The 130,825-nt window shown below is 62.3% G+C and overlaps 11 protein-coding genes and 1 non-coding gene across 37 annotated transcripts in view; 6 read left to right on the forward strand and 6 right to left on the reverse strand.

Moving 5' to 3' along the window:
• The first annotated feature begins 6,966 nt into the window (after positions 1-6,966).
• Positions 6,967-9,422, forward strand: RFC5 (replication factor C subunit 5). Its single transcript, XM_063415570.1, has 11 exons — positions 6,967-7,013; positions 7,109-7,173; positions 7,296-7,432; positions 7,572-7,651; positions 7,870-7,943; positions 8,078-8,237; positions 8,335-8,416; positions 8,496-8,625; positions 8,795-8,872; positions 8,956-9,010; positions 9,145-9,422. Exons 1-11 carry the CDS (start codon positions 6,982-6,984, stop codon positions 9,239-9,241), a joined length of 990 nt encoding a protein of 329 aa, XP_063271640.1. The 5' UTR covers positions 6,967-6,981; the 3' UTR covers positions 9,242-9,422.
• A 407-nt stretch (positions 9,423-9,829) lies between these two features.
• Positions 9,830-14,039, reverse strand: WSB2 (WD repeat and SOCS box containing 2). Of its 2 annotated transcripts, none has more exons than XM_063415566.1 (9): positions 13,878-14,039; positions 13,611-13,782; positions 12,614-12,849; positions 12,330-12,461; positions 11,947-12,047; positions 11,582-11,754; positions 11,144-11,257; positions 10,665-10,772; positions 9,830-10,490 (listed from the first exon to the last, which is right to left on the reverse strand). In XM_063415566.1, exons 1-9 carry the CDS (start codon positions 13,891-13,893, stop codon positions 10,163-10,165), a joined length of 1,380 nt encoding a protein of 459 aa, XP_063271636.1. In that variant the 5' UTR covers positions 13,894-14,039; the 3' UTR covers positions 9,830-10,162. The 2 variants fall into 2 exon arrangements, with proteins under 2 accessions (XP_063271636.1, XP_063271637.1); XM_063415567.1 differs by having other exon boundaries at positions 10,174-10,468.
• Positions 14,040-14,598: 559 nt separating this feature from the next.
• On the forward strand, positions 14,599-24,093 carry RASAL1 (RAS protein activator like 1). Of its 8 annotated transcripts, none has more exons than XM_063415560.1 (21): positions 14,599-15,564; positions 16,834-16,890; positions 16,979-17,092; positions 17,186-17,247; positions 17,329-17,458; positions 18,216-18,297; positions 18,437-18,529; positions 18,788-18,876; positions 18,976-19,093; positions 19,175-19,328; positions 19,508-19,572; positions 19,653-19,765; positions 19,942-20,134; positions 20,231-20,368; positions 21,172-21,316; positions 21,450-21,625; positions 22,065-22,202; positions 22,541-22,736; positions 22,811-22,910; positions 23,359-23,423; positions 23,845-24,093. In XM_063415560.1, exons 1-21 carry the CDS (start codon positions 15,242-15,244, stop codon positions 24,075-24,077), a joined length of 2,784 nt encoding a protein of 927 aa, XP_063271630.1. In that variant the 5' UTR covers positions 14,599-15,241; the 3' UTR covers positions 24,078-24,093. The 8 variants fall into 8 exon arrangements, with proteins under 8 accessions (XP_063271630.1, XP_063271634.1, XP_063271632.1 ...); XM_063415562.1 differs by having other exon boundaries at positions 14,601-15,564; positions 18,437-18,574; positions 19,274-19,328; XM_063415563.1 differs by having other exon boundaries at positions 14,602-15,564; positions 18,437-18,574; positions 23,359-23,419.
• Positions 24,094-24,142: 49 nt separating this feature from the next.
• DTX1 (deltex E3 ubiquitin ligase 1) lies at positions 24,143-35,339 on the reverse strand. The gene is made up of 10 exons (XM_063415568.1): positions 35,205-35,339; positions 33,183-33,937; positions 28,575-29,235; positions 26,443-26,504; positions 26,156-26,317; positions 25,889-25,950; positions 25,629-25,787; positions 25,039-25,200; positions 24,872-24,961; positions 24,143-24,626 (listed from the first exon to the last, which is right to left on the reverse strand). The coding sequence occupies exons 2-10, from the start codon at positions 33,439-33,441 to the stop codon at positions 24,402-24,404; spliced, it is 1,842 nt and encodes a 613-aa protein (XP_063271638.1). The 5' UTR covers positions 33,442-33,937; positions 35,205-35,339; the 3' UTR covers positions 24,143-24,401.
• Positions 35,340-37,990: 2,651 nt separating this feature from the next.
• On the forward strand, positions 37,991-47,965 carry EMID1 (EMI domain containing 1). Of its 9 annotated transcripts, none has more exons than XR_010082696.1 (16): positions 37,991-38,218; positions 40,358-40,471; positions 40,558-40,661; positions 42,223-42,363; positions 42,451-42,512; positions 42,631-42,757; positions 43,029-43,127; positions 43,301-43,438; positions 43,863-43,949; positions 44,036-44,088; positions 44,172-44,225; positions 44,795-44,839; positions 44,921-44,965; positions 45,617-45,701; positions 46,642-46,732; positions 47,689-47,737. XR_010082696.1 is itself a non-coding variant. In XM_063416019.1 (15 exons), the coding sequence occupies exons 1-15, from the start codon at positions 38,073-38,075 to the stop codon at positions 47,811-47,813; spliced, it is 1,425 nt and encodes a 474-aa protein (XP_063272089.1). In that variant the 5' UTR covers positions 37,991-38,072; the 3' UTR covers positions 47,814-47,965. The 9 variants fall into 9 exon arrangements, 7 of the variants coding, with proteins under 7 accessions (XP_063272089.1, XP_063272091.1, XP_063272088.1 ...); XR_010082697.1 differs by having other exon boundaries at positions 47,695-47,727; XM_063416019.1 differs by lacking the exon at positions 46,642-46,732 and having other exon boundaries at positions 47,689-47,965.
• A 1,462-nt stretch (positions 47,966-49,427) lies between these two features.
• On the forward strand, positions 49,428-71,247 carry EWSR1 (EWS RNA binding protein 1). 5 transcript variants are annotated; one of them, XM_063416389.1, is made up of 18 exons: positions 49,439-49,520; positions 52,457-52,493; positions 52,711-52,762; positions 53,230-53,283; positions 54,523-54,646; positions 59,862-60,048; positions 62,583-62,750; positions 63,414-63,628; positions 64,182-64,362; positions 67,046-67,083; positions 67,725-67,757; positions 68,593-68,711; positions 69,034-69,163; positions 69,286-69,408; positions 69,483-69,660; positions 69,933-70,030; positions 70,415-70,688; positions 70,951-71,247. In XM_063416389.1, the coding sequence occupies exons 1-18, from the start codon at positions 49,454-49,456 to the stop codon at positions 70,988-70,990; spliced, it is 2,118 nt and encodes a 705-aa protein (XP_063272459.1). In that variant the 5' UTR covers positions 49,439-49,453; the 3' UTR covers positions 70,991-71,247. The 5 variants fall into 5 exon arrangements, with proteins under 5 accessions (XP_063272464.1, XP_063272459.1, XP_063272460.1 ...); XM_063416390.1 differs by having other exon boundaries at positions 67,049-67,083; XM_063416391.1 differs by lacking the exon at positions 53,230-53,283 and having other exon boundaries at positions 70,951-71,246.
• Positions 71,248-71,828: 581 nt separating this feature from the next.
• On the forward strand, positions 71,829-80,520 carry GAS2L1 (growth arrest specific 2 like 1). Of its 2 annotated transcripts, none has more exons than XM_063416126.1 (6): positions 71,829-71,986; positions 73,233-73,923; positions 76,381-76,488; positions 76,659-76,755; positions 77,494-77,761; positions 79,341-80,520. In XM_063416126.1, exons 2-6 carry the CDS (start codon positions 73,243-73,245, stop codon positions 80,377-80,379), a joined length of 2,193 nt encoding a protein of 730 aa, XP_063272196.1. In that variant the 5' UTR covers positions 71,829-71,986; positions 73,233-73,242; the 3' UTR covers positions 80,380-80,520. The 2 variants fall into 2 exon arrangements, with proteins under 2 accessions (XP_063272196.1, XP_063272195.1); XM_063416125.1 differs by lacking the exon at positions 71,829-71,986 and adding an exon at positions 72,176-72,225 and having other exon boundaries at positions 73,233-73,887.
• A 282-nt stretch (positions 80,521-80,802) lies between these two features.
• Positions 80,803-104,830, reverse strand: AP1B1 (adaptor related protein complex 1 subunit beta 1). 2 transcript variants are annotated; one of them, XM_063416122.1, is made up of 23 exons: positions 104,797-104,830; positions 100,362-100,471; positions 99,174-99,235; positions 98,224-98,329; positions 95,595-95,730; positions 94,679-94,924; positions 93,756-93,946; positions 93,111-93,332; positions 91,976-92,096; positions 91,735-91,830; positions 90,783-90,898; positions 89,590-89,755; positions 88,623-88,721; positions 87,739-87,998; positions 87,220-87,415; positions 86,107-86,136; positions 85,834-85,980; positions 85,555-85,700; positions 84,926-85,055; positions 84,620-84,704; positions 84,290-84,376; positions 83,870-84,024; positions 80,803-82,849 (listed from the first exon to the last, which is right to left on the reverse strand). In XM_063416122.1, exons 3-23 carry the CDS (start codon positions 99,208-99,210, stop codon positions 82,775-82,777), a joined length of 2,847 nt encoding a protein of 948 aa, XP_063272192.1. In that variant the 5' UTR covers positions 99,211-99,235; positions 100,362-100,471; positions 104,797-104,830; the 3' UTR covers positions 80,803-82,774. The 2 variants fall into 2 exon arrangements, with proteins under 2 accessions (XP_063272192.1, XP_063272193.1); XM_063416123.1 differs by lacking the exon at positions 86,107-86,136 and having other exon boundaries at positions 104,797-104,827.
• Positions 85,356-85,460, reverse strand: LOC134560464 (small nucleolar RNA SNORD125). The gene has a single exon (XR_010082743.1). It is a non-coding gene; the product is annotated as a small nucleolar RNA SNORD125 (small nucleolar RNA).
• Positions 104,831-107,454: 2,624 nt separating the features above from the next.
• NEFH (neurofilament heavy chain) lies at positions 107,455-113,181 on the forward strand. The gene is made up of 4 exons (XM_063416121.1): positions 107,455-108,260; positions 109,398-109,597; positions 110,314-110,438; positions 110,753-113,181. Exons 1-4 carry the CDS (start codon positions 107,468-107,470, stop codon positions 112,488-112,490), a joined length of 2,856 nt encoding a protein of 951 aa, XP_063272191.1. The 5' UTR covers positions 107,455-107,467; the 3' UTR covers positions 112,491-113,181.
• Positions 113,182-113,843: 662 nt separating this feature from the next.
• On the reverse strand, positions 113,844-126,469 carry THOC5 (THO complex subunit 5). Of its 4 annotated transcripts, XM_063415802.1 has the most exons (21): positions 126,423-126,467; positions 125,594-125,705; positions 125,208-125,288; positions 124,686-124,829; positions 124,022-124,135; positions 123,368-123,465; positions 122,631-122,777; positions 120,857-120,971; positions 120,302-120,434; positions 119,337-119,414; positions 119,115-119,155; positions 117,813-117,912; positions 117,567-117,675; positions 116,413-116,514; positions 116,223-116,319; positions 115,853-115,967; positions 115,006-115,109; positions 114,836-114,923; positions 114,601-114,716; positions 114,252-114,442; positions 113,844-114,053 (listed from the first exon to the last, which is right to left on the reverse strand). In XM_063415802.1, the coding sequence occupies exons 2-21, from the start codon at positions 125,687-125,689 to the stop codon at positions 113,990-113,992; spliced, it is 2,133 nt and encodes a 710-aa protein (XP_063271872.1). In that variant the 5' UTR covers positions 125,690-125,705; positions 126,423-126,467; the 3' UTR covers positions 113,844-113,989. The 4 variants fall into 4 exon arrangements, with proteins under 4 accessions (XP_063271872.1, XP_063271874.1, XP_063271875.1 ...); XM_063415804.1 differs by lacking the exon at positions 125,208-125,288 and having other exon boundaries at positions 126,423-126,469; XM_063415805.1 differs by lacking the exon at positions 125,208-125,288 and having other exon boundaries at positions 125,654-125,705; positions 126,423-126,450.
• Positions 126,470-127,638: 1,169 nt separating this feature from the next.
• The window catches only part of NIPSNAP1 (nipsnap homolog 1), a 3,517-nt gene continuing 330 nt past the window's right edge, over positions 127,639-130,825 (reverse strand). The window contains exons 2-10 of the mRNA XM_063415809.1: positions 129,542-129,669; positions 129,369-129,414; positions 129,010-129,104; positions 128,834-128,904; positions 128,602-128,742; positions 128,419-128,450; positions 128,216-128,310; positions 128,056-128,139; positions 127,639-127,969 (exon numbers count right to left, since the gene is read on the reverse strand). Of these exons, the coding sequence (XP_063271879.1) occupies positions 127,905-127,969; positions 128,056-128,139; positions 128,216-128,310; positions 128,419-128,450; positions 128,602-128,742; positions 128,834-128,904; positions 129,010-129,104; positions 129,369-129,414; positions 129,542-129,669 (757 nt within the window). The 3' untranslated portion in view covers positions 127,639-127,904. The remainder of the gene's footprint in view (positions 127,970-128,055; positions 128,140-128,215; positions 128,311-128,418; positions 128,451-128,601; positions 128,743-128,833; positions 128,905-129,009; positions 129,105-129,368; positions 129,415-129,541; positions 129,670-130,825) is intronic.

The following is a 130,825-nucleotide window of genomic DNA, read 5'->3' on the forward strand; positions in this document are numbered from 1 at the left end:
GGCCTGAGTGGGACCAGGCTCTGCAATCCCCCCACCCACAGCCCCAGCTCCGCGTCAGCCGCCCCCACAGCACCAGCACGGCCCCGCTGGCGTCTCCCCAGGGTCACGGCCTCGCTTCTCCTCGCTCTGTGCCAGCTGCAGGGATCCCACTCAGCCCTGGGAATCCCTGGCTGTTCCCTGCCCACCACAAACCTCCTGCTGAACCGGGAATTCACCCCAGTGGGGGCTCAGCTCGCTCCGAGGGCAGCCTCATCCCCTTGGCGGCAGGAGTGGGGAGGGGAGGAGGCAGCCGGCCGGGGTTGCTGCCTGGGGGAGGCTGCAGGTGGGTCGGGGGATGCAGGCTGGGGGGAAGGGATGCAGGTGGGCCGGGAGGAGGCAGCCAGCTGGGACACTTGGGAGGGATGCAGGTGGGCTGAGGGGATGCGGCTCAGGGAAGGGGATTCAGCCAGGCCCAGGGGATGCAGCCCCGTGGAAGGGATGGATGCAGGTGGGCTGAGGGGATGCTGCCTGCGGGAAGGGACACAGCGAGGCCCGGGGGATGCAGCCTGCCACAAGGAACGCAGGTGGGCCGAGGGGATGCAGTCCAGGGAAAGGGATGCAGCCCGGCTGGGGGGATGGAGCCAGGCAGCAGGGGTGCAGGTGGGCCGAGGGACGCAGCCCGGCTGGAGCAGGACCCTGGAGCAGGGGATGCGGCCGGGCCGAGGGCTGCAGGAAGGGGGAAGGGATGCAGGTGGGCCGGGGGATGCAGGTGGGCCGGGGGATGCCGCCTGCTGGCGGAGGAAGCCGGGGGAGGGACGCGGCCGGGCCGGGGGATGCCGGGGGATACCGGGAGGATACCGGGAGGATACCGGCGGGCTGCGGCCGGGGCCGGCCCGCCTGGTGTGTCCCGGCAGGAGGGTTGGGTGGTCCCGGACCCACCTCGGGGCCACCTGCAGAGCGCGCAGCCTCACTCGGGCGCACCGCAGCGCCGCGGGGGAACCCGCCGCGGCCCGGAGGGGTGGGGGGGAGACAGATGGGGGGGTGTTGATGTTGGGGGGGGTCGGCGGGCCCGTACCTCCAGGTGCGGATCTCCTTCTGCGTGAGGTCGTTGGAGGCGGCGCACTTGGTGCGGAGCCCCTCCAGGTTGGAGATGCTGATGTCGATCATGTTCTGGACCAGCTCGCACTGCTGCAGCGCCTTCTGCAGACTCAGCTCCTGCTCCTCGCTCCTCGTCATGTTGTCCTCATCCATCGCTCGCCGCCCCCCCCCCCGCCCGCCCGCCCTCCCCTCCGCCCGCCCGCCGCCGCGGCCCCCCCTTCCCTCGGCTCCGCTCGCCGGCCCCCGCCGCCGCTCAGCCCCGCTCGGCCGCGGCCCGCAGCATCGCGGTGCCCACCGAGCCGTCAGCGCGGCGCCGCCGCCGCTACCCCCCCCCCGGGCGCGGCGGGGCGGGGGCGGGGGCGGCGCGCTCCGGCTCCGCGGGGCCGCGCTCGCTGCGCGCCGCTCCGCGCGGGAACCCCCGCACACCCCCGGGCCGGCACCCCCGGCCCCGGCAGCCCCGCGGCGCCCGCATCGCCCCCACACCCGCACATCGCCATCCTCATCATCACCCCCACAGCATCTTCAGCACCCCCCACCTTATCAACGCCCCCATCCTCATCATCACCCCCAACATTATCAACACCCCCATCCTCATCATCACTCCCCAACCTTATCAACACCCCCATCCTCATCATCACCCCCAACCTTATCAATGCCCCTATCCTCATCACCCCCAACCTTATCAACACCCCCATCCTCATCATCACCCCCAGCCCCATCACCCCCACGCCCTCCCCATCCTCATCATCACCCCCCAACCTTATCAACACCCCCATCCTCATCATCACCCCCCAACTTTATCAACACCCCCGTCCTCATCAACACACCCCCAACCTTATCAACACCCCCGTCCTCATCAACACACCCCCCAACCTTATCAACACCCCCATCCTCATCAGCATCCCTCCACCCTCATCACCCCCAGCCCCATCACCCATCATCCCCCCATCCTCAGCAACATCCTCCCAACATTATCAACACCCTCATCTTCATCACCCCCATCCCCATCACCCCCATCCTCATCACCCCCAACCCCATCACCTTCCTGCCATCTCCATCCCCTCTCACCCACACCCCCCATCCTCATCATCCCCCCCACCTTACCAACACGCCCCAACCCCATCACCCCCCAGCCCATCACCCCCACACCAAATCAACACCCTTCCCATCTTCATCATCACTCCATACTCATCATCCCCCAGCCCCCAGCCCCAGCACTTTCCCACTATCACCATCCACCCCCATCCCCACATCTCATCCTCATCCTCACCCCCCATTCTCATCACCACCCATCCCTATCCCCATCCACCCCATGCCCCAACCCCCCGCATCTCTCTACCCTTCTCACCACCCCCCATCCCCATCCTCCTATCCCCACACCTCCCCATACTCATAAGAATTCCATTCCCCTCCCATCACCCTCCCCCATCCCCATCCACTCCCATCCATCCTCCCATCCCCATTCCCACGCCCTTCTCCCCCATCCCCATCCCCCCATCCCCATCCTCCCTGTCCTTTCCATGCTCATCCCAACCCCTCTGATCCCCGGGAATGGGACAGCAGGGGAGCCCCGGGGGTGAAGGGGGGAGTGCTGCACTGGGGGGAGCAGGGAGAATGAGGGGGGGTTGAAATGTGGGCCTGCGGTAAGGGGGGGGTCAATGAGGAAGGGGGGAGCTTGGACATTGCAGGGTTGGTGCAATAGGGGCACCCGGGAAATGGGGGTGGAGGGGCTGGGGCACTGGGGGGATAATGGGGGGCTGGGAAATGTGGGGGACCTGAGGTAATGGAGGGAAAATGGGGCATGGTGGGGGCTGAGGCAAAGAGGGAGAATGGAAATGGGGGGCTCTGGGGAAGACAGGAAGGTTTGGGGCACTGGGGGGTCTGGGGCATTGGGGGGGAATTGGGGGGACACTGGGGGGTCTGGGGCAATGGGGGAAGGATCTGGGGCAATGGGGATTCCTGGTCTGGGGCAATGGGGGCCAAGCCTGGCCAACACTCATGAATTATTCCAGACAGACAGAGCCAGGATGATGCTCCCAGAGCCTTCCCCTGCTCCAGGCACAGTGTCCTCACAGCCTCCTTCCCCCTGGATACACGGCTTTATTCCCAGCTGGCATCCCCATCCCAATCCCTCTCAGCTCTGGGAGAGCACAAGCCAAATTCCCAACGGCTTCATCCATGCTGGCAGTGGTCGACTCCCTCCGAGTAGGGATATGGCTAAATAAGCTGGAAATCTGCTGATTTTTGCCTTTTTTTTAAATCAGGATTTTAATTTCCCCGAGCTGGGCTGTCCCTTTTCTGCCCTGTCCCCAAGGCTGGCTGTGAGGGGGGCTCAGAGGAACCCCCAGGCTGGGAAATGAGTCAAGAACTGCAAAGGGAAGGGAAGGGAAGGGAAGGGAAGGGAAGGGAAGGGAAGGGAAGGGAAGGGAAGGGAAGGAAGGGAAGGGAAGGGAAGGGAAGGGAAGGGAAGGGAAGGGAAGGGAAGGGAAGGGAAGGGAAAGGGAAGGAAGGGAAGGGAAGGGAAGGAAGGAAGGGAAGGGAAGGGAAGGGAAGGGAAGGAAGGGAAGGGAAGGGAAGGGAAGGGAAGGGAAGGGAAGAGGAAGGGAAGGGAAGGGAAGGGAAGGGAAGGGAAGGGAAGGGAAGGGAAGGGAAGGGAAGGGAAGGGAAGGGAAGGGAAGGGAAGGGAAGGGAAGGGAAGGGAAGGGAAGGGAAGGGAAGGGAAGGGAAAGGGAAGGGAAGGGAAGGGAAGGGAAGGGAAGGGAAGGGAAGGGAAGGGAAGGGGAAGGGGAAGGGAAGGGAAGGGAAGGAAGGGAAGGGAAGGGAAGGGAAGGGAAGGGAAGGAAAAAAATAAATTACAAGCAGGGAGGCTCCACTGGGATAAAAGCACCCACCCCAAAAGCCTGCAGCAGCAGAGCTGCTTTTGGGTGCTCACCAGACCTCATGCTTCCCAAAAAAACCCTACAGCAGCTGTTACATTCCCCCTGGGGAAATGGTTTCTTCTCCCTCAGGGACCCCTGGAACTCCTGTCATGTAGTCTGACCCTTCCTTCCCCTTCTGACCCCCATTGGCTGTGTGCCAGCTTGCCCCTCCCTCAGAAATCCTGAGAATAGACCCCTGTCCCCCGGGATCGCTCTCTCTCCTGGAACACCAACCTGGAATAAAGATCGCTGCAGCAAAAAGGGTGAGAGCCTCTTTGAATCCTTTTCCTATCTCTCTTGATATAATCCTCCTAGGCCTGAGAAGGACTGAGCTAGCTTAGACCCTTGAGGGGAATAAGGAGGGTTATTTATCAAGCAGCCTGTGGGATAGCTCCCATGCTTGGAGCTGGTCACGGTCTGAGAGGAGGATGAACATTCCAGACAGTGGGAATGGCACAATCAGTCCATAAAAAATATCTGGTAATATTTTAATTGACTTCTGTTGGTTTTCTCCATGAGAAAGGAGTTTGGAGGGACTCAGGGTCTCTAAACCGGGTCAATGTTCCCTCAGTGCCAGAGGTGCTCTTCCAGACACAACATCCTGCTGGGAAGGGAGAGGGAATGCCCTGGCATGGCCACTCCACCCTGGCAATCCAACACCACTGCACCACACCAGGGGTTTTCCACCAGATTCCCCCAAAACCACCCCCAGAGAGGGTACATTGCTCCAGCTCAGGGTGAGCTGCTCCACAGGAGCCTTTGGATACCAGCACTGGGATTTCCTGGTGATTAATATGGCAAAGAACGTTTTCAGCTCCACGTGGGGTGGGAGGATCCCTTGGATTTCAACTCTCAAGGAGCACCTGTTTAATCCTCTGTGGAAAAGCATTTATGTAATCATCACCTCTATCCCCTCTGTCCTATCATCCCTGTCACCATCATCCCTGTCACCATCATCCCTGTCCCTTCAACCCTGTCACCATCATCCCTGTCCCATCACCTCTGTTCCCATCACCTCTGTCCTATCCTCCGTCACCACCATCCCTGTCCCTTCAACCCTGTCACCATCATATCTGTCCCCCACCATCTCTGTCCCATCACCTCTGTAATCACCTGTCACCATCATCTCTGCTGCATCATCCCTGTCCCATCAACCCTGTCACCATCACGCCTGTCCCATCATCTGTCTCATCTCCATCACCATCATTCCTGTCATCATCCCCCCTGTCCCATTATCCCTGTCCTCATCACCTCTGTCCCATCACCTCTGTCCCATCAGCACTGTCACCACCTCTGTCACCACCATGCCTGTCCCATCCTCCCTGTCCCATCATCCCCATCCCATCACCTCTGTCCCATCGTCTCTGTCCCCTCATTCCCACCCAAGAGGGAAATCAGAGCAATCCCAGGGGGAGGCACCCATCAGTTTAACTCTATCAAACACCCCAAAGATTTTCCCTGCTCCAGAGTCTGGGATTTATTAATGATGGGGAAAACACCTGGAAAAAATCCATTTGGGAGGACAAGAGGCTGCCCCAGGCGAAGGCAGATCCAGGGGGAGAGCAGCAGCTCTGGATCCAGGATGTGCAGGAAAATCCCAGCTCCCGGCTGTTCCCAGGTGCCCGGGAAGGACCTGGAGGCTCCAAAGGGAAGGGCCATCTGTCACGGCTGTCACGCGCCCAGAGGGACGGCTGAGGCTGCTGACCTCAGCTTCCAGCTCCTGCTCTCCTTTATGGGGCTGCACGGGGAAAAAAAAGAGGGGAAAAGCCAGGAAAGAAGCTGCCCTCCAGCAGATTTTTGGGGGTTTTGTAGGATCCAGTCTGGACCTCTTGATGTTTTCACTTCTCTTGTCAGCCATGGCATTTTTCCTGGGATTTTCTGTGTGCCCTGCACGTTCACTTCCCAATGGATCTCTTCCCATCCTCAGTCCACGTGCGTTTTCCAAGCCAGCCCCTCTCACTCCTGCCTGCTTTCCTTTCTGGGATCAGAGCAGCACTCGAGCACTGGAGCATCGCTCCAGCAGCCTGGGCTGATTCTCCCCCCTAAGTTCCTTCTCTAAAGGAGGCTCCAGGGGTTTTCCAGAGGCACTGGGAAGCAGCAGGGATAGGATAAAGGTGTTTTGTTCTGGCAGCCACCTCTGGAGTTTGCTGCTCCTGTCGCACTGGGAGGATCCCAGATCTCCTCTCCTCAAGCGTCCCTGCACCCAAATGTGCCCCTCTCGTCCCAGGGGCTTTCCGAGGACAGGGGCACTGTGTTTTCCCAACACTTTGCTCACAACCTTGATCCAGCAATTCCTGCTGCCGTGATTTCCCCAGGATCGCAGGCACCACCCGGCTCTGCTGAACACCAGCACCGTGCTCTTCCCACAGACACAGAACCATGGCATGGGCTGGGTTGGAAGGACCTTAAAGGTCACCTCGTTCCACCTTCTGCCATGGACAGGGACAGCAGGACGGCGGGGGACTCTCCCTCTCCACTCAGGTGAGACCCCACTGGGAATGCTGTGTCCAGCTCCAGGGGCCAGCACAGGAGGGGCCTGGAGCTGCTGGAGAGAGTCCAGAGGAGGCCACAGAGATGCTCCCAGGGCTGGAGCCCCTCTGCTCTGGAGCCAGACTGGGAGAGCTGGGGGTGCTCACCTGGAGAACAGAAGGCTCCAGGGAGAGCTCAGAGCCCCTGCCAGGGCCTAAAGGGGCTCCAGGAGAACTGGAGAGGGGCTGGGGACAAGGGATGGAGGGACAGGACACAGGGAATGGCTTCCACTGTCAGAGGGCAGGGTTGGATGGGAGATTGGGCAGGAATTGTTCCCTGGGAGGGTGGGCAGGCCCTGGCACAGGGTGCCCAGAGCAGCTGTAGCTGTCCCGGTACCCCCGGCAGCGCTGGAAGGGGCCGGGACTCCCCCGCTCCGGCGGGACCCGCCCGCGCCCTCACGCCCGCCCCGCCCCGCCGCTCCCGCGCGCTCGGCAGAGCTCTCGCGAGATTTCCCAACATGGCGCCGGCGGGCAGCGCGAACCTGCCGTGGTACGGCCGGGAGCGGGGGGACCGGGGGGTACCGGGAGAACGCGGCGGGAGCGGCCCCGGGGCTGACTCCCCGCTCCTTTCCTTTCCCGGTGCAGGGTGGAGAAGTACCGTCCGCAGGCGCTGTCCGAGCTGGTGTCTCACCGGGACATCCTCAGCACTGGTAATTAATCCCACCCCTCCCACCCCCGCGGTGACCCCCCCCCGCCGGTCCCGGGTGCCCCTCAGCCCCGTTATCCCGTTACCATCCCGTTACCATCCCGTTATCATCCCGTTATCCCGCAGTGCAGCGCTTCATCAGCGAGGACCGGCTCCCCCATCTGCTCCTCTATGGGCCGCCCGGTACCGGGAAGACCTCCACCATCCTGGCCTGCGCCAGGCAGCTGTACCGGGAGCGGGAGTTCGGCTCCATGGTGCTGGAGGTGAGCGGGAACGGAACGGCACGGGACGGGACGGGATGGGATAAATGGGATGCGACAAGATGAGGTGGGATGGGAAGAGAAAGCTTGGGATGGGGTGGAATGGCATGCAGGGATAGGGATCCACACCGTTCCCTTCCAGCTCAATGCCTCTGATGACCGGGGCATCGACATCGTCCGAGGGCCCATCCTGAGCTTCGCCAGCACCAGGACCATCTTTAAGTACGTGGTGGGTCTCTGCTTCCCAAAGTTCCCCATCTCTTTGGCACCCTCCTGCCCTGGCACTTGGATTGGGAAGGGGATTTGGGAGGTCCTGGAGTGGGTGGGAATGTTCCCGTCAAGCAGGGAGGATGAGGATGCAAGAAGGGCTTCCCAGGAGTCAGGCTGGGAGCAAACCTCCCAGCTCCCCTTCTCCAGCACCAAACCCAGCCCTCTCCTAGGAAAGGCTTCAAGCTTGTCATCCTGGATGAGGCCGATGCCATGACCCAGGACGCTCAGAACGCCCTGAGGAGAGGTGAGGAGCCCTGGGAATGCCACACGGCGGGAATCCCACACTGTGCAGCCACTGGCCTCATCCAGCCTGGCGCAGGGTGGGAATCAGGACGAGGCAATGACCAGGGACCCTTCTCCCCTCCCTCCTTTTTGCAGTGATCGAGAAGTTCACAGAAAACACCCGGTTTTGCCTCATCTGCAACTACCTCTCCAAGATCATTCCCGCCCTGCAATCCCGCTGCACGCGCTTCCGCTTCGGCCCGCTGACCCCGGAGCTGATGGTGCCGCGGCTGCAGCACGTCATCCAGGAGGAGGGGTGAGTGGGATCCTCCACACCCCAGCCCCATCCCCTTCCAGGGATGAGCAGCAGGTTGGATTCCCACAGTTCCACCTCCCTGGCTGCTGTTTTCCAGGGTGGATGTGACCGAGGATGGGATGAAGGCTCTGGTGACCCTCTCGAGCGGGGACATGCGCAGGGCCCTCAATATCTTGCAGGTGGGACTGTGGCCATCAGCCCCTGGCCAGCTGAGCTGGAGGGGCCTCTTCATCCCTCCTGTTCCCTCCTCTTCCTCAGAGCACTTCCATGGCCTTTGGGAAGGTGACGGAGGAGAACGTTTACACCTGCACGGGACATCCCCTCAAGTCTGACATCGCCAACATCCTCGACTGGATGCTGAACCAGGATTTCTCCACCGCCTACCGCAGTATCCTTTGCCCAGGGGGTTATTCCCAGCTGGGATAAATCCTGCTCTTTCCCAGGGGCCTCTGGGGTGGGTGCTCGCTGGGAAGGCCCCTCAGGATTGCTGCAGAGATGAGGAGCAGATCTGGCAGGGAAATGCCTGGAAGCAAAGCCTTGACTTGCTCTCATCCCAGGAATCATGGAGCTGAAGACACTAAAGGGCCTGGCCCTGCAGGACATCCTCACTGAGATCCATCTCTTCGTGCACAGAGGTGCGGAAAGGGTCTGGCTCCGGATGATCCTGGAGAGGCCAAACTCCCCTCGCCCCTCACCGAGTGTTTCCTTCTCTCCACAGTCGACTTCCCCCCCTCCATCCGCATCCAGCTGCTGATCAAGCTGGCAGACATCGAGTGAGTGCCACTCCCCCATGCGGGGACCCTGGGGTGGTTCCTGGTGTTGCTGGGCACTGCCAGCACACAGCCCATGGCTTTGGGGGGCACCCACAGTGGCAGACACCCCCAAAGCTGTCCCTGCTCCTCTCCAGGTACCGCCTGGCTGCTGGCACCAGCGAGAAGATCCAGCTGAGCTCCCTCATTGCCGCCTTCCAGGTCACCAGGGACCTGGTGGTGGCCGAAGCCTGAGTCCTGCCGGGTGGATGTGCTGCTGGATTTGGGAAGGACCGTCAGCCCCATGCCTGGAGCTGCTCCCTGCAGCTTCCCAGTTCCTTTCTGGAAGCCTTGAGTGCAGTCAGGGTAGAAAGGTTGTTAAAAGGCAGCGTTATTCCCAAGCTCCATGGGAAAATACAGGTGGCTCCAAAGCCCAGCAGGTCGCACTGGTCTTTGCTTTTCCCTGCTGAAGGGAGGTGGGGGTTTAGGGGAACACCAGCTTTCTGTGTTCAGCTGTTCCCAAGGGAAAAACAACATCCTGGGGATGTTTGGAGGAGAATTCCCTCCACAAAGCCTGCCAGCACACATGGAATGTGCTGTTGCTCCAGCCACCAGCTAAGCTGGAGGATGGGGACAAACAAAACACTGCTGTGTGTTCAGCATGACTGGGAATTTGGCTGATTGAGTGCCACGCTCCGGCACAGAGAGAAAACAACAAAGGAATGGGAGCAGGGGGTGGAGTGAGGCCACCTCTTCCCACAGGTGGGCACCTCTGCCACCCCTCCCTGGCAGCCAGGGCGGTGCCAGGCACTCCCAGGTCACCTGAGCGAGCCAGGAGGGAAATCATGAGGAATCAATTTTTATTTATTGAGACCTGCTCGGGCTTGTCCCGCTCCTGCCCACGGCAGAGCCCGCGCTCCACCGGGATGGAGGGACATTCCCAGGTGGGTGTTTTGGGGGTGGTTTAGCCCCATATTTGTGCAGGTGACCACAGCTCTGCTCCCACAGCAGCTGCTCCACCGTCGTCCCACACCATTGCACTCAGAAGCAGAAGCACCTGACCCAACCCCAGCAGGCAGCAGGGGACAGGGGGACCTGTGTCCCACCCGTGTCCCCTGCGGGGCCACCGCAGCTCTGCCCCTCACCCTCCGCGTGGGATCTTGCTGGGTTTTTGTATTATGACACTGAAAAAAGCCCTCCACAGCCCCAAAACCACGGGAGCAGCAACGCTCCCAGCCCACAGCTCGGCGTTCCCGCGGCGCCGCCCGCCCAGGCCGAGCTCCGGGGCTCACCTCCACACCTCCGCCCTCCCTGCTGCCTTAAAAAGTCCGGTAAGTGAGGAATTCCTTCAGCTTCCTGGGAATGGGCAGCGCCAGCACCTGGTAGGTGGTGAGGAAGGTGCGCAGGGCTTTGCGGCACAAGTGCTTGAGTGACGAGAGGACCCTCGGGGCTGTCCAGAACTGGACGTGGCCATCCCTGGTCCTGCAACGGGATCCGAACAACCCTGAGCACAGGGCAGAGGGACATGAGGAATTCCCACTGCCCACAAATATTCCTAAGCTTGCCAAGGAGCGTGTGTTCCCCAGCCCAGGAAAACTATCCCCAGGGAAGCCCAGAATTTGCTGAGCTGCAGGAGGAGGGAGCAGCCCCGTTTCTCCACCCTCTCCTGTTTACTCACCCTGTGGCAATGAATCCTCCATGTGGGAAGTACATGCAGCACAGACCGTTGGTCATGGGGGCAAAGGCCACCGGAGACCGGAACTCCAAGGCCCAGATCCTCAGGAGCCTGTGGAGAAAGGGAGAGGACACAAAGTGGTGCCTGCTGCCAAAATACAGCCTCTGGAATCACCTGAAGACAGACAAACAAGAAGGATTTGCTTCCTGTGGGAGTGCCCCAGGGAGGACTGTCCCCTGCTGAGTGAGTGACATGCTGAGGGTGGCACAGCACCCAGGAGGACACGGACCTCAGCTCAGGGTGACAGGGCCCTGACCTTGCTACCCCTTGTCACAGCCAAGCCATGGTGTTCCCACAGGCCTGACCTTTCCACTTACTCCACGAATTGGTGGGGACCTGGCGCGTTCATTCCCCACCTCCTGAGCTCCTGGTTCATTCTGGTGTCCTCCTGGGCTCTCTGGGTCCCCACAGGGGTCACTCACCTGTCATCTGCCACCGTGGCCAGGTAGAGCCCCTCGGGGGAGAAGCAGACGGAGCGCAGGGAGCTGGTGTGGATCTCACTGCTGGAATCCAGCGTGGAGTGCAATGGGACGTGGCTGTGGGTGGGGACAACATCCCAGCGTCAGCTCTGAGCTGCCACCAGCCCCTTCCCCAGCTGAGGCTGGCAGAGCTGCCAAACGTGGCAAGCCAGACTCCCACCCTGCCTCTGGAAGCAGAGGAGTGCCGATGGCTGTGCCCAGTGAGAAGGGAAAGCCACATCCAGCCCTAAAAACCTCCCTGGCATTGCTCTGTCCTGTCCCACAGTGTGCCCATGGTCCAGACCACAGTGCAGAGATGGCAGCTGTGCCCATCCAGCCAGGAAAGCCACATCCAGCCCTAAACCCCTCTCTGGCATTGCTGTGTCGCCTCCCAGCCCGTACCGCAGCGTCCTGAGCTGCTCCCCGGTGTAGGGGTCCCACATGATGACACAGGCGTCGTAGGAGGCGGTGACAAGGAGCGCAGAGTCCGGGGAGAAGTCACAGGACACCACGCTGCTCTGGTGGCCCTCCAGCCTCCGGATGAGGGTGTAGGATCTCATGCTCCACAGCAGCGCCTGCGGGATTTGGGCAGGGCCCTGATCAGGCTGGGAGCATCCCAAGGTTTAAACCACACGGGCTCTGCTCCCAGCTTCCAGCTCCTGAGCAGCCAGGGCAGGGTGTCCTGGCCCTTCTCCCAGGGGGTTTCTGGGGACACAAAGGGCTGGACTTAGCAGGCACAGGGATGGTTCCCATCCTGCAGGACTCACCGACTTCTCGCCGGCGGCGGAGCAGAGCATGCTGCAGTCTGGGGAGATGGAGCAGCAATAGACCCACTGCACATGGCCTGACAGCACCTGGACCTGCCGCCCTAGGCACAGCAGAAATGTGTCACCAGACACAACAGGACTCCTTGGCTCTGCTCTCCCTCCCTTTCCCCAGTGGGAATTTCCACGGGGCTGGGGATTTCCAGGGTAAATCCCAAGGCAGTGCCCTCCTGCACCTCCCAGGTCACACTCTGCTCCCTGTCACAGGGCTGTCCCTTTCTGCCTCAAATATTGTCCCCAAAGGTCCTCTCCCACCATCTTCCCTCCCGAGACAGGTTTCTCCCTCTTCCCTGACCCAGCAGAGGGACATCCCTGCTCATTCCTACCATCCCTGCTCAGGTCCCACACGCGCAAGGTCTTGTCCCGCGAGGCCGACACAAGGATGGGGCTTCCATTGGGAGCAAAGCTCAGGTCCCTGACGACGTCCTGGTGTCCCAAGAGGCTGAAGAGGAGGTGCCCTGCAGAAAGGAGCCATGCTCAGTGCCATCCATCCATGGGGAATGAGGCACAGCCCTCGTGCAGCCCCGCATGGGTCAGGGCAGGTGTTGTGGAAGGAGGGAGATGGGATCTCTTTCCACACGGGAACAAGGGGACAGCGAGGGCTGCTCACCTGTCTGCACCTCCCACACCTTGATCTGCCCGTCATTGAGCCCCGTGGCCAGGACCAGGCAGGGAAGCCCCACGGCACAGGCAGGATCCGTGTCCCCATCCTCAGTTGCTGGCCAGGCGCTGAAGGCCAGGCCCCACACGATCTGCCCACACTCCAGAGTCTTCTCCTTGGCTGCCCCACGGCTCCAGCTCTCCGCTTTGCCGCCCCGGCTCTTGCGCTCCGAGGTTTTGCAGCCACTGGAGGGAGGCAGGGATGGGTGCAGTGTTCACCCCAGACTCCCCAGCCCAGCTCCATGCACCCATCCACCCACACTGGGCAACCCCTGGGATCAATCCAAGCTGGGGAATGAACAGATGGAGAGCAGCACTGGGAGGACTTTGGTGCTGGTGAGCGAGGGCTGGCCATGCCCCAGCCCAGAAACACCCTGGGCTGATCCCCCAGTGCAGGCAGCAGGAAAGGAGAAGGAATTTTGCCCCTTTGCCCTGCTCAGGTGAGACCCCACCTATAGAGCTGCCTCCAGCCCTGGGGTTCCCAACATCAGAATGACGTGGAGCTGCTGGAGTGAGAGCAGAGGAGGAGATGGTCCCAGGGCTGGAGCCCCTCTGCTCTGGAGCCAGCCTGGGGGTGTTCACCTGGAGAAAGCTCTGGGGAGATTTCAGAGCCCTTCCAGCACCTGAAGAGTCTCCAAGAGAGCTGGAGAGGGACTGGGGATAAAGGATGGAGGGATAGGACACAGGGAATGGCTTCCACTGCCAGAGGGCAGGGCTGGACGGGATATTGGGAAGGAATTGTTCCCTGGCAGGGTGGGCAGGCCCTGGCACAGGGTGCCCAGAGCAGCTGTGGCTGTCCCTGGATCCCTGGCAGTGCCCAAGGCCAGGCTGGACAGGGCTGGGAGCAACCTGGGACAGTGGGAGGTGTCCCTGCCCATGGCAGGGGTGGTACTGGACGAATTGTAGGGTCCCTTCCAACCCGACCCCTTCCATGACTCCGCACTCACAGCTCGGCCTCCCCCAGGGGCCACGGGATCAGCTTGACCACGCAGTGTCCCTGGGACCAGGCGAACCAGGCCCCGTCGGGGGAGAAGGCGACGCTCCAGGTCTCGCAGCTGGATTTCCAATCGTAGCGCTGGGGCCGGCCCGGCTTCAGCTCCGCCAGCAGCACCGGCTCCTCTGCGGCGGGACGGCCCCGTTACCCGCAGAGCCCCAAAACCCCCGGCACCCTCACACCGCCAGCCCGCCCGGTGTGCCCGCCCGGCCCCGCTCACCTCCGCCCGGCTTCATGGCGGCCCCGCCGCCCGCTCGGCCCCGCCGGGCCCGCCCGGCCCAGGGCGGCGGCGGCGGCGGAAGCGGCGGCGCGGGGAGGGGACCCGGAGCCGCCTCCTCCGGCCCCGCCGCCACCGGCACCGCCCCGCCACCGGGGAGAGCCGGGATGGGCCGGGAGGGGGACGGGGAGCGCCGGGATGGGGCAGGAGGGGGACGTGAGAAGGGCGGGGAGCAGCCCGCCTGAGGGAGAAACGGCGGGCAGCGAGCCTGGGCCCGCCCGCCGGGACCGGGGGACAGTGACCCCCTCAGGGACCCAGCACCCGCACCCGGACACCTTCCAGCGGTGACATCCGGCCCCAGGACCCAGCACCCGCACCCGGACACCTTCCAGCGGGGACACCCCCTCAGGTCCCACAGGGTGACACCCCCAGGCAGTGATCCCCCTCTGAGGGACCCAGCACCCACAGGGTGACACCCTCCAACAGTGACACTCCCAGGACCCACAGGGTGACACCCCAGGCAGTGACACCCCCAGGACCCACAGGGTGACACCCCCCTAGCACCCACAGAGTGACGCTCCCCACCGGTGACACCTCCCCAGCACCCACACAGGGAAACCCCCCGGCAGTGACACCCCCAGGACCCGGCACCCACTGGATGACACCCCCCCATTCAGCAGCCCCCAAGAGATCAGCACCCCCATATTCAGCCCCCCGAGCAGCCCCAAGGATCTCATTGAGCCACCCCGATGACGCGGTGACCCCACATTGTCTCCCCCAAGAACTGCATCCCATCATCACCCCCAAAAACCAGCAATCTTTGAGTCCCTCCAGCACCCACTGGGTGATGCCCACCCTGGCAATGCGGGCCGTGAGTCACGGCAGGGGACATGCGGCCAGCCCACCCCTGCACCCCAAATTCCGCACCCTCCAGCCCCACCAGCCCCCACTGCCCCTCACCAGGGCAGGGGTGTCCCCCCATGTCCCCCAGTGCCCTCCATCCTCTCCGGCTCAGGGTCCCCGGTGCAGCGAGGCCGGGGTGCAGCGAGCGGTGGGATTGGGGTGCCGCACCCACAGACACCCAGCTGGGCTCAGCGTGTCCCCTCTGAGGGCTGGGGTCACCCGGATGCCCCTTGGGGGTCCCATGCATCTCCTTCCTCCCCTCATCCCCAAGTCCAGTGTTCCCCCATTCCCCCCCTACTCTGGCACTTTGGGGTCCAGACCGAGCACCCCCACCCTGGGGACCCCTTGTGCCCCCAGCTCTGACATGACAGAAGCCCCCCACCACAGGGGGGCTGTGTCCCCGTGCCTCAGTTTCCCCGCCTCTTGGACGGAGGGTGGCTTTGCTCCCCGCTGGCCGGCCCGTGATGGGACCCCGCGGTGGGCGCGGTGCTGCCTCACCCGCGCTCGCCCTGTGCCCGCCGGGGCTCCCGCGCAGGTGGGAGCGAAGCGGCAACAGAAACAACCGAGAAGAGGGAAGAGGAAGAAGCGCGGCGAGGAGCGGCGGCGGCGGAGGACGAGGCCGGTGCCGGCGGCCCCGCCGGCGCTTTGCGGGGGCTCAGGGCACCCCCGGGCACCCACCGCAGACCCCCAGGTGCCCACCCCGAAGTCTGAAGTTCGCCGGCATGGCCAAAACCACCTCGCTGAGCTGCCGGGTGCTGGAGGGGAAGGACCTGCCCGCCAAGGACGTGTGAGTGGCTCGGGGTGCTCAGGACCCCCCAGTTCCCCCCAGACCCACCCCGGGAGATGTGGCGGGGAGGGGGTGCTGGGTGCTCTGCCCCCCCTGGGTGTTCTTCTCTGTGTACAGTTTTGGGGGTCTCTGCTCGCCCCCATTACCCCCAAAGTGGGGGTCTGGGGTGTGCAGGGACTGCCAGGCACCCCCAACCCCAGGGGTGTACGACCCCACCCCAGCCCTTTAGCATCCCTTTCGTGCCCCCCAGCAGGGTGGGCACAAGGACCCCCCAAGCCTGGGGGTGACACTGGGGGGACAAACCCCTGCACCCCCACCCCTGCTGGGCATCTGCACCCTTTGGGGGGGTGGGGTGGTGAGCGGGGGGTGCAGGGAGACCCCGGCCCGCTCCTGCCGCGGGGACACGGCCAAGCGGAGCTGGCAGTCCCGGGTACCTCCGGATGTGCCAGCTTGGCACCGCCGGCCGCTCCCAGGGCCGGGCAGCCGGGAACGGCGCCGTGTCCCTGCCTCAGTTTCTGCCCCCGGGGGTGTCACGGTGCCGCACTGGGTGTGCCACTGCGGGGGTCTGGGCACAGCGGGCGATCTGCACAGCGATGGGGTGCACAGTGATGGGGTGCACAGTGATGGGGTGCACAGTGATGGGGTGCCCCATGCCACTCCCGGTGCCCCCAAACCCAGCTTGGAGCTGTCATGGGGCTGCAGAGGGGGTCGGGGTGAGCCGCTCCCACTTTCCGTCCCGTGGCAGGGACAGAGTCTGGGGTCACCTCCCTCATCCATCTCGGGGTCTCAATCCTTGTGGAAGCTCCTCCTGGGGATTTGGGGCTCCAGCAGCACCCCAGGTCTGGCACCCCTCGGTGCTGCTCGAGCTGCCATAAACCAGCAGAAAGGGGCTTTGCAGGGACCGGGTGGATGATCCTGGATCCATCCCTCATCCCCCCATCCTGTGCTCCCGGTGAAGAGGGCCTGACCAGTGCCACCCTGGCACCGTGGGCTGTCACAGAGACTCGGGCTGGGCTGTGCTGCTGGACAGGCAGCAGTACCCACGGGTGGGTGGCACAGGGACACGCAGCAATGGCTTGGGGTGGCCCACAGAAGGTCCCTCAGCTCAAGGGATGTCCCCAGCCCAGTGTCAGCTGCAGGGCCAGGCTGAGACCAACCAACTCATCCTACCCCCGGGGCTGGTGCTTCACTGTTGGGGTTTGAAGCCCCCAAGGATGAGGGGGATTCCTGAGTGGGGGCTGACCCAGGGCACCCCCATCCCCTCCCCAGGTCCGGCTCCAGCGATCCCTACTGCGTGGTCAAGGTGGACAACGAGGTGGTGGCCAGGTACGGGGACACCGTCCCACGCTGGGAGGGGACACGCAGGAGTGGGGGATCTTCCCTTGGGGGGCAACCACCTCTGCCATCCCGGCAGGACGGCCACGGTGTGGAAGAGCCTGAACCCTTTTTGGGGTGAGGAAATCACACTGCTTCTGCGCCATGGATTCCACAGCCTCACCATCTACGTGCTGGATGAAGACACCATTGGGTAGGGGGACAACATGGGCAGGGTGGGCACTGGGGACCCCCCCGAGGGGTGGCAGGTCCCCACCAGTGTCCTGCTGTGTCTGCCCCCTCACAGGCAGGACGATGTCATTGGCAAGGTCTCGCTCAGCCACCAGCAGATCTCGGCTGAGCCACAGGGTGAGGGGGGGGCACGGCGGGGTGGGGGACAGCGGGACCTGTCCTGGTACCATGGGGTGCCCACACTGTCCCCCTCGGCAGGCATTGACCGCTGGCTCAGCCTGGCACCTGTGAGCCCCGACCAGGAGGTGCAGGGTGAGATCCACCTGGAGCTGCAGGTCCCCGAGCGGGGCCACCCGCGGGTGCTGCGCTGCCACCTCATCGAGGCCAGGTTGGGGGACTGGCAGCTCGGGGGGCTGTGAACACCACGGGTCTTATTTTTGGTGGGAGGGAGGAGAGGAGGGAGTGGGGACAGTGGTGGCACGGGGTTTGTCCTCCCCTTTCCACACTCGGAAGGATCCTTCCTGCACGAGGTTGGGGACATCAGTGGTGCCAACCCACGTGTGACGGTGCCGTGGGGGCTCAGTGGGAAATGTGCTGCCACCCCTGCTTGGGGACAGGGGCACAGGAGCACCATAGAGTACCCAGGGTTGGTCCCCAGCAGAGTGGTTGGCCCTCACACCAAGGTTTTGCCCTTTGGTTTCAAAATTTGGGGAAACCGAGGCTGCCCGCCTGGGTTTAGGGGTGTAGACGTGTGTACAAGTGTGTGCATGCGTGTGAGAGGGCACAGGGACACACACACGGGGACACACACGGGGACACGCACAGCTGACAGATGGAGCAGCCAGCAGAGGCAGCATCCCGCTGCCATGGCAACCAAAGCGGCTACCAAGGCAACAGGATGGCCGTGGGGACAGGGTGGCCATGGGGACAGCCAGGAGGGACGGCAGCACCCCCACTGGGGACTGCAGGAGGAAGGGCTCCCCTGGAAATGGGGGCACGATCTCCCCAGCATCCCCTGGCACCTGCTGCTGCCCCGTATGCCCAGGCGAGCTGGGACGAAGGGGGGCTGTGGGGCTGCGGGAACCATGGTGGTGGGGACAAGCCCCCTGCCCACTGTGCCCCCGCTGACCCCCGTGTCCCCACAGGGACCTGGCCCCCCGGGACCCCTCGGGCTCCTCGGACCCCTTCGGCCGGGTGTCGTGCTGCGGGCACACGTTGGAGACAGCCGTGAGTCAGTGCTGGGTGCTGGGTGTGGCACCCGGTCCCCCACGGACCCAGGAGGCTCAGGCACCCTCAGGTTCCCTCAGGCACCCTCAGGCACCCTCGGGCTCCCTCAGGCACCCTCAGGCTCCCCTGTGCCCAGCAGGTGATTAAGAAGACCCGTTTCCCGCACTGGGATGAGGTGCTGGAGTTCGAGCTGCCAGAAGGGGAGCTGGGAGAGGCTGTGCTGAGCGTGGAGGTTTGGGACTGGGACATCGTGGGCAAGAACGACTTCCTGGGGCGGGTGAGGACCTCGGGGCACCCCGGAATGGGGCAGGGTCCTGGGGGCACCTCTGCAACCCCTGTGTGGGGTCGAGGTGGCCACAGGTTAGGGCCCACCGGGATGGTGGCAGTGCCACATGCAGACCCTGCGTGTCCTGGGCTGTCCCCCAAGGGAGATGCAGCACAGGGGACTGGCACATGTCCCCCCCACCCAGACCTTACCCCTGTCCCCCAGGTCGAGTTCTCCTTGGACACCGTCTGCCCAGGCCCCACCAGGGGCTGGTTCCAGCTCCTGCCCTTCCCCAGCACCACCAAGGACCACGGGTGAGTGCAGGCAGAGGGGACAAGTGGTTGTGACCAGGGCAGCACGAGGTGGCCCCTTGGAGGGCACAGGACCCGTGTGAGCCCCCCGTGTCATTGCAGGGGACAGCTGGGTGCCCTGAGGCTGGCAGTGAGGCTGCTGGAGGACACGGTCCTGCCCCCCCAGCACTACCAGCCCCTCATCCAGCTCCTCACCGAGCCCGTCCTCTGCCCAGCCCAGGTGGGTACAGAGGCCGTGGGGAACTTTGGGGTGACCACCCTAGTGCAGAGACCTCGCTGTGCCCACCCTGCCCTCCCACAGTCCCCCGAGGGCACAGCCCTGGCTGTCCTGGAGGAGGTGACCTCAGGGGAGAGCCGGCAGGACGTGGCCACCAAGTTGGTGATGATCTTCTTGGACCAGGGGCTGGCTGTGCCCCTCCTGGACTACCTCACCACCCGCGAGCTGGCCAGGACCAGTAAGTGCCCAGGGCCACCTCAAGAAACCCCAAGTGAGGGGTCGTCCAGATCTCCATGAAGAGTGAGGCCACCAAGGGGGAGAGAGGAATGGTGCCACCTGTCCCTGGGGTTGGGCACACCAGGGACAGCTGGGACGTCACCCTGTGCCCGCCTTGCCACAGCCTCTGTGCTCTTCCAGCTGATCCCAACATCCTGTTCCGCTCCAACTCGCTGGCCTCCAAATCCATGGAGCAGTTCATGAAGGTGAGACTGGGAAGGGACACCTCCATGATGTCCTAGCAGGGCATCTGGGGACAAGGACAGTGGCTTCCCACCCTTTGCAGGTGGTGGGGCTGCCCTACCTGCACGAGGTCCTGAAGCCGGTGGTGAACCGAATCTTTGAGGAGAAGAAATACGTGGAGTTGGATCCCAGTAAGATGGAGCTGAGCCGGGGCAGGTGGGCACAGGTGGATGTCTGGGAGGGACACGGGGCACCTGACGTGTCCCTGTGTCCCCTGCAGGAAAGGGCCACCTATTGCTGCTGAGCCCATGGGTCACTTTTGGCCAACTCGCAGCCCCTGTTCCTGGTGTCCCTGACCCGGCGGTGTCCCTGACCTGGCAGTGTCCCCACAGGAGGATCTCCTTCAAAGGGTCCCTGTTGGAGGTGCAGGTGCGGGAGAGCAGCCTGGAGCTCCTGAAGGGCTACCTGGGGGACATCGTCGATGCCATCGTGGGCTCGGTGGACAGGTGTCCCCTCCCCATGAGGGTGGCCTTCAAGCAGCTCCGCAGGCGGGTGGAGGAGCGATTCCCCTCGGCTCAGCACGAGGTGGGCGCACGGTGGGGCTGGGGGTCTGCACAACCCCCAGACTGCCACTCCAAGGTCTGAGCTGTCCCTGTCCCCCGTGTCCCTGTCCCCACCCAGGAGGTCCGGTACTTCTCCATCAGTGCGTTTCTCTTCCTTCGCTTCTTCGCTCCTGCTGTCCTCACCCCGAAGCTCTTCCAGCTCCGGGAGCAGCACGCGGAGCCCTGCACCGGCCGCACACTCCTGCTGCTTGCCAAGGTGTGGGAAAAGACGGGGACACCAGGGAGGGATGGGGACACCAGGGAGGGATGGGAACCCTTGGAGAGGATGGGAGAGGATGGGGAGGGATGATAACGTCAGGGAGGAGTGGGAAGCCTGGGAATGGATAGGGACTCTGGGAAGGGTGGAGGACCTGGGGAGGTATGGGAACTGGAGGAGAGACTTGGGGAGCCCAGGGAGGGATGGGGATCCTTGGGGATGGATCGAGATCTTAAGGAGGGATGGGAACTCCAGGGAGGGATGGGGATCCTTGGGGATGAATGGGGACCCTTGGGGTGGGTGAGGGACCTGCAGAGGGGTGGGGACCACTGGGAGAGACAAGGATTGTGAGGAGGAATGGGGAGCCCAGGAAGGGTTTGGGACTTCAGAGAGAAACCCCAGAAAGGACAGAGACTTCTGTGAGGGATGTGGACCCTGAGGAGAGATGGGAACCCACAAGGAATGGGGAGGCCAGAAAGGCAGGAGACCCTGGGGAGGGACAGAAACCCCAGGGAATGATGGGGACCCCAAGGACAGCAGAGCCATTCCTGTCCCTGTGCCACACACCATGGGCTGGCTCCTTCCTGTGCCACTTGAGGTCAGTCCTGCCTGTCCCCAGGCTGTGCCACCACAAGCTGGACACAGCACAGGGGCAGAATTTGGGTCCCATCGCCCCTCCAGTTCCACGTTTCCTTTTCCCACCCCAACCCCTGAGCCCTCGGGGTCCAGGGGAGCAGCCAGAGGGGTCCAGGGGTCACACCAGAAGGGACACAGCAGTGTGACCCCTTCCCTGCGTGGGACAGGCGCTGCAGAGCATCGGGAACCTGGGGCTGCAGCTGGGGCAGGGCAAGGAGCCATGGATGGCCCCATTGAACGCCGTCCTCCTGCCCAGTGTCACCCGTGTCCGGGCCTTCCTGGATGCCCTGGTCACCGTGGAGAGCCCCAAGGGTGAGCGGGGACAGCGGGCAGGGAGGGGACATTGCTGGTGCCGGGTCAGTGGCATCACCCTGGTTGGAGGTGCCCCCTCGGGGGCAGTGGTGGCATTTGGGGTGACACTGCTCCCTCCCTGCCATGGCCTCAGCAGGGGAGGTGCCAGTGCCACAGGGGCATCCCCAACCCTCGGCCACCATCAAGGAGGGTCCCCTGCACACCTGCCCGGAGCAGGGGGTGGCACTGCTGCCCCGCTTCGCCTTCAAGAAGAGGCACTTCAGGCTCAGCACCCAGGCCCTGGCCTGTGCCAAGACCCCCGGGGGGCAGGTGGGTGCTGCCCCACACCCCCACCCTACGCCAGATGCCCAGGGGTGGGGGGAAGGACATGGGCAAATATTTGGGGGTATTTGGGAGTATCCAGCTGTGCTGCTGCATCACTGTGCCTGCACGTGGGTGGTGCAGCAGGTGGGGGATACAGGTGTGGGCACATCTTTTGGGGTGTTTGGGGTATCCAGGTGAGCTACTCCATCCCAGTGGAGTGAGGGGGGGATGTGGACATAGGAGTTGGTGGGGAATATGGACATGGGCACATATTTTGTGATGTTTGGGGTTCCCCAGGTTTTCCATGGATATGGGTAATGGATATGGACATGGGCACATATTTTGGGGTGTTTGGGGGTGTCCAGGTGCAGTGGTCCATCCCAATGGAACAGGCGTGGGCAATGGATGTGGGTGCACATATTTTGGGGTGTTTGGGGGTCCCCAGGTGCTCAGCTCCATCCCAGTGGAGCAGATCCGGGCAGTGGAGCAGGTGGACAAGGGTGCCTTCCAGCACCCCCACGTCCTGCAGGTGGTGGCACAGGATGACACCGGGCAGCTCCACACCACCTACCTCCAGTGCAAGGTGGGTGACCCCCCCTGCCCCAGCACCCCGGGAACCCCCACCACAGCCCGCTGGGGCCCCCTCCCCAGCACCCAGCCACGGGCACCCCCATGGGACAAATCCAGCTGTTCCCAGGCACCTGCTGCACTGGGAGCACTGGGTGTGCTGAGGTAAGGGGCTAACTGGGTTTACTGGGGAAGCTGGGGTGTTCTACCCTGGCTGTACTGGAGACTCTGGGGTACCCTGGCTCCTGCAGCACCATCTCCCCTCACTTTGCCACCAAACTGTCACTCCTGTCCCCCAGCCCTGGTGCCCATCCCTTCCTCCTCCCTACTCCTCCTCCTCCCCCGTGCCGGCAGCGCCCAGCCCGGGTGCCTGCGGGTACCCTTGGGTGTGCCCCGTTCCTGCTGTCCCCGCAGAGTGCCCTGGAGCTGTGGCAGTGGCTGTGGGCGCTGCGCCGGGCCACCAGCGCCAACAGGGACACGCTGCCCACGTGCCACCCCGGCACCTTCCGCGCCGGCCGCTGGACCTGCTGCCTGCGGCCCGCCCGTGCCGGTAGCAGAGGGGGTCCCCGGGGTGCCCCGAGGGCGGTGTTGGTGTCCCCGTGTCCCCACTGCTGTGCTTGGCAGCGCCCGGGTGCAGCCGCACCCACGGCACGGTGGTGCTGGGAGAGTGGAGCGACCTTGGGGACCCCGCGGTGGCAGCACAGAGCCTCTACGGGCACCTGCGGTGAGCCGGGGGACAGGGGGGTCCCGGGGGTCTTGTGGGTGCTGGGGGGCAGGGTGGGAAGCTGCTGAGGGTCCCTGTCCCACAGGCTGGTGGGGATTTGGCATCCTGAGGGCAAATATGGGGGTCCTGAGGGTCCTTTAGGTGGTGTGGCAGGGTGGCAGCGTGTTGGGGGTTCTTGTCCCCAAGGACAGTGGGGGTTGGGGGTCCCGGGGTCCTTTGGGTGCTGACAGGTGTGGTGGGGAACCTGCTGAGGGTCCCTGTCCTGCAGGGTGGTGGGGACCAGGGCTTCAGAGGGTGGCACAGGGACCCAGGGGACATTTAGGGGCTGCTGGGCAGGGTGGGAGTGTCCTGAGGTCCCTGTCCCCCAGGACGGTGGGAGCTGGGGGTCCCGGGGTCCTTTGGGTGCTGGAGGGCGGGGGGAAGTGTCCTGAGGGTCGCTGTCCCGCAGGGCAGCGCTGGCCGGGGGTCCCGTGGGCAGCGCGGGGGCCGGGCCACCCTGCCCGGGCCAGGCAGGTACGGGGAGCCCCGGGGGGCACTGGGGGGCCGGGGGGACCCGTGGGGTGGGGGCTGGCACACGCAGGCAGCGCCCACAGACCCCTGCGGGCACCACCGAGCGCTGCTCTGGCTCCCTCCACGAGGGGACAGCAGATACACACGGACAGGGGACACGGGGACACGGGGACACACGCAGTCCGGGGGGCTGGCCAGTGGCGGGCCACGGGGTGGGACGTGATGGGACGGGGGGGCCGGGTGGGCTGGGGGCGTGTTGGGGGTAGGGGACAGCTGTGGGGGCTGGGGGGACACCAGGGTGGGTGTCGGGGATGGATGCGGGGCTGTGGGGGGGAAATGCCCGCGGGTGGGTGCCAGGGGGGCTGGCAGGGGGTGGGGGGTGCCACAAGTGGGTGCCGGGCACTGACCCCACCCTGGGGTGCAGGGGGGCTTGTTGGGGACAGGCTGCAGAAGGTGCTGCGGGACTTGGACATCGCCCACGACGCCTTCACCGACCGCTACGAGACCCCAGAGCCGCCCCCAAAGCCCCTCCCTGCCCTGAGACCCCCGGCACCCCCCAGCGCCTCCCCCTCGGCCCACCCCGGGAGGGGCAGGGACGCCAGCGGGGCCACAGAGGGGACGCGGGGACAGCAGCCCGGCACGGGGTGTATTCTGTAACACAGAGATGGACACGGCACCGGCTGTGCGCGGCTCCCTGGGGCAGCGGCGGGTGGCACGGGTGACACGGGTGACACGGGTGACACGGGTGGCACAGACGCGCAAAGAGGCCACGGGTAGAAAAAGACCACGACGCTATCGCCACGAGAGCGGGGCGAGCCGGGACGGGACGGGGCGACAGACAGACGGACACGGGGACACGCGGAGGGTGGCACCGGGTGGCCGGGACGGGGAAGAGCCCGCCGGGCAGGGCGGCGGCGAAGCGGCGCAGGCGGAGGTGGCGCGGGCGGGGCCGCGGGGGCCGGGGGAGCCCCTGAGCCCGGCTCAGTCCTTCAGGGTGGCCTCGGACACGCCCTGGGCCAGCAGCTCGGCCAGGACGTTGTCCAGGTAGTTGGGGTCGGGGTAGCCGTGCCCCGTCAGGTTGGAGCCGAACTCGGTCTTGTGGTGGATCTCGTTCCACACCACGGTGTCCGACTCGCCCGTGGTGTTGGAGGTGCCGATGGTGAAGATGAGCCGCCGGTCCCAGGCCACGATCAGCAGCTTCAGCACCTGCGGCGGGCACGGCCACGGCTCGCCCACCCGGCACCCCCCACCCAGCCCAGCCCAGCCTAGCATGGACTGGCACCGCCGCCCGGCACCCCCGGCACAGCCGCAGCCCCCTCAGGGTGGGATTCAGCCCCAGCACGGTGTCCACAGGATGCCACCCTTCCTTGTGGTGCCCCCTACCCCATCCACCTCATTTATCCCATCCCATTTATCCCATCCCATCCCGCCCCATCCCATCCTGGGCTCACCTTCCTGCCCTTCTCGTTGTCGGGCAGGTAGCAGTGCCGTGGGAAGCCTCGTGCCGTGAATTTCTTCCCGGGATTGGGATGCTCCGGGCCCTGGGTGGGTGTGGGGACGGGGGATGAGCGGGGGGCACCGGGCAGGGGTCACCAGCCCGCCCGGGGCTGTGCCTCACCTGGATGCCGGTGGGGATGTCGTAGACGATCCGGATGGTTTTGGAGTCGGTGTATCCCGGGAGGGAGTGGGGGATGAGGTGGAATTCCATCTTCCCGGGGGGCTGCGTGCCCGTCTTCTCCCCGTAAATGGCCTTACAGGTGGGGCACTGCAGGCTGCCGTCCTAGGGGCACCGCGTGGGTGTCAGGGCTGGCACCCACCCGCACCCACTGGGACCCCTCAGCACCCACCCAGCACCCACCGGGACCCCCTCCAGCACTGCCCAACACCCACCCAGCACCCACCTGGACCCCCCAGCACCCACCCAGCACCCACTGGGACCCCCCAGCACCCACCCAGCATCCACCCAGCACCCACCTGGACCCCCCAGCACCCACCCAGCACCCACTGGGACCCCCCAGAACCCACCCAGCACTCATCTGCAACACTCCAATACTCCCCAGCACCCCCCTGGAACCCCCCAGTACCCACCCAACACCCAGTACCCACCCAACACTCACCAGCAACCCCCCAGCACTCCCCAGCGCCCACCCCTGCACCCACCCAAGACCCCCGGCACCACCCCGCCGCCGGCCCCGGGGTGCCGCTGACCTTGTTGCCGTTGTTGTACATGGCCAGCAGGCACAGCAGGTGGTACATGTGCCCGCACTTGCCCAGCTTGCCCACCAGCTCCGGCTTGATGCCCCTGGGGCTCAGCACACCCTCGTAGCCCGAGGAGGTGACCAGGCGCTCCATGCAGATGGTGCAGTCCTGCCGGGAGCGGCATCAGCAGCCAGCGGGGATGAGGGGCCACCCCCGGCTCTCTGCCCGTGCCCTGCCTGAGCCTCCCGGAGCCCCCAAGCCCCGCTCACCTCATCCGGCGGGTTCTTCACCTTCTGGATGTAGCGGCGCACCACGTCCTCGGGGGTCTTACCTGGGGGACGACATCAGAGCCTGCCCGCGGTGCCGCCACCCCGCCGCCACAGGACAGGGACGGCCCTGCCACCCCCTGCCACCACCACGGGGACAGCACGGGGCACAGAGCAGCGATGGGCACCGCCCCCCGCAAACCCCTCGGGAGTCTCTCGCTTCCCCCCACGCGTGCCCCTGATCCCGCTGGGACCCCCGCGGCTCCTTACTCTTCTTGAGCTGCTTCTTTTTGGTTTTCCTGCAGATGCCGTTGACGCCGGGGACAGGTTTGATGTCGCTCTTGCTGACGGGCGGGGGGTGCAGGATGGGTTTGGGGGCGCGGGTCAGGCACACGGGCAGCCCGGCGGCGCACATGAGGATCCCCGTCATCCCTGCGCCGGGAGAGCGCCTGTCTGTCCGTCTGTCCGTCCTTCCCACCCCCTGAAGTGTCCCCCGCTCCCCGCGCACGGTGTCACCCCGCGGTGACACACCCAGCCGCTGGCCGGACCCCGCTTACCTGCCAGGGCGGGATGGACCGGGCCGGTGCCGTTCAGGTTCTTGACAGGGAGCGCTGGGACCCTGCAGGGACATGGGACAGGGAGGGGCTCAGCCGGGCTGACAGGGCTGGCACTGTCCCCTCCTGGCATGGCGTGGCCCCAGAGCAGCGGCATCCCCACGGGACACAGGGCAATGTCCCCTGAGGGCTGCTGGCACTGTCCCCAGGCAGTGTCCTCCCCACAGGACACAGCGCAGGGTGTCCCCTGAGGGTTGCTGGCACTGTCCCCAGGCAGTGTCCCCCCCACAGGACACAGGGCAGGGTGTCCCCTGAGGGCTGCTGGCACTGTCCCCCCACAGGGCACAGGGCAGGGTGTCCCCTGAGGGCTGCTGGCACTGTTCCCAGGCAATGTCCCCCCCACGGGACACAGGGCAATGTCCCCTGAGGGCTGCTGGCACTGTCCCCAGGCAGTGTCCCCCCCACGGGACACAGGGCAGGGTGTCCCCTGAGGGCTGCTGGCACTGTCCCCAGGCAGTGTCCCCCCCACGGGACACTGTCCCCTCACCAGCTTGGAGGGCTGCTGTCCCATCCCACGGGGCTGTCACCCAGTGCCACCCGTCTACCCCTGGGCACCCAATGGCACCATGTCCTCCTCGACCCAGGGTGGGGCTGGGGGCCTTGTCAGGTTATCCCAACAGTGACTGCCTGTGTCCCACCCCCCCGTGGGGCCATGCCACCCCTCCTGTGCTCCCAGGGACCCCCACCCCCCTGGGGCTGCCAGCAGCAGGTGGCACCGGTGCCACCATGCCCAGGGCAGTGTGTGGGGCAGGGGGAGCTGGGGACCGGTGTGTTGGGGACAGAGCTGGAAGGGGACATGTCCATAGCGATGGGATGGACAGAGGGAAGAAAGGAGGGATGGAGAGATGGATGTGGGAGTGGGGAAGGGAGGGAAGAATTAAGGCAGGAAGGCAGGAAGGCAGGAAAGAAGGAAGGAAGGAAGGCGCGGAAGGCGCGGAAGGCGCGGAAGGCGCGGAAGGAAGGCGCGGAAGGAAGGAAGGAAGGAAGGAAGGAAGGAAGGAAGGAAGGAAGGAAGGAAGGAAGGAAGGAAGGAAGGAAGGAAGGAAGGAAGGACGGACAAGGAACAAAGCCCAGTCCGGAGTGCTCCTGCCCTGGGGGCTGCCCAGCTCAGCAGCCTGGGAACAGCCCCCCAGTGCCATCATCCCCCTCCCTGATCCCAAAATCCCCTCCCACCGCAGCCATCGCAGCAATGAGCTCTGCAGTGCTCAGCCCCACACGGGCTGGGGCTGGGGGCGTTTTTCTTCATTCCCAAAGCTCCTCTACCCACACCAAGGCCAGGGCAGCGATGAGGGCCCTACCCCACACCAGGACACTCCTGGCCCCCTCCTAGCTGTCCATAGGTATGTGCCAGGACAGGGACAGCGATGGGGACAGGGACAAGGGCTGCTCAGCCCAGCACATGGAAGCAAAAGCAGAATGTGAGCAGGGGAAGGAAATGTGCCAGGAGCTGCCAGGGGCTCAGAGAACCCACCTGTCCCCCCAGCCTAGTGCTGACGGCCCCAAGGGGACACCAGACCAACCCAGCACGGGGTACAGCCATGGAGATGTGGGTGCCAGGACAGGGACACCCACCAGAACACAATTCCAGGGGTCTGCTCACCCACCTGGATCCCCCCTTGGTGAATCATCCCCACCAGAGAAGGGACACCAGGGCTGTGGTCCCTCCCGCAGCTGTGCCCTCCCCAGGGATCTGCCAGGAGCAGATCAGGGGATCAGGCCAGGAGCTGGGTCACACAGCCCATGCTGCCCTTGGGGACACCATTTCCCTGGGACCAGGCACTCCATGTGCTCCAGCTGCCTTGGATAGTGTGGCACGGCCTGGCACAGCACAGGTCACCACATCCCCTCTGCAGGGATCCAAGGACCACCAGGATGCCCCCGGTGTCCCTCCCACCACCACATCCCCAGGGTGGGGACCCCGGGGCCGGAGGTGACACAGTGCCACAACAGCTGGGGCTGCTTGCAAGGTGACAGCAGGGGATGAGCCACCTCCATCACCCCTTTTGCCCCTCTGTGTGCCCATCCCCGCCTTGGTGACAGCCCGGTTGTCCCCTCCCCACCCACCCCCAGCTTACCCGGGGGGGACAGTGGCCCTGGTGCCCAGCCCAGCCCCGCGCTGCGTCCCGGGCCGGTTGAGGTTGTTGAGGCCGGGCAGCGCCGCGCTGGGCACGCCCTGCCCGGGGGCAAACCCCGCGCCGGCCACCCGCAGCCCTTCAGCCTTGGCCGCGCCCCCCGCCACCACGGCCGGCGCCCCGCTCCCCGCCGGCCACAGCGTTCCCGCGGCGAAGGTGCTGCTCTGGCGGACGGCGCCGGGGTAGAGTTTGCGGCGCTGCGACGCCAGGATGGCGTTGGAGGCGGCGCGGGTGCTGTTGACCAGCAGGCACTGGGGACACGAGCAGGGGGTGCCCGTGCTGGAGCCCACCGGCCACGACTGCGATTTGGGGATGGAGCCCATGGTGAGCGGGTAGGCCAGGTCCATGCGGCGCCGCAGCCGCCGCTTGCGCTGCGTCTGCCGGTTCATTTGGGACATGCTGCTGAAGTAGATGAGGTAGCAGAAGCCCAGGGAGGAGAGGTCCAGCCAGGGGTGCTGCTTCTCGTAGGCGTTCTGGATGGTGATGCAGATGTCCATGTCGTAGGGGGTCCAGGAGTTGTTGTCGTTCTCCCATTCCCACACGATTCCCTTCCCCGGCGCTGAGGAGGGGTCGTAGAAGTTCCTCCGGACGGGGCGCATGGTCCCTGGGGAGACAGGGGGGTGACACCAGGGGCGGGCCCCACACCTACACAGACATCCCCGTGTCCGGCTTCCAGCCCAGCATCCCACAGGGATTGGGATACAGAGGCGCTTTGGGGTGCAACCACCACCCATTGCACCCCTCCCCACTGCACCCCAACAGTGCTTCCCTCTGGGTGAATCCAGCCCTCACCCCGCCCTTGGTGACAGTGGCTTGGACTGCCAGCTCTCGGGGTTGTTGTCCCGGATGCCCTGGGAAGGGCGATGCTGCTCAGCCCTTGTGCTCTTCCCAGCTTTTTTCCATCCCTCTGGTCCAAGCCCTTCCCCACCCTCCCCTCCCTGCAGCCACCCCGGGCCAGGGGAAGCATTTCCCGGTCAGGAGAGGTTTCCTGACAGCTGCTGGCTCTGGCAGTGACACAGCCGGGGATTGTCCAACACGGCCAAATCCCGGCCCCTCGCTGCCTCTTTGGGATGGAGCCGGATCCTGCAGCCCCCCCTGGAGTTCCGCAGGGGCAGGAGGCATCGCAGCCCTCTCCTTGAGCTCCCCCCGGCACGGGGCCTGTCTATCCCCTCGCCGCCACGGTTTGCCCAGCTCGATTAACGGCGCTAATTAACGGTCATTAATCATCGGCCGCATCAGGCGGCAGAGCCAGGCCCCAGCTGCCGCCTCGTGCTGAGGCAGCTCTGCCGGGGCCGCGGGAGGGGAGCGGGGGGGCCCTGCTGCCGCTCCTGCCACATCCCAAATCCCAAACCCCACTGCTGGCTCCAGGCCACGCACACCCCCAGCCCCACTGCCCGCTCCCCCCCAGCCCCACTGCCCGCTCCCCTCCGGCCCCACTGCCTGCTCCTCCCCAGCCCCACTGCCTGCTCCCCTATAGCCCAACTGCCTGCTGCCCCCCAGCCCCACTGCCCGCTCACCTCCGGCCCCACTGCCCGCTCCCCTCCAGCCCCACTGCCCGCTCCCCTCCAGCCCCACTGCCCGCTCACCTCCGGCCCCACTGCCCGCTCCCCTTTGGCCCCACTGCCCGCTGCCCCCCAGCCCCACTGCCCGCTGCCCCCCAGCCCCACTGCCCCGTCCCCTTTGGCCCCACTGCCTGCTCCTCCCTAGCCCTACTGCCCACTCCCCTGCAGCCCCACTGCCCGCTGCCATCCACATTCTGCTCACATCCATGTCCTGTGTCCCACCTTGGTTCCCAGCCCTGCCTCCTTGCATCTGTAAACACATCCCAGACCCACTGGTCCTTGAAAGTGCATTCCACATCACACTGCCCCTCACATCCCCATCCCAAATCCCTCATCCCCATCCCAAATCCCACATCCCCATCCCAAACCCCATATCCCCATCCCAAATCCCACATCACACTGCCCCTCACATCCCCATCCCAAACCCCACATCCCCATCCCAAATCCCACATCCCAAATCCCACATCACATTGCCCATCACATCCCACAGATGGACCAGCTGGAGAACCAGCCTGTTCCCCTTGGCACACACAGCTCCTGGTCCCCAAGCTGTCCCCAGCTGTCCCCAGCCCCTGCCCCCTCTGCCAGCCATGCCAGAGCCACAGGGCCAAGCCAGTGTCCCCAGGGCCATCGGGAGGGGACGCATGTCCCCGCTCACAGAACGGGGTCACCTCGTTCTGCTCGTCACTGGGTTTCTCTGTCCCCAGGCACTGCGTGGGCCAAGCCCCCTGAGCCCCCGGCCTCCTGCCAGCCTTCCCTGTGTCCCCATGTCACAGCAGGCAGCAGGAGCACCCTCAGCTCAGGGGACCCTGTTGTCCCCGAGCACCATGAGCCATGTGACAGCTCCAGCCCTGGGCCTCACCCTGGGGAAAAGATGATGGATAGAGATGGATACAGGGATGGGGCACAACAGGAGGACAACGGCTGCATCCCCTGCCATGACACCCCTGGGGACACCGAGGGACTCCCTCAGTGTCCCTGTCCCCAAGTCCTGCTGGTACAGGGACTGTGGTACCCAGGGACAGCCTGGGAAGAGATGTTTTGTCACCCCAAATCCCTGTGACCCCACCACAGGGACACGTCCCCAAGGAATACCCAGCACTGTGGCCATGGGATGTGATGCCAGCTGCTGTCAGAGGATGGGTCCTGGCCAAAGCTGGCAGGAGGTGGCATGGGGACAGCCAGGGTGTCCCGGTGGCTCCCGCAGCTCTGAGTCAGCACGGACCCTCCGGGTCGTGCCGGCGTCCTCGCTGACTCAGGGCTGCAGGTGCCAAGCTGCCCTTTGCCAAGTCCGTGACCGGCTGGAGACGGATTCAGAGCCAGGCTGGATGGCAGAGGCAGGTGGCAGAGCCCTGCTTTGGTCCCCATCCCAGTCCCCAGGCCATGGCAGGGGCCACATCCACACTCGGGGTCATTTGGGGACTAGGAATGGTGGCATCATTGGCAGGGCTGAGGTGGCACAGCCACGGGGGTCCTGCTGTGGGGTCCCCAAGCATGTCCAGAGGGTGTCACCTGATGTGTGCAGTCCCCTGCCCGCTCTGCCTGCCCCGGGCAGGGATGCAGGGATGGGCAGGGAGGCAGGGATGGGCAGGAATGTGCCCAGAACGGCGCATCCCCCGCAGCACGGCTGCACGTGCTGGTTTAATGGGTCACGCCGTGACGGGGACACGTTTAATGGGGTCTGGGCTTGGTCCCAGTGTGGGACCAGCTCTGATTCCCCACAGGATACGTGGCCTGGATGCGCTGCTGCAGCACCAACTGGCACAGCTGCAACCATCGCATGCCACCGCTGCTCCCAGTGTCCAAACTGGGGCCTGCCCACTTCCCTGGGGATGGGGCAGCTTGGAGGGGAAGAAGAGCGGATGGTGGGATAAGGGGGGACACCACAGCACCCCACGGAGGGGAGAGGGCGTGGAGGGATGTGGGGACGTGTCCCTCTGGGGTGGGGGTCCACGGCGGATGGGGAAGGAAAGGGCTGGAGGAGCCTGGAGGGGCCTGGAGGGGCCTGTGGGGGGACTGGAGACCTGGAGAGTGAAGGGAGGAGAGAGGGAACAGATGGATGGACAGATGGAGGGATGGAGGGAGGGATGGAGGGAGGGATGGAGGGGTACAGGAATGAAGTGACAGAAAAATCAGTAGAGATACACAGGGAGGGAGGGAGGGAAGGAAGGAAGGAAGGAAGGAAGGAAGGAAGGAAGGAAGGAAGGAAGGAAGGAAGGAAGGAAGGAAGGAAGGAAGGAAGGAAGGAAGGAAGGAAGGAAGGAAGGAAGGAAGGAAGGAAGGAAGGAAGGAAGGAAGGAAGGAAGGAAGGAAGGAAGGAAGGAAGGAAGGAAGGAAGGAAGGAAGGAAGGAAGGAAGGAAGGAAGGAAGGAAGGAAGGAAGGAAGGAAGGAAGGAAGGAAGGAAGGAAGGAAGGAAGGAAGGAAGGAAGGAAGGAAGGAAGGAAGGAAGGAAGGAAGGAAGGAAGGAAGGAAGGAAGGAAGGAAGGAAGGAAGGAAGGAAGGAAGGAAGGAAGGAAGGAAGGAAGGAAGGAAGGAAGGAAGGAAGGAATTAAATTATGGATGAATAAGTAGAGATACACTGTCAGGGAAGGAATGAGGCAAAGATGGATGGATGGATGGATGGATGGATGGATGGATGGATGGATGGACTGACAGAAAAGCAGACATGAAGTGACAGATCCACGCATGGATGGAACAATAGACACACAGGGAGAGGGGGAGGGATGAAGGGGTGGATGGGAGGATGGAGGGATGGAAGGAAGGAAGGAAGGTTGGAAGGAAAGATGGAAGGAAGGATGGAAATATTGTGGGATGGAAGGACAGAGGGACAGAGGGAGGGAGGGAGGGACCAGTGGGTGGAAGGACGGATGGATGCAAGGTGAGAGAGGGGGAGTGGTGGCTGTGTGGATGGATGGCTGCACGGATGGACGGACAGATGGAAGGACGGACGGGCGGCTGGATGTTCCTGGCTTGATGCCAACCCCTTACCCGTGTCCTGCCGGAACTGATGCATGGACTGGAGGTCGATGACGTAGGGTGCCAGCTGGACATCGACCTGTCCCAGCACCACGCTGCCACGGGCGTCCTCCTTCAACACGTTCTCGATGTGGTGGCACACGGCGGCCGAGTAGGGCCGCCAGCGCCCGTGCTCGTTCAGCCACTCCCACACCACCACGCGGGCCAGGTTTTGGGGGGGGAACCCCAGGCCCCCCGAGGCCAGCATGGCCCCCGAGCCCTGCCGTGCCATGCCCGGGGGACGGCGGCTCAGCCCCGCAGCATCCCCCGGCTCGGGGGCGCGGGGGTCACCCGGGGCCGCTCCAAATCCTCCTCCCGGCTGCCGCGGGCTGCGGGCGCTCAGCGGAGCAGGCGCTGCGGGGCTCTGCAGAGGCGGGTGCTGCCAGCCAGGTCCCCGAGGTCCCCGAGCCGCCCGGTCCCGCTCCCCCGAGGCCGCCGCGCGGGGCTGGGGCCATCCATCACCCGGCCCGTCTTCCGCGGCTCTTCCTCCTCCCCGCGGTGCTGGCAGGGCTCAGGCTCCAAAAAGCCACCAGGACTTCGCAGACTGCGTCGGCTCAAGGCTGGAGGTGTTTGTGAGCGGTGATGAGGACGCAGCCACGGTGCTGTCCCCGAGACACCCACTCCTCCTCTTCCTCCTCGTGTCCTGCTGCTCAGCCCACGTCCTCGGTGGCTCCACAGCTGTCCCCGCCGCCCAGCACGTCACTGGTGGCAAGCGAGGGGGGTGTCACCTGCAAAACAGGGCCACAGCGCGGGTCACCGCGGGTACCACCAGGCGGGTGGCAGCTGGGGGACCGTCCCCGTGGCCCCGCGGAGCCGGCGGGCAGCGAGGCCGCGGTGCCCGCAGCCCTGGCAGCGTGGGCTGCTTGCCAGCCCCGGCCGGCTGCTGGCCTCCAGAGTGACAGAGGGGACAACGGGGACAGGGGGGGACAGGCCACCCTGCTGACGGCCCTGGGGGGCTGCTGGGGGTCCCACGAGCCCGGGAAGGCTCATGGCTCCCCGCGCCGGTGCTTCGGGGGCCGGGGAGCCCGCGGGCCCTGGATCCCGCTCCAGCCGCCGCTGATTTATGATCTGCACTGCAGGCATCGGGCTGGGGGTGATCCCGGCCCCCCGCTCCCGGCCGGCCCCATCCCACCCACGGCAGCCCCAGCCCCACGGCGGCGGGTGGGGGGCCCGGGCAAGGGGGGTTGGCCGCACGAACGGGCGGCAGACAGAGGGACAGCCCGGCCGGGCACACACAGACACACTGACACCGAGAGCCACGGGCACACGCGCTGGCACACGCACAGCCGGTGACACGGACAGACAGCGGGACCGACACGGGGAGCCGCGGCCGCACAAGAACCCCCCCGCGGACACACACAGGACACACACACGCCCCGGCCGGGCTGGGCACACACGCACCGCGCACCCCACACGCGTGTGCGCCCAGCCCCGCGCCCGCCGTGACCCCGAGCACCGCGGAGGGGGGGACCCGCACCCCAGCCCGGAGCCCCCCCGGGACCGAGCGGCGGGGACCATCCCCGGGGCCAACAGCCCCCCCAAACCGGGGCCCGGCCGCTGGAGGGGGGGTTGGATGACCAGGCCTGGCCCCCGTGCACGGTGCCCCCCCCCCGCCACACGGCAGCCCCCCGGTGCGGGGTCCCCGCCGGTGGCCGGTCCCCAGGATGCACGGCAGCCCCCGGGCCGCCGGCGCACGGCCTCCCCGGGCACGGTACCGCCGGGCACGGCAGGCTCCCCCCGCTCGGTGCCTGTTGTGTGCCCCCCCGGAGCACGGTCCCCCCCGATGCACAGCAGCCCCCATCCCTCCGGCGCACGGTCCCCCCGGGGCACGGCAGCCCCGGCCCCCCCGGTGCCTCCTCTCCCCACCCCGGTGCCCGGTCCCCCGCGATGCACGGCATCCCCCAGCCCGCCGGTGCCCGGTCCCGCCGCCCCCCGAGCCGCCCCCCCGCCCCGCCATGGCCGCCGCCGCCCCAGCCGCGGCCCCCGCGCCGTTACCTCCGGCGGCCGCAGCCGCACCGGGACCCGCAGCCGCCCCGGGAGCAGCGGCGGCGGCGGCGGCGGGCGCGGGGCCGGGCGGCGACAGCGCTCAGCCAGCGCCAGGCAGCCACCGACACCGGCACCGGCGGCGCGCACGGCCGCGGGCACCCGAGCCGGGAACGCGCGCCGGGAACGCGCGCCGGGAGCGGGGGCACGCACGGGGGAGCGGGCATCGGCACCGGGATCGGGAATACAAACGGGGAACAGGACATCGGCACCGGGATCGGGAATACACACGGGGAACCGGGCATTGGCACCGGGATCGGGAATATGAACGGGGAACCAGGCATCGGCACCGGAGGCGCGCATCGGGACCGGGGTCACAGTCGGGGAAGCTGGGACACGCACCGGGGACACCCACCGGGACCGGGTGTCTGCACCGGGGACACGCACGGGGGCTGAGGTGTCTGCAACTGTGACCTGGACTGGGACCGGGCACCTGCACCGGGGACACGCACTGGGCACTGTGGGGACACCCTTGGGACACGTAGGGGACCAGGTGTCTGCACTGGGGAGTGTGGGCCACAGCGGGGACACGCCTGGGGGACCAGGGACACACACTGGGGACACACACTGGATGTCCCCATGGGGGGTTGTCCCCCAGGCGTACTATCCTGCTTGGGGGGATACTTTGTCCCCCCTTAGGACAGGTGTTTCCCACAGCCTTGGGGGGAAACTGAGGCACAGGAGGTGGCAGGAGGCCCTGAGCCACAAAAGCACCCCAATATCTGTCCCCTTCAGCCCCAGGGCTCGTGGCTCTGCCTGCCAAGGGACAGATCTGGGGACAGATCTGGGGATGGGAGTTGTCACTCTGGTGGAGACCGTGAAGGGACAGATCTGGAGGCAGGGGAGTTGTCATGGCTGTGCCCATGGCAGGACAGATTTGGGGACAGGAGAGTTGTCCCTCTGGTTGTGCCCATGGAGGGCCAGATTTGGGGACAGATCTGGGAATGAGGGAGTTGTCACTATGGCTGTGCCTAGGAAGGGACAGATTGGGGACAGAGGAGTTGACACTGGGGCTGTGCCCATGGAGGGACAGATCTGGGGTCAGGGTTAGGCCTGGGGGCAGGGCAGCGATGGCCGCGGTGGCCTCGCAGTGCCACCTGGTGGCTCCGGGCACGTGACGTGGCAGCCGGGGGTCCCGGTGGAGCGGGGTCGGGCATGGGGACACCCGCACGTCCCCTCTGCTGTCCCCACGGGGGGACTCGCTCCCCGCCAGCCCCCACGGGCCGGTGCCACCCGCTGCCGCCAGTGCAAGGAGCTGTGCTGGGGTGTCATGGGGGGCTGGCAGCCCACGGGCAGGGCACGGGGCAGGGACACGGCACGGGGACATGGAGACGGGGACAGGAGGCAGCGCAGTGATCTGGAAATGGGACATGGCAGAAGGACCTGGAGCTGGAGTGGGGCCACAGCACCGGGACAGAGCTGGGTCACACCATGGGGACATAAATCCAGGGCAGGGACATGGCATGGGGACCTGGAGCCAGAGCAGGGACAGGAGCAGGATAAGGGGATGTGAAGTTTTAAGGGGACACAGAGGTGGGACGGGGGCCTGAAGCCCCCCCAAGGAGCCCTGAAGGGGCTCAAGCCATCAGACAGGGGGTGAACACCGTGGGGGACCCCAGGGCCGGGTGGGTGTCATTTAGAGCCTTGGGGACAAGATCCTGTGGAGCCGAGGCTGGGCCCCACATCTGTGTGGGGACACACACGGGCACCACCCGGTGCAGACCCCCCTGTCCCCACCCCAGGCCCCCCCGGGCCCGGGCGCCGCCGCAGCCGTGTTTAGTCTGAGCAGGAGCGTGGGTGACCTTCGGCTCCTGCGGCACCCACGAGGGTAAACAGCACGTGGACCCTGCCTCAAGGACACCCGGGGGGGCCAGAGGGGTGGAGGTGACCCCAAGGGGCACCCATGGGCGGGAGTCCCGGGGGAGCGCTCCAGCGCGGGGTGGTCCTGTGTCCCCGCAACCCACAGGGGACAGGGTGGGGAGTCCCGGGGTGCTGCCACTGCAGGGACGGTCCCCAGACAGACAGACAGACTGTAGGGCCTCTGGGTGGGGACCACCCGCACACACCCATGCACACACACACACACACACACACACACACACACACGGCCTCCTTGCACGCCCCAACACAGGGACCACACACACGCACACACACATGGCAGAGCAGCTGGAAGAACAGCAGGATTCAGACAGACAGACAGACGGACAGACAGACAAAGAGGCAGACAGGAGGGTGGGTGAGCACACGCCCGGGCCGCGCACACACACGCAGGCACACGCAGGCACAAACATGAACACACATTCGTGTGCGAATCCATGGGCACACAAGTGTGGATTCTGTGTGTATAAATGCCTGCAAAACAATGCACAAACGCCAATTCTGCGTGCACACGCGTGTGTAAATCCACAAGGATGCACACGCAGGGTCCCACACGCGTGTGTCCCCACGCTCACATCGCTCCCCGATCGCCCCCACGGGGACCAGCCCCGCAGCCGGGCCCAGCCCCGCATCGCGCCCCCTCCCCCCGCGCTGAGCCCCCCCGGCCCCCACCTCCCCCGGCCCCCCCTTCCTGCCCCCCCCGGGCCGGTTTGTGCCCCCAAACCTCCCAAATTGCCCCCCGCACCCGTGTCCGCCCCGCCAGCGGGACCCCTGTGCCCGCGGGGCGGAAGGAGGGGGAGCAGGCGGCGGGGCAGGCGGGGGGTCCCTCCTCCATCCCTCCTCCTCCTCCATCCCTCCTCCTTCCTCCTCCCCTCCCCCGCCGCCCGCTCGGTGCCGGTGCCGGTGCCGGTGGCCGGGCAGCGCCGAGCCCCGCGGAGCGGCATGGCCGGGGGCCGGGGGTGCTGCGGCCGCCCGGCCCTGCCCGCAGCGCTGCCCGCAGCCCTGGGGCTCTGCCTGCCCCTCTGCCTGCTGCTGCCGCTGCCCGCCGCCGCCTGGAGCCCGGCCCTGCTGCCGCCCGCCGCCCGCAGGTACCGGCACGGGGATGCGGGCACCGGGGGCAGCATCGCCTGCCGGGGGTACCGGGGGCTGTGGGTACCGGGGGGCACCAGGCACGGGCAGCTGCGGGTACCGGGTACCGAGTGCTTGGCACCAGGGGCGCCAGGGACCCGGGAGCCCCGGGCAGGGGACACCAGGGACGTCGGGATGTGGGCACCTGGGAGACTGCGGGGATCTGTGGTACCGGGGGTCCGAGGTGTCAGGCGTGGGGGCATCGGGCGTAGGGAGCACCAGGCACGGGGTTCTGTGGGTACTGGGGGGCTCTGTACCGGGCGGAGGGCACCATGGACCGGGGGGCAGCGGCTGCTGGGCACTCCAGGGAGGGGCTGTGTGGGCCGTGGTGCTGGGGCGGGGAGGGCTGGGGGTACTGGGGATACTGGAGCTGGCTGGCCTTGCTGGGGCTGGGAGCTGCTGGGGCCAGCAGGACTTACTGGGGGTCTAACTGGACTTACTGGGGGTGTCAGAGCCACCAGGCTTAGCAGGGTGCCGGGAGGTGTTGGGGCTACTGGGGCTGCCTGGGCATTTTGGGATCCTGGGGCTGCCTGGACATACTGAGAACGGGACTACTGGGCTTACTGGGGCTATTGGGATGGACTGTTGGGGCATTCTGGCATTACTGGGACAGCTGGGGCTGCCTGGGCTTATTGGGATACTGGGGCTGCCTTGGCATGCTGGGACTACTGGGAATGCTGGGCATACTGGGAGTGCTGGAGTCGGTGAAGAGTGAATGTCCCCAGCCCCGGGGTCCTGCCCATCCCCTGGAGGGGCCGGGTCCGGGGGTCTGTGGGTGCTGTGGGGGGCCGTGGTCCCTGTCCCGCCGCAGTGGCAGGGGGTGCTGGCAGTGGGGGGGTTGTTTACAGGAAACCCTCGGGTCTGGCCATGTCTCCGGCACCGGATTGCCGGGACCTCCCGGTTCCGCTCGGCTCAGTGAGGCGACGGGCAGAAGCCGCCTCATTTCCCCTTCCCCTCCCGGCCAAGCCCAGGAAGCCCCCGGCGCCTTGGCACAACCCTGCCGTGTCTCCCCGGGACCCCCCAGGCCAGCACCCAGCACCCCCGAGCCCCCACCCCATCCCCCCCGATGCATCGCTGGGATCCCACGTGCCCAGGTCGGGGGCACAAAGCCAAGCGGCTGATTTTGGGAATGGGAGGGGGATTCGGAGCCAAACCTGGTTGGGCTTTGCCCCGGGTGGGCGCAAGCCCTGGCAGCAGAGCCCGGACCCCCTCGGTGCCAGTGTGGTGCCGGGTGGGCCGGGGTCATGCCAGGCCACGGCGGCGCTCACATGCCAAAGCCTGCCAGCTCCTGCCCTGCTCCTGGGAGGGCATTCCCCTTGGGAAACGAGCTGGGACCCATCTCCATCCCATCCCAACAGGCATTCCCACTGCTGGAGCTGGCACCGCCCGGGAGCTGGGTGCCCCTCCAAGGGGGACGATGCCACCCGGGACCCCTGGGCATGGCAGGGTGGCAGCAGGAGCGTGGCCACAGCCCCGGCGGGCTCTGCTTCCACAGCCCTGGCACGGTGCCCGCCTGGGACGCTGCCCAGCCGGAAAGCCCTGTGCCACCCCGCTGTCCCCCCCGCCTCCGGCACCTCCCAGACAATTGTCCCCCCGCGGCGCCCGCTTGTCCCTGCTGCCACCGCCTCCCTCCTTGCAGCGCTGCAGCGGTCCCAAAAAGCTCATTTTTTGACCCAAATTGTGCAGCCTTTGAGTTTGGAGCTGCCGAGGGTACGGCGAGTCCTTCCCGCCGCAGGGATGGGGACACTCGGCATGGTGGCACTGGTGTGTCCTGCTCTGCAGGGGGAAACTGAGGCTGGGGTGCCCGGGGAGGGGGTGGGCAGAGCCTGGCATGTGGGGCAGAAGAAAGGAGCCTTTGTGTGGGGTGGGCTGGGGTTGTGGGGGGGCTCCGGGCCCCGCTCCAGGCCAGCCGGCGCCAGCGCCATGCCGGGAATGCAGCAGGAATGTGGGGCCCCAGCTCCCCCCACGTGTCAGGGCAGGGCTCCCCATGGGCACCCCAAAAACTGGGGACAGGCATCTCCCAGAGTGACAGTTTGGGTGGCAGCACCCCCACGGTGTCCCTGCGGAGGGGCCGGTGACATCGGGGCTTCCCCTTCCAGCAACTGGTGCTCCTACACGGTGACACGGACGGTGTCGTGCCACATCCAGAACGGGACCTTCCTCCAGAGGGTCTTCCAGGGCTGCCGCTGGCCCCTGGCCTGCAGCGGGGGCAGGTGAGCGGGGCCACCGCAGTCCCCTGGGGACAGGGACAGCCGGGATGGCCCGGGATGGGTGTGAGCGCCGCCCCTCTGTGCCGCAGCTACCGCGCCGTGGTGCGGCCCCTCTACAGGGTGACCTACAGGACAGTGACGGCGCTGGAATGGCGCTGCTGCCCCGGACACGCTGGGGCCAACTGCCAGGAAGGTGGGAGCTGGAGTGGTGGGGGTCCCGTGCAGGGTGGGGAGGGGCAGCCAGGGGCTCTGGGACACGGCCTGGGGTGTCACTGGGGGGGTGAGGAGAGGGTGGGATGGATGGATGGATGGATGGATGGATGGATGGATGGATGGATGGATGGATGGATGGATGGATGGATGGATGGAGGGATGGATGGATGGATGGATGGATGGAGGGATGGAGGGATGGAAGGATGGAAGGATGGATGGATGGATGGACGGATGGATGTTCCTGTATATAAACGGCTGGCTGTGCCCATGGATGGACAGATGAGTGGCTGGTTAGAACTTCCTGGGTGGGTGAGGGAGTGTCCCTGTGTGTGGATGGATGGACAGAGATCCCGGTGGGTGAGGCAGTGGATGGACACACAGGGGGACAGGAGTGGGAGGGCAACGGGCTGTGCCTGGGGTGGGAACTGAAATAGCTGATGGATGGGGCATGGGTGGATGGACAGATGGACATTCCTCAGCATGGCAGTGCCCACGAGAGCTGTGCAGCCCCACACCCACGAGTGGCCAGGTCTGGGTGGGCAGTGGATGAATGGGTGTGAGGCTGTGCCATGCTTGGGGGGACGGGCGCTGCCGGCTCCTGACAGGGGGGTCTTTGTCCCCGTTGTCACCACATCCTCCTCCTCCCTATCCTCCTCCTCCTCGTCTTCCTCCTCCTCCTCCTCCTCCCTCTCCCCCAGGACCCCACTGCGGGTCCCAGCCCAGCCCTGGCTCCGTGGTATCCAGGGCTGTGAGGGCAGTGTGTGTTACCCAGGGCTGGGGACACCCTGGGGTGGCACCGAGGGTCTGCAGGGCAGTGGGTGACACGGAGGGCCCAGAGGCAGCTGGAGCAGTGCTGGGGGAGGCAGGGGTGTTCTTCCTCCCCCTCTTTCTCCCGCTCTTTCTCCCCCTCCTCCTCCTCCCTGCGTGCTTGGCCGCCTGCCCCACATCTGGCCCCACTTAGGGCTGTCCCCTGCAGCACGGCGGTGGCCGTGCCGGGGTGGGGTGACAGCGTGGGGGGGCTCGGGAGGCCACCTCTGCTGCACACACCGCTTTCCTGCCGTGCTGGGTGGCCCCAGGATGCTGTCCCCAGGATCCCTCGCTGAGGACAGGGACTTGGACTCTGCCGAGGGTGTGGATGTGGGCAGTGTCCCCAGGATTGTGCCCCCGGTCCAAAGCCACCCCCAGAATGGGGCTGGGGCCGTGGGGGTGTTTGGGGAGATGGGGTTCAAGGCTGGGGGGAGGATTTGGGGGTGGCTGGGGCTGGGTTTGGGGATGAGACTGGGCGGGGTGGGGGGTGATCATGGGGAGATTTGGGGGATCTGGTTAAGGACCATGGGTGGGTCTGGAGGGCTGTTGGTTGGAGGATCAGGTGAGGGTCATGGAGGGGTTTGGGGGGCTGGTTCAAGACAATGAGTGGGTTTGGGCGACCCTGATTTGGGGTTATAGGTGGGACTGAGGGTCTGAGGCTCACCCAGAGCAAGGATGGGGCCCTGCACCCCCCAGTCTGTTGGAGGGAAGTACAACAGGAAGGTCTCCCACAGGAGGCGATGCCCCACAGGGGGGTCCCCCGGTGCTGACCCCCCTTTCCTCGGCAGAGGCTCACACCCTCCTCACCCTGCGGGACACCGGGCGTCCCAGCGCAGCCCCGCGCCGGCCCCCCCTGCACCCCACGGCCTTCTCAGGTGGGTCCCTCCTCAAACACGCTGGGGTGGGCACAGAGGGCCAGGTGCCCCCCACCCCATCGCCTGTGCCCCCCATTTCCCCCGCAGGGTGCCTGAACTGCAGCCGTGTCGGGGAGCTGACAGCCCGGCTCGCCACCCTCGAGGCGCAGGCAAGTCCCACTTTGGGGTCTGCCCTCCTCCCCCTGCACCCCCCGAGGGGCACAGCAGCCCTGGGGGGGGTCACCTTGTGTCCCCTGCTGTCACCCACCCCCGCTGTGTCCTTGCCAGGTGGCCCGGCTGGCGGTGGCCGAGCCCCCGTCCCCAGCAGCACCCAAAGGCAGCGCCCCGGGCAGGGCGCCCGAGGCCGGGCAGCTCTGGGGGTCCCCGGCGGCCCGCGGGAGCCCCGGGGATGACGGTAAGGCAGGGTGACAGTGGCACTGCCAGGCACAGGGCTGGGGACGCACCTGGCTGTTGGCAATATCTGGGGAGGGGGTGCGGGACTCCTCACTTTGGGGAAAAAGTGAAGCTGCCCCACCCCAGCTGTCCCCAGCTGTGACACTGAGCCACCCGCGGGGACAGACAGCTCTGGGGAGGGGGTGGCTGGAGGTTGGGACCGGGTGGGAGTGGGGGGCACCCCCGAGGGTCTGTCCCCGGGGTCTCCTCCTCAGGGTGCTGCTCTGCCGCAGGGAGACCCGGCTGGAGGGGACCCCCCGGCCCCAAGGGTGACGCGGGAGGACGGGGACCCTCGGGAATTCCTGGAGTGAAGGGTCCGGTGGGGCCGCCAGGTAAGGGGGGTCTGTGTGGGGGGGACCCCAGCCCGGTGCCTGGCCCAGCCGAGCCCCCCTTTTCCTGGTGGGCAGATCTTGGGGGGTCCATGCAGCAGTTGGGGGGCTCAGAAGGGCTCCAGCGCTGCACAGCTTCAGGCACACCCCATTCACCATCCTCTTCCTCCCCACAGGTCCCCCCGGCCCCCCAGGACCACCCGGCCGCGATGGAGCCACGGGGCTCCCTGGGGAGAAGGGGCTACCCGGGCCCCCCGGCCCCCCGGGCCCCCCTGCCCCTGTGGGGCCAGCGATTCCTCGACTGGCCGAGCCCAGTAAGGGGGGCTGGGCTGGGGGGGCCCCTCCAGTGTGACCCCAAGAACGAGACTGGGTTGGGGCAGGCTGGGTTGGGGGGGTCTGAGCATCACCTGGGCTGGGGGGATGTGGGGACCTCCAGGGTGTCACTGGGGTCCCAGGGATGAGGTGTGGGGCACTGGGCAGCACTGGGGACCCCTGACCAGGATTCCAGGCATGAGATGGGGGGCATTGGGCATGGCTGGGGACCCCCTGCCAACTCAGGGGTCCCAGGGATGAGGTGTGGGGCACTGGGAACAGCTGAGGACCCCCTGCCATCATTGGGGGGACAGGGATGAGGCACGGGGGAGAGCAGGGGAGGGGAATGTGTTCCCCCATGTCCCCAGGTGATGCCAGGGGCCGCGGGGGGCCTGGCCCTAAACACCCCCTCCGTTCTCCCCCCAGGGGACCCCGTCCTCTCCAACACCTTCACCGAAGCCACCAGGAGCATCGTGGGTCCCATGGGACCCCCTGGACCCGTGGGGCCGATGGGTGAGGGTGCCCCCCCTTCCTTTGTCACCCCCCAAGGTTTTGGGGTGGCCTGGTGCGGGGCTGAGCTGTGTCCCCTCTCCTTGCAGGTCCTCCCGGGCCCCCAGGCCCCATTGGTCCCCCAGGGCCCCCAGGACCCGATGTAAGTGCTGGGGTGGGGGGCACGGGGGGGGCTGAGCCCTGGTGTCCCTCCAGGGCTGATGTCCCCCCCTTGTCCTCGCACAGGGCAGAGCAGGAGCACCCGGGGCTGCCGGGCCCCCCGGGGACAAGGGGGACAGGGTGAGTCCCCCCAGCCCCGCACTGTGACACCAGCTGGGGGGTGCCAGCCCCAGGGGGGTCTGGCCGTGCCCCCCAGGGGTTCGGACAGGCTCTGTCCCCCCACAGAGTTCCCAGGCCCACCCGGGCAGCTGCTGGTGTTCCCTGGGGTGGCTGTGTCAGAGTGGGGTGGCAACACAGGGGAGCGGTTTGGGGCCACCTCTGCTCCCCTTTCCTGCTGGGTGGGCCTGTCCTCAGGGTCCCTCTGTGGGCACAGGGAGCTGGGAACCCACGGGGTGTGGATGTGGGCAGTGTCCCCAGGACTGTGCCCCCCCTCCAAAGCCACCCCCAGACTGGGGCCGGGGCCATGGGGATGTTTAGGGGTGGGGTTCAGGGCTGGGGGGAGATGTGGGGCTGGGTTTGGGCTGGGATGGAGGGACCTGGTGTGTGGCCATGGGGAGATTTGGGGGGGTCTGGTTCAAGGGGGTTTGGGGGTTTTGGGTTGGGGGGATCTGGTGTGGGGTCTGCCAGCACCTCCCTTGCCGGGGGTCTGGCCATGCCCCCTGGGTGCTGATGGGCTCTGTCCCCCACAGGGTCCCCAGGGCCCCCCGGGCGGCCGCGGGCAGGACGGGGTGCAGGTATGTGGGTGGGTGGGGGGTGGGGGGTTGGGCAGCCCCCCGTGCCCTCTGCTGCCAGGCCCCCTCCTCTCTGTGTTTCAGGGCGAGCCGGGCCCCCGGGGCGAGCCGGGCGACAGGGGCACTTGGGTGAGTGGCACCGGGGACAGCGGGGACAGCGGGGACGGGAGGGGAACGCGGGGCTGGCAGGGGTGGGGCTGGGGGGCAATGGGCACGGGGGGACCCCAACACCCTCCCTGCTGTCCTCTGCATCTCATCCCTGGGACCTCAATGATGTCCGAGGGTCCCCACTTGTTCCCACTGCCCCACAGCTTGTCCCTGGGTCCCCAGTGATGGCAGAGGATGCCCAGCTCTGCCCAGTGCCCCACACCTCATCCATGTCACCCCAGGGATGTCCTGGGTGTCCCCAGCTCTGCCCAGTGCCCCACACCTCATCCATGTCATCCCAGGGATGTCCTGGGTGTCCCCAGCTCTGCCCAGTGCCCCACACCTCATCCATGTCACCCCAGGGATGTCCTGGGTGTCCCCAGCTCTGCCCAGTGCCATGTCTCATCCCCAGCACCCCAACGGTGGCACTGGGTGTCCCCGGTTGTGCCCAATGTCACCTGAACAGGGTGATGGGGCACAGGGTGGGCTCAGACCCTCCTGGGGCAGCCCCCCTCCTCCCCCTGGTGTCATGGTGAGTTGGGGGGGTCCCTGTGTCCCCTCTGTGTCCCCCCCCGGGGGTGGCCTGGGGCCATGTGGGGTGCAGCACCCCCAGCCCATCCCTCTCTTCCCCAGGGGGAGGGTTTGCACCAGCTCCGCGAGGCGCTGAAGATTTTAGCGGAGAGGGTTTTAATCCTTGAAACAATGATTGGGCTCTACGGTGAGTAGGGGGACGGGGACCCCCGGGGTGACCCCCACCCCTACCAGCGGGTCACCAGGTCCCCGTGACGTCATGGTGGCCCTTGGCTCACTGGTGTCATGGAGCTGCAGGCAGGGGCCCCTCGGCAGCCCCTCCTCATGCCATGGGGGGACAGGGATGGCAAGGGTGACCCCCTCCAGGGGGTGACCAGACCCCCATGACGTCACGGTGTCTCTCAGCCATCATGACATCAGCTGTGCATGATGCCATCACCCTCATGGTTGCACCATGACCAGCACTGGGGATCTCTAAAAGGAGAGGCCACCAGGGTCCCCCCACCCGGGCACCCCAGGGTCCCCCAGGCACTGCCCACCTCGGGCAGGGACACCTGTGACAGTCTCAGTGCTGGGGACAAGCTGATGGCCTTCTGAGAAGGTTGGGGACAGATCCCCTCATGTTTTGGACGGCTCTGCGTGCTGGGGGATGGCAGAGGGAGCACCCCCAGCTGGGGACATCAGTGTCCCCTGGACAGGTTGTGGAAGTGTCATCCCAAATGTTGGCGGACTCAGCGTGCTGGGGGTGGCAGAGGGAGCACCCCCAGGTCAGAGACATCAGTGTCCCCATCAGGGCTCTGTCAGGGACATCAAGCCAGCAGCATCTGCCACAGGGCCAGCAAAAGGGACCCCCTGTCCCCACGGACCTGCAGGGATGGGGGAGCTCCCAGCCCCACTCCTGAGATGAGGAGGACCCTCCTAGGAGACCTGGCACCCCCTCCTCATGCCCTGGCACCCCCATCCCGCTGGGGCTGCACCCCTGCTGTGCCATGCTGTGCCACCCCTGCCGTGCCGTGTCCCTGCGCCGTGTCCCCACCCCGTGTCCCCATCCCGTGTCCTCGTGCCGTCCCCGCTGTGGGGCCAACGCGCTCCGCTCTGCTCTGCTCTGCTCTCTCCCTCTCCCCCAGGCCAGTAGCTTCCAAACCCTCCTGCGGCAGCAGGCCCGGCTGGAGGTCCTGGCTAGAAGGGTCACCTTGCTGGAAGCCATCATCTGGCCAGGTAACCACCCCTGCATGAGCCTGGAGCACCCCCGGGAGCGGGCGTGGAGCACGGGGGGCTGGAGCCACCGGGAACAGGGCACCGGAGAGCTCCAGGGCCACGGGAGAGCTGGGAGACCTGCTTGGATTGAGAGGGGCAGCCACAGAGATCTGCTTGGACTGAGAGGGGCAGCCATGGCAATCCGCTTGGATTGAGCCATGCAACCATGGAGAACCTCTTGGACTGAGAGAGGCAAACATGGGAATATTCCTGGACTGAGAGGTGACCATGGAGAGCCTCATGGGCCAAAGGAAACTCCGGAGCTCTCCAAGGTTTAAGGGAGACCATGGAGAGACCCTCTCACTCCAGAGGAGCCCATGGAAACCCCTCAGACCAAGGGGACCCATGGAGGCCCCCCCAGACCAAGGGAAACTCCAGAGACCCTCTGGAACCAAGGGAGACCTTGGAGCCCCTCTTGGATTGAGAGAGGCAACCATGGAGCTCCTCTTGGGCCAAGGGACAACCTGGAGCTCCCCAGGGCTCAAGGAGATCCTTGGAGAAGGGAGACCATGGAGGCCCTCTCAAGGCAAGGGAGACTCACAGGAGACCATGGGGGGACCCTCTCGGGCCGAAGCAGCTCCCAGAGCTCCCGTTGTCCCAAGGGACCCCCGGTGCCAACCCCCCCCGTGCCAGGGTGCCCAGCTGGGGACAGCGGGTGCCCCCCACCCTCATCCCCCGCCCCCTCCCCATCCCAGCTGTGCTTTTCCACAGGGCTCCATCCGGGGGTGCCAGGCAGGGGTGCCAGCTGGGGGTCCTCGGGTGGGTGTCCCCAACCCCTGGGGACACCTAGAGCCACAGGGGGGGCGATGACCCCCATTTCTGTGGGGCGGAACACGCACAGCCCCCCGCGCCGATGTGGGGGTTTTGGAGCGGGGAATGACCGCCACCCCCGACACGCCTCTCCTCTCTTCCCGCAGAGCCAGAGCCCGGCTCGGGCAGCGACGCCCCCGGCACGGCGGCCCCCGCGGTGCCCCGCGGCAGGCGGGCCCCGTCCCCGTACCGCATCGTCAGCGCGCCCCGCCGGGGCCCCCCCGGGCCGTGACAGCGGCGGGGCTCACCCCGGTCCCCCCGCCGTGCCGCCCTGGAGAGCGGGACGGGCTCACCCCGGTCCCCCCGCCGTGCCGCCCTGGGGAGCGGGACGGGCTCTCCCCGGTCCCCCCGCCGTGCCGCCCTGGAGAGCGGGACGGGCTCACCCCGGTCCCCCCGCCGTGCCGCCCTGGGGAGCGGGACGGGCTCACCCCGGTCCCCCCGCCGTGCCGCCCTGGGGAGCGGGACGGGCTCACCCCGGTCCCCCCGCCGTGCCGCCCTGGGGAGCGGGACGGGCTCACCCCGGTCCCCCCGCCGTGCCGCCCTGGGGAGCGGGACGGGCTCACCCCGGTCCCCCCTCTCGGTGCTACTGGCGGCACGGCACCGCCCCCCACCACGCTTCGCGCCCATCGCCGCTGCTTGAGCCCCCGGGAGGGCCAGGGGTGTCCCAGCCCCACCTCTGTCCCCCCCCAAGGGGCAGCCCCGGGGGGATGGGGTCTGTCTCATCCCATCCCCCCTCCGGGCACTCCAGGCCGGGGGGAGGGGACTGGGGGGGCTGGCGGTGGGGACCACCCGGGCGGGGACCCCCCTGCGCCGCGCGCTTCGCTGCTTTGGGACCTGCGAGGTCATTAAATGTCCCCAAATCCGTGTCCTGTGGTGTGGCTTGGGGCGCCAGGGACCTCCCGGGTGACGCGGGCAGGGATGGGATGGGATGGGATGGGATGGGATGGGATGGGATGGGATGGGATGGGATGGGATGGGATGGGATGGGATGGGATGGGATGGGATGGGATGGGATGGGATGGGATGGGATGGGATGGGATGGGATGGGATGGGATGGGATGGGATGGGGTGGCATGGGGTGGCATTCAGGGACACCCAGGTGACATCCGCCTGCGAGGTGACACCAATCCATGCACTGTCACCCCCGGGACACCTAGCCGTGTCACACGGCTCATGGGACAGCCACCCATGTCCCCACACTCTGGGACAGCCCCTGCTCCATGCAGGACACGCTGGCCCTGCACCCGTCCCGCGTCCTCGTGGGACACACCGCCAGCAGCGTGGCGGGATGACGTCACACTGCGATGTCACACAGTGACGTCACTCCGCCATGCTCACCACGTGGGCAGGCACAGCACGGGACCCCAGACACGTCACCTGTGACACCTGGTGACGTCACATACAGCCCATGGTGTCCTGTCCTGCGGGCAGGTGACACCTGGTGACCTCATGTGCCAGGAGGCGCCGCCAGGGGACCGCACGACACCCAGGGCACACCGCCGGTCACGGCGCGTGACGTCACAGCGGCCCCGCGCCGCCAGTTACGCCGCAATGACATCACTACGCCGACCATGACGTCACGCCCCCGCCGCGCCCTCCGCTCCGCCTCGCGGCCCGAACGCCTCTTGCGCGACGGTCCCTAACGGCCGCGGACCGTACCATCCCGCCGCCCGGCGGGGGGGAAGCGCCCAGCGAGGCGGCACAAAAGCACCCCGAAGCTGCAGCCGCTGCCCGCAGAGCCGTCCCGGTTCTTCGCGGACGGTAACAGCGGCGGGCGGGCGGCGGAGCGGGGCGGGCAGAGCCCCCCGAGCGCGTTCTCCCGGGGGTGCCCCCCGGCCGCGGGATGGTGCGCGCGGCGGGGCCGGGCGGCGCATGCGCGGCGCGGGGCGGGGCCGGGCGGGCAGCGCGGAGGAGGAAGGCGAGAAAATGGCGTCGACGGGTGAGCGGGGCCGGGGCGGGCCGGGCCCGGGGAGGGCGGCGAGACGGGACGGGACCCCCGGCAGCGCCACTGACCCCACCACGGGGTTGTCGGAAGGGCGATTGGGCGGCGCCGCCGGCCCGTAGCGCCGCGCCCGGGGGCCGCTGGGGCCGGGCCGTGCAGGGCCCGTCCCGCCCCTGTCCCCCCGCGCCGCCCGCCGGGGCCGCGCCGGGGCCGCGGGTGTTTCCCCGCCGTGTCCGGTGGTTCAGTTGCGGCCCCTCCGTGCCGCGGCCCCGCGGGATTCTCGGAGCCTGGCGCTCCCGGGAGCGAAGCGCCGCGCCGGGGCTCCCGCCGCGCGTTCGGCCCTGCCGGGGCTCCCGGGGCGGTGGCGGTGCCGTGCGGGGTTATGGAATGGCCCGGGTGGGAAGAGACCCCCGAGCTCATCCCACGGGCAGGGACACCTCCCGCTGTCCCGGGCTGCTCCAAGCCCGTCCAGCCTGGCCTTGGGCACTGCCAGGGATGGAGCATCCTCTGGGATATCCATTCCAGCGCCTCGCAGCCATCAATTCCTTCCCAATATCCCACCCAGCCCTGCCCTCTGGCAGTGGAAGCCATTCCCTGTGTCCTGTCCCTCCATCCCCAGTCCCTCTCCAGCTCTCCTTAAGACACTGGAAGGGGCTCTGAGCTCTCCCAGCTTTTCCACAGAGGGAAGTAAGGTGTTCCATTATCTCCATGGCTCCAAATTTATCAGAATGAAATGTTTTTCCACGAGGGCTCCAGCTGGATACAAATAGTTTGAAACCGAGACTCCTCAAGTGTGGCAACATCACCTTTAAAGTACTTTAAATCCCAGCAGCCCAAGGTCTGACTCTCCTTAAAGAAGGAGGATTTTCCTTTTTTCCAGAGAGGAAAATGTCCCAGGCCATGGAGTGTGAGGAAATATCACCAACAGCACCTTGGGGAGCTTGAAAAAGAAAAGTCTGTAAAGGAACATCTGCCAACGGAATTGTCAGAATGGGGGTTAAAACCACAGCTGTGTTTTCCCTTAATTCATGGAATTGTTCCTCCTGGGAGCTGCTATTTTCAGCCTCTGGTGTGCTCCTGAGTTTCATGAAAAAAAAGGATGAAGATTAATTTCCCCCTGGAAATAAAAGCCAGGAGATGGGTTTAACTAAATGAACCATAATATTATTTTTTATTAATGTTCTGTGTTCATCTAAATCCCAGCAAATTAAAAGAGAGGCAGCACCACAGGCAAACTGCAAATTCCACACCTGGAATTAAATCCTGCTAAGGGGGAAATGTTGGGTTTAGGTGGGATTGGGGGAGGGCTGTGAGGAGAGGGGTTAATTGATGCTCCTGTGTGGAGCTCGAGGCCAAAAGGGGGCTGAAAATGGAGAATTAAATGAAGCTTTGGTGGCTGGAGGGTGAGCAGGGAGAAGAGTGGAGTGGGATGAGGAGGTGGTAGGAAAGGGAAGGTGGATGAAGGGGACCAGGCATTAATTAACACTCTGGAGTTAGCAGAACCACGTGTAAAGTGAACTAAAAAAAAATCTAAAAAATGCCCGGAACCCTGAACTGAACAAGGAAAATGTTCCAATATTCCACGTGCCAGCCTGAGAGGGAAGTGGGAATGATGCCAGAGGAGTTTAACAACTTGTGCCTTGTGTCCTGTGAGCGGGGAAACCTTCAGAGAACTCCAAGTGTCTTCTTTCTCTATGTGAGGTGTTCTGGGCAAGGTCAAGGGAATTAATAACTCCAGGAATTCCTGCCGGGATCACAGCAGGGCCCAGTGTGGATCCAGGGCTCTGCTCCTGCACAGGGGCAGGAGGAAAAGCTGGGAGTGCAGCTGGAGGGGGGGAGGAAGGGTTTAGTAGGGATGGATGCACAGGCTGAGGAGCAGCAGGTTGTGGTGGATGGGAGCTGTGTTTTCCAAGTGATTCCTGGCGCTCCATCAGCAATAGTGGGATCAGGGCATTAAAGGCAGGCAGTTGCTTCCTCAAATTCTCCAGTGCAGGAGTTGAACTTGATCCATGTGGGTCTCTCCCACCTCAGGGTATTCCACAATTCTGGGATAAACTTGGAGTTCTGAGCAAGGTGTGATGGTGATGGAGCCCTGGGAGCTCTTCCCGCTCAGGGGTGTGTGGGAACAGCTCCACTGATCCCGCTCCTGCCTCAGGTGCTGTGGCCTCAAGCAGGCACTTCTGGGCTCATTCCTGACCCCAGTACTTCTGGCAGAGCTGGGATCGCTGGCCGAGCCTGCTGGGAATGATGGATTCATCCCTGCTCCAGGCCTTGGGATGGGAGCTGGAGCTGCTGGTGCCTGTGAGGGAACCGGGAGCTGCAGTTGTTTCAAATTTAGCCTCCTAATTGCCATGTGGATTCTTTTTCCATCCCCGCCAGCAAATCAGTTCAGCTCAGGCTTTGCAGCTTGGATTTTCAGGATTTCGGTTCTTCCAGTCAGGGTGCTGACATGGATTGAGGATGTGGGGAGGGAATCACTCCCAGCTCCAGCCCTTCCAGGGGACAAGTGACTTTCCAGCCACTGATTTGTGTCCTTGAAAGGGAAAGGAGTGAAGGTGATGAAGCCTTCCGAACCTTTCAAAGCAGGGTGTGGGGTTTGTTAGGCTCAAATCCCTGTTTTCCCTTTGTTCCAACCCAAATCCCCCCTGCCAGCCCCCTGGGATCCATCCAAGGTGGCAGTTAAATTGAAGCGGGGTCATTTGAGATCAAAGTGGCTGCTGCAAGCAGCAGGAACAATGAGGGGAAGAGAGATTTTGTTCCCCTCAAAAAAAAAGACTGAAAATGTGCATTTACCTTCCACCCTTGGGAAACTGGAATTCCAGTGGTTTATAGCGAGCTGCAGGAGGAAATTCCAGCTGCTGTGCTCTTGGAGTCTTTAATTTTGTTAGGCGTTTATCAACATTTTTATTCTTTTTCTTCTCCTTTTCTTTTAGATTACAGTACCTATAGCCAAGCTGCAGCTCAGCAGGGGTAAGTAGCTTATCCTCCCTGTTTTAAAAAGATGTAATAAAAGTAAATCATAATTATGGTTTGGGCTTAACACAGGTATGTTTGTAAATCCCTGAGGGTTTTCCTGGAGCTTTGTATTCCCATAGAACTTCAGCAGAAACCGTTGGGCTGCTTGAAAATTTGACTGGTGATGCAGATTTGGGGCGAGATTGTAAATGTCTTTACATTCATTCCACAGCTACAGCGCCTATGCACCTCAGCCAGCCCAAGGATATGCACAGACCACCCAGGTAAAACATGGGGAAGGGGTGGAATTCCTGCCCAGTCACCTATTTTCCAGGAAAACACGCAGCCGGGAGAAACCCCGAGCAGCAGCGTCAAAATCCGTGGTTAAAAGTTGTCCTGGAGCTTCTTCCCCAGCCCAAAGGGCTTTTTGAAAGTGGAAATAACCTCAACAATCTCTCTCTTTTTTTGTTGTTAATTTATTCACTCCTGATCCCAGAAAAGCCAAATTGTTGTGTGTGTGACACCACCACGTTGGTGGGTGTTGTGATCAGAGGTGTAGGAGGGGAAAAAACCTGGGAAAAAAGGGGGGAATGGCCTTTTGGGAGATGGCAGATTTGGACAAAGGAGGAGGAGGGAATCAGTTATTTCCTGGAGTTTTTATTGCTGTGACTGTTCATACTCTCAGTTGGCTGGACTGCAAAATATTGATGGTCTTTAAGAGATTAACTTAATGCTTATTTTTAACCTTTAGAATCCAAGTTACTACAACCACATTTGTCTGCAAACTCCAAGTATGTTTCCAAAGGTAAATTCTTGTCCTCAAAAAGTGCTGTAGGCTTAATTTTCCTTCCCAAGAGGAGGAAAGCAGGCTCAGTGTGGGCTGAAAGGAAGGTGATGGTGACTTATTTTAAATAAGTCTTTGGAGACAACAACTGGAAGAGCTGCTCCCAGTTGTAGGTGAGGTGAAAGGTGGGAGCAGCATGACAAGGGTAGGAACAGGAGGCCTCAGCAACTAAACCCAGCTAATTAAACACCTAACCAGCTAATTGAACACCTAACCAGCTAATTAAACCCCTAACCAGCTAAACTCAGCTGTAGGCGTGTGTCTGGGAAGTTTGCAGCATTCCCCGCCTCTTGGTGGAGGAAACTTCCAGGGACAGGGATGCGTTCACCTGGTCAAGGCTTTCCTGCTCCTGGTTCAGACCTGTGCCCTGAGTTCAGGAGGGCTGAATATCCCAAAAAGTCCAGGCTCTGCAGAAGTCTGGATTCCTTCAGGATCTGGAGTTAAAGCTGTCTCCATGTCACTCCTGGAGCTATATATCCAGAGTTGTATCCTAAGCCAGGAGCTGTTGGAAGCTTGCTGGTGCCTGGAGCATGAGCTGGTAGGGCATGGCTTGGGCAGCTGGTGACACTGCTGGGCGCAGCTGCTCCTCTCCTTTCCTCAGTGATTTCCAAGCTGGATTTGGAAGCAAAATCAGGGAATGGGTGAGGTGAGAGCTGATCCCTCACTGACTGCACAGGCACCGGAATGGGAGCAGCACCACTGGGATACTGTGGGTGTTCCATGGATCCCATCCTTCCATGCCTGCACCAACTCCCGTTTTTCAAATTAATGGCTGATGGGCATGAAAAATACTCCAAATAATTTAATTGGAACTTTCCACGGGTTTCTTTTAGCCAACACCAAAGCAGTTTTACACTGAAGGGACTCTTTCTTGTTGCAGTTCCGCCCTGGGAGCACTCCCATTCCCGTGTTCCAGGTTATTCCTGGGATGGTGCCTGTGAGTGCTGGTGCTAGCTGTGAGGAGCTGGGAGCTTTCCTCTTTGCTTTCCACAGAGCAGAGGTGTGTGGTGACAGTGTCAAGAGCCTGTTCCTTCAGTCTTGGCAGGGAAAAACTGCTCCATAACCTCCTTGCAGAGCTGACCCGGAATTTCCCGCAGCACCTAAACTTTCACAGCAGCCTTGGCTTTGAGAGTGCTCAGCAGCTGCAGTTCTTGGGGGTCACTCGTGCTCACGGGTTGAATCTGTGTCCTTTTGGAGCAGACCTACGGGCAGCAGAGCTATGGGACCTACGGGCAGCCCACGGACGTCAGCTACACGCAGCCGCAGACCACGGCCACGTACGGGCAGACGGCCTACGCCACGTCCTACGGGCAGCCCCCGACAGGTGAGAGCCCTGCCGGGCTGGGGAGAGCCTGGACAGCACCTGGGCCTGCCCCTGCCATAGGCAGGGCACCTTCCACAGGCTGCTGCAAAGCCTGGGCAAACTCTGACACTGCCAGGGATGGGGCAGCCACAGCCCTGGGTAACCCCTGTGACCGCCTGCACAGGGAACAATTCCTTCCCAGTGTCCCATCCATCCCTGCCCTCTGGCAGTGGAAGCCATTCCCTGTGTCCTGTCCCTCCAGCCCTTGTCCCAAGTCCCTCTCCAGCTCTCCTGGAGCCCCTTTAGGCCCTGGCAGGGACTCTGAGCTCTCCCTGGAGCCTTCTCCTCTCCAGGTGAGCACCCCCAGCTCTCGCAGAGGAGCTCCAGCCCTCCATGGCCTCCTCTGGACTGGCTCCAGCAGCTCCACGTCCTTCACGGAATGGTTTTGCCTAGGACAGACCTTGAAGCTCATCCCATTCCCCCCTGCCATGGCCAGGGACACCTTCCACCATCCCAGGTTGCTGCAAGCCCTGTCCAACCTGGCCTTGGACACTTCCAGGGCTGTGGCAGCCACGTATAAACAGGAATAAATGCACTGTTGAGTTTTCAGGACAGGGTTTGGGTGCTGTGGGACCGAGCAGGACGTGCTGTGCTCAGAGCAGAGGGAACAGTGTCCCTGGCTGCTCCTCAGCCCTTCCCTTCCCTGCCAGTCCTGTCACTGGCAGTGACATGTGCCTGTTCTGATCCTGTACCTTCTCCTCCTCGCCTTGTGCTTCCCACAGTGGAAGGGGCCAGTCCAGGTTGGACTATCCTGCTCACTCTTGCGTGGAGAATTCCATCTCATCCTGTCAGAACTTGAGGTCCCCTTTAGTGGGAACCCTTGAGGTGTCACTTGGTTTCAGTGCCAAACCCTTGAGTGTCAGAGCTCACACAGGCGGTGACAGCAGGGATTTGCAAGGCTGCAGAGCTCTTTGCTGTCTCCAAACTCCCCAAGTGCCCTCTTCATAAATAAAATCCTGACCACTAAGACTTTTTAGGTGACTCCAACCCTGTTATCCCCTCATTTCCTAAAGGATGAACAGCATCCTTTGCGTGCCCCATGGTGGTTTTGGATTTCCAGGGCAGATACTTGTTCATTAATGCTCCATAAACTCCCAACGTGTTCTTGGAGCTGGAATTTCCTCCAGACGAGTGTCTTAATGTTTAAAACGATTGAGACAATGTTTAATTCATGTATATTCATGTTTATTTAATGTATGTTCATGATGAATATTCAGGAGGTTTAGAAAGCAGATTTTCTTCCCAGTGATTCCTTGGGTGCCGTGTCCTGCAGATTCCTGGGAGAGACATTATAAACATTTTGTAAATGGAATTAAACACTTCCCAAAGCAAGGGGATACCAGGACAGACAGACACGGGGATATCTGGCTGTAGAGGCCATTGAGGAATTCTTCACAGGGAAGAGCTGGAGAGAAAATATTAACCAAAATTAAAGCACCATCTTTACGTGGATCAGGAAAATTCCTGCTCGTGAGATCCATACCCATTAGCCAGTGTCACTGGGGGTTATCTACAGGGCTTTTTCCTTCCATTTAAGACTACCTAGAAAAAGGTTGGCAGCAAAAAAGGATTTGTGAACTTCTAAAATTCCTTTCTTAGAAATATTTATGTCCCTGTGACTCCTGTGGACTGCAGTCCTGCAGGGGTCACAGGAAACTGTTCTGTTTATGTTTTCCCTTCTCCCTTAAGAGGAGATTTGCTGGAGGAATAATAATAATGATATCAGGCCTTTTTTTTCTGCACAGCTGCGCTTTTTTTTTCTTCCCTTTTTTTTTTTGTAGGCAAAAAAAAAAAAAAAAAGCTTCATTTTCTTTTCACCCATGAAAAAACCACCAACTTAGAAAGTGGTCAAGCAAAAGATCCTATCAGCCCACAGAGCAGGGCTGTGGCAGCTCCGGGCGTGGAGCCAGGTTGGATTTATCCTTCCTCCACCTGCCTCTCCTTGAGGAGCCAGAGCTGTGGAAAGGAGACTGCAGCCCCCCCCCCCCCTCCCTCCCTGCCTTTCACGCTCAATAAACCCCTGGGCCAGACATTGTCATGCCCTGAGAGACGTGCAGTTCTTTCAGTTGAATCCCAATCCTGTTTTCCTAAGAATCACCTTTCTGTACTGCAGGTCCTTAAAGCACAATGATTTTTTTTTCTGCCTGAACAGCCTGGGGGTTGGGTAAGGTGTTGTTGAGGTGAAGGAAATCCAGGGTCTGTGTGATGCAGCCTCTCTGAATGGGTGGGAATGGCAGAGATGGGTTTTTCCTTCCCAGCACTCTGTTATCTCACCTTGCCCTGCCTCCAGGACACCCCAGGAGAGAGCTACCACCCTTCTTCCGTCCCTAGGGCTGTAGGAGAAGGTGTCTTGGAGCCACCCAGACACTTGGTTTGAGAGAAAAAAGGTTTTGGGAGCAGCTCCCTCAGGTCAGGGATCCCTGGGCACCCTCAGACCTGTGGCTCGTTAATCACTGCAGGGTATTAGCAAGAATTACAGGAGTAAATAAAGAGCATTTCAGTGTCCAGGTGTGGATCTCTTGGAGGTGGGAATTGCTCTCTAAAACCAGCCAGCCCCTGCTTCCCTTTACCTGGGAAATTTGGGGTATGGATGTTGAAATTTCTAATGGATTTGGAATTAATGAACACACAGCTGCCATAACAACCTCAAAATATCCCAGAACAAACTGGAGAGAGGAGGGTCACCTCTGCTCGCCTTCTCCAGCCCCTCACTGGTGGGATATACACAAGCCAAGCAAGAGGCAGCTCTCTTCCTGAATAAATCCCTGGAAAGAAGAAATCTCTCCGAATGCAGCTTTCTCCAGTTGTTGTTCTCTGAGGATCAAATCCTGCAAGCTTCTCTGCCTGGAGAATTCCTAGGCTTCAGTAAGGGGTTGGGAGCCTTTGAGGGGAATTTAGACACTTTCAGCAGGTTATTATTCCTTCTGTTAGCTTTTTCTTTCACCAGCTTTCCTGCTGTGTCAACTTCTATCTTCCTAGCTGGGAGGGGAGGAGAGAGAAGTGATGTAACAGAAGTGCCACCCTCAAAATGACAGCTCTTGAGGGTTCCCAGAGTATTTAAACTGGGTTTAATTTGTGATTTAGACCGGTGGGATGGGAAATCACTGCCTCTCCTTTGGGACAAACCCTTCCTGCTGAGCACACTCTTCCACGAGGGAAATGCTCCATCTAGAGCTGAAGCTTTATAATTCAACTTTTTTTTTTTTTTTTTCTCTCCCTTTTATCCTGCTGCCTGTGCACAGCCAGCAAAGCTTTTTACTCCCTTTGGGAAAGGGGGCCCGGCTGTGGGAGGAGCACCCTGGGGCTCCAAATCCAAGTGGAACAGCTCAAGGCAGGGCTGTGGCTGCAGCACATGGGCTGCAGGCTGTATTTAGCCTTTTTTAGTGTGTGGTCAGGCTTTGGCCTGCTAAAATAAGAGTTTAAATATTTAACTCCCTGTGGAATTGCTGTCTGGCCTCACATTTAAGTGTTTGGGCTGCTCAGATTTGTCCAAGGCTTTAAAATCCTCCTGTTGGGCATCATCTCCTTCACCCTTCTCAGTAACACATTTCAGAGAACAGCAGACAGAAATAATGACCATAAAACCTGATTTTCTAGTGAGTCCCACAAATTATTTCCCAGTGGGAGTCCAGTTTACTCTCCCAGGTTGGCAGCGCTGGGCTGGAGATGGGTTGGGAGCCAGGGGTAGGAAGAGGGAGGAGTGGGCAGAGGGTCCAGGCTGGCCTCGTGTCTTCATCAGGATCCGAGGGTCAGCAGAAAGGTGAACTTTGGGGTGTTTTGACAGAATTTGCTGTGCAGGCTTCCTGCCTGCTCGTGTTCCTCCCTCCTGCCCCGGGAGCCGTGGTGGTGCCGCGAGGGCACGCCGCGTTCTGCTGCAAGGGCTGCTTGCTTTGCAAATGAGGGAACTGGAATAAAATGCTGCAGCCCCATTTGCCTGAAGGGGAAGTGTGTCACAAGCCTCCCGTGTTTATTAAAAATCAGAAGTGATGGAGAAGCTGTTGCCTTCACTGATCCCGGCCATGAGAGCATTTGGCTGCTCTTTTTGCTCTTTTTTTTTTGGTCGGATTTGTTTAACCACATTTTTATTGCTGTTTTTCCATCTGAGTCTCATATTCTTAATTTGAAAACTTGCTAGAAAGGTTATTAGAAGCAAAAACCCAGTGTGTTAATGCCAGTTCACTTTTGTGACAAGGCAAATACCACTAAATTACACAGGAGCTCTTTTGGGATCTTGGATATTTTAAAACTGTTGAAAAGGAACTCTGTGAGCTCTCAGCTTTTTCCCTAAACCAAACTGAAATTCTGAGGAAAGGGAAGGTACATAAAACATCGAGAGCTGCCTGTGTCTCTTTTGACCTTTTTCTCATGTGAAAGCAAATGGAAAGTGCTTTTCTTTTGTTTCCAGCTTTTCTGATTTAAAATAAGCCTTCAGAAATGCCTCTGAAAGACTTCCCAGGTCAGGTTTGGTGCCTTTATTTTTCAGAAAAGCTAAAAGGATGGGAGTGCACTTGCTAAATCAGTTGGATTTCTTCTACTTTGGAGCTCAGGGGGGTTTGTTACCCTGCCTTTGTTGAGCAGATACTCCATGTCTCAGCTTGCCCTACCTGAGCTCTGGTTGCTGTAAACAATCCTGGGTGCTGGTCCAGGGGTGGCTTCCAGAAAGCTCCTGGGAGGGGGATTTGGGGATGCTGAGTGGCTGGAGGCTGAGGCTTCCCATGGTGGGAGGGTTCTGTGAGGAGGGCAAAGGAGCAGGATGGGGTAATTGATGATTTTTGGATTGTGTGAGGTGGTTTTGTGGTGGTAAAAGTGTGCCTTTGTGTTGGGTCCCAGGAGCACCCCAAGGGCCAGAGTCTGAGATATCTGGGAAGGCTGGAGAGGGGCTTGGGACAAGGGTCTGGAGGGACAGGATAAGGGGGAATGGCTTCGTGTGGATGGAGACCGGGGTTGGATACTGGGAAGCCGAGGTGAGGGAGGTGACACAAAGAAGCTGTGGCTGCCCCTGGATCCCTGGCAGTGTCCAAGGCCAGGTTGCCAGGGCTTGGAGCAGCCTGGGACAGTGGCAGGTGTCCTGTGGCAGAGGGATGGAGACCAGCCCCAGGTCCATTGCAGCCCCGTCCCGGCTCTCACGGTCCCGCGGGCTGTGGCTGAGCCGTGGCTGAGCCGTGCTGTGTTGCAGGGTACAGCGCCCCGACGGCCCCCCCTGCCTACAGCCAGCCCGTGCAGGGCTACGGCAGCGCCGCCTACGACACCAACACGGCCACGGTCACCAGCAGCCAGAGCTCGTACGCAGCGCCGGCCGCCTACGGCACACAGCCCGCCTACCCGGCCTACGGGCAGCAGCCGGCCCCGGCCGCGCCCGCCAGGTACTGCCGCCGCCCCTCCTCCTGCTTCCTTCTCTGCCTCCTCTGCCTCCTCTGCCTTCCTTCTCTTCCTCCTTTTCCTCCTGCCTTCTTCCTCCTCCTGCCTTCTTCCTCCTCTGCCTTCTTCCTCCTCTTCTTCTTTCTCCCCTTCCTCCTCGGCCCTCTTCCTCTACTTCTTCCTCCTCCACTTCTTCCTCCTCCACTTCTTCCTCCTCCACTTCTTCCTCCTCCACTTCTTCCTCCTCCACTTCTTCCTCCTCCACTTCTTCCTCCTCCACTTCTTCCTCCTCCTCTTCCTCCTCCTCTTCCTCCTCCTCTTCCTCCTCCTCTTCCTCCTCTTCCTTCCTCCTCCTCTTCCTTCTTCCTCTTCCTTCTTCCTCTTCCTTTTTCCTTCTTCCTCTTCCTTCTTCCTCTTCCTTTTTCCTTCTTCCTCTTCCTTCTTCCTCTTCCTTCTTCCTCTTCCTTCTTCTGCCTCTTCCTCATTCTCCTCCCCCCTCTTCTTCCTCATCCTTTTCCTTTTCTTCATCCTTCTCCTCCTCATCCTTCTCATCCTTCTTCTCCACATGCTCCTCCTCCTCCTTTTTTCTTCCTCCTCCTTTTTTCTTCCTCCTCCTTTTTTCTTCCTCCTCCTTTTTTCTTCCTCCTCCTTTTTTCTTCCTCCTCCTTTTTTTCTTCCTCCTCCTCCTTTTTTCTTCCTCCTCCTCCTTCTCTTCTTCCTCCTTCTCCTCTTGTTGCTCCTCCTTCTCCTCCTTCTCCATCTCCCATTACTCCTCTTCCTCCTTTTCCTGGTTTTCTTCCTCCTCCTCCTTCTCTTCTTCCCCCATCTCCTCCTCCTCTTCTTCCTCTTCTTCCTCTTCTTCCTCTTCTTCCTCCTTCTCCATTCTAGTTACTTCTTCCTTTTCCTCCTCATTCTTCTGCTCCTCCTCTTCCTCATTCCCTTTCTCTTCCTCCTTCTCTTTCTCTTCTTCGTGCTCCTCCTCCTCCTCCGGTTGATGCCCAGCTCCCGCCCGTGGCAGCCCCCGCTCCCGCCCGTGGCAGCCCCCGCTCCCGCCCGTGGCAGCCCCCGCTCCCCGCCCGTGGCAGCCCCCGCTCCCCGCCCGTGGCAGCCCCCGCTCCCGCCTGTTGCCCGGCGTGGGCGGGCGGTGCTCCAGCCTGGTGAGTCAGCGCTGTTCCTGCCCGCTGTTCCTGCGGCTCAGGAGCCACAGCGGGCTCTGGGCTCTGAGCGTGCAGCACAGGACTGAGTCCTGTCTGCTCCGAGTCACGGGGTCAGGCAGGATGCTGGGCTGGATGCACAAGGCTGCAAAACATTTCCTCTTGAAATCTCACGCCTCTGGGCACTGCCTGTCATCTGTTGAGTCGAATTGTTTGCTCAGAGGATATGAAAAATTTAGAATACATAATGGAAACTTGTTTAGAAGTGAGTAAAAGCTGATTTATTCCCTTACCTGGTGTCTGTAGCAAGCACTGTGGGAAGGGAAGGCAGAGCCTGGCACAGCTCTGACAGGTTACACTTTAAAGGGATGTAAATTTGCAGGATGAATCCTGACATTGTGAATAATTTTTTTCCCAGTTTCTAGAGCAAAAGCAGCTTCACTCCTTTTGCTCCACTCTGAGAAACAAATAGAAATTAAAGACTCGTAGAATCCTTTGAGTTGGAGAAGCCCTCTGGGATCACTGAGGCCACCACTAACCCTGTCCCCAAGTGCCACATCCCCACGGCTTTTAAACTTAGGGACACACAGAGGGGGATGTGTGAATCACATGCAGAGGGCTCTCAATTTTCAGGCCTTGAGAGTTAACTCTAAAAATGCAGTCACGGAGTGGTTTGGGTTGGAGGGCTCCTTTGAAGGCCTCCCAGTCCAAGCCCAGCATCCTTTCTCTTCTGTGGGATAATTGGGATAACATATATGAGGCAATATCTGCCTGAGCTGAATTCTGAACCAAGCAATGGGGCATTTCACTGCCTGCCTTGCTGGCACTGCACACCCTCCACTCAGCCCCAAAGTGTGAGCCCCGTGGCTTTGGGATGAGCAGGAGCTGTGGTGTTCAGTGAGCCCCATGGCTTTGGAATGAGCAGGAGCTGTGGTGTTCAGTGAGCCCTGTGGCTTTGGGATGAGCAGGTGCTGTGGTGTTCAGTGAGCCCCGTGGCTTTGGGATGAGCAGGAGCTGTGGTGTTCAGTGAGCCCCATGGCTTTGGGATGAGCAGGAGCTGTGGTGTTCAGTGAGCCCTGTGGCTTTGGGATGAGCAGGAGCTGTGGTGTTCAGTGAGCCCCATGGCTTTGAGATGAGCAGGAGCTGTGGTGTTCATATTCTCTGTTCAGGACACTGCCTGGGCCTCCCCTGGAGTGTGCAAATACCCAGGCAAGGAGTGCTAAAATTGTGTTTATTATAAATTTATTGGCTGCTGCCAGAGCAGCTGTCACCAATCAAGGCCACCCAAGAAAGAGGTCACAGCCACCAGTCCTGGGGTGATCTGAGCCCATTGGTGCTGCCAGCTCTGGGGCTAGGCACCAATGTTGTTCAACATTTCTCCCCAGACCCCAGGATGGCAGCAAACCAGCAGAGACCAGCCAGCCCCAGTCCAGCACAACAGGCTACAGCCAGCCCAGCCTGGGCTATGGGCAGAGCAACTACAGCTACCCCCAGGTGCCTGCCAGCTACCCCATGCAGCCCGTCACCGCTCCGCCCTCCTACCCTCCGACCAGGTAATGCTTGGCAGCACTCAGGTCTGGGCCCTTCCTGGGGGATTTGATGGAAAAGGAGCCTCAGTGGCCTGGGAGGAGGAGCTGTGCTCCTTGTAGTTGTTGTTGTGGGGATGGGGAGGCTGTGGCTGAGAGTAGAGGTGTCTGTGCGTGAGCACACATGGGGAGGAAAATGATGACAAATGGGTTTAAGACATTATTTCTATGTTGTTGGTTTTTTTTTTTTAATTTTAAGACTTGAGAATTTTAGGAATTTTCTCAGAGTGACCTTTTGCTGCCTCCTTCCACGTTCAGCCAGGCCAGGAGCTCCCTTCTCCCCTCAGGTGTCTTTAATGTGACTTCTAAAACGTACACTTTGAAATTCTCAAAGCCTCAGCTGCAGGAGGGGAGCTTCTTTTATCCAGGGCCTGCTACCTCCATTACCACTGACTTTTGCCCTGGCTCCTGTGCCTTTTCCTAGAAGTGTGAATAAACTGGAATTGGCCACGTGGTTTTGGCTTTCACAGCCCTCCAGACTGGCCTCCATAGGATGACTTCAGCTTTTAAAGTGATTTACAGCACTAAATACAGCCTCTAATTGCATTGCCTTCCAGCATGAGCCACCCCATGCAGGCTACCAGGGAATTGCCTCATCATCCCACCTTTCCCGATGCTTTTCTCTTGCAGCTATTCCTCCACACAGCCCAGCAGTTACGATCAGAGCACTTACTCACAGCAGAGCTCCTACGGGCAGCAGAGCTCCTATGGCCAGCAGAGCTCCTATGGCCAGCAGAGCAGCTACGGGCAGCAGCCCCCTCCCACCAGTTACCCACCTCCCACGGGATCCTACAGCCAGGCCCCCAGCCAGTACAGCCAGCAGAGCAGCAGCTACGGCCAGCAGAGTGAGTGGGAGCCCTGGCCTCAGTCTGGGTCTAAAACTCACAGCTGGGTTGAAGGGAGGGAGCGTTGGAGCTGGGGTTTGGCCTTTCTCGATGAAAGATGGCATCTCTGGAGGCAGTGGTGGGTTGGGATGATCCCCTCAGGGGAAGGGTGGGAGCACAGAGGCACAAAATGTTTGTGGGGAGGAGTTGAGGGGGCTCAGTCGGGATAAAAGGGAGCTCAGTGGGGACCTTCTGCTCTGCACAACTCCCTGACAGGAAGGGGCAGCTATGGGGATTGGGCTCTGCAAGTGATGGGAACAAGAGGAAATGGCCTCAAGCTGTGCCAGGGGATGGTCAGGTTGGATATTGGGAGAATTTCATCACGTTGGTCAGGCCCTGGGCAGTGGGGGAGTCCCCATCCCTGGAGGGATTTGAGAGCCATGTGGATGTGGCACTTGGGGACGTGGGGCAGTGATGGCAGCTGGGACTGATGTTCCAAACTGAACAACTGCAGTGCTGCTGTTGTGGCTGGAGCTGGAGCTGCCTGTCCCTAACGTGTCTCCCCCTTCCCCAGGCTCGTTCCGCCAGGACCATCCCAGCAGCATGAACATGTACGGGCAGGAATCCGGAGGCTTCTCCGGCCCCGGGGAGAGCCGGAATCTGAGCGGCCCCGATAGCCGGGGCAGGGGACGAGGGGGATATGAGCGTGGAGGCATGAGCAGAGGTGGGCGGGGAGGAGGACGCGGTGGAATGGGGTAAGAGCAAAGCTTTTCTCCTTTTCTCTAATTCTGGTTTACCCATAGGATTTGAAATGCAAAAGAAGGGACTGAAAGGTTGGCGTTCCCAGCTGTGTTTCCATGGAGGACATCTCTGTGTAGCAGCACCGCTTGTCATCCATGGAAACATTATCCTAAGGGAGATAGGAGCAGGATGGTTGGTTTGTCCTGCAGCTGGTTGGGCCCCCAGGGAGGGGGAAATTGGGGGTAATGCTGGCCCTGGCACTTTCAGCTCCCTTCGTGGTCGCCCAGAGGTGGATTCCTCTGTGGGGTTTAACAGTAACTCTGGGTGGAACACACACAAACCTCCCACCAGCTCCAGGGGTTGCTCCCTGGGCCTCAGGAGCAGGGATTTTGGCAGGGCAGGAGCCTTGTGTCAGCCTTCTCCCGTGGAGCCTGCGCGCTCAGAGTGCCCGGAACACTTGGAGCACAGGGAGAAGGAGCCCGAGAACAGAGAAAGAAGTGCTTTGGCTCCCAGGCCTGCTCCCCCTCGGAGCATTCAGGTGCTCTGGATCAGTTTGGCCATTTCATCTGATGGCACAGCCTGGTTTGGTGCCACCTGTGCCTTCAGATGTGTCCCCATCCGTGGAGGTGGTTCTGATAGAGGTGAGGGAGGAGAACTAATCCCAAAGGCTGCTCCGAGAGAGAGTTCACAGCTTTGTGTGTGTTCCATCTGCTCACCTGCTGCCCAGAGCTCTGCAGAGTGTCCCCAGGTGTGGCACAGGACACACCGTGCCCGCCCCGGTGCTGGCAGGGTGGCTGTGGTGGCAGCTGCCTCCCAGAGGCCACTTCCTGTGTGGCACAGCCCGGTGACAACCCTGGTTTGGCAGTGGATGGCCCCATTCTGCACAGCTCTGTTGCAGCCCACTGGCATGAAATCTTTATCAGAGAAATCCAGGAAAGAATAGAAAAGGCTGGTTTTGTGTGGGAACACATTCAGCTTGGAATTGGCTCGGGTGGAACGGAGCTCCAGGGATCTGCATAAAGATTTCAGCCGTGCGGTATTGATCTCGTAACGATGAAAGTAGATGTAGACACCTGAAATGTCTATCATCACATCTGCAAATTTCTAGCCCCTTCCGAGCTTCTCATTGCCAAAGGTTTGTCACCTGTCTCTGATCTCACACCTTAATCCCAGCTCAAATTTGCCTCCTGAGCGATTTCCCACCTGGCCAGACCCTTACAAAGGGTCCCCCCCTGCCTTATGGACGTAGAGTTTGTGATGTCCATAGAACAGGTGGCTTCAGGGGACACCCAGGGCAGATAGGGGAACTCGGCCACCTTAGCATGCTGTGGTGATGGATTTCAGTGTCTCCAGCAGGTAAGGAGCTCGATGTTATTAACATGCCCTTTTTCATTGCCTCGATGATTTGATATTTTTATGAAAATGGAAAACTTTTTAACATGCTTTGTCGCATTTATATGCTACAGGTTACAAAGTGAGAGCCTTGTAAACACCTCAATACTTAAAAAGTACCCGTACTCAGTACTCAGCCGGCAGCATAATGAAAAGTGGGACTAGACACGGTGTCCATATGGAGAGGAAAAATATACATAGAATATTTTTAACCCAATGTATTGATTGTATAAACGGAATCCTTCTGTAACTTTGGTAACTGCATACTTGTTGTTTGGTAATAAAACCAGAGGAGGGTATACTACTTTAGAATTGTGTAACGTTAAAGAAAAAAAAAAAAAGTGTAAAAATCTTATGTTTAAAAAGAGAGACATTACGTAAATGGTGTGTACTTTAACGAGAGGAGGCAAAGCTGCATGCAACAGCTCGAAATTCTGTATTGACTTTTTTTTTTCCCAGTATTAGAGGTGCAATACTTGCTAGAAAAATTCACGGTGCTCTCCCTCCTCCGCTCGGCTCCTTCCAAACAGCTTGCTGGCTCACCCAAAAAAAGAGCAAGAAACATTCCAAATCCTTTCTCAGGGTGGCATTTTCCTACTTCACCACCACGCTCCAAAGCAGTTTTAGCTGTGAATGCTTCAGCCAAAGCTTTTGGTGAAAGCTGCGGCCCTGTTTGCATTGGCACCTGCCCAAAAGTACTGAGTGTGTCCACAAAGCTGCACCCCAGGCCTTGGAGCCCCCGCTGTACTCTGTAAGTTCTCCCTCCAGAGAGTTGTTAAATTCAGTATGACCTGAATGTATGGCTTTATTTTGAGGGTTTTAGGGGCGATGTCAGCTGAACTGTGTTGTAGGTCTCGCGTGTGGTTTGTCTCCTTTTACACTGTTAAATGTCAGGGACCCGCGGGCCCGCGCTGCCACAGGCTGAGGGTGCACCTTGGTGGACACACCGAGGGGAGGGAGTTGACTACTGAAACACCCCCAAATCGCTCTTCAACAGCAACTAAAACCCCCACTTTGATTACAAACAACCCCCATTTCTCAGCCAAGTATTGCACCGATGATACCCGAGTAACGCCAGGGCACCGACAGCAAAGCGGTGCCTCAAACCACACCAAGGTTGCTTTATATGTAAAGAAAATTTGAGCGAGCTGCCCTGAAGAAAGGCCTAGTGCCGAGATGAGAGAGAGACAGAGAGATGTTTGGAGATGTTTAGCCAGTGCCCTTCTCCCCTGTGAGCCGCAGAGGCTCAGAGCGGTGCTGGCTTTGTAAAGGGAAAGGCCTTCATTTCTTCGTTTATCCCCCCAGCAGCGCTGGAGAGCGAGGTGGCTTCAATAAGCCTGGTGGTAAGTTTTTGAGCATTACAATGGATAGTGTTAAAAAAAAAAAAAAAAAAAATTGCAGTCAGTTTTTTTTTTTAGCACGAAGTGTAATTTTTTATTCATTTAAGTGGTTTAAAAATGACAATGTGCAACCAGACTGTAATGGGTACTGCCGGCGATGCCCAGGGGTATGCGGACACAGTGGAAGAGTTGAGCAACCACTCCTGTAATTTTGGGGAAAAGAAATGGTTTGGATGTAATAAATCTTTTTTTTTTTTTTAATATATATAGCTATATTAAGTAACTTTTATTAATGAACTTAAGAACTGATTGGCTTGGTAAAAACCTTTTAAAAAGTCAGCGTTAATAGTGGTTAAGAGTTTGAAACCTGCTAAAAAAAATCAGTGTAATAATGGTTAACGGTTTGAAAGCTGCTAAAAAAAAATCAATGTGATAGTGGTTATTGGTTGGAAAAAAAAATGCTTAAAACCAGTGTAATAGTGGTTTTTGGTTGGAAGGAGTGCTAAAAGAGCCACCTGATGGCCCAGTAAGGTGAGCGCCGCTGCTTGCGCGGCGCAGGTCGTAGCTAGTGTTGTGTGTGTCGGTCCTGCAGCCCGCAGGGCCCCCACTAACAGCCTTCCCTGTGCTTCTCTCCCGCCTGGCAGGACACATGGAGGAAGGACCCGACCTGGATTTAGGTAATTGCCCCCAAACCCCTCCTGAGGTTGTGAAACATTCGTTTGTGTCCCCGTGCTAAGGGCTGCGGCCACCGCAGCGCCACCGCCACGGCCACCGCAGCGCCACCCCACCGCCACGGCCACCGCAGTGCCACCCCACTGCCACGGCCACCGCAGTGCCACCCCACCGCCACGGCCACCGCAGTGCCACGCCACCGCCACGGCCACCGCAGTGCCACGCCACTGCCACGGCCACCGCAGTGCCACGCCACTGCCACGGCCACCGCAGTGCTACCCCACCGCCACCGCAGTGCCACCCCACCGCCACGGCCAGGCTCACTGGCTGTTCCCATCACTTCTTCATTCCTGAACAGCTGGAAAATCACACACAGCTGGGAGATGCTCCCCCTTCTCTGCAGGAACTGGGGGGGTTGGGGGCTGCTCTGGAGCTCTTGCAGGGAGCCTGCAGCACCCCAGAGCCTCGTCCATGGCTTGTCCCTTCCTGTCACAGGGGCGTGTCTGGAAGTTCTGCGTCAGCCTTCCAGCATCGGAAAAAGGGGGGTGGATGTCCTTGTGTGGGAGCCCAGGGGGCACGAAGGTCTTCCTCATCTCTCCTCTGGGATGTGTCCTGGAATAACCTGGGGGTTCTTCTCACGTGGGTGGGTGTGGGCTGTTGCTGGCTGTGGCGCTCGGGAGGTGATGGGGGGGACAGTCACCTCCCGTGGGCCTGGGGTTTCCTGTCCCTCCCAGAGGGCGAAGCTGCAGCCCTGGAGGGGATGATGGAATGGAAAGAACTCGGCCCTGGGGTATCCCTGCCCTTCCTCTGCCTGCTCTGACCCCAGGAATTGTCTCCTAGGCCCCCCCATGGACCCGGAGGAGGAGTCAGACAGCACTGCAGTCTATGTGCAGGGACTCAATGATAATGTGACCCTGGAGGATCTGGCAGATTTCTTCAAACAGTGCGGTGTTGTCAAGGTGAGGAGACACCAGTGACCCCCCCTCACTGACAGAGGGAAAAGGGTCACCCACCTCCTCCTCTTCCTCCTCTTCCTCCCTGCCCATTGCTCACATTCTTCCAGCCCATCATGTCCAGGCTCTGGGAGAGGCCTGGCAGTGCTGTTTGGGGCCTGTCCCTTCATTTTTGGGGTGTCTGGGCAGTTGCTGTCACCCTCGGTAGGCCTGGGGCCCCTTCTGTCCTGGAGTCCCTGGAATGAGCTTCTGCTGGAAAGCAGAACAGCCGAAATCCCCGCTGGGCTGTGGGGAGACAGCACTGGGGTGACATTCCACTGTCCCTTAGATGAACAAGAGGACCGGGCAGCCCATGATAAACCTCTACATCGACAAGGAAACGGGCAAGCCCAAGGGCGATGCCACCGTGTCCTATGATGACCCATCCACTGCCAAAACAGCCGTGGAGTGGTTTGATGGTGAGTGCTGGGGGATGTCTTGGAGTGGAATTTCAAAAATTCCAGCTGTAGGAAGCACCTGGGTCCAGGTGTGTGAAGCAGGGCTGTGATTCACTGATGCTCTGCCCTTGTGTCCCTCGCAGGGAAGGATTTCCAGGGGAGCAAGCTGAAGGTGACCCTGGCACGGAAGAAGGGCCCGATGAACAGCCTGAGGGGCGGGATGCCCCCCCGGGAGCAGCGGGGAATGCCCCCTCCCCTCCGCGGAGGTACCTGCGGCCCCTCCGGAGCTGCTCCCCGCCCCGGCCGTGCCTCCCAGCACTAACAGGGCTCCTCCCCGCAGGTCCAGGGGGCCCCGGTGGCCCAGGCGGCCCCAGCGGGCCCAGCGGCCCCATGGGCCGGATGGGGGGCAGAGGTGGAGACAGGGGTGGCTTCTCCTCGAGAGGACCGCGGGGATCCCGGGGAAACCCGTCCGGAGGGAGCGTCCAGCACCGCGCCGGGGACTGGCAGTGCCCCAACCCGTGAGTACCCCCTGTGCTGGGGCCATCATCCCAGTGAGGCCCTGCCCAAAATCACTCGCTGGGCCTTCCCGGGAAGCAGCTTCCAGCAGAGGGAGGGACGAGGTCACTCGTGGGGCTGTGGGTGAAGGGGCAGCCAGCCCCTGCCCCACTGCGGGAGCTGTGCCGCAGGTGCTGCCCTCGTGTCCCCTCTCCACGTGCCCTGCTGCTCGTGCTTCCCAATGTCACCCCGGCTGGAATGCTGTGACTCTGGGCTGACTGGAATTTGTACCCAGGGGCTGTGGAAACCAGAACTTTGCCTGGAGAACGGAGTGCAACCAGTGCAAGGCGCCCAAGCCGGAGGGGTTCCTCCCACCCCCCTTCCCTCCTCCAGGTACGTCTGGGGGGAGTCACAGCCTCACTGCCCAAGGGACACCCCAGGCCTGGCCTCGGGCTCCTTGGTGAATGGCTGGGCCAGCTCCAGGGGCTGCCAGGCCTTCATCCCTCCGTGAACCATGACATGGAGACTGGGCTGGCCATTCCTCCTGTGCTTCCTGCATTTGGGGGCTGTCAGCAGCACCCCGACTCCCCAGGGCACCGCTTCCACCCTAATGAACCCCGGCTCCTCTGGGGTGCCCAGCAGCTCCCAGCGCTGCTCCTGCTGGAGCTGGATGTGCTGGGATCGTGGGCTGGGGAACACGGGATGTGCTCCCCTGGGGTCACTCTGAGGGTCTCTGCTCCCCTGGGGTCACTCTGAGGGTCTCTGCTCCTCCCCCAGGCGGTGACCGCGGCCGAGGCGGCCCCGGGGGGATGCGAGGCGGGCGCGGCGGGGGCCTCATGGACCGAGGTGGGCCCGGCGGGATGTTCCGAGGCGGCCGCGGCGGAGACCGGGGCGGGTTCCGAGGTGGCCGGGGCATGGACCGAGGCGGCTACGGAGGAGGCGGCCGGAGAGGAGGAGGCGGCGGCGGCCCCGGGGGTCCTCCGGGACCCCTCATGGAGCAGATGGGAGGAGGAGGCAGAGGACGGCGCGGAGGGCCGGGAAAGATGGACAAGTACGGATGGAGGGTGGGGCAGCGATGGGAGGGGACAAGGGGACACTGGGGCTGGGGAGACCCTGATGGGGAAAGGGTGGGGGCAACTGGGGGGGAACAAACGTGTGGAGGGGCAAGGGGTGAATGGCGGGGGGGCGGGGTGGGGGGAGTGGGATGGGGGAGGGCGTGGGGTGGGTGAATGGGTGGCAGGGTGGGTGAAGGGGTGGGGGCTCAGGAGGCTCCTGGACCCCACGACTGACCCCTGTCCCCCCCCGGCCCACAGGGGCGAGCACCGCCAGGATCGCCGAGACCGGCCCTACTAACGCCGCCTCCCCAGAGCCGCATTTACTACCAGATTTATTTTTTAAACCAGAAAAAAATGTTTTAAATTTATAATTCCATATTTATAATGTTGGCCACAACATTATGAGTCCTCCTTGTCTGTACTTTAGTATTTTTCACCGTTTGTGGAGAAACATTAAAACCAAGTTCAACGGTAGCGTGAATTCTTTCTTCCCCCCTCCCCCAAAATAAAACCGGTTGTTTAACGCGCCCCCGCCCCCCGCCCCGCCTGTAACGCTGTGAACGGTTGTGACGGTTGTTTTTTTAAATAAAATTCCCGCTGTTTGTAACCGCACCATTGCTGGCCTTTCTTGAGACCATCCCTGGGAGCCGGGGGAGCGCGGCCCCCGGGCCCGGGACGGGGTAGGACGGGAGGGAGGGCTGGGACGGAGCTGCCCGGTGCATCCCGCCGTGCCTCAGTTTCCCCGCGGGGTGCGAGTTCCGGGGGAGGGAGGGGGGGGGTGGGGGGAGGATGCGGATCAATGGGAGCGGGGAGCCACACCCGGGCGGGGGTGGGGGGATGTCACCGAGTGTCGCTGCGTGTCACCCCCGTGCCTCCCCCGTGTCCGTGTCTCCCCCACCCACGGCCGTGTCCCCCTCCGTGTCTGCGCCCCTCCCCCGCCCATGCCCCCGCCGTGTCCGTGTCCCCCGCTCCCCGCGCCGTGCCCCGTCCCCCGCCGTGTCCGCGTCCCCCCCGTGCCGGTCCCCGCCCGCCGCCGCCGCCCCCGTCCCGGCCCTTTCTGGGCCGCCTCCAACTTCCCGGCCGGGGCGCGGCGGCGGCGGCGGCGGCTCCGCGGGGCTGCGGCGGCCGAGCCTCGCTGGGCGCCCCCCGGGCCCCCCCGGCCGCCCCCCGGGCCGCTGCGGCGGCCGATGGCGGCGGGGGCCGCGGCGGGGCCCCCCCGGCGCTGGGAGCCGCGGCCCGGCCCGGAGCGGGGAGCGGGCCCGGCCCGGCCGTAGCGCAGCGCGGAGCGGCGGCGGTGAGTGCGGCCGGGGGGGCGGCGGGTGGCCCTGGCCTTGCGTCCCCCCCACCCCGTGTCCCCGCAGGTGCGGATCCCCTCCCGCCGTCCCCCGTGCATCGCCCCGGAATAGGGACCCCACCGGCGAGAGGGACCCCCCCACCCCGAGAAAGAGACACCCCCAGAGATGGACACCCGCCCCCCAAGGGAGAGGGGGGCCCCGACATGGACACCCCTCAGCACGGACACCCCCTCCGAGGGTAGGGACCCCCCAGCAGAGACAACCCCCCCGAGGAAAAGGGACCCTCCAAACAGGGACCCCCCCCCTCCGCGAGGGAAGGACCCCCCGACAGGGACCCCCATCCCCGAGGGAAAGACACCCCCCGACAGCATCCCCCCACTGTCGAGGGATGAGGACCACCCCCCAACAGAGTTCCCCGTCCCCGAGGGCGGTAATCCCACCCCCCCCCCGAGGTGAGGGGACCCTCCCCAGCAGGGACAGCCCCTCGAGGGCAGGGGACACCCCAAGGGCAGCACCCCCCTCCCAGGGTGTGGGGCTGAGCTGGGGGTGGCAGTGGAGGTCACCGGGCCCCCCGGGAGGGGGTGACCCCTCTGCCCAGACATCCCTGGCCCTTGTACCCCCCCCCCCTCAGGTCAGGGCCGGCCGGGGGCTCCCCCAGGTGCAGCCCCCACCCCATGGCTGTGTTGGGGACCAATCCCCCAATCCTCCACCCGGTGCAGCCCCTCAGGGCTGAACCCCACCCGGGTAAGGGGGGGGCTTCCTGCACTGCCATCCCTGGGGGTGTCACCTGCTCCCAGGGTGGGGACGCCACTGTGAGGACACCAACCATGACTGGGCAGCGTTTGGGGCAGGGTTGGGGAGGGCTGTCCCCTCTCTGCCACCGCCCCACCGCGGCGTGGGCACGGGGGACAAGGGACTCATTAACTGGGGGGGGTGGAGGGGACACGGATGGGGGGCCATGGAGTGGGGGATGTGGAGAACGGGGCCACACATGGTGAAGGGACATGAGGGGACACGGGCTGTGGTGGGGACACACGGGGTGGAGGGGTGTGGAGTGGGGGGTGCTGCAGGTCCTGGCAGGGATCAGGCAGGTCCTGGAGGGGTGGTGGTGGCAGTGGTGACGCTCCTGCCCACGGGTGATGTGTGGGGGAAACTGAGGCACAGAGGCATCACCGAGGTTGGTGAGGGGTCTGGGGGGTCTTTGGGGGGTTCCTGCCCATAACAGCCCCCGTTGTCCCCCCGCAGGGAGCTGGCCATGGCAGACCCCAGCCACATCCAGTCGGCCGCCTCCAAGAGCATCCGGCCCTTCCGCTCCAGCGAGGAGTACCTGGAGGCCATGAAGGAGGACCTGGCCGAGTGGTTCAACACCCTCTACGACCTGGACATCCAGGTGGACACCTTCCTGGAGAGCCTGGAGACGGGCTGTCACCTCTGCCGCCACGCCAACAACGTCAACCGCACCGCCCTGGACTTCCAGGAGCGGCACCCCGAGGCAGCGGCCCGCATGCGAGTGCCCCAGAACGAGGTGGTCTTCCAGGCCAAGAACGTGGTGCCCGGCTCCTTCATCGCCCGGGACAACGTCTCCAACTTCATCCAGTGGTGCCGCCAGGACCTGGGCATCCAGGACGTGCTCATGTTCGAGACCAATGACTTGGTGCTGAAGAAGAACGAGAAGAACTTTGTCCTCTGCCTGCTGGAGGTGGCCAGGAGGGGCTCCAAGTTTGGCATGCTGGCCCCCATGCTGATCCAAATGGAGGAGGAGATCGAGGAGGAGATGAGGGACCAAATGGCTGACGGCGCGCTGGGCACGCGCCGGGAGAGCCGGGACGCCCAGGCGGGCGCCTACCCCAGCCGGGCCCGGCCCATCACGCTGTGCGACCTCAAGAACCTGGACGAGCTGGTGAGACACGCGCTCCCCTGGGAGCCCTGTGCCTGGGTGAGGGCCTGGCCGGCCGCCCGGCGCCCCGGGGCACCGCCAGGCCCCGCCCGGGGCTCTGAGGGATGCCCCGGTCCCCGCCATCCGCCCAGCGGGGAGGTCTGGCTCATGGGAGGTCCTCTCTGCACCCAGTGGTCACTCTGTGGTCACTAGGAGGTCCAGGGCTGTGGGAGAACCTCTCTGTCCACCCAGCAGGGTCCATGGGGGGGTCCCATCCATCTCCATGTCCCCCAGGACTCCTCCCTGTCCCCGTGGCCCCTTGGAGGTCCTGTCCGTGTGCCCCATGGGTGCTCCATGATCCATGGGGGCTCCCACCTGTCCTCCCGGCAGGGCATTCTGTGGTCCCTGGCAGGTCCCACCTGTCCCTGAGACCCTCAGGAAGGGCTTTGTGCCGCTGACAGGTCGCGCTGTGGTCCGGGGCAGGTCCCCCGTGTCTGTGTGACCCCCGTGTCTCTTTCTGCGCTCACGGGATGTGCTCCACTCACCCATCCCAGCTCTCCATGGCTACGGGAGCTCCTCGCACCCACCCACACCCACCCAGGCTCCCGCGGAGCCTCCCGCCTCCAGGAGGCGTTCTTTCGGTGGCTGTGAGCAGAATCACAGTGGGGACACAGGTGTCACCTGTGCGCTGCCACCCGCTCCCCGTGAGGGGTGACTCACAGTGGTCCCCACCCCAGGACTTCTCCTCCTCCTCCTCCCACCACCTCGGGGCTGCTGTCCCCAGGGACGGACATGGGGACATCCCGGCTGCTCACGGTCACAGTTTGGGGTGTCAGAAGGGGGGTTCGGGCCCCCCCCGGGCCGGGGGCTCAGGGCGGATTAAAGGCGGGTGCGGGATCCGTCCCGCGGGCGAGGCAGCGGATTAATCTGGGACGGGGGGGACAGGGGGGACAGGGGAGCTCTGCCCTCCCCGGACTCCCTAAGCCTTTTTTTAATTGAAACCCCAATTCCTCATTAAGTCCCTCATTAAGGAGCATCCTGACCCCCCTCCTCCCAGTGCCGCTTAGGGGGGGGCCCTCCTCGCTGTTGCCCCCCCAAGCCCCCCTGGCCGGGCGCTGCCAGCCCCCGCCGCATTTTTCCGGGCTGCGTAATTCCTCGCCATCGGCTTTTATGGGCAGCGCCAGAGGCGGGGAGGAGCCTGGCGGAGCGGGATCCGGCCCGCCTCGTCCCCAGGTGCCCCCCCCCCGTGTGGCAGCAGGGTCACGACCCCCCCTCCCTGCAGCCCCCCGGCCCCCCCATTCCGTGACTCAGTTTCCCCAGCTAGGGCTGTCCCTGTCACCCGGATGGGAACCGGGGCGGCCACATCCTTCCTTCCTCTCACCCGTGTAATGGGCACAGGAAAGCCCCCAAAATCTCGGAATTACTAAAGAAACCCCAAATTTCGGGGTGGGGCGGCGCTGTGCCCGCCCAGCCCCGGGCCGGGGCAGGACGCGGCCGCGTCCCCGCGTCCCCCCGTGGCTCCCGTTTAATCCCTGACGTCAGCCCGGCAGATAGAGCCGGCAGCTGGCAGCCAGCGGGACCACGGCACGGCCCGGCCACCCCACAGCCCCGGGGGTCCCCTGCCCGGCCACCCCACAGCCCCGGGGGTCCCCTGCCCGGCCCCCCAAATCCTCCCGCTCCTGCCCTGTGCCAGACCTTCCAGTTCAGAGGAAGGCAAAACCCCCAGAGGGATTTACCCCATTTCTCATGGTGCATGTAGGTCCTGCCCCATGGTGGGGATTTGGGCCGAATCCTGCCCCCGTGGTTCAGGATCAGTGGGGTGGGGGATGTTTTGTGCCCACACCGGGGGTCCCGGAGCGGGTGGACCCCAAACGAAGAGAGTTGTGCCTGTTCTCAGCCTGCCGGGGGTTCCTGACCATGGGAAGAGACCCCAGCCCCACTGTTTCCCATGGAGGGGGAGAGCTGCCAGCATGGGGGGCACACAGAGCCCCTTGAGGGGCTGTCCCTATAATGGGGACCACACTGACCCTATAAGGGGGTTTGTGCCCCACCATTCCTATAGTGGAAGGTTGATGACCCACCAGCCCTATAACAGGGGGGTTTGTGCCCCACTGACCCTATAGCAGGGGATTCTATGCCCACCAGCCCTATAGTGGAGGGTCTGTGGATCACCAGCCCTATAACGGGGTTTATGCTCACTGATCCTGTAGTGGGGCATCTGTGCCCACCTGCCCTATAATGGCAGGTCTGTGCCCCACTGACCCTATAGTGGGGGTCCTGTGCCCACCAGCCCTATAATTGGGGGATCTGTGCCCCACCATCCCTATAGCGGGGGGTCTGTACCTACTGATCCTATAACAGGGGGACTGTGCCCCACCCAGCCTGTAGGGGGGTTCTGTGCCCACTGGCCCCATAATGGGGGGGTCTGTGCCCCGCCAGCCCTATAGGGGGGTTCTGGACCCCACTGGTCCTATAACAGGACGCTCGCCCCACTGACCCTCCCGTGTGTGCCGGCAGGTGCGGGAGATCCTGGGCTGCTGCTCGTGCCCCTCGCAGTTCCCCATGGTCAAGGTCTCGGAAGGGAAGTACAAAGTGGGCGACTCCAACACTCTCATCTTCGTCCGCGTAAGAGCCGCCCCCTCTCCTCACCCCACCGTGCCCCCGTTACACCGGGACCCTCCTCCTCCTCCCTCCCCCTCTCCCAGGCAGGGTGGGTGGGGTCCAGGGCCGGGTTTCCCGCCCACGCGGGGGTCCAGGGGGCTCCGGTGGCGTTTTGGTGACGGCGCTGCCCGCAGGTGCTGCGAAGCCACGTCATGGTGCGCGTGGGCGGCGGCTGGGACACACTGGAACATTACCTGGACAAGCACGACCCGTGTCGCTGTGCTGCCCTCGGTGAGTGCCCCGGGGCCCCTTGGCTCCGGCTGGCTCCTGGATTCCTGTGGGCTCCCATTCCCTGGTGCTCCATGGGTTCCGTTCCCAAATTCTCCCTGGGCTCCATTCTCTGTTCCTCTATGGTGTGCCTTCCCCTGATCTTCTGTGGGGATTTGTTCCCTGATCTACTGTGGGGTTCCATTCCTGGCTCTCCTTGGGACTCTGTTGCTGGTTTTCCATGGAGTTCCATTTCCTGATTCTCCACAGGGCTCTGTTCTGTGGGGCTCCATTCCCTGATTTTCTGTGGGCTCCTGTTCCCTGTTTCCCCTTGGGTTCCATTTGCTGATTCTCCGTGGGGCCTCATTCCCTGCTCCCCCATTCCCTGCCTCTCTGTAGGGTTCCATTCCCTGATTCTCTATGGGTTCCATTCCCTGATTTTCTGTGGGTTCCATTCCTTGGTTCTCCGTGGTTTCCATTCCCTGATTTCCCGTGGTTCCATTCCTTGGTTCTCCATGAGTTCCATTCCCTGGTTATCCGTCGGTTCCATTCCCTGATTTCCCGGGGTTCCATTCCCTGTTTTTCCGTGGCGCTCCCTTCCCTCCCCTGCGCTCCTCCGAGCACTGATCCGGCTGGAAGGAGAAGGGGAGTTTCCCCCCAAGTTCCCGAGGTGTTCACAGCTTCGGGGATATCCCAGCTGGGAGATGGGGATGCAGTGCGGGGAGGGCGGGTGATGGGCTGACCTCCCCCTCTCGCTCGCAGCTCACCGCCTGCCCCAGCCCCGCGCCCCGGGCGTGTCCCCCCAAAAAGCAGCTCCCGGCTCGTCCTCGTCCCGCGCCTCCAGCCCCAGCACCCCCCGGCGGGCCCGGCCCGCCCCGGGCGGGGCGGAGCGGGGCCCCCAGCCCCGGGGGGACCCCCCGAAGCCCCCCAAGCAGGACGGTGTGTCCCCCCGCGGGGGTGCAGCCCCCCGCTCCGGTTCCGGCAGCCCCTCCGGGAGCCCCGCGGAGCCGCGGGGAGCGGGAACGCTCAGGTACGGCCCCCCCGGGGGGCTGCGGGACCCCAAAACTGCTCCGAGAGCCCGCGGCAAAGGCTCAGCCCCACGGAGAGGACGGGCAGGGAGCGGGGATGGGGGGCGTTAATGGGGGGCAGTGGGGGGCACTGAGGGGAATGGGGGACACTGGGGACAGCAGGGTGACAGTGGGAGGTACTGGGGTGGAATGAGGGGAACTGCGCTGAACTGGGGGTGCAGTGGGGAGCGCTGGGGAAATCATGGGGGACACTGGGGGGGAAATGGAATCATTGGGACAATGGGAGGTACGAGAGGGTGAATGGGGGTGTACTGGGGGTGCAATGCAGGTAACGGGGATCGGGGGGTGTAGTGGGGAAATCATTGGGGGAAAATGGGAGGACAGTGAGCTGTACTGAGGGGGCAATGGAGGGGTGCAATGGGGGGCAGGGGGGTGAATTTGGGGTGAAATGGGGGTGCAGTAGGAAAGAATGGGGGTGCAGCTTGGTAGGGCAGTGGGGAAGGACAGCAGGGGGGCAGTGGGGGAATGGGGGTGCAGTTAGGGAGGGCAGAGGAGGGAAAATGGAGAACCACAATGGGGGCTCAGTGTGGGGCCGTGGGGGGCCATGGGGGGCTATGGGGACAGATAATGGGCACTGGGAGGGGATGGGTGGTGGAATGGGGGGCAGGGGAGGGGTAAATGGGGAAAGCATCGGGGGTCAGTGGAGGGGAATAGTGGGGGGCAGCAGGGGGAGGGAAGGGGAGCTGCAAGGGGGGAAATGGGGTGTGCAGTGGGGGGATGTGGGATTTCATGGGGGAGTTCAGTGGAGGGGGACAGGGGGGCAATAGGGGTTCACTGGGGTGCAATGGGAGAGCAAGGAGGAATGGGGGTGGAATGAAGGGGGCACAGGGGAAATGGGGGTACAGTGGGGTGGGAAATGGAGGGGGTGGGATTGGCAGTGGAGGGAATGTGGGGTGCTATGGGGGAGTTCAGAGGGAGTGGGTGTGGAGTGGGAGGGAAATGGGGTGCTGTGCAGGGAATGTGGGGTGCAGTGGGTGGGGCTGAGGGGGGAGAAGGGGAGAATGAGGGTGGAATGGGAGGATTCAAGGGGGTTTAATGGAGGGGGAAATGGGGACAGTGGGGAGGGAAATGGGGTGCTGGGGGTGCAGTGAGGGGGAATGGGCAGTGAAGGGCGAGAATGGGGGATTAATGGGGGGCCTTATGGAGGGCTCGGGGAAGGGAAATGGGGTTCAATAGTGGGGATGTGGGGTTCGGTGGGGTGCAATGAGGATGGAAATGGGGCTCAAGGGGGGGAATGTGGGGTGCAATGGGGAAGCAATGGGGAGGAATGGTGGGTAAAGGAGAAAGAATGAGTGCGTGCAATGGGGAGGGAAATGGAGGGAATGTGGAGTGCCGTGGGGGAGAGTGGGGGGGGTTCAGTGGGGAGGGGTGCGATGGGGCGGGGGAACTGGGGGGGGGTTCCACGAGGAGGGGTGCAAGGGGGGATTTCAATGGGGGGGTTCACGGCGGCTGTGCAATTTGGGGGGTGCCCTGGGTGGGACACCGGGGTGCTCATCGCCCCCTCTCCCCCGCCGCCCCCAGGCCGCGCGCCCCCGCGCGCTCCCGGCGCTGCTCGGGCGACAGCGACTCCTCGGCCGCCTCGGCGCAGAGCGGCCCCCGTCGCCCCCCGGCCCGCCGGGACCCCGCCGATGCCCCCGCCCCGGGCTCCCCCCGCGCCCCCCGCGCCGCCGCGTCCCCCCGCGGGTCCCCCCGCGCCTCCCGCAGCCCCGGGCGCGGCTCCGCGCCGCTGCTGCTCATCCGCCGCCGGCCCGACGGGCAGCACTCGTGGGCGCGGGCCGAGCCCCCCGCAGCCGGGCCCGGCCCCACGGGGAGCGCTGGGGGGCGGCGCGACCCCCGGCCCGGCCCCGGGGACCCCGAGGAGCTGGCGCGGAGGCTGCGGGCCCCGCGCTGGCTGGAGCCCGGGCAGGAGCAGCGGCTGTTCCAGCGGCTGGAGGAGGAGTTCCTGGCCAACACGCGGCTGCTGGAGCAGCTGGGGGACACGGAGAGCCCTCCGCCCGCGCCCCCCGCCACCGCCGACTCGGCCTATTGCTCCTCGTCTTCATCGTCTTCCTCACTGAACGTCTTCGCCAAGCACGGGCTGCCCGCCGAGGACGGGCGGCGGGGCGGGAACAGCGACGGGAACAACAACGGGAACAACAACGGGAACAACGGCGGGTGTCCCACGCTGCCGTCCAACCCCACCCTGGCAGATGCCAGGCGCCGCTCCACTTTCTCCAGCTCCTCCGACGAGAGCTGCTGCTTCCCGGCCTCCTGGGACAACCGGGAGACCCCGGGAAACGCCGGCTCCGACACCGACTGGGCCACCGGGGAGGACGAGCTGATGGAGAAGGACGAGAACCCCGCGCCCCCGCCGCGGCCCTGGGCCAAGCCCCGGCTGGACACGCAGCCCCACAGGGCGCCCTCCCGGATCCCCACGCCGCGGGGCTACGGGGCAGGCTCCCACCGGGCCGCGAACGGCAGCCCCAAGGCCTGGGGGGCCCTGCAGAGCATCCCCCCCTCCCTCCTGGAGCCCCCCTGGGCCCCGCAGCAGCACGAGGGCCTGGAGAGTGCGTGGCCATGAGGGTCGATGGCCATGGCAGCTCCGGCAGCCCCTGGGGACATCCCCGAGCTGCTGCGGGAGGGTGGAGGTGGCACCCGAGCAGACACACCCGGCCAGGCGATGGCCACGGAGCTGGGGGGGCCAGGAGCCCTTCACTTGGTGACTGTTGGTGTTGGGCTGGGCCCTGCAAGGAGCCCCCAGCCAGGCCCAGAGGGTGCCAGGGGTGTCCCCATCCCAAGGGGGGCAGCTCCACAGGAGGGGCCGTCCTGTGGTCAGGGCAGTGGTGGCCAGAGCAGAGCTGGCACCTGGGAATGGGGCTGGAGAGCACCAGCCCGGGCTCTTCATCTCTCCTCCTTCTCCACTTTTTCCCCTCATCTTGACCTTCTCATCTTTTCCTCTTCTTGCCATTCTTGTCATCCTCCTCCTCATCTCATTTTCTCTCTCCTTTCTTCTTTTGGGCTGCCTCCTCCTTCTCTTGTCTTTTCCTCTCCTCTTGACCTTCACATTCTTTTCTTCTCCTCTTCTTGACCTTCCCCTCTTCTCTTCTTGGCTCCATCATCATCTCCTTCACCCCCTTCTCATCTCTCCTCTCCCCCCTGAGATGACTTTGGGACGTGCAGTTGGTCACCACAGCCGGTTTCAGGGCAGGAGGGGTCACCTTCCCTCTGCAGCCCCCACCGGCCCCAGCACTGCCCAGAGCTCGTGTTGATGTCCCCAGGGTGGGACAGGGCTGTGCCCCCAGCCCAGGCCACCGTGGCCCCACCCCTGCAGCCCTGCATGTCCTGTCCAGCCAGTAAAGACCAACGGAGCTGAGCCCACCATGTCTGCTCATCTGTCCAGGGGGATTCAGACCCCCAGGCCCACGGGAGGAGGGCTCTGGGGTCCCAGGAGGGGTGGGAGCAGTGAAGAGCTGGGGTGAGGCCGATCTCAGTGTCCTGTACCCCACTGAGACCCCCCCGAGGTGTCCCTGGAGCCCAAAGTGCCCCATGGCCAGGGACCTTCACCCCCTGTCCTGGGTGCTGGCCCAGGGGGACAGGGCCACGCTCCGAGGGCTGGGCAGGTTGTGGGGCACCAGGAGGGTCCAGACCTGCTGCTGGTGACCCCCCTGCTGTGACTGGGGGTTCCAGAGCAGGGTGTGCACTGTGGTCCCAGAGTGGGGCTGGTGGCCCACGAGGTGTCCCAGAGCAGCACCAGTGATCTGTGGGGTGTCCCAGAGCAGGACTCAGTGGTGCTGCCCATCCTTGCCCGGGGCTGTCACCCACCCCAGGGACCAGCAGCACCTCCTGGGGACCCCACGCTTGTCCCAAACCCCAGCAGGGGCTCGGAGCACCCAGACTGGACACCAGGTAGGGGTACAAGGCCAGCTTGGCGCTGGTGGAGCCTGAGAGGCTCCAGGAGCAGAGCCAAGAGCTCTCCAGGCCCATCCTGTCCCCAGGGGGTGACTGGCCCCGTGTCCCTGTCCCTCTGCTGTGTCAGGCCCTGCCGTGCCAGAGGCCCTGGCCCCAGGCAGGGCTTATCAGAGCTGGCAGGAAGCTCCAGGATCCTGCTTCCCTCGGGATCAGCGGGCCACGGCCACCCCGCCAGTGTCACCTTTATTTAACATTCCCTTCAAACCCGTGAACATTACAATATATTTATCTTTCATATATTAGAGATTTCCTGCTTCGAGGGAGGGGAGGACCCATGGCTTGATTTGGGGGGAAGGGAGCAGTGGGACCCCCAGGGGAGCACCCAGAGGTGCTGGGGGGAGCAGAGGGAGCCGTGGGGCTGGGCAGGGGGAGAGGGGAGGCTCAGAGCCCTCCATGGCAGGGGCTGGAAAAGCCCTTTCTGAGCTGCACTTCAAGTACAGCCTCACATCTGGGATCCTCCAGCCCTTCTGGGAGCTTCGGGAAGGGCTCCCATGGGAAGGAGATCCCTGTGAAGGGCTCACCCACCACTCCACTGTACCAGGGCACAAAATCAGAGAGAGGCAGAGAGAGGGGGAAGAAGCCAAAGCTGATTCCCACCTGTGCCAGCCCCAAATCCCAGGGCTCCAGGGGGATCTGCAGCCAGAGCCACCTAATCCCACGGCACTCTGGGCCCCCCAGCCGCTATTCCCAGGGTTTGGAATGCTGAACCCACCACCAGACACCACTCCATGAGAGCCAGGGGCTGGGGTTTTTGGGAGGTGGGAGAGCAGCCCCCCAAAACTCCCAGCTGGAGGGTGAAACTGGGATCTGGAGGGAGAACACAGCCTCACTCACACAGGGATTGCTACAGGGATGCAGGGCTGGGGACGGCCCCCTGCCCTGCTGGGAGAATCCCAGGGGCTGCTTCCCGGGCAGGAAGGAAAGGGACATGCACACGGATCCGGCCCTGCTTCCTCAGGCGGGAGAGGGACGAGAGGAGGAGGAGGAGGAGGGGCTACAGCAGCACCTCAGTTCTTCAGGATGGTCTCATAGGCTTGGTAGATGTACTGGGACACCTCTGGTGCTCGGCATTTCAGGGATAACTGTGGGCAGAGAGGGAAGAGCACCCACGTCACCCACGGCATCCCACCCCACATTGGAGAGCCGCCAGCCCCAAAGCAGAGCCCTGCATGCTGCAGCACCCTCCCACGAGGCACTCCAGCTCCTGACTGCAGCTGGAAAAAGGTTATTAAAGCCCTCCAAGCCCTCCCAGGGCAGAGCCATCCACATGCAGCACAGGCAGGGAACAGGCAGGGGCAACACTCCAGCTTTTGGGATTGGATTCAGTGCCTGGCGCTCCAGGGTGAAGGGTTCCCCAAAATCATCCTCCTCTCCAAAGAGGAATGAGCGCCTTCAGGTGTTTGCTTAAATATTAAATTATTCCAAAATCAATTAGCTCCTCAAGCTGGGGAAGTTCATGGAGAATCCTCTGGGATTTGAAGCTATCCTCATCCCCAGTGAAACCAGGAGGGCGCTGGGGACACCCCAGCCCTCGGAATGTCCCTCTCCTTTGTGCCAGCCCTGCTGGGAAAGAGGCAGGAGGCACCAGGAGACTGGCAGGGCAGGGAAGAACATCGGGGGAGGGAGGAATATCCAGGCAGCAGCCAGGGAGAGCCCAAAGCCAGGCAAAAACCAGTCTCTAACCTCCAGATCCTGCAAGGGCGGGCAGGCCGGCGAGGGCGGGCGGTGGGGACGGAGACAGAGAGAGGAGTCAGGGTGACACAGCTCGTCCCACCCCAGCACAACTGGCTGCCAGGGCGGTGGGGAGGGGCAGGGAAAGCAGGACACCAGGATGGCTCGAGGATGAGGTATGGATAGATCCCTGCTCAGGGAATGCTCCCAGGACAGGGTTTCATGGAGCAGAGTGTGTTGGGACCCCTCTGTGTCCTCCAGCTGCCCCCACAGAAGCAGTGTCACCCTCCCCACGGGAGAGGGACAGCGGGGCTGGCACCAGCACCCCCAGCAGCTGGGGAGGTCCCAGCACCAGGGGTGTGCCCCCGGCTCGGGCAGGGAAGGCAGGGGCTGCCCCAGGGGGTTTGGGGGCGGGCAGGGCAGGGATGTACCGTGAAGCTGGGATTGCTGGGCTGGATCCGGAGCTCTGCCAGCACCCAGATGCCGTTGGTGAGCTTCAGGGACTGGTAGAGCATGTCCTGGCCCTCCACGTTCCTCTTGGCGATGGTGAAGATGTTGCTGCCTTGGAGTTTGCTGCTCACAGCATCTGGGATGGGAGAGAGAGGCTGAGGGGCTGGGCTGACCCCCTGCTCCCTTTGGGGCTGCTCCTGCCCCACCTCCTCCCCTCTTTGTCAGGGAAGAGGTTTAGATTAGAGGTATTAGGGAAAATTTCTTCATTGAAAGGGTGGTCAGGATGGCACAGCTGCCCAGGGCAGTGCTGGAGGGATTTAACAGCTGTGTGGATGTGGCACCTGGGGACAGGGTTAGTTAAACATGACCTGAGCCAGGTCCTTCCGCGGGGTGGGACCCACCTGCATTGAGGGAACACTCTTTGATCTGGAACTGGGTCTCGTTCTCGTTGGGAATGTCCTTCCAAGTGGCCAGGAACATCTGCCTCTCTGCAGGGAGGGAGGACACCAGCACTGAGGGAGCTGCCACACTGGCCACCCCCAAGGTGACACAGTACAGGTGACATGGCAGCGAAGGGTGACACACCACCCCCTCCAGCAAGGCCAGGCTCAGGGCAGCCACCTGCTCTTGGGGGCTCACCCAATGTGATCAGTCAGGTTCCAGAGGCTGGGATGGCACCCAGGGACAGGTGACAGAGAGCACCTTGCTGGACCCATGGTCACCCAACTCACCCATCTTGCCATCCTCCACGAACAGGATGTGCAGGGGGTACAGGGTGCTGAAGTAGAAGACGTCAATGTTGTTCTTCACAGCCACCTGGGGTGGAAGGACATGAGTATTTCAACACCTCCAACCCACAGCAGGCTCCCAAAATGTCCCACATCCTGTCCCATCCTGTCTTGTCCCATCCCGTCCCTCTGGAGCGAGTGTCACTGCAGCAAGACCTGGCTCCTGCTGTCACACGTCCCTCTGGATTTCTCCAAGGGACCCTGTCCCGTCCCCAGCTCCCCAGGAGGGGACACCCCCGTGTTCCCCACCTGGAGGTTGTTGAGGGGATCCATCTTCATGACAGAGCCCACGGTGTTCAGGGGCAGGGAGATCTCCACGGACTGGTTGGGAGCCAGAGGTGCATGCACCTGGAGAGGAGCTGCCGGGGCCAGGCCGAAGCTGGGGGGACACCAGGGAGGGCAGGGGTCAGGGTGGGGACAGCAGGTGGTGGCACAAGGCGCTGTCCATCCAACCCTGGCACTCCCTGCCTTTCCCCACCAGCATCCCAGGAATGGCCTTGCTGCCCCTGCGATGTCCAGGACGGGGCTGGTTCCTGCCCTGCCCACCCTGGGGCAGCCCCAAGATCTCCCCTTCCTCCTACACCCATGTGCAGCATTCCTGCAGCATTCCCTCAGCGCCTTTGAGGGAAAAGGCAGCATCAGTTCCCCAGGACAAACAAGAGGACAACTGTCAGAGCCCTGGGGAACGGCCTCTTCAGCCAACTTCTTAGAGGCTTTGGTTTGATGCTCATCACCACCACAGCCATCAGTGAGAGAAGGGTCATCACCAGAGGCTGTTCCCAGCTCTTGCAGCTCCTTCCTCACTCCCTTTTCCAACAAAACTGCTCCAGGCAGCCTCTCCAGGGCTCCCAGGAGGCCCCAGGCCGGGCAGGACTCACCTGTTGCGATTGAACTGGATGGCAAAGTCAGACATGACCTGCAGGGCTTTGTTGGTCAGCACCAGGTCCATGGAGATGGAGCCCACCTGGCGGCTGAAGGTGCCAGAGATCTCCAGCCCCTTGGCTTTCATGGCAGGGAGCCACACCTGGGCCAGGGAGACAAGAAACCCCTGGGGTCACCCACAAGAGACCCTCCAGTGCTCCCCCACCTCCTCCAGGGGAGGCTCTGCTGTGGGGGTCTGTGTCCCCCTTAACCCTGAGCTTGGCTGCCCCACTCACCGTTTTGGGGGCCACGTAGGATCCTGAGAGGGTCCCCACCCCACCGGTGAGGTCGAAGAGGTCACCCAGGCCGCTGCCAAGGGGCGCCCCCACGTTTGTGGGTGCCGTGGGGGGAGCTGGTGTGGCAGTGCCACCACCACCACCGATCTGTGGGGACAAGGGAGGGGTTACGGGCGCCACCACGGGGAGGGGGACAGCAGGAGGAAGAGGAGGATGAGGAGGATGAGGAGGAAGATGCAGAGAATGAGAGGGTTTGGGTGTGAGGGCACTCACAGCAGGGCTGCCTCCCACATCGCTGCGCAGCTGCAAGGGAAGAAAGGGGCATCAGCAGGGGCAGGGCTGGGGGCACAGGGGTCCCCAAAATGTCCCCTCTGGACACTCCTGAAAGCAGCAGTGTGGGACAGCAGGGGCCTGGAGTCAGGATGCTCCAGTGGTCCCAGAGCAGGAGCTGTGAGGGGCCATGGCTGTCCCCAGAGGGAGGCGAGGTGTCACTGGGGCTTGGGGGAGCAGGGGCAGCCAGGGGTGGGCACGGGGCTGGAGGGCTGGGCACAGGGTGATCCATACCCCTTCCGACTCGTCCCCCATCTCCAAGCAGAAGCAGGCAAGGTGGAGAGAAGAGCCACATGCAGAGAGAAGCCAGGAGAGAAGAGACAAAAAGAGAGAGGGAAGAGGAGGAGGGGACAGAGGTTAGTCCTGACACATCCATCTGTCTGTCCATGGCTGTCCTGGAGCCAGGGGACAGAGCCAGCCCTCATTCCCAGCTTCAGTGCCAGCCCATCATCAGTCCCTGAGAACCACGAGGCGCCAGGGCAGCACTTACAGCGACGCTGCCTCCCTTTAGGATAAATCTGCTTGGTTTCATGAGTCATGGAGGAAACTCCAAACTCTGCTCCTTCAGGGAGCCTGGCCCACCTCCAGCACCCACAGGGCAGGTGTTCCCACACAGGGTGAGGTTTCCATCCCACCTCACCCCGAGGCCAAACCACTGCCTGGGCTGCACTCAGGAGGACACGCTGTCACCTTGGGATCTCCCGGCACAGGGGACACCCCACAGGCTGGGAGTGGGCACATCCTGGCCCAGCCCTGCAGTAGTCTGGGGGTCACAGAAGGGCCCCCAAGAGCAGCCACTCCTGCAGCACAGCTAGTGGGAACAGCCACACCAACAGAGAGAAAAGGTGGTGGGACCCCTCCACTGGATAATGGCAGGATAAACTGGGGTGCAGTGCCCTCTGTCCTCACCCACTGCAGGAAAGGACCAGCCTGATGTCCCCAGGCTGACAGGTCTGTCCTACCCCAGGACAGCCCAGACAGAGCCAGCACCAAGCCCTGCACGATGTCAATGGGACAGCCTGGGGTCAGGGAAGGAGCACGGGGGCTGGGACGTACCAGGGCATCCAAGCCACCCCCGAGGAGGTCCACGGCGCCCATCTGCACGGTGCCCATGGGTGGCCCACTCACTGGGGGGCCCAGGTCCAGGTTGAGCAGGTCCCCCAGCAGGTCCCCCTGGGTGGGGATCACCGAGGGCTGATCTGCTGCTGAGTCTCCCGATGGGACTGTGTCCGGGCTCTCAGCAATCTCAGTCCTGAAGGGAATGGCACAGGAGAGGGTGAGGAGCTCCAGCTGGGACAAGAGGTCCCACTGCAGACAAGAGTTGGCCCAGTGGACCCTCCAGCCCATCCTGGCTCCACAACATTGTTATGGAGATCGCCTTCCACTGGGATCACTCCTTCACCTTTTAAAGGACAGGGCTGAACCCACACAGCCCTGCTCCTACAGAACCTCCCTTGGGATGGGGGCTCTGCTCTGAGCCCCACAGCAGCCCCACAACCACTCAGCCCCACATCCAACCCCTCCATCCACAGCTCTGGCAGCCCCAGCACTGGGTGGGGGCACGGGAATACTCACGAGCCCGACCGCGGGGGCAAATTCTTGTGCACGACGCCCCTGCTGCCCTCCACGAAGGCGCTGGGAGGTTTGTGGTACACCGAGGCCAGGGTCCCGATGTAGCAGATGAGCTCGTCCAGCAGCGTGGGCTCGATCAGATCCGTCTCCTCTGAGATCAGCGGCTTCTCCGCCAGCACCACCTCCTTGGCGGCCACGGGGTCCGTGGAGAGCAGGCGCCAGTAGATGTACCCACGGTCCCGCAGGTCGGGGTTGTCCGAGTCCTTCGGGAAGCCATGGGGAAGCTGCAGCTCCTACAGAGCTGCCTGGAGCACCTGCAGCTCCTACAGAGCTGCCTGGAGCACCCGCAGCTCCTACAGAGCTGCCTGGAGCACCTGCAGCTCCTACAGAGCTGCTCAGAGTTGCTTTTCCCATCTAAGCCTTGCCAGGAGGGATCACAGGGATCAAAGGCCATAAGGTGCCTCCTGAGCCATGGGAGTGTCCACACCCTCCAGGCTTTCAACTGTCAGCATTCCCAGAGGGATGAGGGACAAGGGATGGAGGGACAGGACACAGGGAATGGCTTCCCACTGCCAGAGGGCAGGGATGGATGGGAGATTGGGAAGGAATTGTTCCCTGGGAGGGTGGGCAGGCCCTGGCACAGGGTGCCCAGAGCAGCTGTGGCTGCCCCTGGACCCCTGGCAGTGTCCAAGACCAGGCTGGATGCGGCTCAGAGTAACCTGGGAGAGTAGAATGTTTCCCTGCAGGCTGGAACAAGAGGATCCTTCAGGGCCAACCCAAACCATTCTGATTTAAGCTCCAATTACCTGCCTGCTGTCACATGGCCAAGCCTTTCCCACTGCCCCGGGGATGGGAGGCCCTGGGAAGCTCTCCCAGGTGTTACCCACCTGTGTGGCCAGGCTCAGCACCTGCTGCACCAACTCCTGCGTCTCCGTGGGCTTCTTCAGGAACAGCTTCACGATGGCTGTCAGCAGCTGCAGCTGGACCTGTGGGGGACAGGCAGGGTGAGGGACAGACAGACAGACAGGTCACACTGGGTTTGTGCAGGAACATGTGGATTTGCCCCAACTCCAACCTGCCTTTCAAGGGACCAAAGGCACGGTGACCATGTCAGTGGATGTGACACAAGTCACACCTCACCTGACCCCTTCCCAGCCCACTTCCACACCTCAGACACAGTTTGACCCCAACATTATGGGGCAGGATCTTGGGAGCAGGGTACATGGTCCCCCAGGGCACAGGCCAGAGCATCTTTTGACTTCCACATGGATAAACTGCAGGAATTCCCCTGTGACAGCCCCTCCCAATCTCTCAGGGAGCCTGGACCTCTGGCTTTGCTATTTGGCAGCTGTAGGCTTTGCCCTGTTTGCTGTCACTAGGTTACAGGGTGTTTTGCACGGTTTTCCAGAGATGGAAACCCTCCAAAATTCCACAGGCAAACCCATTGGCCTCAGTTGCCCTGGGAGACAGGGCAGGCACTGCTTCCTCTGCTCATTTTCCAGCTCCAAAGAGATCCTGTGCTGGCACACTGTGATAACCAAGTGACTGGTGCCTCCCAACCAGGAATAGGGAAGGCACTTGGGACAACACCACGGTGGCACTTTATAGAACTATGGAACAGCTTGGGCTGGAAGGGACCTCAAATCCCATCTCAATCCCCTCTTGCCATGGGCAGGAACACCTTCCACTATCCCAGGTTACTCCACGCCTGGCCCACATCCCACACCCAAACCTGCCGTGGGACACGGCTGCTCCAAGCAGCTGCACAAACAATCCCTGCAGAGCAAACTGCCCTGCTCCCCTCAGCAGGAGCTGTCACAGCGTCACCCCGAGCCAGCAGGCCCCCTGGCACACCTGGGTGCTCTCATCATGGAAGCCCTCCAGGAAGCTCTCCAGCAGCTCGTCGGCGTTGTCGATGCGCTCGGCGTATTCCCCCACGATCCAGATCATGGCAGCCCTGGCCTCAGGCTCGTCCAGGGAATCCAGGTTCTCGCAGAGCGTGGCGATCACGCTCTCGTACCTTCCCCAGGAGGGGACAAAGAGCAGCAGAAAGCTCACCAGAAGCAGGGGACCCGGATCCTGATCCATCCAAACTCCAAACCACATCCCACTGCCCACAGCAGAACTGTGGCTGTCCCCTCGGCCCACGGGCAGTGCCCACACTGATCCCAGGGCACATTCCCTGCTCCTGAATTAACCCTGCTCATCTGATCCGCTCCTCTCCAGAGACGCCCGGGGCTGCCAGCTATTCCTGCAGAGTTCTGCTCCTTACCAATTCAGTTCATTAGTATTTATTACCACTATTAGTCCCCGACTTCCTGATTACAGAGTTGCCTATTCATCCTGGCTCAGCTGGAACATTCCCTCCCCTCTCCTCTTGCTGCCCTTGTCCCAGCATCAGGAGCTGGATTGAGAGCCAGGGACAGTTTCTGCTGACGCAAGGGACCTGCATATCCCTGGCAGCTCCTCTCCGTTGGAGTGCCCGGATCTGAGACTGACACCATGGACTGATCCTGGGGGCAAAAAAACCCCAAAGCCACCTGTGCTGGGGGAGGCTCCGAGGGCTTCATCCCACCAGGAGTTTGTGGCCCCAGAATCACAGAAGGGAGGGAGGAGACCGTGTAGGACCAGGAACATCCCAGAGGATCCCCATCCCTGAGGATCCCCATCCCGCAGGATCCCTGTCCCCCAGGATCCCCATCCCGCAGGAACCCCGTCCCCCAGGATCCCCGTCCCCCAGGATCCCCAAACCGCAGGATCCCCGTCCCCCAGGATCCCCGTCCCCCAGGATCCCCGTCCCGCAGGGAGGATCCCCATCCCCCAGGGAGGATCCCCATCCCCCAGGGAGGATCCCCATCCCCCAGGGAGGAACCCCGTCCCCCAGGGAGGATCCCCGTCCCCCAGGATCCCCGTCTCCCAGGATCCCCGTCCCCCAGGATCCCCGTCCCCGAGGATCCCCGTCCCCACAGGATCCCCGTCCCCACAGGATCCCCATCCCCCAGGATCCCCACCCCGCAGGATCCCCACCCCGCAGGATCCACACGCACTTGTTGGGGTACTTGCGGAAGATGTCCTTGATGACCACGATGGCCTCCTGCACCACGTAGTTGACCTTGGTCTGGATGAGGTCCAGCAGGGTGCTGACACAGCGCTCGGCCGATTGCTGCGGGGGGACTCGGTCACACGGGGACAGCCCGGACTGACCCCTCACATCCCCATCCCAAACCCCATCCGCCTTATCCCCCCAAATCCAACCCACAGCAGAATGGGGGACATGTGAGCGTGGTCTCCCCTTCACATCCAGGTGTGGCTCCTCCTCATCCTCTCCACACATTACCACAGGCTCCTCTCCCCCCATGGGAAGCATTCTGACCATGCAGAGCCACCTTTCCAGGGAGGTTTTTAACAATCCCCTTTGGAAAATTATCCCCACAGGGAAGTAAAGCCTCTGAGCATTCCATCAGGAAGGGATGGATTCCCTCCCAGCCTCTCAGGAAGGGACTGGCTCCTTGCCAGCCTCTTGCAAAATGATTGGGACCCTCCCAGCCCCTCAGGAAGTGATCAGCTCCTTCCCAGCCCCCAGGGAAGGGATCAGCTCCCTCCCAGCCCCCAGGGAAGGGATCAGCTCCCTCCCAGCCCCCAGGGAAGGGATCAGCTCCCTCCCAGCCCCCAGGGAAGGGATCAGCTCCCTCCCAGCCCCCAGGGAAGGGATCAGCTCCCTTGCACTCCCACTCTTGTCCTCAGCAAGCCACTGGTATCATCCACTACATTCAGAACTCCTGGCCCTGTTTTAGGCAGGGATCCTAAAGCAGCTCCAGTGGCAAAGGAAAAGGGGATGGAATATTCTCCTGACACCCCACAGATCCCTGTGGAACAACCAGGGCTCATCCCCAGGCCTGGGAAGACTCCAACTTGCAAATTCCTGGGATGAGATGGCCCCCATGTGCTGGGGAGTGCTGCCCTGCCCAAGCACAGGGCCAGCAGTGTCCCAGCCCTCACCTCCACCTTGATGGCACAGCGGCCGATGGCCCTCACCGCCTTCCTGACAAAATCCACATCCACCTCCGTGGCGTATTCCTTCAGCTCCGCCAGCACCTGAGGGATGGCACAGCACGCTGAGAGCCACAGCAGGGCAGAGCCACCAGGAGAGTGGGGCACCAGAGAGGCGGGGTGGGACAGCAGCCCGCAGAGCTGGGGCTGGGATCTGGACACCCCTGGGTGCCCCGGCACAGCTCCTGACCTGGGCTATGTTGGCCTGGGAGGCCAGGCGGATCATGATGTCCAGCTTCTCCAGCTTGACGTAGATGGGGTCGTTGTACTTGACAAAGAACACCTTCATCTCGTGCTTCAGGATCTCGGGCCTGGGGGCAGCCAGGGGCAGCGTCAGGGGGCACACACCCACTTCCACCACAATCCCAAGGTTTTGGGGGCCAATTCAATGCCAAGGGATCCAAGTGCTTATCCCCCAGGACTCTGCCCCTTGGCTCCCCTGTGCTGGCATGCAGGGGACAGGCACAACCTTGTCACAAACACGTGAGAGACATGAGGCAACGGGAGACGTTTGTCCTGCCAAGGCTGGAAGGGACATTTTAGTGGGAGCAGGGACACAAATCCAGACCCCAGGGCTAGGCTGGACCTTTCTCACCAGCTCAACCTCCTTCTAAGCTGGGAAAGAGCTAGGCCAGGTCCAGCTCCAAGCTGCCTTCCACATTCCCACTCCCAGGGACACTAATTGCTTTCCACTTCTCCCAGAAATTGCTGCTATTTTTAAGAGACAACCACGGCGCTGACTGGGAGGAGGACAAATCATCTGACTGGGCTGGGGCTCTCCAGCTGCCACTCCTGCTCCAGGCACACGTGTGGAGCCTCAGCCACCTCCTGCCCACCAGGATTTTAGATCAGCAAAGGGACAAAAGGACTCTGAGCACTTGTTCAAAGAGCACAACTGTGGAGAAAGCAGCTGGCAGCACAAAAATCCCTCCCTACACATGGAGTGATTACTCCAAAGTCTCAAAGCTTTTGGCTTTGCCATCCTTTGCTGCCCCAAATAAAGAATAAATTAAACTACAGGATACATTAAACTGGAGACCCCAGCTTAGCTCCTTGCTCATTCCCTGACTGACTCAAGGCCAGGTTGGGCAGGCCTTGGAACAACCTGGTCTAGTGGAAGGGGTCCCATGGCAGGGGGTGGGATGAGATGAGCTTTAAGATCCCTCCCAACCAAACCATTCCACGATTCCATGACTCTCCTGGAATGACCCTTCCCTTGGGTTTTAAACAACAGAGAAGAAAACACTCTACAGGATGTGTTGTGACACTGCTGCAGTCAGAGGGACTGAAGCACCTGTGGCTGAGAGGGGACACCCTTCACCCACCTCTTCTGCACGATGAGGTTGATGTTGCGCAGGGCCACGTACTGCAGCTCAGGCTCTGCGGACAGCAGAGTGACCAGTGGTGGGGCCAGCTTCTTCAGGAGGGTGCCATAATAATCCAGGTCCTTGGACAGCATCTCCATGAACTTCATCAGCACCTTGACAGCTGACAGCACCACGGCAGAGTTGGCGTGGGACAGCCGCGGGGTCACCCGCTCGCAGATGCTGCCAGGGGAGGAGGAGGGAAAGGAAATGACCCCAGCCCTTCCTCCTGCTGAAAAACTCCTGCTAGCAGTGAGGAAGGACTCACAGGAAAGCTGAGCGGCACTTGGGACCCTCCCAAGGAGGCTGAATTGGCTCCTGAATGCCCCAGTGAAGGTTATTCCCCAGGCCCTGTAGAACCCTCTGGTGGTGACCCCGTTTCAGGGCTCCCTAGTGCCCGTTGTCCCCTGCAGCCACATTTTAAGCAGCTCAAGGAGGACAATCCTGGTGCCAGGGCTCACTACAGGACCAGGGCAGGCTCCAGATGGCCATGCCCAAGGCACAGGTGCAGCAGATGCCCGCTGTCCCACCTCCTGCAGCAGGGTCAGGAGATGAAGACTCCTCAGAGGAGAAGGGGCAGTGCCAAGCCCTGCCTGTCCCCCTCACCTCTGTGCTTCCCGGTCATCCTTGGGCATGTAGTTTGCCAGGCAGTCCAGGATGAAGATCTGGCCCCACTCAGTGCACTCGTTGAGGGCTGTGAGCAGCTTGTTGATGGACTGGGGGTTGAGGTCCAGCAGGTTGCTGCTGGGATGAGACTCTGCTATTTCCGACAGCGCCGCCACCGCGTTGGCCACCACCTGCCGGGGGGACAGGACACGGATTGGTGACACCAAATGTGGCGTGAGGGGATGAGCTGCCTCCATACTGCAACCCCTCACATCCCACCTGCATCGGGGCTCCAGCTTCTCCCTCCCACAGCAGATGTGAGGGGGATGGATGAGCCATCCCCACGGCACGCTCCCACCGCCCACGCCGCATCTCCAACGGCTCCCACGTGTTCCACAGGAGCCAGACCTGGCTTCGTGCCCAGTTCCCTTCCCCAGGCAGCTCTGAGGGCCCCCAGAGCTTTCCACACAGCTCCTGAGTTCAACACTATGCCCAGGGTAAGACTGGAAAAGCAGGAAAGGTTGTGGGCAGAGAAACCCTGAGGAAAGATGGTTTTAAAGTTCCCCATGCCCAGGGAAAGGGAGGGAAGCCAAAGCCCAGCTGAAAATCAGAGGCAAAAGCCACTGGCTGTGGTATCAGAACCAAGCACCAGCTCCCCTCTGCCCCGAGCTGGAGCAGCCTCCTTCCCACTGGGAACAGAGGGATAACACACTGCCACGGAATGGGAGAAACCCTCCATCCAGGACACAGGGTTACGGGGCAGGGAACACAGCCTGCAGTCCTGAGAAGCAAAAACTCCCCAGAAGTGATCTGTTAGCACCAAAAAGAGAGTCTGGGAGGGAGGGAGCTGGATGTGAACGTGATGGGAGAATGGTGAGTGTCACTTGGACGAAGAGGAGGTGGAGAAGGCACAAAACGATCACCATGGGGTTGGAGTCGGAGATGAGGTCCTTGAGGGTGTCCAGGAAGCCCTGGTCCTCCACCAGCTGGGCGTTGATGTCGTGCAGCTTGGCCACGCAGACGGCGGCGGTTTTCCTCACGTAGGGGTCCTCGTCCTTGAGGCACTTGCGCAGGGGCTCGCACAGGTACTCGGTGATCTTGTCCACGCGGATGCAGCCCATGGTGCGCACGGCCAGCGCCCGGATCAGCGGGTTTGGGTCCTCACAGTCCTGCAGGGAGGAGAGCAGAGGCTGGATCTCCAGGGCTCCTCAAGCACAGGTATCCTCTAGGAGGATTTGCGTTCAAATCCTGAGGTTCTCATGTTCTGGTCTCAAGAACAAGTCACCCAAGAGAAGTTTCTGTCTTGTTCTGCACCCACTGAGTTCCAACACGACCAGTTCTCACTCCCAGAACCCCTCAATCCATCCAGGCATCCCCTGTTCCCATCACTTACACATGAACCCAACATGATGCTGGAAATGCATATCAGGATTATTATGTGGGGTTTATTCTCCCTAAAAAGCCTGAACTCCCTCTAAAGCCCACCAGGCCTTTTCACTCAGTGATTTAGCAATATCCTAGTTCCTAACACATTCTTCAGTTCCCAGCTCCAACGGGAAGATCACGAGGGATTTCTGAGCACATAAATCCCCATGACGGCTCTCGATCACGGGAGCTGCCCACACCCCCGACAGAGCGAGTGGCACAGGACGGCTGCCAAAAAACTGGGTTTCTGCATTACTGGACAAATTCAATCAGTTCTCTAGAGCTCGGAGAGCCCCTCCTCCAGAAGGCAGAGGCTTTGGCAAGCTGCCCACGCTCCCTGATTTGCAGCTTGGTGCAGTGAACTGGCACGTGGTGTCCCTTGTGGCCTCAGGACACAGAGCCCTGTCCCCTCACCTTCACGAAGGTGTTCACTGCCATGATGGCCATGTCTGGCTGGCTCTTGGCATAGTTCATCAGGTAGAGATAGACCAGCTTCTTCAGCTCCAGGTTGTCAGTCTGCATGCAGTTCACCACATCTGGGAAGAGAGCGCTGGAACACAGAGAGCTCTGTGAAGGCAGGACACGGCCACGCTGCCCAGGGACCCCCCTTCCCATGGATATCCTGCTCCCAAAGGCAGGAAAACCCAGGTCTCTCCTGGGAGGAAAGGCTGGGAGAGCTGGGGGTGCTCACCTGGAGAGGAGAAGGCTCCAGGGAGAGCTCAGAGCCCCTGCCAGGGCCTAAAGGGGCTCCAGGAGAGCTGGAGAGGGACTGGGGACAAGGGATGGAGGGACAGGACACAGGGAATGGCTTCCACTGCCAGAGGGCAGGGATGGATGGGAGATTGGGAAGGAATTGTTCCCTGGGAGGGTGGGCAGGCCCTGGCACAGGGTGCCCAGAGCAGCTGTGGCTGCCCCTGGATCCCTGGCAGTGTCCCAGGCCAGGCTGGACAGGGCTTGGAGCAGCCTGAGAGTGTGGAAGGTGTCCCTGCCCATGGCTGGGTCTTGGATTAGATGGGCTTTAAGGCCCCTTTCCCACCCAACCCTTTCCATGATTCTATGATTCCATGACCTGAGCCCACCCTGCAGCAGACACGGCTGAAATGCCCATCCCCAGTGGATTTTTTTTAATGGATGTGTATCAAAAACAGCCCTTGATGGACCAAAATTGAGTTTTCCCATATGGCTCTGCTGCATCCCTGCTCCTGGGCACATCCACTGCCCTGGGAGAAGGTGCTGGACAATTCTCTCAGGCACAGGGTGGGGCTGTTGGGGTGTAGGGCCAGGAGCTGGACTGGATGACTCTTGTGGATCCCTTCCAACTCAGAATATTTCAGGATATTCTGCATCACCACAGGATGGTGCCAAAAGGAGGAGCCCCACTCCCCTGGTGAGCCCTGAGCACCAGGATACTCTGCTGGGATGGAGGGGAATGGAGTGGATCAGGTGCCTCCACAGAGCTGGGGCTTCCCCTTCCCAAACACCCTGGAGCTGTGGGACTCCAGAGATGCTGTTTCATCCAAAGACAGACCAATTAGACAATTAAAGCACCTCAGGGGAGGCAATCAAGATCCCAGGGCTAACAGAGGCGTTATTCCACCCTGACAGATGTCCCACGGCTCCAGGAAGCTTCTCCACCTCCGCAAACCCAGCCAGCCCTGACAGGATCAAACCCAGGGCCTCCCCTAAATCCAGGGAACTGAGCTTTGCAAAGCTGCTGCCCACCTGAGCTGGTCTCACCCCGGGCTAAACCGGGCTTTGCTGGCACCTCCTGGGGAGCAGTGAGCTCAGCAAACTGCTTCCCTGCAGCCTCAGACAGGCACACACCAAGCACATGGGCTGACACTGCCACAGGGTCATGGAATGGGAATCACGGAATCTTTAAGTGTATCAAGTTCTACCCCCTGCCATGGGCAGGGACACCTCTCACTGTCCCAACTGCTCCCAGCCCTGTCCAGCCTGGCCTTGGGCACTGCCAGGGATCCAGGGGCAGCCACAGCTGCTCTGGGAATTCCATCCCAGCCGCTCATCACTCTCCCAGGGAACAATTCCTTCCTAATATCCCATCTAAATCTCTTAGTTTAAAGCCATTCTCCTTCAGCCTGTCACTATTTGTCCATGTATAAAGCTGTTCTTCCTCTTTTTTTATGCCCTTTCAAGTACTGGAAGCTCCTGCCATTTCTGTGTGGTTTCCACAGTGGTCCCAAGATGGACACTCCCTGCTGCTGCTGCTGCTGCCCTGGGAGCCAGGGATGCCCCAGCTCTCCCAACCCTGAGTGTGTTTTCCCTCCATTTACTCTCAAATGCACCGTGAAAACCACACTGCTGATGCTGCCTGTGCTGGGACAGGTCTGTGCAGGAAGAGGCATGGAAGGAGCCTCGTGCAGCTCAGCCAGATGGAAAAAGGGAAGCAGGAACAGCAGCTGCCTGACCTTTTGGACTGGAGAGGCTGCAAAGGATTTATCAACATCCAGGCACAGCCACCAACCTTCCACGACGAAGGCTCTGAGGGGGTCCTGCTTGTTTTTAGTAACACACAAAGGGAGTGGGAATAATCCCAACAAACTGATCTGGCAGCCAGACCAATCCTCTTTTAGCCAGATTACAACAAAATCCAAGAGAGCCCCCACCTGCCAGGTGGCCACGTGGACACAGACTGCACTCCAGGAGGTAGAGCTGCAGCCAGGAGCGGACCTGGGTGAATCCCGAGGGAAAAGCAGCATGGAAACCCTCTTGGAAGCAACGGGGGGAAAAGGGAAACCAAAAGCCATCTGGGTGTGGCTTGGGCACATGGGAGAACAGCCTGAAGGAGAGGTTTAGGATAAATTTCAGGAAAAGGTTCTTTCCCCAGAGGGTGCTGGCACTGCCCAGGCTCACCAGGGAACGGGCACTGCCCCAGGGCTGCCAGAGCATTTGGACACTGCTCCCAGGGACACACAATCCCAGGGATTGTTGGGATGTCAGTGCAGGGCCAGGAGTTGGACTGGATGATGCTGGTGAGTCCCTTCCCACTCAGGATATTCCACGCTGCAGCCCCACCACACACCTGACGTCCTTGCCGACAGTCATGGAGGCAATCACCTTCTTCACAGCCTCCTTCTTCTTCTCCTTCTTGTCGCTGTTCAGCTCAGCTTTCAGCTCAAATATCTCCCCTGGAAAAACAGGAAAAGTGGCAGCTCAGGGATCAGTGGAGGGGGTACCCCAGACCTCTGCTGGGTGAGCACAGCTCCCACCTGCTGCATGACAGGGTTCCTTTGCCACCCCTGAAAAGAGGGGTTTGACTTCCCAAACACCTCACCGAGGGCTGGGGCTGCTCTGGGGGCTCAGCTCCCACCCATGGGAATGGAGATGAGCCTCCTGAATCCCTATGGCTCCTCCAGCCCCACAGGCATGGGAAATGCTGCAGGAGCCAGGAGCACCCCACAGTCACTGGATGGGGTTATCCAGAGGGTATTGTTGGCTGTGGGGTGGTTGTCCCAGCCCCATGAGGCCCTACCCTTCCCAGGGATGATGGCAGATGGATTTTGGGCCCTGCTCCTCAAGCCCATATGAGGAAGGGTGGCTCCCAAATCCCTCCCTGCCTGTGGCACCATCCCCTGCCCTCCTGAAGCCACACTGAGCTCCTTACTCCCTCCTGGGCTGGCAGATTGAAGAGGAAGATGCCACATGGCTTCTCTCCACATTAATTCCTTGGTCTGGAGAGCGCTTAAGGCCCCGAGCGCTGCCCAGGGGAGCTCCTGAGCCGCTAAAGCCGATCACCAGCTGCCACCAGCCCTGGCCGGGGTCAGGGGGCTGGGGACAGGGTGTCCTGACCCTACAGTGGCCCAGGAGCCGCCCCACAGCAGGGAGCAGGGTGGGGGGGTCAGCCACAGCCTCCCACAGGGACTCAGGGCATTGCCACAGGAGCTTCTCAACCCTCCCCACCTGCTTTATATGGGTGTAAGAAGGAGCTGGTGATTTTAGGATGAATTGTGATATTCCTGCCCCTTCCCTTACCTTTCTTGGTGGTGGTGAAGTACTTGGAGTCCGTCATGGTGGTCTCCAGCAGCAGCAGGGCCCTGCAGGAGAGGCAGAGCACAGCGGGTCAGGGTTGATCATTTCCTTACAGGGGTTGTTACAGAGAGCTCCGGGACAGAAAAAAACCAGGGGAGGGAAAGAGTTTGGGATCTCATGGGAACAGTCACAGGGGAAGCCCAACCCCTAGGGAGTGTGAGCACCTTGCAGCTCTGTGATGATGGGGAACCAGCTGGTTCTCCAAAGAGGATGTGGAGGAGGAAAGGAATGACTGAAGATTCCAGGGCTGCAGCCCTGACTTTGCTCATCCCATCCTGCACAGAGCTGGAGCGGGGACTCAGTGATCCCCCCTGGATTCACCTCTCCTCATCCAAAAAATGCTTTCTAAAGGAAAACTCACACCCAGCCCTCCCTCACACCTACACAGGGAAGAGCTCTGGGCTGGGGAGAGGAACTGAGCCAAACCTGAGGCTCAGCTCCACCAGACAGCGCAGCCGAGGGGCACTGCCAGATCAAAGGGAGCCTCTTCCAGAAACCAGCCCTGCTCCAGCAGGGTTCCTTTAAATTCCAAGGGTGCAAGGTTTCCGCCCAGCACTTGAGGCTGCATTATATAATTCAGGCAGTTTAGGGCACATTTAGGGCTTGGTAGGCTGAGGAAGGAGATGTGCAGCTCTTCAGAAAGGTCAGCGGGGATTTGGCTTCTGTGGCTCTGCTTTTCCCATCTTTCCTTCAACAGGGAAGGAACCAGAGGCTCGTCCTTGAAAGCCTGCAGTGGCTTTGCTGTTTTGGAGGGGCAGGAACATGAGAAGCAAAGCCAAGTGGAAAAAAAGAGATTAAAAAAAAAGAGCTTGCGGATGGGTTTAAGATGCAAATGAGCATCTTGAAAGCCAAACGCAGCAGGAGCACAGAGGAACTGTGTCCTCTGTTCCCTGTCCAAGCTGGAGAGGGAACCCCAGCAGGGATAAAAAGAAAATCTGGATGAAATCTGGGGGTTGAGCACGCTGGGCAGAGCACACAGCTTGGCAGGGAGGGAGAGGGAAGGAGCTTGCGTGGGGTTGCTCTGGGGGCTGGCAGCATGATCCTGGTGCTGTTCTGGGGGGAGAAGCCTGTCACCACACTGCCACAGGCCTGCCCCTCGGGAGACAAGACACTCCTCCCTGCCTCAGTTACCTGGGATTGATTCAGAGCCTTTTTTATCCCACTAAGTCGATGGCTCTCCAGGGAACAGCGGGAGCTCCGGGCTGCGCCACAGCTCTCTGCACCTCACTGCAGATCCCGTCCTGCCAGACAGGGAGGAAGGAAGGAAGGAAAGGAAGAGGATTCACTGCAGTCCCTCTGACTCCAGGACCTGGCTCGCACTCAGCCCTGCTCTGCAGAAGTGCCTGGAAAGCAAACTTGAAGGCGAGCAGGGAATTTCTGCAGGCAGCTCAGAGACATGAATCACACGCCCGCTTCCCTGCAGCTTCCAGAGCCAGGGAAAGCACAGCCTGTGGTTCCCTATCCACAACCCCACCAAGATGTGGTCCAGCCACTCAAAACCCCACCGACCTCAGAGACCCATTCCCCCCACTCCTTTAAGCCCTGCAGCAACCCCAAGAAGGGAAGTGGCTCCAGCTCAGAGATGAAGCTGCACCCCTCACTCCTCACAGCTGCACCCCTCACTCCTCACAGCAACCCAACCTTCCCGGCAGGAAGCACCCCAGGGCCTGGAGCAGGGGGATGAGGGGATCCAAACAGCTGCCAAGCCCCGGTGCTCAGCACCCTGCACCCTGTGTGTCCCCCAGGCTGTGCCAGGGTGACAAGGCAGGGCTGGCTGCCAGCCCGGGACGCGACAGCCGCAGGTGAATTCCCACAGCTCAGCCCTTGGGCAGAGGCCAGGGCTGCTGCCTGCCTTTGGTTTTAAGAATGCAACTGTGTGGTGCAGAGCTGAGAGAAGGCGTTTGCTCCCTCAGCTCCAGCAATTCCTACCCAGCTCTTTTCCACGCTGATCTCCCAGCAAGAGGCTGAGTGGAGCAGCTCCTCACTCACAAAAAGCAGGATACAACAAAACAAAGGATACCGACCCCCCGACCTTGTGGCGGCTCAGATTCTACCCTACCTTCACACCAAACTTGTTTTAAACTGGTCTGGCAAACAGGATTCAAGGAGTTAAGTGTCCATAAGGATCTGGAATCTGCTGGAGAGGAGCACCCAGAGATCCCCCACACCTCCTCAGGTCTGATTTTGGGACAGGTTTTGGCAGTGCCACAAACCCAAAGCCTTTTATCCCTGATTTTATTCACTCCAGGGGACTGAATTCCACAGTTCCACACAAACCAGAGCCTCTCAAGCACCCAGGTCAGGGACATGGCAGAGCTCAGCCACCCCATTTTTCCCATTGCCACGCCTGCACCTCCCAAATTCAGCTATCCTGAGGAAACAAGAGGCTCCTAAACCCAAAATACAACAACAAACACATCCCTGGGCTTCCCCCCAAGGTGGGTGCTGCCACTGGCTGCCTGGGAATGACACCAATGCCAAATGAGCCATTGCTGGTGCTGCTCATTTCCTCTTATGGAGAGGGGAGGAAAACTCATTTCTTCTGCTACTTTTATCACCCTGTTTTAGGATAATTCCTCCATCCTTGAAGGCTGAGATGCTGCTGACCAGAGACTTTCACCATGGAATGGTTTGGGTGGGAAAGGGGCCTTAAAGCCCACCCAGTGCCACCCCTGCCATGGCAGGGACACCTCCCACTGTCCCAGGCTGCTCCAAGCCCTGTCCAGCCTGGCCTTGGACACTGCCAGGGATCCAGGGGCAGCCACAGCTGCTCTGGGCACCCTGTGCCAGGGCCTGCCCACCTCCCCAGGGAACAATTCCTGCCCAATATCCCATCCTTCCCTGCCCTCTGGCAGTGGGAAGCCATTCCCTGTGTCCTGTCCCTCCATCCCTTGTCCCCAGTCCCTCTCCTGCTCTCCTGGAGCCCCTTTAGGCCCTGGCAGGGGCTCTGAGCTCTCCCTGGAGCCTTCTGTTCTCCAGGTGAGCACCCCCAGCTCTCTCAGCCTGGCTCCAGAGCAGAGGGGCTCCGGCCCTGGGACCATCCTGTGGCCTCCTCTGAATTCACTTTCAGGTTCCACCAACACAGACCCACTGTCAGGGCCGGGATGCAGCCTTCAACCTGTGCCAAAGATATCCCAAATCCCCGCTCATCCCAGCCCACCACAGCTCCCAGGTCTTTCCAGACCCTCTGACAGCCCAGCCCAGGAGTTGTGATCTGCCCAGCCTGGCCCAGGTCTCAGGAAGGAAGGAAGGGAGCAAAGGCAGGAGGTTCCTGCTGTTCAGGGGGGACAGGCTGGCACCCAAAGCCAGGGAGCAGGAACTCAAAGGGCAAGCTCCTAGGAAAGGGCTCACCTGGAAAACAGAGGGGCAACTGGAGGTTAGTGGGGAAAGGAAACCCCCACAAGCAAACACCTCAGCTGGAAATGAAGCACTCGAGGGCCAAGGTGGCATAATTAGGGAAATTAAGGAAGGTTCTAAAAAATTAATGGGTAACTGGAGCCGTGGGGAATCACATAACAGTTCCCTGCTGGTGTGAGGCAGTTCCAGGGCACTGCACAGGGTGAGGTCAGGCAGGGCTGAGGTGGGGATGGCTCCCCACAGCTCCGAGCACATCCCTGCCCTAAGGACAAAGCCCAGGAGCTGCCACAAACACCAGCAAAGGCAGAGAAACACCCCAGGGAGGAGGAAGAGAACCAAAGGCTGAGGATACACAACCCCACAGTGAAGAGCCTTGTGCTGATCACAGTTCTTTCCCTCCTTGCTCACAGCAGTCTCCTCCTCCCTACAGCCATGGGCACAGCTCCCATCCCTGTGCTCACCCCACCTCTGCCAGGCTGCCACAAGCCCCAGGGGCTCCCACCAGCCCCACACACATTCCAGTGAGATACTTTTCCTCTTTCTGGCCTGACTGGAGCCAGTCTTTGCTCCAGCTCGGCCCTGCAGCAGCTCGGGGCTGTGATTGCACTGCGTCCCGACCAGGACCATCCCCATCCTCTCACAAACCTGTTCCTGACCAATCCACAGGCATTCCAAAGGGCTCCATCTCCATCAAGCAAGGGGATAACTCAGTCCCTTGGATAACTCAGGAACAGGAGCCACACTTACTGTGCCACCAGCAAAGTGCCCAAAACCGTGGCAGACCCAAAGCAGCAAACGAGCTGTAACCAATACATCCCATCAACCAACAATGGGGAATGAACTCAAGGAAAAAGGGAAAAGGACAACCCTGAGGTGCCCCTGCAGCACACACTGCCAGGGTCCCACTGCCACAGAGCCCAAAGCTCCATGCTGAGAGCTGGGGGGATTTTTAATCACCTTGAACGGGGGTGGCACCCACAGGGGCTCCCCCCAAACTCTGGCTGAGCACCCTCAGTGATATCAAGGACTTGCTCTCGACACAGCATCAGGTTCCCACGGCAGAGGGGATGTTCTCCTCCTGGGAAAGCCAGGTTCTGCAGGGTGGACACCTCCTGCCACGGAATTCCCAGCCTGGCTTGATCCAAGCAAGGCCCAACACCTCTGGAAAGCCCCTCGGGGTCCCCAAGCCTGTTCAGCCTGGCAGGCTGACCCCAAACCACATCAATCCAACAACTCATCCAAGGCTTATCCTGTTTTCTGTCACCCCAGGAGAGAGGGGACACAAAACCCCACCTGAGCCCTGCAGCTGCTGGGGATGGGACCCCTGAGGTGTTAAAACTCTGGGAAACTCCACACAAAACACCTGCAAGAACAACAGCAACACCTCCAACACGGCTCCTTCAGGCTGGAGCTGCCTCACAGCTCCTTTTTACCCAGTTTGGGGCTTTTCCCCCTAAAATCTCCGCAGAGGAGGCAACGAGCACAGGATGTGTCAGCCCAGCTGCCTCCTTGTCTGCTCCATGCCCAGTTCCCAGCTTACTCCATGCACAGACGAGACCTTTCCCCATGAATGTGCCATGCCCTGAGGTGGGTGAAGGGGCCCCCCCCGTGTCCCCCGGCCCTTCCAGAGGGTCGTGCCCCCAGCGCGGTGCCCGTCGGGGCTCTGGCTGTGGCCGGGACACGGTGCCCGGGCTGCTGGGGAGGGAGCAGATCCCGGGGCGACCCCTCCGGGATGGATCCGGGAGGGCAGCGCTGGACACGGGACACGCTCTGAGCCGGGGGAGGCGGCGGGGAGGGGTGGGGGGACCCCTGTGTGCCCCAGCCCGGCGTGGGAGGGGAACACAGCCCGGACTGAGGAGGGGAGCATGGGGACACGGCCCGGGACACGGGGTCAGGACAGGGACACGGCACGGGAACACGGCCCGGGGCAGGAGGACACGGGCCCGGGGCGAGGCGGAGGGCGGGCCGGGGGTCACAACAGGGACACAGCCGGTGCCAGAGGGGCAGAGAGCAGACACAGCTCAGGCCGGGGGCAGGAGGGGCCCGGGCCCAGAAGGACGAGGGGCGACCCGAACCCCGGCAGGGGACCCGTCCCAGGTGCGCACGGGCGGAGCTCGGGGAAGGCGCCCGGGGCAGGAGCAGCTGCGGGTCCCGGCGGGATCCCGCGGGGTCCCGGCTCAGCCCCAGCCCGGCCCGGCCCGGTCCGTACCTGCCACCGCCGCCGCCGCCACCGGAACTGAGGAGCGGGGAGCGCTTCCGGGGCGGGGCGGGGCCTCCGCGGGGCGGGGAGGGGGCGGGGCCAGGGCGGGAGGGGCGGGGGCGGGGCGGGAGGGGCGGGGCCGGGGCGGGGCCAGGGCGGGAGGGGCGGGGCCAGGGCGGGAGGGGCGGGGCCAGGGCGGGAGGGGCGGGGCCAGGGCGGGAGGGGCGGGGCCAGGGCGGGAGGGGCGGGGGCAGGGCGGGAGGGGCGGGGCCAGGGCGGGAGGGGCGGGGCCAGGGCGGGAGGGGCGGGGCCAGGGCGGGAGGGGCGGGGGCAGGGCGGGAGGGGCGGGGCCAGGGCGGGAGGGGCGGGGCCAGGGCGGGAGGGGCGGGGCCAGGGCGGGAGGGGCGGGGCTGGGAACGGGAGCGGGAACAGGAGCGGGAACGGGGGAAGGGAACGGGAATGGGGGGGAGGACAGGGAACAGGGGGATGGCATGGGGAAGGCAATGGGGATAGAGGATGGGGACGTGGGATGAGGACATGGACGGGGATACAGGATAGGGACAGGGATTGCGACAGGGATGGGGACAAAGGACAGAGACAGGGGATGGAGACACGGGATGGGAACGTGGGATGGAGCAGAGAGGTGTGAGGGCAGGGGATACCCCAGGGGTTGGGATGGAAACAGGGAGAAGGGCTTGGAGACAGAGGAGAGGACAAGACTCGGGAGTGGGGTCCCACCCTCCATGGAGAGGGTGTGGGGACCAGGGTCACACCCTCCATGGGCTGTGTCCCCCTTTCCCAGCTGGGTGTCCCCAGTCCTGGGGGCTGTAGGGTGGCAAGGACCCTCTGGGGCATGGCCTGGCCCCACCCACAGGTGCCCCCATGGCCGGTGGCGGATGGCCGGGAGCGGGTCACCAGCGGGAGCAGGGCGGGCACAGAGCTGCTCGGGGGTGGCCAGTGCCCGCTGTCCCCGTGTCCCCAGCACTTCCCAAGGATGTGTCACCAGTGGCCTGGCCGGGGCTGGCCATGCTCAGCCTCCCTCTCCCTCCCGGTGCATCGCGGCTGCTCCCGGCCCTGCTTCCGTGACTTCTGTGGGGTGAAGGATGGGATGGGACCCTGCTCCCACACGGGACAGCAGGGACACCATGGCTGCTCCTGGGATCTATGGCCCTGCCTGCTGATTGGCTGGGATCTGTGGGCATGTGTGTTGATTGGCTGGAATCTGTGCTCCTGTCTGCTGATTGGCTGTGATCTATGGAGCTGTGTGTTGATTGGCTGTGATCTATGGGCCTGGCTGCTGATTGGCTGAGCTGTCAGTACCTGCCCAAATGTTGAGCTCTGTGTGTGCTGATTGGCTGGGTGGTCTGTGGCTGCTGATTGGCCACTGGTCCATATGGGCTGACTGGTAGGGCTATCTGTGAGTGTTGATTGGCTGGATGGAATCTGAGCACTGATTGGCTGGATGGTACCCGAGTGCTGACTGGTCGGATGGTACCCGAGTGCTGATTGGCTGGAGGGTACCCGAGTGCTGATTGGCTGGAGGGTACCCGAGTGCTGATTGGCTGGATGGTAGCCGAGTGGTGATTGGCTGCGTGTTCCGTGCATGCCCAGGTCTCAAGGGCAGGTTTGGGGGGGTCACATCCCCGCACCCCATCCCTGTCCCCATCCCCATCCCTGTCCCCATCCCAGCCGGGATGGCAGACCTGGCCCTCCCATCCCCTCCCTGCCTGGAGCCCCCCAGCATCCCTCAGAGGTGTCCCCTGTCCCCCCAGAGGACCCTCCTGGCACCCACCTCCCCAGCCAGCAGGAACCCACCCCCCCAGCACCAGTCAGTGCCTGACCCCGGGGGGACACGAAGTGAGGGCCCCGCCCCAGGGTCGCTGCCCTGGCGTCCCTTGAGAGGGGGTGTCTGTGCCCCCCGGGGTCCCCCCTTTCTCCTTCACACCGGGGTGGGGACCTGCTCTGTACTGGGTGTTCCCAACTCCCTTCCCGGAGTCCCACTCTCTGTTCCTGGGGAGCCCACTCTATCCCCAGGGTTCCTCTCTCTGCCCAGGGGTCCACAGTCACATCAGGGGGCTCCCCACTCCCTTTCCATGGGGTGCTCGCCCTGCCCTCGGGGGTCCCGCCTCCTTTTCTGAAGGTCCCCCCTCTATTCCTCTTCTCCCCCTCTCTGCTCGGAGGGTCCGTACTCCCTTCAGGGGCTCTCCACTTCCACGGGGTCCTCGCTCTGTCCTGGGGTGTCCTCGCCCCCTTCCCGGGGCTCCCATTCTCTCTTCCCAGCGGTCCTGCTCCCTGCCCGGGGGATGTGCTCTCTCTTGAGGAGCCCCCTCCTCCCTTCCCGGGGCTCCCACACTCAATTCCCGCGGGTCCCGCCATCCGCCCGGGGGGTTCCCTGCTCTCTCTGGGAGCTCTCCACTCCCTTCCCTGTGGTCCTGTTTTCTGCTCCCGGGATCCCGCTGTGCCCCGGAGTCCCCGTTCTCCTTTCTGGTGTGGGTCCCGCTCCCCCCCTGGGCGTGGCAGCGGGGTCCCCCCGCAGCCGCGGGGCTGCGGCGACGGCGCGGGGCGGTGCCGGTGCCGGTGCCGGTGCCCACCCTCGCTGCCGGTGGTGGGGCGGAGCGGCCGCCCCGAGCGCTATAAAGCGGACGGCCGCGCCGGTGCCGCAGAGAGGGCGGGGGTCGCCATGAGCCTGATGCTGGAGACGCTGCTGGGCCCCCCGGGGGGGCTCCGCAAGGAGCCGGGCCGCGCTCCCCCGCGCTCCGCCGCCTCCAGCGGCTTCTACTCGTGGCAGGCCCCGGTGGTGGGGCGGGCGCGGGGCGCCGCGGGCGGCGGCGGCAGCGCGGCCGCGTCCTCCACCGAGAGCCTGGACTCGCTGAACGGCGAACCGCGGGCGCGCAACGAGAAGGAGCTGCTGCAGGTGCTGAACGACCGCTTCGCCGGCTACATCGAGCGGGTGCGGGCGCTGGAGCAGCAGAACCGGGCGCTGGCGGCCGAGGCGGCGGCGCTGCGGCAGCAGCAGGCGGGGCGCTCGGCCATGGGCGAGCTGTACGCGCGGGAGCTGCGGGACATGCGGGGCACCGTGCTGCGCCTGGGCGCCGAGAAGGGGCAGCTGCGCCTGGAGCGGGCGCGCCTGGCCGAGGACGTGGCGGCGCTGCGGGGAAGGCTGGAGGACGAGGCCCGGCAGCGCTCGGAGCTGGAGGCGGCGGCCCGCGGGCTGGCGCAGCGCTCGGCGCAGGAGGAGCGGGCTCGGGCGCCGCTGGAGGAGCGAGCCCGGGCGCTGCGGGAGGAGGCGGAGCAGCTGCGGAGGCAGCACCGCGCCGAGGTGGGAGCGCTGCTGCGCGGGGCTCGCCCCGAGCTGCCCGCGGAGCCCCCCGCGTCCCTGCGCCCCGGCGTCACCGCTGCGCTCCGCGACCTGCGCGCACAGCTGGAGGGCACGGCGGTCCGCAGCACCCTGCAGGCCGAGGAGTGGTTCCGCGGTGAGTGTGAGGGTGTGGCCGCCAAATGCGCCGGCAGCCTTGCCGTGCCTCCCCCGGGACACTCTGGGCTGCCGTGCTCCGGGACGGGGCTGGAGCAAGGGGAGCGAGGGAGTCCCGAGGGATGCGGGGAACCCCCGCTCTCTATATCGTTTTAGGGTGCCCCCGCCCCGGGAGGTGCAAGGGCCCCTCCCACCTCTGCTGTGCTCCTGGAGGGTGTTGGGATACCGTCGCCCCAGGAGGCTGGAGGGACCCCTCATATATTGTGCTGGGGGAGGGCGTTAGTGTCCCCCCCACCCCAGGGGTGTGCAGGGACCTCCGGTGCCTGCGGGTGCGCTGCCCGACCCCCCCTCTGCCCCGCACTCAGTTTCGAGGGGGTTCCGGGATCACTGGCCCGGAACCCCGCAAGTTTTTGGGGTGCCGGGTCCCCCCGATGCTGCAGGGTCTTGTGCCGGTCCCTCTCGGCCGGGACGAGCCCAGGGGTGTTTGCAGTGCTGAGGGGGGCGGTACCGCATCCCTAGCGCGGGAGGGGAGGACAGGGAGTGGCCCTTCTTGGGGGGGGAGAGGACACTACGGCCAGCGGGGGGCGGGGTGGGGTCGGCACCCCAGACTGAGCCCCCCGGGCGCGCAGGGCGGGTCCAGCACCGCGGACAGCGGCGGATCAGCACCGCGGGCAGCGGCAGCGGCAGCGCCGACCCGGGGCCGCCCGTCCCGCGGGGCCGCAGGATCCGTGCTCCCCATTCCTGTCAAACCATTCTGTGCCCCCCTCGTCCCCTGGGGTGTCCGCAGGGCGCTGCGGCAAAACCCCCCCCGCCTCGGGCCAGGTGTCCGGGATGCGGCGGGGGCAGCGCCGTGGGGCAGGGGGCTGTGGCACAGCTGAAGGGGAGGCGGGGGCTGCAGCGAGGACCTGCACTGGCTGAAGTCCAGGATGGCAGAAACACCCCCGAGCTCGTCTTGCCCCTCCTCCTTCACTTCCCGTCAGAGATGGAGTGAAGGGTGAGGCAGGCAGAGTGCTCAGGGAGCCTGGGATGGCTCTGCAGAGGACAGGGATGTGTGGCATGCACAGGTTTGAGTTTCCCCAAGGAGGGGAGGCTGCAGCCTCCTTTCCCCGGGCCCTGCAGCTTCCCTTGCCCGTTGCAGTGAGGCTGGACAAGCTCTCGGAGGTGGCCAAGGTGAACACGGACGCCATGCGCTTGGCCCAGGAGGAGATCTCCGAGTACCGCCGGCAGCTCCAGGCCAAGACCACCGAGCTGGAAGCCCTCAAAGGCACACAGGAGTCACTGGAGAGGCAGAGGCAGGACTCGGAGGAGCGCCATCATGCAGATGTCCTGTCCTACCAGGTGCTGTGGCGCAGTGGGCAGCGGCCCAGGCTGGGGAGGGACAATCCAGCTGCTGGGGAGGAGCAGCGCTGGGATTTTGGCTTCAGGGATGTGAAGGAGTTGTGGCAAATTCTCAGGGCTGTGTCAGCACCGGCCTTTCCCGGAGCGCAGAGCCTGAAGTGGTGTCTGGGCTCTTGTATCCCTCAGCAGCCCAGGAGGTGCCCCATGGCTCTGCCTGGCACTGAGCTCCCTGTGACGATGGTTATAAACACCATAGAAGTGTGTCCAGGGTTTGGGCCACATCCTACCTCCCAGATCTGGGAAGTGAGGGCTGCCTTGGTGGCCTTGGGATGAAGTGCTGTCCCCAGAGTGGTGCCCCATCAGCCTCCAGCTGGAGTTCAGTTGCCATTGGACTCAGCCATGTCCTAGAAGCATTCGCACAGCTGGTCCCTGCTGGAGGGAGCTCTGGGAGTGGGCCAGGGGCTCAGCTGGAGTGCAGCTCCTTGCTCAGGGTGTGCAGGGCTCCAGCCAGGTCCCCAAAGGCAACTGCACACCCTGGGACCACCCCTGGCTGTGTCCCCTTCCCTGTGTGTCTGCAGGAGGAGGTGGCTGCAGTCTCCTCTGTGAGCACACCCTGGTGCTGGAGACCAGGGGACAGTTTAGGGGTGCTCTGTGTCCCCCTGCTCCTGGGGACTGTGCCGTGTGTCCCCTCCCATTATTGCTCTGTCTGCTCACAGGAAACCATCCAGCAGCTTGACAGCGAGCTGAGGAACACCAAGTGGGAGATGGCAGCTCAGCTCCGGGAGTACCAGGATCTGCTCAATGTCAAAATGGCCCTGGACATCGAAATTGCTGCCTACAGGTACAGGGGGGGTAGGGGAAGGTGTGGGGGTCTCAGGCAGGTCTGCTCCAGGTCCCTTGTTAAACACCTGGGCTCTTTTTGGTGAGCAAATCCTCCATCCTCCAAAGCTGTGGTTGGCAATGTCCAATTGGGTGTCCCAGTGATGTGTGGAGGGAAGGGCAAGGAAACCTGCTCATCCCAGGCCTCAGGAGCAGGGGGATCATCCAGGATGGGCAGGGAGGGAGATGAGCTGCAGGACATTGCTGGCAGCTCCTGGTCACAGGAGGAGATGAGAAGCCATCACTGAGGGCCCTGCTCTGGTCTCTCCCTGGCAGAAAGCTCCTGGAAGGGGAGGAATATCGGCTTGAGACTGGCATTGGGATGCTCTCCTACCCTGAGGTGGTCCCCAAGCCTCCCAGCATCACCACCAGCATCAAGGTAAAGAGCGAGGAGAAGATCAAGGTGGTGGAAAAATCAGAGAAGGAGACAGTGATTGTGGAGGAGCAGACAGAGGAAATCCAGGTGACCGAGGAGGTCACAGAGGAGGAGGAGGCTGAGAAAGAGGCTGAAGAGGAAAAAGCTGAAGAGAAGGAGGAGGGGGAGGAAGAAGAAGAGGAGAAAGCTGAAGAAGAGGGTGAAGAAAAGGCCGAGTCTCCTGCAAAGGAGGAGGCCAAGTCCCCAGAGAAACCTGAGTCCCCCTCAAAGGAGGAGGCCAAGACCCCAGCAGTCAAGTCCCCTGAAAAGTCCCCAACCCCCTCAAAGGAGGGGGCCAAGACCCCAGTTGTGAAATCCCCAGAAAAACCTGCAACCCCCTCAAAGGAGGAGGCCAAGAGCCCGGCTGTGAAGTCCCCAGAGAAACCCCCAACCCCCTCTAAGGAGGAAGCCAAGACTCCAGCTGTCAAATCCCCTGAAAAGCCACCAACACCCTCAAAAGAGGAGGCCAAGACCCCGACTGTGAAGTCCCCAGAGAAACCCACACCTCCCTCAAAGGATGAGGCCAAGACCCCAACAGTGAAATCCCCAGAAAAACCCACACCCCCCTCAAAAGAGGAGGCCAAGACCCCAACTGTCAAGTCCCCAGAGAAACCCCCAGCCCCCTCTAAAGAAGAGGCCAAGAGCCCAGCTGTGAAGTCCCCAGAGCCACCTGCAACTCCCTCAAAAGAGGAAGCCAAACCCCCATCTGTCAAATCCCCAGAGAAGCCCCCAACCCCCTCTAAGGAGGAGGCCAAGTCCCCGGCTGTGAAGTCCCCAGAGAAAGTCAAATCTCCCGTGAAGGAGGAGGCCAAGTCTCCACAGAAGGAAGTGGCCCCAGCCAAGGAGCCAAGCCCTGCCCCACAGGAGCCAAAGGCCCCCGCCAAGGAGGAGCAGCCCAAGGAGGTGAAGGCTCCCTCCAAGCCCGAGGAGGGTAAGAAGGAGGAAGCTCCCAAGAAGGACATCCCAGCCAAGGCAGAGGAGAAACCCAAAGAGAAGGCGGCTGCTGTGCCAGAGCCTCCAGCTCCACAGGCCAAAGAGACCAAGCCAAGCCCCAAACCTGTCGAAGAGGGAAAAGCCGAGGAGGCTCCAGCAAAGCCTCAGCAGGAGGTCAGCAAAGCGGCCACCAAGGAGGCTGAAAAGCCAAAGGCTGAGGAGAAGGTGGAGGAGCCCAAGAAGAAAGCAGAAGAACCCAAGAAGGAGAAAGTGGAGGAGGCCAAGAAGGAGAAAGTGGAGGAGGCCAAGAAGGAGAAAGTGGAGGAGGCCAAGAAGGAGAAAGTGGAGGAGGCCAAGAAGGAGAAAGTGGAGGAGGCCAAGAAAGAAAAGGCAGAGGAGCCCAAGAAGGTGGACGAACCCAAGAAGGAGGATGAACCCAAGAAGAAGGCAGAGGAGTCCAAGAAGGAGGATGAACCCAAGAAGAAGGCAGAGGAGCCCAAGAAGGTAGAGGAACCCAAGAAGGAGAAGGCAGAGGAACCCAAGAAAGTGGAGGAACCCAAAGCTCAGGCAAAACCCAAAGATGAGCCCAAAGCCAGTAAGGAACCCTCCAAAGTCGAGGCTCCCTCCAGCAAGGAGGGCACAGCCCCGGAGCCAGGGAAGAAGTGATGGGAGGGTCCCGGGTGCCAAAGACACCTCCGGGCATGGGAGCTGCTCCGCTCCCTCCGATGGCTGGGCCCGGGGTGGGACCCCAGGGCCCCCCAGGCCAGGCTTTCCCTTAGCAATAGGCCCGTGAGAGCCCCTCGGGTGGGCGATTGCTTCCCTCGCAGAACGTGACTTCGCCGAGCGCCACATTTAAACACTTGAATTATAACCCAGGAGAAGAGGGGGGACCCCCAGGGGAACTCCACCACCCTTCTCCTCTAAGTGCATTTATTTAATGTATGTGCAATGGATGGATGAGTGCAATGCAGAGCTGTAGCTGCTTGGGGGGCTGGCGGGGTCCTGCCCTGCCCCGGGGGGGGAGTCCCTGTGGGCAGAGGTGGGAGAGGCTGGGAGCTGCTGGAATGCTCACAGACACACACACGGTGCACCAGGAACCTCAGCCCACTGATCTTTGCTTTCTGTGCAATAACCAAATAAAAGTGCTTACGGAAACACCCTGGCTCTGCTGGCTTGTCCTGGGGAGAGGACAGGGAAGGAAGGTGGGAGTGTGGGGCTGGGATCTGTCACTCAGGGCTGGGATGGGGGACCTGAGGCTTTGCGGAGGGAAAACATCCCACAGCAGGCACAGAGGACCCTGTGACCTGAGGATGGAAAGAGGGCCAGCCCTGCCATGCTTTCCAAAGGATTTCAGTGTGGTTTTTCCCTTCCTTCTCTTTTTAAAGCATGGATCCCAAGGGAATGGGAGAGCCTGGTTTAACCCAGGGGCTGCGGCACAGCCTGGCACTGCAGCACTGCACCGAGGGCAGGGGCTGGCAGAGAGCAGGAGAGGGGCTGTCAGCCCTCCTGGGGGAGAAATCACTCCCAGGGGAGACACACAGAGTCTGGGATGAAGGAGACACAGTGACCTTGGGAGAGGGGATGGAACCCCAGCTCTGCCAGCCTGGGACCTCTACGCAGAGCGGTGCCAGGGAAGGGGCACATCCCAAGTCCCTGAAGCCAAGCAGGGCAAGCTGGGGTGTCCCAATCCTCATCCTGCCCTTCCCAGGACCCCACTCTGCTGCCCTCCAAGCCCAGGAAGCAGAGCAGCCCCCCAGGATGCAGGGATTGTGCTGAGTGGGATGGCAGCCAGCCAGCAAGGACAGGCTGGGGCTGCAGTGCGGGCTCTGGAAAAGGGCTATTTTTAGCCACCTCAGTTTTTAGCCATCTCAGCTCCCCAGTCCCTGTGGTGGGGAGGGAAGTCAGGAGGCAGGGAGCATCCCTGGAAAGGCTGTCAGAGCCCAGGGATGGGACACAGGACTTGCTGCAGCCCTCACGGGTTCTCATCCCAGCCCTCTGCACAGACAAGGCACCCACACATTTCTTCTTTAGCTTAGTTTAATCCCTTTGACTACAAAACCTTCAAACAAACCCCAAAATATTGTAAAAGGAGCAGAAATGTCAGGACAGGGACACTCCTCCCACAGAGTGAAAGAGTCCCATCCCAGAATGATGCCCAGGGCTGCTCAGCGATGGCTGAAGAAGCCCTGGGGGTAGTTGAACTTGAAGGGCTTCAGGCGCAGGGGACCCCTGGAAGAGGAGAGGGAGAGGCTGTTGACCCACAAGGACCAGGAACATCCCATGGCACCCACAGAACAGGCCCAGTTCCTGGGCTACTGCCTGGCTGTGGGGGCAGATTCCTCTAGGAAAGGCTTCCAGGCTGGCTCCAGGAAACAGCAATGCCACCCAAGTCCCTGCCAGCACCCTCAGCCCCCAGGCAGCTCCCACCTGACCAGGCGCAGACACATCTTCTCCTGGGGGAACTCCTTGGGCCCCTCCACGCTGGGATCGTGGGGCTCTGTCTCCAGGTACACGTCCAGCACCATGCACAGGCGCTGCAGCTGGTTGGTGAGGAGCTGGTAGCCAGGTTTGGGCCCCCACAGCTCCTTGTAGTAGACATTGACCTCGCTCTCCATGGCCTGGAAAACAGGGATGAGGTTGGCACAGGCTTGGATCTCTACTCTGCATTCCCAGGAGTGTCCAGCCCCCAGCTCACCCCAACATTCCCTTGTTACAGATACAGAACTGCTGGGGACACCCCCAAAAATGCAGCCCCCTCTGCCCCCACCCACAGTACCCGAATGTTGTCGTCGTTGCTGCTGTTCCGCTCTCCCTTCCAGTTCAGGCACAGGCTGAAGACGGGGGGCAGCGTGGAATACCCGGGATTCAGCACCACGGCTGCCTGCAGCTTGGCTGAGCAGGGAAAAGCTGTCACTCACAGGGCCTCCAGCCAGGTGGACTGACCATGAGGACTCCCAGAAGCTGCCCTGGGATGGGGATTGGGAATTCCCAAGGGAAGGAAAGGTGCCTACCTGTTCCCCTCTCTATCAGGGCCATGTAGTAGAGGTGAGTGTCTTCAGCCAAGCCAGCCTCTATCACATCCTTAGTGTAGGGAAGTTCCTGAGAGGAGAATGGGGAATGATGGCTCCAGTGGCACGTGGGAGCTGGAAGGGACAGACTCAGCCTCGTGCTCAGCACTCACAGCGTAATCCTCGTAGGGAATGGCCGTCCACTTCACCAGGCGCGAGACGATCTTGGTCGGGAAGAGCTGCTGGCACTCGCTGGACACGGGCACAACACCGTGCTCTGAAAGCAGGGACAGGGCCCCTGAGCAGGGCAGGGCTGGGGACACAGCCCTGTCACTGCCCTGCACTGGGGGTGACGTTATCCTTCAGCAGCTCCAGCAGGTGCCCAGCAGAGGCCGGGGCTGTGATCCCACGGAATCCCTGGGCTGTGATCCCACGGGATCCCTGGGCTGTGATCCCACAGGATCCCTGGGCTGTGATCCCACGGGATCCCTGGGCTGTGATCCCACGGGATCCCTGGGCTGTGATCCCACGGGATCCCTGGGCTGCTTGAGAGGCACACAACAGTGTGCAGTTCACCTCCCACCATGTCCCGAATCACTTCCCAGCGCTGGGATGGCCACTCCCAAAGAGGTGCTGGGCACTGGAAGGGGCAGAGCCTTCCTCTGCCACCCAAAATAGGGCAGTTCCTTCATTCCTACAACTCCCAAGGGCTGAGGGAACAACTGAGAACGCCGAGGGTGGCACTGCCACCCACCAAAGGTGACATCAGCCAGCTGCTGTCTCCTCTCCTGTGATTGCTGCTGTTCCACTCTCCCTCCCAGTTCAGGCACTGCCTGAAGATGAACAGCACCTTGGAATAACTGGGATTCAGGACCACAGCTTGGCTGAGCAGGGAAGAGATGCTTCCCTGAATGATGGCTCTGCCACTGCAGCCCTGACCCCAGAGAAGGGTGAGGAGGCTGGCAGGGCCCTGCCACTGCAGCCCTGTTCCCAGGGAAGGGTGGGGAGCCCAGCACTCACCGAGGGATGCAAACTGCTTGTGCAGGGCCAGGCGGGACTGCAGGCGGCTCCGGAGCAGCTTCACCGTCAGCTCCATGTGGCTGGCACTCAGGGAATTGTCAGCAGCCACCGTGTGCTGTGGGCAGGAGGGATGTCAGGCCAGGAGCCACATCCCCACAGGGACAGGCACCCATCATTCACAGTTACTAAAAGGGCTTGGACTATCATGTGTGTGACATGGAATAGGTCAGTGTGGCCCCACACACAGATCCAGCCCAGCTCAGCCTGTCCCAGCCATGGTTTGGGAGCAGCTGTGCCAGCAGGGGGACAGGATGGGACCCCAAACCTCAGCCCAGTGTTGTGGGGGAGAGGGGAGGGGTTTGTGCCATGCCTGAGGCTGCTCCTTGGGGAAATGCAGGCCGCCCAGCTTCTGCACCCACACGTAGGGGTGTCCCAGCTCTGTCACGTAGTCACTCAGGGTCAGGATGCTGTGGGGACAATGAGGACGGGTCACACCAAGCCAGGGAGGATTTGCTGTGCTGAGATGAGGAACTAATGGCAGTGGCCTGGGTGACACTCACCCCACTTTATCAAACTGGAACTGGTTGGCTGGGTTGGGCGTTTTCCTCCCATGGTCCCCTGGATAGAGGCAGTTGAGGAGGGAGTCTGGGGAGAGCAGGTCCCTGGCAGAAAGAGGGGAGAGGTCAATCAGCAGCAGCCTGGGCTCTTCATCCCTCCATGAACAGGCTTCAAGCCCAGAGAAGGGGATTATGAGCTTCCTGAGTTCTAGACCAGAAGAACTTTCCCCTAATTCCACTCCAACAGGAGAGCTGTCTCCTCCCTGCCTGGAAGAAGATGGAAATCACAGGGCACCAGCTCCTGCTCTTCCTGGAAGCTGCTCCCTCCAGTGCCACAAAATTCCTCATGTCTGTCTGCACTCACAAGACTGACCAAGCACAATGGGCTGTGGGATTTGGGGTCTGGCTCAAGGCACAGCCTCCCTGGTTTGGGGTAACACAAAGGGCACGGGAGGGAGGGAACGCCCTGCACAGGATCTCCAGCTGCTGTCACAGAGGGTTTGGGGTGTCTGCAGCAAGAAGAGAACCCCAACAGGATGAGGAGGCTGCATATGGGACAGGCAAGCCCAGACCAGCCTCTCCCACCTCCCTCTTCCTCAGGCAGCTCCTGTCCCAGAGCTGGCAGCTGGTGGGAGCTCCCTGGGCAGGCTCCCAAAGCTGCCACTTCAGCTTTTCCCCACACCAATCAGGCTCCAGCAGGCTCTGGAGAGCACAGGGAGGCAGCTGCATCTCTGGAGCTCAGGACAAGGTGACCTCGGAGCAGGCAGGTGAGGGAGCTGCCAGGCTCTGCTTGTGGGAGAGAGGCTGAACGTGTCAGCAGGAGAGGCTTTCCCCCAGCTCCTGACAGCTCTGGCACCACTGAGAGGTTCCCAAACTCCCTGACTCTGTTTTTTCATGGAAAACACAGGGAGGAAGGTTCCTGGGCTGTGCAGGGCTCCTGGACCCACGGGGGCAGAGGGGTCACTGCCTGATGAGCTGTGTAGGGGTCCTGGATCCCATGGAATCACTGCCTGATGAGCTCTGGGCTGTGCAGGGCTCCAAACCCCACAGGGCAGAGGGGTCACTGCCCAGTGATCTCCAGGCTCTGCAGGGCACACAAACCCTTGGAGTCACTGCCCAGTGATCTCCAGGCTTGCTGCCCACAGGGCTGTCCTTACCCAGCGCTGATGGCTGTGGTCATCTCCACAGCAGTGGTCACCTTGGCTTTCACTGTCATGACATTGAGGTTCATCAGGTAGTAGAAGGTCAGGTGAAGCACGTTCTCATCTGCCCACACAGAAGGGGTGACATTGGTGCCTGCTCCAGCTCACAGAAACCCCTCCACACTTCCAGCTCCCCACAGGGTCCCCAGGGTGATGCTGGGGTCAGTCCCTGAGCTGCTGTCACACCCCAGAGCCCCTCACCTTTGCACTTCAGGTCGAGAGTGACAGACAAGGGGTGTCGCTTCAGCATCTCCTTGCGTTTGTCGTCCAGCTGCACGCCCAGGGTGGGCCTGCGCCGCTTCTGGGGGGCAAAACAGCTGTCAGAGCCGTCTCCTGCTCCTCCCCAACTCACAGACCTGCCCAGCCCACAGCTCCTTCCCTCCAGTCCAGCTCCACAATCCCCCAGCACCACGGGCACAGCTGCCCTGGGGAGGGAGAGGAGCAGGAAACCCTCACAGAGCTCCAGTTCCTGCCACTCCTTCAGCTCCAAGGAATGCCTCCACTCTTGGGAGACAAAGCCAAGGACCTGCTGGACTGCAAGAGGCAGAACCTAGAATCACTGAATCCTTTAGGTTGGAAAAGCCCTTTGAGAGCATCAAGTCTAACCACTCCTGCAGCCCTGCCAAGGCCACCACTGACCCATGTCCCCAAGTGCCACAACCACAGAGCTGTTCAAACCCTCCAGAGATGGGGACTCCCCCACAGACCTGGGCAACTGTGGCAAGCTGGAGAGCCCTTTCTGTGAAGGAATTTTCCCAGTATCCTGTGGCAAACTCTTCTTTCCTTTCATCCTGTCCCTGTTCCCTGGGAGCACAGCCCGATCCCCCTGGCTGTCCCCTCCTGTCAGGAGCTGTGCAGAGCCACAAGGTTCCCCCTGAGCCTCCTTTTCTCCAGGCTGAGCCCCTTTCCCAGCTCCCTCAGCCTCTCCTGGGGCTCCAGCCCCTTCCCCTTCTCTGGACACCTGAGGCCCTTCCCTTTACCCTTCCCCACAGAACAGCCCCACACCTGGCTCTGCTGCTGGGTGCTGGGAGTGGAGGCCCAGAGCCCCTTCAGGCTTTGCTGCTGGGAGCAACCAGCACCTCCAGCCTCTCCTCAGCATCCAGCAGGAATCCTCTGCAGCAGAAACACTCCCTCCAAGGAGTGCTGAACAAGCCCTGGTGCAGAGGATGCTTTTGGCACAGGATGGACACGGATCCCTCCCGTTGGACATCAGCTCCCTGCCCTCAGGCTATTTATACAAAGTGGAGCAGCTCCAGCTGGAGAGCTGCAGGGCGGGATGGGACACGAGAGGAGCAGCTCTGTACCCTGGCTGCTCCTGCATTTGGGACACCAAATGGAAATGGCAGCTCCCTCCTCCCAAAGAAGATTGGGATTTGACATCACTGCACTTCCTCACACACTCACAGCGTGCAGGGGCAGTTCCCAGCCAGCCCCAGCTCTCCCAGTACCTCCCCCGATGCAGTGCTGGCAGAGGACCCAGAGGGGGACAGCGCTGTCCCTTACCGTGGTTTGCTCCTCCTCTGCGTCGGAATCGCTCTCATCATCTGTGCAGAGAGAGGGCTGTCAGCAGGGAACGCCCAGGGCTCAGCTCTCCCACAACCAGCAGGACCACCAGGGCTTTTTCCAGGCCCATGGCTTCCCCTGACACTCCTCTCCCAACAAAAGCAGGGTCCCAGGAGCTGCAGACACACAGGAACATGTCCCCAGGGCAACACCACAGCTCACCCTGCGAGTCCTCAGGTGGCTTATAAAGGGCTTTGGCTTCCTCCACGCTCCCCTCAATGGCCACCACAAGCTTCTTATCTGCAGAGGAGACAGGAAGACTGAGTCAGGAATCCCACTCCTGCTGCAAAGGCAATGGGCAGAGCAGCCCTGCCCCAAAAGCTCCTGGTTCCTGGTGAAGGAAGCTCCAGCAAAAGGTTGTGGGAAGAGCAGTTGTCTGGAAGGTTCTAGGAGGCCATCACTAGCTGGATCTCCTGGGCAGGATGGGGTCAGAGGATGGAGACCGCTGGGTTTTGAGGGACTCTTCCTGGAACTATAAGGCCAAATGGGGTCTGGCTGGGGTCTTGCTGGGACAAGCAGGGATCAAAGAGAGGTGTGACCATGGCTGCAGATGCAGCAGGAACCTGGTGTGGCCAAGCACCACCGTGTCCTCTCACGCTCCTCCGGCACTGAGAGGAACCAGTGGCACCACAGCCCCCACCACACAGCAGGTGTGCACAGGCCAGTGGGATTCCTGACCTCTTCCAGGAAATCCCTCCCAACTCAGGGAGGCTCCAGAAATCCCCTCAAAATACAAAGCTTCCTGAGGGGATGAGGGTTTCCAGGTGAGCTGTGGGAATGGCCTGTACAAGGCCTGGGGTCCCCACCACCCACAGGTGGCATGAGGCAGGGGGTGACAGCTCTGGGGAAGCTGTGACAGCACTGAGCCAGCTCACAGGCTGCAAGGACGTCCCTGCTGACCTTGGGAAGGGGGGAAGGGATGGGGAGGGAGCTTCCCAAGCACTTCTTCCAGAGAGGCAGCTGAGCAAACAAGGTTTCAAATGCTGCTGCCTCACTGTGCCGCGGGGCCACCCTGCTGCTCTGCGCTCAGCAGAATCCGACAGCAGGGGAAAACCCCCAAAAAGCAGTGATTCCTGCAGGCAGAAGTGAAATCAGGCCCGTGGGGGGCACTGCCCCCCGGTGCTCACCACAGGCCTGCCCATAGGCGCTGGCTTGGACGAAGAGGACGTAGAGAGGCGGCGGGAGGTGCCGGGCGGTCTCGTACTGCTTGTGAGCCTGGTCAAAGGGCATGAACAGGTACTCCTGGACAGGCAGGGAGGCCTGGGGAATGACAGGGAGAGCCTTCATCACTGGGAAGGGAACAGCTCATCCTCCTCACCCCAAGAGAGCAGGAGAGGAAGCCGGCACAGCAGCAGTGGCGCAGGGTTAAACATGGAGAGCCCCAGGGCAGCTGCCTCTGCTGGGAAAGTTTTGGATCTGGAAATAACCCAGTTCCTTCTCCTGTTCTTCCCTCCCAAGGCAGCCACAGGGGGCTGGAACTGCGTGGGGCTCCCCAGGGAGAGGCCCATTTAGCAGCTCCCGCAGCTGCAGTTCTGCAGGAATTGCCGCATAAACAAAAAAAGAGACTCCAGAGGGGTCTCGGATCTGCTCCTCGCCCACCCCGAGCGGGAACGAAACATCTCCAAAGCCAAACCAGCCCGGGAGCTGCCCCTCGGAGTGTGACCTCCTCAGGGCTCAGGTACCTGCATGATGCTGTTGAGTCGAGGCTGGAGGCTGCTCAGATATTCCTTCTTCACCTCGATCTCCTTCAGGATCTTCTCCTTGCTGGTCAGGCACTCCTTGTACTTCTCTGCCAGCCTAAGGGTGGGAATTCTGTCACTGCCACACACCACAGCTCTAAACCTGCTGGGGTCCACCTGGACAATGAGCCCCAGCACTCCTGCCCTGACATGAGGAACCAGGAGAGCCCAAACATGGGGCAAACACAGAGCTCCTAACGCCAAGGGCAGTGGAGGCAGGAAGGAACTGATTGGAGATGGAAAACAAACCAGGAAAAGGGAAAGCTCAGCCTCATGCTGTGCTCCATGGAGGGGCAGCAACTGGATCTTCCCTCAGCTCTGCTCCCACACCAGGCTCTGCTGCCAGCAGCCACGACCCCTCCAAGCTCCCTAAGAGGCTTTTTCATATCCCCAGAGTCACTTCATGTCACATGGCCAAGGTTCAATAGGGAAAGCCCAGGAAAATGCAAACCCACCATGACGCTCCGAGCCCTGGATACACTCAGGTTTAGGGAGAACACACCAAATCTCCTTACTGCTGTTGGCTGCAAGCCCTTTCCCAGCAGGAGCAGAGAAGCTGGGTATGGAAGTGACCTGCCCAGGACAGGGGTTCTCCAAGGGGGAACAGACTTGACTTACAGAACTTGGATTCTGTTTCCAAGCAAAACTGTATTTGTGGGGGTCAATGCACATCCCAACAGGCTCCTACACGAGCTCCAGTGCTCACACACCTTCCCAAAACAGAGCCACTGAAACCCCTGCACACCACTACAGAGGCACCTCACACAAGGTGGAGAAAAACCCAAAGCAAATCCAATGGGGTTTAACAGCTAAAAACACCAACATAAATTATGGATGGATGTTGACAACCCCAACATCATCAGAAGATGCCCAAAGCACCACTGGCATCTGCTCTTGAGCAGCTGAACAGGCCATATCCCACCTCAGCAGTGATGGCAGATGGACAGGGGCATTGCTTGGACACACGGAGTGAGGACTGAGAATTCCAAAGCATCTCAGCAATCTAATGTGCAGCTGTGGGTCTCCATGAGGTCTGGAGATCAAAAGCAGCATTTTTAAGCACAACCCTCTGAGATCTGCAGGCTGAACACTCCTCTGCTTGTGCCACAGGCAGAGCCAGCTGCAGGATCCTGGCTGTGCCTTCCACCAGGCAAAAGCAGCCAGGCTTTAGGGAAAGGACCTGGGAAAGGGGAAGGGTTGGAGGCACCCAGCAACTCTCACTGCCTGCTCTGCTGGGCTGCCCTCAGGCAGCACCGACCAGCACATTCCAACTGATCATTCCAGAAGGTGCTCCTGGGCACTGCCTGTTATCCAAACACATGAATGCTGTGTCATGTTTGCTTTTCCCAGGGGGCAAGAGTCAGGCAGCAGCTGAGCCCTGGGACAGCGGTGACACCAGCAGCAGGACACGGCGCTGTCCCAGCCTGGCGTGGTTCCACACCACGGCATGGAATGGCAGCAGCTCCAGCCAGGATGGGCTCCCTTTGCTCCTTGGATCATCAGGCAGTGACAGAAAACTCCCTGGCCTACGGAACAAGGATCCCAGCAAGCCCAGCTCTGCACAGAGGGAATCTTCCAGCCGCACAATAAATGCCTGCTCCACACTGATCCAAGACTGTGTGAAAAACTTCATCCCTGCATTTGCTCTCCCAGCAGCTCTGGGTGTCTGCCCAGATCCCTGGAGCAGGGGCTGGGAATGGGAACACCACTGACCCACCTCTTGCGCTGCTCCAGCTCCCAGTCCAGGCGGGCCAGGGTCTGCTGGTGGGGCTCATTCAGGGTGATGGCAGGGCGGCTGATTTCAGGGGGGGCCTCTTTGTAGAACTCCTCCAGGCTCACCAGCTCGATCTCCTCATGTTTGGATCTGCCAGGACACATGGATCAGACCAGGGAAAAGTGGGAAGTGCTCAGCGTGTCCCACAGGAGAGTGTCCCACAGATGCTTCCTGCCCTGACATCCATCCACTACTGAGCCACCACCATCAGTGAGCAGAATTTGTTTTGACCTCCACTGTCTGTGCCTAAAGGGGCTCCAGGAGAGCTGGGGACAAGGGATGGAAGGACAGGACACAGGGAATGGCTTCCCACTGCCAGAGGGCAGGGATGGATGGGATATTGGGCAGGAATTGTTCCCTGGGAGGGTGGGCAGGCCCTGGCACAGGGTGCCCAGAGCAGCTGTGGCTGCCCCTGGATCCCTGGCAGTGCCCAAGGCCAGGCTGGACAGGGCTTGGAGCAGCCTGGGACAGTGGAAGTGACACTGCCCAGAGCAGGGGTGGCACTGGATGGGCTTTAATGTCCCTTCCAACCCAAACCATTCCATGATTACAAACTCCTGGAGCACCCACTCTGCCCCCACACAGTGAACTCAGAGCACGTGGGAAGAGCTCCCAAACATGGGCACCACCCACCCATCGCAGACATAGCAATGCTCCCTCTGCTCCCTGGCCACACTCACTTGAACTCCAGGCACTTGGTGATCTCTTTCTGCAGGTGCATCACCTCGTAGAGCAGGTTCTGGAGCTGCAGGTGATAGGCATCGACCTTCTGCTTTGCCTGAAATACGGACACAGCCAGAGCAGGGATGGAGCAGGAAAGACACCCCAAGAAAGTCACCAACACCCCATCACTACAGCAGCTTGTATGGTATGCAACTATTTTTGAGGGGATGATATTTTTAAGGGCTAGAGGAGCAAAGGATTGTGACATGAGACTGATTCTGCTCCTTCCTGCACATTTCAAAGCCAAGGCACAGGACAGAGCTCATTTGTTGGAGCACACAGAATTCCCTCTCTGAGAGCTCTGGATATGGAGCTTTCAGGCCAATCATCCACCCATTTATACACCTGCAGAACACCAGAGCCTTGAAACAGTGTTTTCTGACCTCCCACTACACTTGAGACAAAAGCAGAGAGTTCTCCATTACTTATCTGCCCTGCACCCAGCAGGAGCTCATCAGGATCAGAGCCACTCAACAAACCCTCAAGTCAACCCCCACGCCCCAGCTGAGGCGTAGCTCTCACACCAGGCACACAGAACAGGCAGGAGCTGCCCCACCTCAGCCCCCCCTAAATCCCAGGCTGCATTCCTCACTGCCAGCCCCTCCTGGTACCTCGTGGGTCTGGTCCCTGCCCTTCTTCAGCCGGATGTGCGCCAGGCGGTTCAGCTTCTTCAGGGTCATGAAGTGCACACAGCTCTGGACGCGCCGCTCGTCGATCTCCGCGGCCTGAGCGGCAGGAGAGAGGGGTTGGAAGCAGGAGGGATGGCTGGAACCGTCCTGGCAGGGAATTCCTGCCACAAAAGGGGCTCCACATTTATGTCACTGGGGCTTCTGAGGGAGCCTCTGCTGCCAGATCACAGGGCACTGCCAGGAATAACTGGGAGAGGGTCCAGGCTCCTCAAAGAATCACTCCAGACATTTTCCTCAGCAGTAGGAACAGAGGTGGTTCAGCCTGAAGCACCTGGCATGTCCCAGAAGCCTGGGACAAGGGAGGTTATTCTATTTCCAGAGCTAAACCCCTGCCCCAGGAGCCCAAAAAGAGGGAAACTGTTCCATTTCCAGGGGCTCAATTCTTGCCCCAGCAGCCTTGGAAAAGGGAAACTGTTTCATTTCCAGGGGCTCAATTCCTGCCCCAGCAGCCTTGCACAAGGGAGGCTGCTCCACTTCCCTGACTCTGCCCAGGAGACATCACAGCTCCTGCTGCCTTTCCTCTGGGATTAATGGGGAAACACCAAATGACAGACATGTTACACCACACGTGGAGGCCTCTCCTCACATTTTCCTTGATGCCCCGGCTCTTCAGCTCCTGGATCTCTGCCATGAGCCTCTGGAGCTCCTGGCAGGTCTCCCTGTAGAGCTCGTAGTCCTTGATGGGGTCGCGCAGATCCACCTCGCTCTCCTCGCTGTAGTACCTGACATCCTGCCAAGGCAAGAACACCTCCCGTGGCTCATCCCTCCCCTGGAAAGGGCTCTGGGGGACCTGCTGCCATTTCTGGCTCTGCCCACAAATCCCATGGCTTTACACAGGGAGAGGACTCTGTTCCAACAATCCCAAACCCACCAGTCCCTGAAACACCTGGCTACTTCAGGCTGTCTTTTGTTGTTATACATTTGAATCGACGCCGTTGGGGCATCCTGTGCAGGGCCAGGAGTTGGACTGGAGGATCCTTGTGGATCCCTTCCAACTCAGGATACTCCATGCTCTACATGACCTCAGAGGATAAAGCAGAAAGGTGATTCCTCCTCCTCCTCCACCCCACTCCCCACTCTGGCTGATCCTACACTATCTGCTGCTCACGGGAGGGTTTGAAGGCACCATGCAAATCCCTGAGGGATCTTCCAGCTTTGTGCTCACTCTCCAGAGGAGTGTTTGTGTCTCCTGAAAGAGATGGAAGCAGGTTTAGGAATTCACAGTGGGAGTTTAAGAGGCATTGGAAGCTGGGGGAACTGGGTCTCACAATTAATGGAGTTCCAGAATGGTTTGGGTGGGAAGGGACTTTAAAGTCCATCCAGTCCCACGGGCAGGGACATCTTCCACTATCCCAGTTTTCTCCAAGCCCCATCCAACCTGGTCTTGGACACTGCCAGGATGGGGCAGCCACAGCTTCTCTGGGCATTGTTTTGCAGCAGGGCAAGCCAGGCCGGCACAGCGGGGTGTGGGAGGGGCCCTGGGCAGGTCTGTACCTGGTCCGTGTCGCCCTTGCCCCGCTTGCCCTCGGCTGGGGCCCCATCTGTGCGGATCACCTTGGGCTTCCTCTTCTTGCTGGACTCGGAGGACATGGTGCTGCCGGCAGGGCTGGGGAGGGGCACAGGGGGAGTCCGTGGGGGCCAAACCTGCCCAGACTGGGGCTCTACAGTGTCCCCGTGCCTCCCTCCATCCTGCCCCTCGCAGCCCTTCCCAGGCCCCCAGACGGGCTCTGAGCCCCACCGGCACAGCGGGCCCGGGGCTTCTGCTCCACCACAGCCCCCCCGGACCCCCCACTCGCACTGAGCTCCCTTGGGAGCCCGGGCCCGAGCGCTCAATCCCTCCCGGCCTCGGGGGCTGCACCGCCCCTGAGCCCCCAGGCTCCAGCACACCGGGATTGCGGCTTCTGCCCCACCAGAGCCCCCCAGACCCACAGGTCCGGGACCCTTCGCTCCACCAGAGCACCCCAGACCCCCGCACATCCATCCCGGAGCGCCTGCTCCTCGAGCCCCCCAGAGCCGGGACCCTCCACCTCTCCAGAGCCCCCAGACCCCAGCATATCGGGCCCAGAACGCTTCACTCCTTCAGAGATCCCCAGACCCTCACGCGTTCCTCCAGAGACCCCAAACCACAGCACACCGGGCCCGAGGCCTCAGAGCTGGCCCAGCCCCCCAGCACGGGGCCCTCGCCCCTCCCGAGCAGGACCCTCCACTTCCACTGAGCCCCCAGCACACCGGGCCACGGACCTGCCACCCCTCCCAAGGGGGCAGGGGCCGGGGCCGCCCCCTCCATCCCCTCCCGAGGGTCCCGAGCCGCCCCGGCACTCACCGCGCCCTCGCCTCCGCGCCTCCCGGAAGTGACGTCACGGAACAACAGAGCGCGGCACGGAGCGGCGGCGGGAGGCTGCCACTGCTACAGGCGCCCCCTAGCGGACCTGGCATACTGGAGGACCCGCATGCGCGCTGGGGGGTGGTTTAGCTAGATGGGCGTGGTTTGGCGTTGTTGGGGCGTGGCTTATCAAGGGGCGTGGTCAGCACCCATTCACCAACCCGGGGGGAGGCAGGAGGGGGAAGGGCAGCCCTGGGGGTGAGACCCCCACACTGGGGCCACTGGTGGGCCGGGGGGTTTCTGGTGCAGAAGGACACCCACAGGAATAAGGGGGCTTGGATAGAGATCCCAGAAGCACTGATGTGCTTGGGATGGGCTCCCCAGTGGGGTGGGGGGCACACAGGGGCTTGGGAAGGGCACAGGATGGAGTCCTCAATGATGATGGGAGGATCCATGGGCTTGGGATGGGCTCTCTAGTGGCACTGGCGGTATCCATTGCTTTGGCGGGGGGGCATGAGATGGGGCCCCTGGTGTCACTGGCAGTACCCGTGGGCTTAGGATGGGCTCCCCAGTGGGGTGGGGGCCACACAGGGGCTTGGGAGGGGCACAGGATGGAGCCCTCAGTGATGATGGGAGGATCCATGGGCTTGGAGGGGCCTAAGAATGAGATCCCCAATGGCACTGTGGAGATCTGTGTGCTCAAAAAGGCATGGGAAGAGATCCCCAGTGGGACTGGGAGCATCCATAGGGAGCCACTGGGAGCTTGGAGGGTCATGGGTTGGTGTCTGCTTTAGCACTGGGGGGTTTGGGATGAGGTCCTCAATGGCCCTGAGAGGTATCCCTGGCCTGGGATGGGCTTTGGCTTGGGGTGTCCCGTGGTACTGGGGGATCCAAGAGCTTGGATGGGGTCCCTGGTGGTGCTGGGTGTATCCATGAGCTTGGGATGGGGTCCCTGATGGCACTTGGGGGCATCTATGGGCTTGGCAAGGGGTTCCTAGCGGCACTGGGGGTACACTGGGTTTTGGGGGGGTCCCTCAGTGTATCACAGCACCCATGGCTGGAGGTCCTTTGGTGCAGGAAGCACCCATGATGTGAGGCAGGGCAGTCCCCTGGGTGACACCAACCCAGGGGGTCACAGCAAGCACCCACAGTACCGCCCTCCCCACCCTGAGAGGGGCCCAGGCTTTAGCATATTAAATATTTAATTGGCAGCAAAGGCACCCACTGGGGTCATCAGGAGCAATTAAGCCCCCCCAACCTCCACAGCCTGCCCAGCCCCCCCAGCAGCACCATCCCCCACAGGATGGGGGCTCCCACCTTCCCCTCCCTGCTCTCAACCCCACCAGGGCACCCCAAAATGGGGTGGGGGAGAGAGCAGGGAGCCGGGGGGAGCAGAACCCCCCAGCCCTTCCCCAGCAGGGCCAGGGCACAGGCAGGGAGCCCCTGGGGGTGCAGGGAGACGCCCCTAGCACGGCCCCCCAATCATTGCAGGGGGGAGATCTTCAGCGGAATCATTATCCGTGATTCCATGGTCCGGATCAGCGGGACTGGGGAAGGAAAGGAGAGAGAGGTGAGGGCAGGGGGTCCCCAGCACGGGCAGGGGGTCCTCAAAGCAGGTGGGGGTCCCACTCACCAGTGTAATAGACGTTCTCATCCCAGCCCCTCTTCCTCCAGGCCGCATTCCTGGTCTCCTCCCGGGACTGCAGATCCCGGTAGGCTGTGGGGAGAGGACGGGGCTGGCACCCTGAGCCCCCAGCCCCAGGCCAGAAGTCCCCCAGGGTGACAGCCCTTACCCCAGAGGTGATGCACCACGTAGAGCTCCCCGATCTGGGAGAAGAAGCCCCCGACTGCCTCCTGGTTCTCCTGGCGGTACTTAATGGCCCGAGCCCTGCACAAAGCAGGGGACACATAGAGGGCCTGCCCCAGGGGTCCCTCCTTCTCCAGAGGGAACTTCTCCCACCTTGGATCCCTCCAGGCTGGGAAACCAGTGGCTTACCAGTTGTTGCCCCACTCGATCATGGTCCCTGGCTGGAAATGGGGGAGGCAAACCAGTCAGAATCCCCCTGCTCACCCAGCTTTGGGTCTCCTCATCCAGCAAGGAGAAATTTGGGGGGTTGGCCCCTAAAATCTGGGTTATACCAGCCTGAAGTCCCCCCCTGGGGCACAAGCTGATTCTCACCTTCAGCTTGTAGGTCCTCAGCTCGTAGATGTTCGGTCCCTTGCGTGGCTGGGGCTCATTCCAGAAGCTGAATTCCAGGAGCAGCTGATTCCTGCGGGACAGCAGCATCCGGCTCCTCTCCTTGCGGAAGTCCAGGTACTCCTGGGGACAGCCCCAGCCGGGTGTTTTGGGGTGGGGGCGATGCGGGCCGGGGGTGTTGGGCACAGGGGTCTCGCCCCCAACCCGGTGGTACCTTGTTCTGCCTGAGCTTGCTCATGCAGTCCATGAGCGCCGGGTACCCGCCCGAGAAGCGCCACAGGTGCACTGCACAGAGGGTTCTGGGGTGAGGAAGGGGAGCAGCAGCCCAAAATCCCACTAAAATCCCTGCCTTTGGCAGCGGGGGCACCAGGAGCTGCTGCCTGCCCTCACCTGCCTGGTCCTGCTCGCCATACCACGTGTTCCAGTTGCCCACCAGGTCACAGGGGTAGTCAGGGTCTGAGTGGAGCTTGGGCAGCACCTCTTCTCTGTGAGGGCACAGAGGGGGACAGTGGGGTGGGGGGCAGCACCCAAAACCCCTCCCAGTGCCCCTCTTTGCCCTCCCAGCGTTTGCCCAAACAGGATCTGGTGCAGCCTGGGGGATGCATCCATTTCACAGGGAGGGAAACTGAGGCACAGAACAGGGACACAAATCCACCTAGGAGCTCTGCACGAGCCCTCCTGCCCCCCTCAGTCCAGAACAGCACCCAACATCCCGCTGGGATGCTGGGAAGCCCCCTCAGTGTGCTCACGTCAGCTTGTTGTAGGCCTCCAGGCACTCCGGCTTCACATTGTGAACTGCAGGGACAGGAGAGAGGGGCTGGGAAGGGGGGAAGGAAGGGGAAGGATCTGGGAATGGGGGTCCCAATGGGTGAGGGGGTGGCACCCCATCCGTGCCTGCCTTCTCCCCAGCAGGAGCACTCACACTGGATCTTGTAGAGGTTGCTGGTCTCCTTCTTGGAGAGGAGGTTGGAATGTGCATCCTTGCGTGGATCCACCTTGTGCACGAAGAGGGAGCGGAACCAGCTGCCCTCAGCATCCCTGGAGTACCCCCTGCGGACAGCGGGGCAGGGGAGACACCAGGAATGATCGGCTGGATGGGGATCCAGAGGCCTCACTGCCAGTGCTGTGGGCAGCTGCCTCCGTTGTCCGGCTTCCAGGGAGTCCTGGAACCTCATTGGCTTCCACTCAGTCCATACTGGGAGCCCTGTCCCCATTCTGGGGTGAGCCTGTCCCCACTTCCAGTCTGTCCCTCTGAATTCAGAGGGGTTTTGGCTACGCTGCCCAACCCAGCAAGGACACTGGTGTGGGGGTGTGGGACAAAGGGGACAGCCCCCATGGGAGCCCCCTCAGCCCCAGTGGCCACTCCAGTGACAGTGACCCCCTCCATGGACAAGGGGACATGGGGCAATGGGGGCATCCCCCCACAGGATCCCCTTTACCCAGGGGCTGCTCCAGTGCTGGTGACCCTTCCACGGGCAAGGTGACAGGGGGACATGAGCAGCCCCCCAGGCTGTCCCCTGGGGTTCCCCAGCAGCCCCAGAAGTGGCTCCGGTGCCCCAGAGAAGGTCAGGTTCTCCCCAGGACAGTGGCGGGGGGAGGAACGGGGCCCCTCGGCCCCGGGTCCGAGCAGCGGCCAGACCTTTGTCCCCAGCGAGGCAACGACCGTGGGGCCACTCTGGGGGCGGCCCGCGGGGTCCGGGAGGGCCGCGGGGCCCGGGGAGGGCTCAGGGGGCTCAGGGGCCGGGGATGCGGGGTCCCCGCCCGGGGGGATGCGGGGAGCGGGGGGCTGGGGGGTCCGGAGGGGATGAGGGGTCCAGGGGGGTCCGGGTAGCGAGGGGAGGGTGTCACGACGCGGGGAGAGGCAGGGTCCGGAGCCCGGGGAGGATGCGGAGTCCAGGGGGAAGGATCAGGAAGCCCAGGGGAGCGGGGTGCGGGGGTCCCCTGCCCGGGCGATGCGGGGAGCGGGGGGGATGAGGGGGTAAGGGTGGGGATCAGGGGTCTCACAGGAGGGGATACCGATGTCACGGCCCGGGGGATGCGGAGTCCGGGGGGAATGCGGGGTCCGGGGGGAAATGGGAGGGCTCAGGAGAGCGGGGTGCGGGGGTCCCCGCCCGGGGGATGAGAACAGCGGGGGAGATCTGGGTCTCAGGGGCTCAGAGGTGGGGTCTCCGCCCGGGGGAACGCGGGGAGCAGGAGGGATGCGGGG

The sequence above is a fragment of the Prinia subflava genome, chromosome 19 (assembly GCF_021018805.1).
Source record: "Prinia subflava isolate CZ2003 ecotype Zambia chromosome 19, Cam_Psub_1.2, whole genome shotgun sequence".
Classification (NCBI taxonomy): domain Eukaryota; kingdom Metazoa; phylum Chordata; class Aves; order Passeriformes; family Cisticolidae; genus Prinia; species Prinia subflava.

Bases quoted from the DNA above. Each gene is read 5' to 3' on its own strand.
- RFC5 (XM_063415570.1), top strand. From the start codon at position 6,982: ATGGCGCCGGCGGGCAGCGCGAACCTGCCGTG. The intron at 7,433-7,571 runs GTGAGCGGGAAC...GTTCCCTTCCAG, and splicing joins TCGGCTCCATGGTGCTGGAG to CTCAATGCCTCTGATGACCG. The intron at 9,011-9,144 runs GTGAGTGCCACT...GCTCCTCTCCAG, and splicing joins ATCAAGCTGGCAGACATCGA to GTACCGCCTGGCTGCTGGCA.
- WSB2 (XM_063415566.1), bottom strand. The intron at 12,462-12,613 runs GTGAGCAGCCCT...TCCTTTCTGCAG, and splicing joins GGTGTGGGAGGTGCAGACAG to GGCACCTCCTCTTCAGCCTC. The intron at 10,773-11,143 runs GTGAGTGACCCC...CTTTCTCCACAG, and splicing joins GCCACGGTGGCAGATGACAG to GCTCCTGAGGATCTGGGCCT.
- RASAL1 (XM_063415556.1), top strand. From the start codon at position 15,242: ATGGGACCCCGCGGTGGGCGCGGTGCTGCCTCACCCGCGCTCGCCCTG. The intron at 15,565-16,833 runs GTGAGTGGCTCG...TCCCCTCCCCAG, and splicing joins GACCTGCCCGCCAAGGACGT to GTCCGGCTCCAGCGATCCCT. The intron at 22,737-22,810 runs GTAGCAGAGGGG...TGTGCTTGGCAG, and splicing joins CCTGCGGCCCGCCCGTGCCG to CGCCCGGGTGCAGCCGCACC.
- DTX1 (XM_063415568.1), bottom strand. From the start codon at position 33,441: ATGGCACGGCAGGGCTCGGGGGCCATGCTGGCCTCGGGGGGCCTGGGG. The intron at 26,318-26,442 runs GTAAGCGGGGTC...CTCCCGGCGCAG, and splicing joins GGTCCATCCCGCCCTGGCAG to GGATGACGGGGATCCTCATG. The intron at 24,962-25,038 runs GTGAGGCACAGC...ACACCCACCCAG, and splicing joins ACATCCCCACCGGCATCCAG to GGCCCGGAGCATCCCAATCC.
- EMID1 (XM_063416018.1), top strand. From the start codon at position 38,073: ATGGCCGGGGGCCGGGGGTGCTGCGGCCGCCCGGCCCTGCCCGCAGCG. The intron at 42,364-42,450 runs GTGGGTCCCTCC...TTTCCCCCGCAG, and splicing joins GCACCCCACGGCCTTCTCAG to GGTGCCTGAACTGCAGCCGT. The intron at 44,966-46,641 runs GTGAGTGGCACC...CCTCTCCCCCAG, and splicing joins CGGGCGACAGGGGCACTTGG to GCCAGTAGCTTCCAAACCCT.
- EWSR1 (XM_063416389.1), top strand. From the start codon at position 49,454: ATGCGCGGCGCGGGGCGGGGCCGGGCGGGCAGCGCGGAGGAGGAAGGC. The intron at 63,629-64,181 runs GTGAGTGGGAGC...CCCCTTCCCCAG, and splicing joins CAGCAGCTACGGCCAGCAGA to GCTCGTTCCGCCAGGACCAT. The intron at 70,031-70,414 runs GTACGTCTGGGG...CTCCTCCCCCAG, and splicing joins ACCCCCCTTCCCTCCTCCAG to GCGGTGACCGCGGCCGAGGC.
- GAS2L1 (XM_063416125.1), top strand. From the start codon at position 72,191: ATGGACACCCCTCAGCACGGACACCCCCTCCGAGG. The intron at 72,226-73,232 runs GTAGGGACCCCC...GTCCCCCCGCAG, and splicing joins CACGGACACCCCCTCCGAGG to GGAGCTGGCCATGGCAGACC. The intron at 77,762-79,340 runs GTACGGCCCCCC...CGCCGCCCCCAG, and splicing joins CGGGGAGCGGGAACGCTCAG to GCCGCGCGCCCCCGCGCGCT.
- AP1B1 (XM_063416122.1), bottom strand. From the start codon at position 99,210: ATGACGGACTCCAAGTACTTCACCACCACCAAGAAAG. The intron at 94,925-95,594 runs GTGAGGGGACAG...TCCTCCCTGCAG, and splicing joins CAGTGAACACCTTCGTGAAG to GACTGTGAGGACCCAAACCC. The intron at 93,333-93,755 runs GTGAGGGGGACA...CTCCCCTGGCAG, and splicing joins GATGACCGGGAAGCACAGAG to CATCTGCGAGCGGGTGACCC.
- NEFH (XM_063416121.1), top strand. From the start codon at position 107,468: ATGAGCCTGATGCTGGAGACGCTGCTGGGCCCCCCGGGGGGGCTCCGC. The intron at 109,598-110,313 runs GTGCTGTGGCGC...GTCTGCTCACAG, and splicing joins CAGATGTCCTGTCCTACCAG to GAAACCATCCAGCAGCTTGA. The intron at 110,439-110,752 runs GTACAGGGGGGG...TCTCCCTGGCAG, and splicing joins ATCGAAATTGCTGCCTACAG to AAAGCTCCTGGAAGGGGAGG.
- THOC5 (XM_063415802.1), bottom strand. From the start codon at position 125,689: ATGTCCTCCGAGTCCAGCAAGAAGAGGAAGCCCAAGGTGATCCGCACA. The intron at 119,156-119,336 runs GTGAGCTGTGGT...CTCTCTGCACAG, and splicing joins GCCACCTGAGGACTCGCAGG to ATGATGAGAGCGATTCCGAC. The intron at 114,443-114,600 runs GTACTGTGGGTG...CCTGTTTTCCAG, and splicing joins GCAACGACGACAACATTCGG to GCCATGGAGAGCGAGGTCAA.